This window comes from Amblyomma mixtum, chromosome 3 (assembly GCF_055824585.1).
Source record: "Amblyomma mixtum isolate Tamu chromosome 3, ASM5582458v1, whole genome shotgun sequence".
NCBI classification, from domain to species: Eukaryota; Metazoa; Arthropoda; class Arachnida; order Ixodida; family Ixodidae; genus Amblyomma; species Amblyomma mixtum.
Window position 1 is genome coordinate 205,843,485 of NC_143014.1, and position 120,562 is coordinate 205,964,046.

At 48.3% G+C, this 120,562-nt stretch overlaps 3 protein-coding genes across 3 annotated transcripts; all 3 read right to left on the bottom strand.

Annotated features, from left to right (window-relative positions):
- Nucleotides 1-599: 599 nt before the first annotated feature.
- Nucleotides 600-25,069, bottom strand: LOC149353407 (kelch-like protein 10). Its single transcript, XM_089575815.1, has 11 exons — nucleotides 24,822-25,069; nucleotides 23,999-24,221; nucleotides 18,766-18,915; nucleotides 17,557-17,759; nucleotides 14,901-14,979; nucleotides 13,237-13,436; nucleotides 11,777-11,945; nucleotides 10,580-10,734; nucleotides 8,964-9,142; nucleotides 7,565-7,684; nucleotides 600-808 (listed from the first exon to the last, which is right to left on the bottom strand). Exons 1-11 carry the CDS (start codon nucleotides 25,067-25,069, stop codon nucleotides 600-602), a joined length of 1,935 nt encoding a protein of 644 aa, XP_089431941.1.
- Nucleotides 25,070-47,140: 22,071 nt separating this feature from the next.
- Nucleotides 47,141-68,593, bottom strand: LOC149353408 (kelch-like protein 10). Its single transcript, XM_089575816.1, has 11 exons — nucleotides 68,346-68,593; nucleotides 67,523-67,745; nucleotides 62,290-62,439; nucleotides 61,081-61,283; nucleotides 56,728-56,806; nucleotides 55,066-55,265; nucleotides 53,604-53,772; nucleotides 52,408-52,562; nucleotides 50,792-50,970; nucleotides 49,394-49,513; nucleotides 47,141-47,349 (listed from the first exon to the last, which is right to left on the bottom strand). The coding sequence occupies exons 1-11, from the start codon at nucleotides 68,591-68,593 to the stop codon at nucleotides 47,141-47,143; spliced, it is 1,935 nt and encodes a 644-aa protein (XP_089431942.1).
- Nucleotides 68,594-89,722: 21,129 nt separating this feature from the next.
- Nucleotides 89,723-109,463, bottom strand: LOC149353409 (kelch-like protein 10). The gene is made up of 11 exons (XM_089575817.1): nucleotides 109,216-109,463; nucleotides 108,393-108,615; nucleotides 103,162-103,311; nucleotides 101,953-102,155; nucleotides 99,314-99,392; nucleotides 97,652-97,851; nucleotides 96,190-96,358; nucleotides 94,994-95,148; nucleotides 93,378-93,556; nucleotides 91,980-92,099; nucleotides 89,723-89,931 (listed from the first exon to the last, which is right to left on the bottom strand). Exons 1-11 carry the CDS (start codon nucleotides 109,461-109,463, stop codon nucleotides 89,723-89,725), a joined length of 1,935 nt encoding a protein of 644 aa, XP_089431943.1.
- Between the last annotated feature and the right edge of the window lie 11,099 nt (nucleotides 109,464-120,562).

The window sequence follows — 120,562 nt, forward strand, 5'->3', positions numbered from 1 at the left end:
TTCTTTTTTTTTATTTGCAACGCGTTCTGAGGCGCACCCTTCGTATTTCCGGTGCTCTCGAACGAGCTACTTTGTTTGAGACATCAAAGCTCTAATGCAAACCAAAACGAACTTAGAAAAATGCCTTCGCGACTAATGTTACAAAGAAAAATGTCTCGTTTAAGTCGGGAAAGTATAAAAACAAGGATGATAATAATATTTACAGAAAGTATTCCGAAAAAAAGGAAATACTGGTGCCAAGTGCACACAAAGTGACAAAGTCAACCGATGGCATGCAATATATATCATACATTACAGGCACTAGTTCACATAATGAAGGCCCAATGATGACCTTTGACATTTACTGTACAACATTCAGCAGCAGATGAAATTCACTTTAGCGACGCATTAGATATGCTCGCAATATTCTAGCAAGCAAGCCGAGGAATTGACCTGTGGAATATCTACCTTTGCAAATAAAATGCCAACTAATATCATTCGCCCTCAGAGGTACTATATGACTGAACAGTCTATCGCGATTAATTACTTTATTGCTTCTTTGATGAAGCTGAATTGCATTTTAGCACTGCAGTGAACACGAATTAGGTATAGAAGTTACGTCAATGCGGTTCAGTTGCGATCGGGAATTCTTCTGCTGAGAGGTATATTACACGAAAGTATGGTAAAGTAGGCATATACTCACCCGGATTGGCTACATCGTATACGATGCTTGCCGCCGAGGCACTGCAGTTCATATTTATGGGCTGAGCCGGATACCATTTACGGCCTTCGATGTCGTACCGCTCGACCAGAGACACGGTCGTCATTCCTAGTGGGGCGGTGAAGGCGGAAATAAATCACTAAAGGTGAGCGTCATTAATTATTGCTTTCTGAACCACCCCTTTTGTGGAGCTTATTAGTAAGCAATAAACAAACCTGAAACCGAACGAAACAATCGCAGTAGTGATTATGGGCAACGAATGGACGCCTAGAAACCTCCCAGCGTGAGTTGCTGCAGCACAGGGAGCCCATCGAGGCGTTTTTCAAAACTTCCGGTTTGCTGACGTCACTCCCAGCTCTCATTTTCTGGTCAGTAACGTCCCTACCGGTTGTCGGTTTCGGTTGTACGACGTCACATTACATGTTTGTCACGACCGCGTATGAAGTGTGATGCTTAGTCGTACACCTCGTCATACGAACCCACCATATGTGGTCACGTGACCTGACACTTGGCACCTACAGCCGCCGCGGTGGCTCAGTGGTTATGCTGCTCGGCTGCTGACCCGAAAGACGCGGGTTCAATCTCGGCCGCGGCGGCTGGAATTTCTTTGGAGGAGAAATTCTAGAGGCCCGTGTACTGTGCGATGTCAGTGCACGTTAAAGAACCCCAGGTGGTCGAAATTTCCGGAGCCCTCCACTACGCCGTCTCTCATAGCCTTAGTTGCTTTGGGACGTTAAACCCCATTAACCAAACCAAACCAAACTTGGCACCTACCCAGCTGTGACACCGGACGTCGCCAAACGAGCCAACGAGCTCCTTATGTTTCGCATAATAAGATGGCAACGTTTTGTAATGTATTGGAATGTATTGCTTTGTTTTTTATCTGTCTTGAGATGCTTCCATGGCCTTGGGTTGCACTTGCATCTTCATTTTTGTACATGTACAAGTATTCGCCTTGTTTGCATCTGTTCCGCCATTGCCTCTGAGCAATGCAAGCGTAGTGAAGCGGGTGTCATGCAAAGCGTATCAGCTTGCAACCCTTGCCCGTTTCCAGAGGATGTATTTCTAAATCAGGTGCTGAGATGAATCAGTTATCAACAATTCATAAATCTACAATATACCATCTTTGCCAAAACTAAACAAGTAACGGGGTTTGCTTCTCAGCCGTATAGTGGAATCTTTACGGCGTCCCTAAACACCAAAATGTCTCAAAAGGAGAGGATAATGTTTCAGTTTACGTTAGATGCCTTTAAAGCTTAAGAGGTGGGATAAGTGCTCCACTACACGGATATGAAACAAACCTTGTTGCTAGGCTACTTCCGGCAAAGACGGCACAATGGAATCTCTTAAGGATTTGGGATGGTCCTAAAGCAATGAGCAAAAATGTAGGCTGAATGTCATCCTCACCATCATAATCAGAGAGGCTAAGCTTGCTGCAAGCGAGATAAAGAAATGTATAATTCCCACCGATCTCTAACTAAACACGTCCTGTGACCATACCCGAGAAAACTCCCGAACGCCTTCTAACATGACTTTCGCCTGATAATTTTCTAACCCCACTCTATGCCACACAAGGCTCAGTTTCTTTTGCCTTGAATTTGGCTCACTTCTTTCGGCACAAACATACGTGAATTCAAAGCAGAAAAAGAAATCTTTTTTTTTCTATTCTGGCAACTACATGTCTACAGGATGAAAGCTAGCTGCACACTAAAACCCCCCACATAAATTCTTCGTCAGCATACGTGGCCGTCGAATAACTCCGGGGCTACCCTATAAGCCTTGTTCGCTCAGCAGTATTGCGCAAATAAGACGGCAGATAAAGAATCTGCGGCAAAATGTGAGCTGCTTGTCGTACTTGTCTTGTCCTCGTGTTCCTCGTGGAAGGGTTCCTGTCGTGTCCGGTCGCTGTGTTGAATGCAGCGAAAGACGCACACGGTACTTAAAGACTTCGTTTATTTAAAGCTGATGAGGGTGCGACCAGCGTCGACCGAGGCAGGAGCCGAACTGGCCGCCCGAAGAAAGGAGGGAGCGGAGAAGCGTCCACGGGAGGGAGTGGCTTCCCAGAACAGGAGGAGGGTGCGGGGGCGCACCGTGGGGGGGGGCATCTGGCGACAGCGTGCGACGAAGGGCAAGTGGTCGTTAGGAGGAGGATGCGAGTGGTCGTTAGGAGGAGGATGCGAGGGCGCACACACACAAAAGCAATAAGGGGACACAACACTTCCTTCCCCCTTAGAAAGTTGCCTGGTATCGTGCAGGGGGTCGGCGCTCACGCGTGGAGGCGCGCTGGCTTTGTGCGCTCGGGGGAGAAACACTTGTAGGCTGGCTGTTGTTCGCTGTGTCTCCTAGGTCTGTCCTGGGCGAAGTCTCTTCTTCCGGGAAGAGGTGCCAGGCTATGTGGGAAGATGGTGCACGTGTTCTCTCCGCTGGCGGACAGCTCTCAGACGGCGTCGTAAATCTACGCAGCTGGTTGAGATGTCGGCGTGCTACTGTGCCATGTATGTTGACGAGCCAAGAGCGCAGGCCTATGCGTCTGACAATTGTAGCTTCCTCCCAGCGTGGCTTTTTCAGAAACTGTCGGGCGAGGACGCGCTGCCCCTCATTAAGCGTGCCGCAGCGCGGAATTGCTTTTTCTTCCCGGAACGTCTCTGCCTTTGGCTCGGGGAGGATGGCTGTGAGCTGGGTTCGCATTTCACGCTCGAACATCATTTTCGAGGGGGTCTCGCCTGTTGTGCTCTGAACCGTCGTGTGCTGCTTGAAGAGAAAGCGCGCAAGGCGGCGCTGCAGCGAGCCTGTCTGATCTCTTTCAAGGGCGCGTTTTAGCTCGGCTACGTAGCGCTCGGCTTGTCCGTTTGTCGCTGGGTGGTAGGGGGCCGATGTAACTGATGAGATCCCGTTGTCGCGATAAAACTTGAGGATCTCCGCAGACACAAACGGTGTTCCGTTGTCCGACACTACCTTGCGCGGCAGGCCGAACGTTGCAAATAGTGATCGGAGGTTGTCAATGACTGCTGCCGAAGTCGTCTGTCCCATTTGCCTTATCTCAAGACACTTTGTGTAGGCATCTACGACCACAAGGAAAGTGCAGCCCTCAATTGGTCCTGCAAAATCAATGTGCAGTGTGTGCCATGGTGTGTCTGGCTTTTCCCATTCTGGGACAGGAGCTTTCGGCGGGGCGCTCCGGCTGCTCTGGCAAGGCTTGCATTCTCGCACCACTGTTTCGATGTCGTTGTCAATGCCAGGCCACCACATGTAGCTTCTGGCACACTTTTTCATTGCAACGATGCCCCGATGTCCGGCGTGGATGAGAGACATAGCTTGTGCGCGTAGTTCTCTCGGCATCACAACTCGGGACCCAAATATGATGCAGCCGCGATGGGTGCTCAACTCGGTAGCTCGCCTGCGGTAAGCGTCGAAGTTGTCCCCTTTGAGTTTATGCACGTTGCCTTGTTGAACAGCTGTGTAAACTAGCCGGAGAGCTGCGCACTTCTGCGTAGATGCTGCAACTGTGCCTGCTGTAAGCGGAGGTTCTGGCAGTGCTTCGAACATCAGAACGTCTCCTGGTGGAAATGGTTCGTCAACAGTTGCGTCTAGTGGCAGACGGCTTAGCGCATCGGCGTTTTGATGTTTACTCCCATTGCGGTAGACCAGAGCGTAGTCGTACGCTGAGAGTTTGATGCACCAACGTGTCATTCGCGGAGACAAAGTTGGTGGCATAGGCCTTTGTGGTCCCAGAATGCCCAATAGCGGTCGGTGATCGGTTATAAAGGTCACCTTCCGGCCGGCAATGTACTGGTGAAAATGTGTCGCCGCGTAGACGATGGCTAGCCCTTCTTTGTCAAGTTGCGCGTAGTTGCGTTCTGCTTGCGACAACGTACGTGAGGCGAAGGCGATGGGAGCTTCCCTTCCTTGCTCGTCAGTTTGCGATAGAACCGCGCCGACTCCGTACGGTGATGCGTCGCAAGCCAAAAGCAGAGGCTTCCTTTCGTCGTAGTGGCGGAGGACTGTACATCTTCGAATCAGGTCTTTCAGGGCATCGAATGACTGCTGATGGCGTGGCGACCATGTCCATGTCACATCTTTCCGAAGGAGTTGGTATAAGTCGTTGGCCACGGTAGCTCTTTGTTCCAAGAACCGGTCGTAGAACGTCAAGAGTCCGAGAAAAGCCTGTAGCTCCTGCTTGTTTGTTGGAGCTCGTGCTTCTGTGATCGCTCGCACTTTGTCCTCGGTAGGGTGAATGCCTTCTGCATCAATTCGGTGTCCCAGAAATTGCACCTCTGGCACCGCAAAACAGCATTTCACTTTGCTTATGCGCAAATTTGCGTTTGATAGCTTTTCGAGAACGAGCTCTAGGCGCACTGCATGCTCTTCAGTGGAAGTGCCACTGATGATGACATCATCAAGGTAGACACAAACTCCTGGGATGCCCTGAAGCACTGTCTCCATGAATTTTTGAAATATGGCCGGGGCTGCAGCTACGCCAAAAGGCAGTCGCTTGACTTTGTACAAGCCTTTCAGTGTGTTAATTGCCAATAATTCAGCAGTTGACTCGCTCACCTTCAGCTGCTGATACACCTGGGTGAGGTCCAATGTGCTGAAGACTCTTGCGCCACGTAGTACACTGAATACTTCTTCAGGTGTCGGTAGCGGGTAAGAGGACGCTTTAGTCGCAAGATTGACGGTGCTCCGGTAGTCTCCGCAGAGGCGTATGGTTCCGTTCTTCTTGCGAACTACGACAAGTGGTGTGGCCCATTCTGAATGCTGCGTCGGCTCGATGACACCTTGCTGCTCCAGTTTGTCCAACTCTTTTTCAACTGAATCTCGGAGAGCAAACGGCACCGGCCTGGCCTTCAGAAATTTGGGTTGCGCGTTGTCCAACAACTCCAGTGTGACCGGGGGCCCTTCGTTTCCTGGAATCTCTTCCGAGAATACTCTTTCGTATTTCTCTTGCAGTTGCTCAACCATGTTCTGGCTCGGCGTCTGGTGTATGCCGCATATCATCACGCCTAGTGGAGAAAACCAGTTTCTCCCTAGAAGGCTTGATCCTGTGCCCTTCACAACAAGCAGAGGTAGCGTATGGGTCTGGCCGTTGTAGTTAACCTGCACGTTGGCAGAGCCCAATAGTGGCAGATTCTGTCCTGACCACGTTCGCAGGTGCGTGTCGTCTTGTTGCAGGGCGGGTGCGTCAGATGGCCATGAAGTTCGGAACGTGTCCTCACTGATCAGAGTACAGGCTGCGCCGGAGTCCACCTCGAACTTAATCAGCTGGTGATGTACGCTTACTTCTGTAAAAATCTTCGGTCGCGTGCCGAGATTCATGGTGTTCAGGTCGTACAACACAGATGGTGTTGCTGATGTTGTTCCATGGAGATCAGATAGCGGCGTATTCTCTGAGGCGTTGACGCTGTGATTAGGCTGGGAAGGTGACTTTATCTTGGCAAGTCTCCGTTTCGTAATGCATGCTCTTTCGATATGCCCTCGCTTGTGGCAAAAATTACACGTGGCTGACTGGAATCGACATCCCTGGGGGTTGTGTTGGTCGTCACACCGCCAGCAGCGTTGTGCCTTTTTGACCGATTTTACAACAACAGAAGGCTTGCGCACCTGGTTGCTTGTCTGGTGTACCGGCTCGGTGTTCCGGCGAATCCCTCTCTGCTGGTGACCGGCGCTCTCCGCTCGAACGGCGATGTCGTAAGCTTTGCTGAATGTGAGGTCCTTCTCAGCGAACAGGCGCTGCTGCAGTGACTCGTCACTCAGTCCGCACACAAATCTGTCGCGTAACATCATGTCCAAGGGAAGCATGGTGGTGTTAGCAGAAGAAGCTGCGTCTCCCTCCTGCCCGGTAGCTGTTGTCGACAGCGTTCCAAAATTGCAGTCGGCTGCGAGCTTCTTGAGCGCGGCTACGTAGGCGCTCACAGTTTCTCCTCCCAGTTGATCTCGTCGTTGGAAGCGAGCCCGGCTGTAGACCTCGGATGGTCTTGGGTCGTAGTGCTTTTGCAGCGCTTTTACGATGTCGTCGTAAGACACTGCCGCTGGTGTGCTTGGCTGAATAAGGGCGCAGACAGTATCGTAGGTCTGCTCCCCGCACAGCGTCAGCAGGTTGGCCCTCTTCAAGGCTGGGTCTGTGATGTTGTTAGCTTCAAAGTAGAACTGAAGGCGTCCAACCCACGATGAGCCGTTGAACTCTGGTATCTGATTGGGAAACCCTCGCGTAGCCATGGCTTGTCAATAGCGTTGCGTAGCGCGGGTCGAATCCACTTTCTCGTCGCCACTGTCGTGTCCGGTCGCTGTGTTGAATGCAGCGAAAGACGCACACGGTACTTTAAGACTTCGTTTATTTAAAGCTGATGAGGGTGCGACCAGCGTCGACCGAGGCAGGAGCCGAACTGGCCGCCCGAAGAAAGGAGGGAGCGGAGAAGCGTCCACGGGAGGGAGTGGCTTCCCAGAACAGGAGGAGGGTGCGGGGGCGCACCGTGGGGGGGGGGGGCATCTGGCGACAGCGTGCGACGAAGGGCAAGTGGTCGTTAGGAGGAGGATGCGAGTGGTCGTTAGGAGGAGGATGCGAGGGCGCACACACACAAAAGCAATAAGGGGACACAACAGTTCCCAAATAATTATCTTGAAATATAGATTTCAGATACGTATGCCAGTTCGATTATACTTCATACATGTATGTCTTGACCAGACTGAATACCATAGAACCCCCCCCCCCATTACTTCCGCTCTTTGCGGCGACCCGATTGATTCAGTGGGGTCTATATATACGTCCACCTACTGAATGGGCTGACTGAGCCGCTTTGATGAATGCTCTGCGTTCTTTGTCTCGTGCGCATGCGCAAGAGACGTGAATAGCGCGCGTATACACACCGCTGAAGCCTCCTATCGCGTAGATAAACCCTTCAAGGACGACAGCGGCGAAGTTACTCCGGGCTTGGCTCATGCTGGGCAGCTCGGAGAAACGAGCCCTTCTGGTGTCGAGCTGCTCCACTGGAAAGAGAAACACGGATGAAGGAGAGGGAAAAAGTATTAGTTTGTTCTGATGACAGACTGTTGCCACTTGTAGGTGGCGGTAAGCAGGATGGCATACAAGAAATAGTTGTTGTAGGGAGGGAGATGGGTTTTTCGAGAATGGTGTAGAGGCCTCGCGAGAACATGAGGATGGAAGGATAGAATAGATCCGACACCTGTCAAGGCCACTTTTCGAGCGTATACGGTACCGTTCTCACGCTGAACGCTCATAATGACGATCACTGATTGGTCCAAACATAAGCACGTCACTCATGACGTCTAAAGGCCCCCTTTTCTTTCCTCTACCCTTGTCCCTCGCTGCGTTTGTCACGCTGGGCACCTGCCTTATATGGATGGATACAAATTAATGGACTAGCTAACGTGCATGAATAAAGTTTGGACGATCAATGGGACTGATGTGGCAGAGTACGCGTTAGCACTAATGCGCGCCACAGACGGAGCAGCAGCCGCCGCTAAAGGGTTCAGACCATGCGAGCGAGTGGCGCGACACGCCAAGCCCTCGCTGCACTATCCCCACCTGCCACCCGTCGCCTTCCACCCTCTATTCGCTATCCCTCCCGTTTTCCCACTTCCCTGAGAGTGGAGAAGGAAATCTCCCTCTCCTCTTCGTCACCAGCCACCCATTGATTCCCGCCCTCTCCCACGTTCCCTCTCTCCACCTTTCCTACTGCCAACAGAGGCTTCATACGGACAAACGGCAAGATTCTTCCAACACGGTGGTTCTAAAACTAACGCAAATGATAAAGCGTTGAAGAGGGCAATAAAAAACGAAACTTTTTTGTTCAGAGCCACAGGATTCCAAATGAACACCTTCAGCAAAACGGAGAGTTGAGCTAGTTGGTACATACTGATGGGAAAAAACAGCGCTGAGACGAGGGACAAAGAAAGGACAAAGGAGGACAAAGCGCCGGTCCTGTTGTCTTCTTCTTTCTTAGTCCCTCGTCTCAGCGCTGTTTTTTTTTAAAAAGCAGGATGAACACCTTCCTTTGCGACATTGACTTGTTTTATACGCTTATTTTCATGCACACCTATTTTAATGAAACAGCTGTATCCTTTGAATTTTGCGTTATTGCTTCAACGCTTCACTGCTGTACATCACAAGCTGGAGTTTAGCGCATTGCCTTCTTGGTTGCCGCTGAGCCATTGGACCAAAACCGTTACTACTAAGACCACAAGTTCCCTTTCACCTTGTCTCGCTTTGTAATCCAAGAAGCGTGGTCACAAATCAAAAGCGTACTTGTGGACAGACGCGTGACGCCGTTGTAACCACCGATCACGTAGATGATATCCTTGTGCGTGGCGACCTTGACACCGCTCCGAGGCGTGGACATCGTCAGCACCCTGGTCCATGTGTTCGATGACGGGTCGTAGCACTCGACCGTGTCCAGCACTTCCCGACCCGTGAAGCCACCCACGCTGAGCCGAGAAGAAGAAAGCAATCGATGGGGCGAAGCTTTTAATATGCATTCTACGTACCACGCCCAACCCTCAAGGATACTATATGCACCCGCTCTCAAGAACGCATGCCAAAACCCGTAACCGCGCGTGTACGTGGCTCCGTCTCGGGTGTGAGCTGTACATTACACAAGCATACCCGCATACTTATCAGTAGCAGCCCTCTTACCTCCACATCTGTACAAAGGCCTATAAAAGTGATGGCCAATTAGCCCTGTTCTGAGCCAAGTGTGGCCAACCTATCCACCCCCACCCACCGCAATATAAAATGGAACCTCAAGTGATGCGACTGTTAGAGACAGAAAGACAGCGACGTGGACTAGAGAAGCAATGCCGGTTGATGATGTCCTAGCTAAAATAAAAAAGAAATGGGTTTTATGCGACCAAATATTATGAAGAGCACATGACCGCCGGCCTTTCAGGGTAGGAGAATATATTTCAAGGGAAGGAAAAGTACCCCATGAGGTGGCAGGAAGTTAGGTGCATAGCTAAGAGCAGGCAAGCTGCTGTAATATAGCTGAGATCACGGGATGAGCGTGGGCGAGTATTTCTTTGTCCCTTCGTCCATTTCGTCCCTTTGTCCGTGTCTGAACATTAGTGTTCCTATGATATCAACTGAACACTAACTAGATCGATCAACCGCTTTCGTGTGATAGAGTACCCACCTATATCGAAGGGCAGGCCTAATTGCATGTCCCCTATGTGCCATAAAACCCAACACAACACAACACAATAATTGCATGTCCGTAGTATATGCGTGTCTTCTGCAGTGGATGTTGGCTGAGCGCGGTTGAGGGCAACGTTCAACACAGTTTAGAGCAAGACATACATACGGAAAGTGGTAGCGAATCAGTTCACCGACTGTAACCGGTTTTGATGTAACATGTCACCAGAGAACACTTCACCAGTTTAAAATACAGCCTATTGGCTAAGCACTAGTGCAAATGGAATTTATATTTTAACATGAAGTGCCCGCTTCCCAATTTCATGACTGACATGCTTTAATTTTTTTTAGACGCCTTTGTTTCTTATTTTCCTCCGCCATATACTTCCCAAAGCCTTATTCCCCTAATATCCCACACCAGAGTACGAGTAATATCCCACACCAGACTAAGTTCGTTGTTCTAACACGAGAGGCAAAATATCTGCTCAACAATAAATAATAGCATTTCCCTCCAGAAAGCTCCCAAAAACAAGTCAAGTTGTGTGAAGCCAACGGGACATTCAATATACTTTCAGAAAATTATATTCTTCTCCTAATGACAGTGTTTCTTTGCGTGACGTCCAGCTATCGATCTGGACTACTTTGGCGAGAAAACCTCTGCTTGTCGGCCGAGCTGACCTTCAGTTGCAAGCATGTCCAGTTTCGCTAAATCACATTCATTCCCCCAAGCTCACATGTAGATTCGTCCTGCAGCCGTCGTGGCAGCAGCGTCGCTTCTGACGTCATTCATGGGTGCAACCTGGGTCCACTGATTCTTCTTGGCGTCGTAGCGTTCGACGCTGCTAGTCCGCAGGCGGCCATCAAAGCCACCCATGGCATAGATTAGACCCTGCGACGAGACGAGAAATTCAGGCAGAGACCAGGTACAGGAAGAAAAGGGTTCACCAACGTCGTCATCATCATCAGAATTTCTTTTAAGCCCTTTTAGCACAAAGGGAGGACTTGTCGTGCGTCACACGCTCTAAACACGAATACACCTACATGGCAGTAAAAAGAGAATACATACTCTTTAAAGAAGGGTGTGCGCTAGAGGACAGTTTACACCCTTTTTACTCCATTCTGTTCAGAGTACTGGAGAAAGTTAATTGCCCAGTTGCTTCGCAGCGTTTCTGCAGAGCAACACCTCAAATTTTTTTTTTTCTCGCATACCACACAAGCTTTGATCTTTCTGTTATCATCTGTTGTAAGACAAGGCAATTTGAACGTCATAACATAAAGAGAACAGGCGGCCGCCCTCCCTTCTTTTTGTTCGGGAAACACACTGAAAGGGTCCGGTTTACCAGCCGTCGCACGTTGAAAGGGGTGAACGACAACTGATTGTTAGCATATTTCTAGGTCAGCCTATCGCATACTTCATCTACAGTGCATAGCAATGGCTTGTGGATGTGAGATTTAGAACATCGAAGAGAAGCTCTGCAGGGGCCAACTCCTCATCATGCTAATTTTAAATAAAGCCAAATTCTTTCCGACACCTCATTTGTTTTATTCTCTGTAAACTATAGTCTGAGCGTTCAGCTGCTTGAATAAAATTTCGAGCCTCAAAAGGTTACTAACTCGCTTTCGATTCACCCTACTAAACTACATAGCACTGCCAGCGGAATATGCCTGGTTTTGACGGATTCAGAGTTTCGTAATCGACATCTTTGAAGTGATATCGATTTGAAATGCATGGTCGTCGTGTATGCCTTTCTCGCTGCAGCCGGCGTTGCTGGACCACTATTTGTAGAAAGGCCATCCCTGACGAATGGCTTGTCCAGAGGGCCGTTGAGCATGCTTCGTTTCGCTATAATGACGAGAATCGCGTTAAAACTGGGAAGGACAAGAGCAGATGCGAGAGAGATCTGGTTGCCTTCGCTCTCGTAGTGCCTTGCCTGCAGTGTGGCGACGCTGACATAGCAGCGGGCTTGCATCATGTTGGCCTTGTGGCTCCATCGGTTCAGGTTGACGTCAAAGCAGACGACGGAGTGGTAGCACTCGCGGCCGTTGAAGCCGCCCACGATGTAAATGCAAGAGTTAAGAACCGCCGCGCCATGGTACGCCCTGCGGGGGAGGAAAGCACATTGCGCCGACGACCGCATAACCCAGAAGTTATGGTAAAAGAAACAAGGTTTTGCCGTGTGGGCTATTTCCTTAAGTTACGTATTTTGCGGCGCTAAAACGACGGACAGACAGAAGTAGAGAGTAACATTGCACTAATTCACCGACTTGTTCGTCCACTTCTTTCCGTTTGTCGTCTTAGTGCCCTCAAAACTTTGTAACAAGGACCCATATGACGCAGTCTGTTTTGGCCTCATTGGTCGTCATATCATTGACAGAACCCAGAAGCATGTGGCCAGTGAAAAGGAAAGAGGCGCATCACATTTGCATTTGGATCACTTTTGTTTCATGGGCTTCGTAGGTGGGTCTTTTACTGCAAGCGATTTTTTACGCTTAAGTTGTGAGCATGCGCATTAGAATGCCAAGGAGAGGCTGACATAGCGTGAGTGTGTGGAAGCACAACGTAGAGAAGATGAGGGAGGGGGGGCCTTAGTGCGCTGACCAACATTTAGAGAAGTTCTTTTGTCTGCACCATCACCAAATTTTTAGACAGTTTATAGACTGTCTATAACTTCTGTCTATAAAGTCTATGAACTCTAATAGACAAATCCTAGAGAACAGTCTATAGCTAATACAAATGTTATAGACAATCCACAGATTTATGGTCATATACTTTTAGCAGACTATATACTATGAATAGACAAAAATAAATATCTATAGGAAGGCAATAGAGCCTATAAGAAGTCTATTGACTGTCTATAGACCGTTTTTATAAGGGGGGGTCTGTTACATTATTCTCCTTGAGAACATGAAACAATTCGCCCATTTCACGGTGCAGACAGAACTTCTTCAAGAAGAAGGGGGAACGCGCATGTTAGCATAAAATAATTGTCGGGGGCTTAGCTTTGGTTAAGCCTGGTAGGTTGCGAAAGCGAGCGCAGCGCCTCTAACGGAAGGAACGCGGCGCGCCGCGTCTAAAAAAGGAACGCAGTACGCCGCGTCTATAGGTCACGCGTGGCTACCGGCCGCCGCTGCGCGACGACTCGACTTGGCAGCCAATCTCTCACCCTGGCATGACGTCATGCTATGACATCACTAGGCATGGCACGCCGTCAAAGGTCACACGTGGCTACCGGCCGCCGCTGCGCGACGACTCGACTGGGTAGCCCATCTCTCACCCTGGTGTGACGTCAGAGGTCATTCTAAAGGTCAAGCGTGGCTACCGGCCGCCGCTACGCGAAAGGCCGTTCATGAGCGTAGTATTGCTTTTGCAATAAAAATGCGCTTTGCATACCGGGGCGTAGTGTACTGGTTTCCCAGGAGGCGCCAGGCACCGGTTCGGCAGTTGAAGGCGTGCATGTTGTTGGTCGCACCCGACGTCCAGCCCCCGAACAGGAACAGGATGTCCTTGGGGATGCGCGGGGTGAGCCACACCTTCGAGGACAGGTCGACGCCAGCACACTCGCCCAGCGCCATCGACTGGCGAGTCAGCGACTGTGCGGGGAATGCGGCATCAAGAACAGCCCAGACCATGGTCTTCGGCCATCACCTCATGAACTCGATTCATATTCATCAAAGCAATTCATTCAGTGCGGAATAATAAGGACACAAATACAGTGCAGGCTGGTCTGCATATGTACAGTCGAACCTCGTAATAAATAAACAGTTTATAACTAAATAATGAATATAACGAAGGAATAGCGATTCCCCTTGGAAGCTCGGTCAACACGGGCTATAACGAAGCTACGGCTATAACGAAGTAATAGGCACGTTTCATCTACATTTGGATAAAGACCTCTTACACTGAACTCGGAGTCCTGTACTACAGCAGCTGTAGCCGCCCTATCATGGCAAATTCCGTAGTGTCGTATTTCCCACGTTTCTCTCATTGGAATCCACTCCGCTACCAAAAGCTACTTTTGGTTATCTGTTCTCCGTATCGGCTATAACGAGCACATCTATTGTACACGAAAAGATGGCAGCGAAGCCGTGCAGTCTGACGCTGACGATAACTTTTTTCATGCGCTGAGAAATAGGCTGCTGAAACCACTCCCAGGTTAAAGAGTTCGTTATCTCTTCGCGCTTTACGGTTTTCCATGCGTAGGGAAATGAAATATTGAAAAAAAAAACTTCCAGACTACCTCAGTCTCAACGAGTATATGAGCCCGGGAGCAGGTGGATGGCTGGATGAATGAATGCTGAAAGCACTCTGCCAGTTTGGGTACAGGGTGATGACGTGAGCCGCAAGGCTCGTCACTTTTTTCTGTGTAAATTTTTTTCCAGTCTTTCAACCTTAAAAACAGCTACTTTGAATTTTGTCCTTTTTAAGTACAGGTTATGCTGGTTTTAACTCTGTGACGGTTTTCAGTTGTAAACTTATATATATTGCTTACTGACCTGCTTTTAAGCCGTCAGTCTAACCGTTTATAACCAACATCTACCGCGGATCCACTCACGTTACCTTCGTTACCCCAAACCCTGAAGCGTTGTGGACAATTCTTGTAGTAAAACCGACATTTCAGTTAGTTGGTCTAGAACCATGGAAAATACTTGGCATAGCATCTTGTCTTTTGTTGTTTTTTTTTTAAGATACTTATTCTGTCTGCTTCGACATCTGTGTGGATACTTCTTCATTCTGCAGAATATCCTCAGTTCTTTTCGTCAGATTTACCACCCACTGCACACGAGTCATCATCGTGGGCATATTTCTTTCTGTACAGCATTGAGCTTGGCGCTTTTGGGACTGCGTCATCTGTCGTCATGCGGACCATGTGGGCCTGGAAATGCGCACGCTTACTAAGAAAAAGCGGAGAGGCTGACGGCACAGCTGTCACTGATACTTTGTTAGCCCAATGAGAACGAGAGCGTGAAGAATATACAAAGCACAGACGAAATCCCTTAGGTTCACTTTGTTTCTAAGACAGAGGTAAACCACCTTGATGCAGACCAGCAACCGACCTGATGGATCGCATTGAGGACTTTGAGGCTGTCTCCGTCACCCTGGACTTGAGGATCGGTGACGACCCGGTCGAACTCTCTGCTCGAGAGAAAAAGAAAAGCTTAAAACTGAATGGTCAGTCATGTAGTGATCGATAAAACGCTTAAGGCGCATTGACAAATCGTCCCTGGTAGATTATGCTGCCTTTTATTCTCAAGATTGCAGACTACATATTGGAGCTACGCATCTATTTAGTTAACTACGAAAAAAATAGAATACCTATCCCATGGATTGTAAATATATCCTTTTCAGTCACATGGTCTCTTTCTCCTGTGGTGTCATGCTTTGTTTTCTGTATGTATTCACTATTTCCTTGAATAAACTCATGAGTTGAAAGTCAGGGCTGTGTGTCCTGTTCTCCCTTTCCTTACGTCGTTTTCGCGCTGTGACCACGTTAACTTGAGCAACCAACTCGCCCGTACTCCACCCCAAAAAAAACAAGTCTGCAAGAAATATTGATGTAAAGAAGTGTGTGCAATTTGCCGTGTCATACAAAGAACAATGAAAGACTAATGCTAAACGTTTCCCTCAGATCGGCCCATAGATCGCTTGTCAGTTTCTTGTCGCATGTTGTCTCAGATTTGGTTTAAATAAGCGAGTGATAGCTATGGCGTAAGAGAGGGGTTATGGTCGCATACCTAGTCTAAGTAACAGCTTACGTAATAGCTGGCTGTTAATTTGTTTTCATTCCCGCTCCAAGGGCGAACCAATACGACGAAGCAGCGATTACGGTGAAATTCTTACATGCAACACCTCACGTGACCTCAAGTCCTCTTGTACGTCATAGTCACCGTTCGAGTGTCGAAATCGAAACTAAACGAACAGAAAAAATTAATTGAAATAATAATAATTGCCGGTCATAGGCAAATTTCGCATGGTGAGATGTATTTTCTAGTCCAAATCTGACAACCCTACTCATTAAAAAATAAAGAAAACAATCCACACAGCATAAATGCTCGTTTTGGAATGTTTAAAGTTGCTAAACTGACTTAAAAACCAACCTTAAATTCTCTTCACAATGATGGTTTTGTCTGTTTATTTGCGCTTTTGTTTTTGGCCTCTAGTGGTTGGCTAGCAGATCAGCTCAAATTAGGGCTGGTCAAGACCACTAGCGGCCGGGCGATGTTGCTCATAACTTGCAATTAGATAAAAGACACCTTTCGCAGACCGCGTAGCATGTTACGATTACCGGAGTACCGAAAGCCAGCCAACCTCTAGCGCGTCCGCGCTAATTGGCCCTCATGCGGCAGGTGCGCGCGCAGCTGTCGGGTACCTAGCGCCATCTGGCGCTGTCAAGGTGATCTGCGCATGCCCCTGACGGCGCACGTGCTCCCGGTACTGCAGTAACGGTAACACGGTACGCGGCACGCTAAAGTTGCCTAATAGGCACCTTTAGCATACCGTGTACCGCGTTACCCATACCGGTACCGGAGTACCGGGAGCCTGCGCGCAGCCAGTTCGCATGCGCAAAATCGCCTTGATGGCGCCAGATGGCGCCAGGTACCTGGCAGCTGCTCACGCGCCTGCAGCATGGGGACCAATGAGCGTATGCTCACCGGCAGTGGGTGGTGTTGAGATCGACGTCAGCGGGTCTCGTTTGGAACCAGCCAGCACACCTGTTTCTGCTGTATATGGCTGCGAGCAACTTCAGACAGCTGATTCCAATTATGGAGTTTGCCCGGTCGGAGTGCAGGACCAAAACGAAGGGGCTGAAGTTTAAGCAAAACCAGATCCCCTTTCCGAAGTGTCCGCACGTGTCGAACGCCGCCGCCGCCGCGGGGAGACGGACGTTATCTTCCCCAATTGCTGTGACCGTGCCGGGGAACAAAGGGCTTCGGTTCCTGTGTCTCTTTGGCATGCCAAGCACCGCGACAAGCTGGCGGGCATCATTCGAACATCTCCAAGGACGAGGGACCACTTTCCGACCTTTTCGTGACCTCGCGTTCCGGCCTCGAGCGGCGGGTGTGATATGATGAACAACAGATGTCGGTGACCCGCGGGAACCTTCGGCTGGCCGGAAACCACCTACCGCAGTCGACTCTACCTCGACGGCAACCTTCTTTCCCTCAGACTCAACATGTGACGGGGGCGTGACCCTAAGTGCGGCGTTGTGTTTGTGCGCACAAGAGAAAGCTCTAGGCCCCTCCCACTCCCTCGTGGGCGTCCTCAACCTAGAGACTTGAGGGAACGAGAAGGATATAAAAGTTGACAACGAATGCGGCAGAAGAGTCTCACTTCAGTCTCACTTCTATTCGCTTTGATGTAAAAATTTAAATAAACCCTCTAGTAATCTTCCTCCCATCACCAAGCTCTTTGACTCGACGGCACTCATGTCCTGGTGGTGGTGGGAACGGGTTCGAAGCTTGACCGCGGTTTCATCAAGCAGCGAGCAGCAGCAGCAGCGAGCTAGCAACGACTCCTAACCCGCATCTATCCAACAGCGGGCTCCCGGTACTCCGGTACCGGTAAGAGTAACACGGTACACGGTATGCTAAAGGCGTCTATTGACTACCGGCAACTGTGGAAAACCGTACAGCCTGCTGTTCTGCCTCCGGCTTCGAAGCCAATCAGAGCGCTCACACCGCGGAAGTAGGCCTAGGGCGACGTGGAACTCACGAGACGGTGCACCCCGCGAATCGCACGAGGGGCAGAAGCTGGGCGAGGTACTTCTTCCGCTCCGCTACGTCTGTGGATATCCACTTGAGGATCGAGCGGAAAGTATCGTCTACTTCGCTAGGCGCGTGTAGCCGGTTGTCCATCAGGATGGTCCGCAGCTCCTCAGGGGTGAGAGACTGGAACTGCTCATCGTTCTCCCAGACCTGTGCCAAGAGAAAGAAAAACGACTTTTTCAACTGAACGATGCAATTAAGTCGAAGGTATGAGTGTTGCCACCTACATATGACGTCTAATGTTGCGCGTAAGCAGGTTGCCCTCATAACAGGTCCGCGTGAGGCCTTCGAAAGTAAACCAGCGAGTTTTCTTATGATGCTTCTCGCAACCTTCCCGATAGGTTTGCATCTGCATATTCATCTGTTAACGAAGAATTTAGACATTAATAACAGATAAGGTAAGACAAGAAGATAAGGCAATGCAGAAAATAAGATAAAGTTTACGCATATGCTGAAATTCAATTCTATTTGTTTAGACTGCACGGCTGAAGTGTAGCTCGCGGTATTTGTGGAAACAGCGCCAAAGACACGGACAGACAAATAGATGGAACCAACGCTTACCATCAACTGAAGGATTTATTCCAGCAGATCACAAAAAAGTAGAATTTCGCGATCAAGTGCGCATGTTCGCAGATAAGAAACCAAGCACTGAAATTCATTCAGGCTCGTCTAGATAGGAAATTTGACAATCATGAATAACAACAGACGGGGTGCTTACACACGTGTCACGATTCTTGTGGATAAGGTATGCTTCTTTCAATACTCTTGCTATTGTATCTTTTTGCTTGCAGAACACCGAAGCCTGGCGAAGCCTGGATACGTGGCGACATTTTTTGTGATGAAGTGCCTAGCTCGAGGACGGAGCGCTAATCAAGGAACCGCTGTCTTCCCTTAATCGTATGTTCAAGCATCTGCCTGCTTGTCTTATGTGCACTTTTTCTCGCACGTGAACAGTCAACGGTCGTCCCATCTGCTTGCTTGTCCGTATATTTTGAACTGTTTCTAGAAATATGACGCACCAACTAGCTCAACGTTCCATTTTACTGTAGTTTTATCCCGTCTGTGGAGTATGCTTGTTCTTCAACATATTTCGGTTTACAGCATCCTAAACGCGCAACCCGGGTAGTGTCGCTGAAGTTCGCCCTGGAGTTCACACCTCATCGAAGTGTCGGATCAGGTAGCGAAGGGCATCTGTAGCAAGGTTGTTGTATCCCCTGGTGAGGGCCAGATGGTAGGTGTCGATGCAGGAGTCCGGTTCCAGGTTCTGCTTAAGCATGTTGATGCAGTGTTCGCGAATCTTGCTTATCTGCGTCATCAGAGTGAATAGAAGTGAAATAAAATTCTAATGAAGCTCAGGAGTTATTGCACAAAGCGAAAAGTCTGAAAAAAGAGTCTTCAGAGAAGATCACTTCGAGGACTGCCCAGGGAGTGCGAAGAATTTTTTTTTCTCGAAGTGGGAAAGAGTATCTACAGGTAAAAGCCTTTTGTCTTATTTCAGTTAAAAAACTTTTTGTGGCATGGTAATGTCCCTATTATTATGAGCTAGGTTCCCCTACATCTAAACTCTATACGCGCGCATTAATGGGCAACGTCATAGCTGTCCACTATCCAGTCGAACGGAAGATTCGTTGCACGTGCGTTAAGGCACCGTGCAAATCGCATGCTCATGTGTACTCTGGGAACTTTTTGTATTTATTACCGGCTGCATCTTCCAATTTTCACAGAAACATGAAGTCCAAATAGGTCCCATTTTTGGCCCTTGGTTCACGCAAGTGTCCATGATCGTGTCCTGGTATCGACGTGTAAACCGCCTCTCTTAAAAATAACAAGACCAGGCATCCTCATTTCCCTAATCCCTGATTTCTGGCCATTAACGTTTCCAGGAGGGCAGAAGCGGTAGCCTGGACGCCGTGACTTTCCTTGACAGCTTTTAAAAACGCAAATATGCACAGCATGACATGGCTGCAGAGGAAATGAATGACGCCTTTGGCTGCAATGTTCGGTGTCAGGAACACGGCTGCTTGTGGTAAGGGGACACTTGTGGCGATGATGATACTGATGATAACGTCGCCGAGTTCGTAGCTGCACGGTAACAAGTTATCTTTTGTTTTATCGCCGTTGTTGAGAAAAGTTCTATTGGTCTAGCCAGGTGCTCTCGCTGGTGCTTCACCACCATCCCGTGGGCGACACGGTTAGACGTTGGGAAAACCGATAAATAGCATATCATTTATCGATTCCATCAGTCCTAACAAATAGATATTAAACATCTGAGCAATCATGAATGGTGTAAGACATCACGTTTATATCTCTCAATAACAATCTTTGTCATGGTCAATTTTATCACTTGAATGCACGGGAAGGGCCATCGATTAATGTTCTCTTTTTTTTAACTTGTGACTGACCCAGATCAACGAGAACGAAGCGACAGGAGCGGGCGCAGCCGTGGGTATGTGCCATTAAGCCTAAGGACATCATCATCATCATCAGTCCGCGTGACGCACGCTAGCAGACAACAGCCGGGACAGCGTGTTCGCCAAATGCAGCCGGTACAGCCAGCAATGACAGCGCCGCCCACCGGCAGGTAGCAGCCACATTAAGGCTGGTTATAAATATTCATTCAGAACGACGGCTTGACATCGCCGCTATGGCGCAGTGGATTAGAGCCACGTGTTGCGTATGGAAGGTCGGCCGTTCGACTCCGCTCTCTGTACTGTAATTTTATTGTTTTTTTATTCATCTCTTTACAATTTTTTCCCTTTTAGGTCGCAAATCGTGATGCTTAGTGCCATATAACGCCGTTTAATAGGATCTATTATCCCTTTTAGGTAAGCCGTAGTGACAATCTTCAGTCACCGTGATCAATTCACCGTGGTTTCAAGCCATGTGGCTGTACAGGCTGCAGTTGGCGAATACGCAGCCGGGCATCTCAACTCTTCATCGCGCTGGTTGATTGGCTTGGCACCGGGCAGCCATAGCTGCGCTATCTCTCCTCATTTCTGAGTCCAGGACAAAGCTGGTCACAGAACCACGTCTGCTTGGTAGCACCGTGCATCGAGACCCTCGTCTTCCGGCCTCCTCTTTTAAGACTGACGTCTCTCCCGATTGCCAGCGTGCTGAACGCCTGCACGTTGGCTCGTCGACATCTACGATGAGCCGCTCCATGGAGACTACGAAAGTTACGCCGCTGCTGCCTCCGACGGGCAGTGTCCAGCAACCGACCCTCCTTGCAACCGTTTCTTCACCGATTATGCGACTCTACGCTCCTGATTTCTGTATTCGGTTCATGCCGGCGAAGGTCCCGAGCCACCCCAGTTTGATCGTCGTCGTAACTCCACGATCCACGATGTCTTCTAGCACGCGTACAGAAAGGTCACTTCCGTCGCAGCTGACCCCTGCGCGTCGTGCTTCATGGACCTGTCTCTCTGCTTAATGGCTCGACGCTGGCACCAATGCTCCGTTCGGACGTGGCTGCTTAAACTCTGTCCACAGCAGCACCTTCGTGAACGAAGGGACTGACCGGACCGACCCTTTACACTACTTGTTCTATGTGCGCAAACGTTTGCACCTGGAGTCCTCAACAAACCGTCAGTTGGTCACATCCCGCAAAGTGCCCGAGGTTAAGCGAGACTCAAAGGGCTGCTACACATACTGGGAAGGAATGCGCTGTATGCAGAGGCTGATGATAGATCAACACGCCTCAATCACGTCTTCTTCACGTTTCTCCGGTTCCATGGGTAAACAGACTACCCAAGGATAGCAAGCCTTGCGCAAGAAGACCTAGAGCCTATGGGCCTGGCCATCTGCTGCAGCCACCAGCCTTGGCCTGTCTAATTTGCTGAATAATGGTGTGTCCACCCGGAAATGTAGACTCATACCACAAGATTGCTCTGTCACCTTTCTGAAAGACTCGTACTGCTTCGGTAGCTTATTGCTACCTGTTACCCGCATTCTGAGATTATTCCATCGGTTAGCTTGACCGAATGCGTCACAGTCCGCGAGAAGTATGCCAACCGCCAACATCTGAGCATCTCTACTCCGTCCTGCGCGATTTTGGTTGACTCGGCGCCGGGCACACTCTCTTACGTGTTCTCATTTCTGAGCACAGGCCGAAACTGGTCACACAACCACGTCTGCTTGCTAGCATGGGATCCATGGCTTTCATCCTACCTTTGGAAAAGTGCTACTCTGCTGATCTTCCCACCAGTTTCTTCATCCGTCAGCCTATTGAGCCTCGGATGCTACTTGTGTCGTCCTAAACCGTCATCCTTCGCACTCTTTCGAGACCGGAATATAAGCAGACGCGCAACACCTACCCCGCCCATTCTCACGACGTCGCAACCACAGCTGCACTGAAGGAGCCACTTGAGACATTCAAGACACCCGAAGGTCACCCGTTTGAACTTTTCCGCCTGTATACGTCTTCTCTGCGTGGTGGACCTGGGCCAAAGGTTTGGGGCAACCAGCATCGGACCTCCGGGAGCCACATATAACCAGTCTGCGACAGTCGAAGCCCCCAGCAGTGCTGCCGCAAGTGACAACACCGCACACGTCAGCTGCCACTCAGCATCCCCATGACAAGAGGCCCGTCTTCGTATCCCTGGTGATGGCTTCCCTCCGGCCTCGACACGTTGTACGACCCTTTTTGTACACTTATTGATTTTCATATCCTCAGTCATGCATACATCGAGGCATGACACTCAAGACGATGCATGCATGCAAAATATTTCTCACAGATGTGCAGAATTTCAGCACTTAGGTCTAGCGGCCTTCTGCTTTCGAGCAGGAACGAGCGTATAGGCGTAAAGAATCAAAGCAAACTAGAAAGCTTAAACAGACGAACCAATTATGGTTACAGCCACAGTCCGCAAGCATCCTAACTGCTTGATACAGTATCGTGCTTCTTTCTGTCACTCTATGCTTTAGCACCCATAATTTGGGATGCGGCGTAGCGTCCTCACCGCTAGTCTAGACAGCTTTCTCCTACTGTCATCTTGTACTGTGCGGTGTCCTATCTTAATTACCCATTCTTTATTAGAACGACTTAACATTCCAGTCTTCTGTCACTATTCTGTCATCTTACTCTCTTGTTCTTCGTCCCTTTTTAGCGACCCTAATTTCGGCAAATAGGAGAATGTCGGTTCAGTCGCTATCCTTGCGGTTCTGGCCTCGGCACTAACACACTGCCTCTCTGGACACGGTAAGTTGCAGTGACGACAGTTCGAATCTTCTCGTTCCAGCGTCTGTAGGAATTCTCCCGCTGCCGTGGGTCCCGTCCAGTATTTGAAGCCACACTTTGTCGCTTCGTTAGAGACGACACTGGTCTAATATAACTCAAGAATGAAGCCAGAGATGGCACTCAAAAGAGGCCCTGCAACCAATGGCATCGACCGATTCTCATGATGTCGCACTTAACCACCTCGCATGTTTTAGCGCGCATCTATTAGCGGCCGTGGTAAGTGAAACGTGGTTGACCTTAACGACGTTGCAATAGGCCAATACCATTGGTAGGAAGGTCTCCTTGGTGGGTCATCATCATCATCATCAGCCTGACTATGTCCACTGCAGGGCAAAGGCCTCTCCCAAGTCTCTCAAATTAACCCTGTCCTTCGCCAGTTGCGGCCAGCGTATTCCTGCAAATTTCTTAATCTCATCCGCCCACCTTTCTGCCGCCCCCTGCTACGCTTGCCTTCTCTTGGAATCCACTCCGTTACCCTTAAAGACTAGCGGTTATCTTGCCTTCGTATCGCAAGCGCTGCCCAAGCCCACTTCTTCCTCTTGATTTCAACTAGGATGTCATTAACCCGCGTTTGTTCTCTCACCAACTCCGCCCGCTTCCGATCTCTTAACGTTACACCTATCATTTTCTTTCCATAGCTCGCTGCGTTGTCCTTAACTTAAGCTGAACCCTCTTTGTTAGCCTCCACGTTTCTGCCCCATAGGTGAGTACCGGTAAGATACAGCTGTTGTATACTTTTCTCTTGAGGGATAATGGTAACTCGACCCACCAAACTACCAAACTTCATGAATGGCAGTTTGGTGGGTCTAGTTCCGCTTTATCCTGGAGTTATATCCGACTGCAGGTCAGTTGTTCCATGTGTCCATCTTCAAACACATTTAGTCACAGCATGGGGACAGTGAGCTTCGCTATCGTAACAGCCTCCTGTTGTCCTTGCTCTCTCCGTCTCAAACAGCAGCTGTTCATGGCATCTGGCTGGGCTAGTTCTTATCGTGTGCATTCATCTACCGTTGTATCTATCTACATGCTGCCCCATGCTACAGGTTACAGCAGGTATCCATCAACCCTTCTGTCAAGCAGTTGATCCCGTGTCGCCAGCAGCGCACTGTCAGTGCACAGCTGGACTCCGTCTTGTTCTATGTCCCCAACTCACGTTGTACTTCTCGGCCATCTCGAGCACTTGACCGACGTTGTGTAGCCCAATACGTCCGTGGAGGGGCACTTGGTAGGCGAAGTCGACGAGCAGCTCGAGCATGTCGCTGCTCATGTCACTCACGACCACGCGGATGGGTGGCATCCACTCCTGCTTCTCCTGATCCTGGTCTTTGGTCATCGCCTCTCTGGTTACGTTGAAGAGGTTGCCGCAGCCGGAGAACCTGCAGTGTGAGGGGCGGCGAGAGGAACGCGAAAAAGGCAAAGCCCTTCACATGAATAAACAGGAAGCAAAGTAGCTCTGCTTGGCTGCCATAGTACACGCTAAAGAAACAAAACAAAGAGTCAGCCTGATGAATTTTCGTGGCTGTGCTATAGAAGACCGCGCACTAAACGGGAACGCGTTCTTACTTCTAGATGCGCCAACCAACTAAAAAGATACCAACTAAACGCTTCGTCTGATCGATGTAGACTAACGACGGGCGATCTTAATCGTAGTTTACATTCTTCCTATATCACTTCAGTTCTTCATGAACATTCTTCATGAACAATGGGCTCCGAATGTTTCCGTTATCGGATGCGTAAGGCATACGGGCTCAAAATGTCTTACTGAATATGTAACAGACGCAGAGCCCTCGTTTTGACTTTGAGTTAACCGGTAATGAATAAATAACGCCACCATTTGAATAACGTACACGCTAAGGGTCAGTAATGGCCAAAGCCTGCGTCAGTTACAGTATGTGTGACGGACACCTTCAACACTGCAACACTGCAGGCGAAACGGTCCGAGAGGACATTCGGGCAAGAAAAGAGCGTTAGCTCACTTGGCTGCCATGACGAACCGGTGCGCCCACACCTCTTCTCCGTCCGTAGCCTTGAAGACGACGTCGCAGAACTGGCGGGCCTTCCTCTGCTTGCTCAGTCCAGGCATGGCTCGGGAAGCGGCTCCGGGGGCGAACGCCGGCTGTCGGCCTTCAAGGTCAGTGAAGAGCAGACCGGCCTCGGACCAGATGGTGATGAGGTTGTACGCGTCGGCGTTGGCGTCCACGGTAGCCACGGAAGGGGAGCTCATCTCTGGTCTCGATGCCTCCTCACAGCTTAGGGTCAGCAGGGCAGGGTGAGCGAGCGAGAGAGCGTCCGACCACCAGTAGTGCCGGGAACAGCAGACCGACTGGCGAGGAGGCTTTGAAAGGCCCACCTTCACAGCTCGGAAAGCGCGCCAACGGTAAACGACACGCGCTGAGTGGCGCGTTGTTGTTGGCCGTTGACGGTTGTTGACATCGTCGTTGTCGTCGCTTGTGCTCGATGTTGCTGGGACTTGCCATGTTTGAACCATTGCAGCGCGATCCGTGTCGTAGTAGTAGTAGTAGTGGTTTTTATTATGCATTGAATATGGAAGGAAAAAGAATTTTTGCTAGCCCCGGCATCTGATATCGCTGCTGGGAGCACCTGAGCTGGGGCAGCGGACATAAAGGATAGCAGGTAGCGTGTAGAAGTGAAAAGAAAGAGGTGAGGGGATAGTAGAAAGTACAGGGGGACCTATCTTAACGCGAGGGTGTCTTTTAGCGGCACGAAACGTGCAAAAAAAATGCTCAGTTACATATTTGTATTTGTTCAGTTATAACGCAAGTGGTTACTTTCGTATTATCAGTGTAAAGCCCCTTTTTGAATACAATTATTTTGATGAGGATGACGATGGTGATCATGGTGGCAGTGATCACGGGTCCTAGCAGTTTTAAAGTGGTTGGTACTGCGAGTGTCCTCACCGCATATGCATCAGCAAAAGAAGTGGAGATTGCACTCTGGGCTGGCGGGGATGCCTTCCGATTTGGGCCGGTCCCCGAATGTAGATATGTGCCGCTATGCGCCTGAAAAATAACAATGTATCGTACGACTGCAGCGCCAAAGAGCGGCATAAAGCGGGCGTTTCACAACTAAATTAGGACCGGCTTGAGGAAGTTTTTTTTTCCTATAGAGATCACAATAGCGACACCCTATTTCTCGTAGTCTTTTTGGTTATGCAGTGCTATTCAGGTAAAAATGCATTGATGTCTATGAGCTTACATCTTTTGTTAGCAAGCCATACATCCGGGTGGCCGCACTGACCGCAGTTATTGGCCAATTCTCTTCCTAGATGTAAACTTCAAGATTTTTTTTTTCATTAATGGAGATGAAGGGAAGGTTACTAATAAAATCCCCAGGCAGAAACGAGCATGTGACGGCCTACCGAGCTTCAATTACTTCTATCGGGAGAGATCTTTTTAGTGCAGTAAAATTTCATCACATGTATTTCTAAGTTCATTGCTCTTTGCTCAAACCTCATTCACGATTCTTTCGACCTATGTTCAAAATCTAAATTCGAACTCTCTTTCGAGATTCCTCCTTCCCACTTCCTAAGATGATCTTCACACAGATCCGTTCATTAACGTTCTACATTCGTTCTTGCCTAGTTTTGTTTGTTTGTTCGTGACCTAGGGATATGACACATACTCATAAGGGGGATTAGCCACTCAGGGAAGCATCAAATACACTTGATACTGCGCATGATTTTTTGCCCCCCGCTGTTCCGTTTCCTTTGCCATCGTATCTCCTGCTTTTCCCGCTTTAGGTTATCCGTAAGGGTCGGACTTATCGGTTCTCACTTCCTTGATTTTTATTTCAGAACGATCATCATCATCAACCTGACCACGCCCACTGCATGTCTCTTTAATTAACTATGTCCTTTGCCAGGTGCGACCACCATGTCCCCGCAAACTTCTGATCTCATCTGCACACGTTTTGCCGCCCCATGCTACGCTTGCCTTCTCTTGGTATCCACTCCGTTACCCTTGAGGAACAGCGTGTATCTTGCCTTCGCATTACATGCCCTGCCCAAGCCCATTTTTTCCTCTTGATTTCGACTAGGATGGCATTAACCCGCGTTTGTTCCCTCACCCATTCCGCCTGCTTCCGGTCTCTTAACGTACACCTATCATTTTTCTTTCCATAGCTCGCTGCATTGTCCTTAACTTAGTCTGAACCCTTTTGGTTAGCCTCCACGTTTTTGCCCCGTAAGTGAGTACCGGTAAGATACAGTTGTCAGAACGATAGGTTTGGTTTTTTTTTCGGCGAATATTATTTTCGGCGAATGAAATACTGATTTTTTTTCGGTGACTTCGGTTAATTTATTACGGGGTGAGATCTTGTCAAGCTGTCCACAAGGCAGCTTTTTCTCTCGCACCTCCATGTGCGCCCCCCGTCAGAAGTATACAGCCCAAGGGATTTGTTTTTCAGGCGTACTGTATGCCTCCTTATGCATCCCCAGCGACAGTAACCTCTCGAAAGAGGAAAGGCTTCGCTTCCGCAATCCTCCTAAGCTTTGGACTGCTAGATGTGCATGGGAGCCCCGCTAGACAGCCTAGAAGCAAACCCCTTGGGCTGTATACTTTTGACGGGGGCTGTACTTCAGTGCATGAAACAAATTAAATGAAAATTTAAAGCAGCAATTATGTGTCGGCAGAAGTCAACGTCTCCCTCGGTGTTTTTGTCATCCTGAACCATTTATTTACCAGTAATTAACGTGCAAATGATAGTACTTGCAATTGTGCTTGTAGAAAAAAAATGCTATCTTTATTAAAGGGCAAGTGAATAGGTTTTAGAATTCGACGAGTTTAAAAGGGCCCAATGTGTCAAACATGCAGTTAATGCCTGCGAAATCTTTTTGCCCCAGCGTTTGAAATTGCGGCGTAATCGCCGAATAAAGGCTGGTTTACATGCAAGCGATTGAGCGGCGCGTCGCAGCGAAACTTTCCAACTTGTTGGAACCTCGCCGCCCGTCGCAGCGATGACTCAAAACAGGCCTTTCCTCCACGGCGGCAGAATTCGCTAGCATTTTCGCTTGCATGTGAAACAGCGTTCAGGCTTCTCTGCAGTGCACAGCGACGATCAGAGGCCCCGATAATGACGTAACGTACGACGGCGCTACGTTTCCACCGAATAAACAGTTGTTTCATAGAAGAAAACCAACTCCATTGAAGGTGAAGCTTACGAAGCATTGCTTGGCGGCATCGAAAGACGTACAGCAGTATGCAAGTGAAGGCAGCGGACATCTGAAGTTTCGGCGAGGATGACGTCACTGTCCCAAGCCGTTGTAGGACCGTCCTTTTTCAATGCGTTTCCGATATTGGGCCGATTATTTGTGCTGCTTTGGACGAGTTTCCTCGCACTTCCCCAACGCAGTAAGGAGAAGCTTGAACATCGTCGCGTTTTTAACCGACGATTACGTCACCAATTTAGATGCTAGTGCAAAAATACTTTGCATGCTTTCTCTAGAACCTCCATAGATTCGAATTCTTAGATAATCTCGAATTCTCATAAAACCAGTTCAGCTTCCCTTTAAGAGAGTAACACAAGTTAAAGCCGGTAGACAAATACTGAAGTGGGTTTATTTTTACGAGCTAGGTTGATACGTTATCTTTGGGTTGTCGCGCGGGGTTGCGAGGGCAGGCCATCACGTGAACTGCATATTGATGACAGCGATGGAGCTTCTAATTAATCATCGCGATAGCCGGAACATAATTTTTCTTGACGCCCATGCGCAATTTCCTGTCAATGTCCTGCAACTGATTAACCTACTTAACCAAATAATTGTGTTAAGCAGGTGATGGTAACAAACAGTGCTTAAATACAAGGCGGCGAGTAGGTGATGCTTCCCGGGAAAACGTAAGGTGGAGGAGCAATACCTCAGGCCATACAACTGCTCTGCTTATCCAACGATACCACCATCGCATCATGCCCCTGGCTTTCCTACTTGGTTAATTTTCAGGTTGACTGAGTGTAACCCGCATTCAAAAACCATATAGCTATGCCTTGCATGCTAAGAATATTAACTTTTCTCGGTTGAAATCGAATTTCGAAAACTGAATCGGCGTACTTTTATAGTTTTCTTTTAGGTTCAAACCGAAACTTCCAGCCCCTAGTTATACACCCTCCGGCCAAATGTGGCGCTTCTGGTCATCGCAACTTCTACATCGCTAAAGCCACGTCGCTGAAATTTAGTTCGAGCAAGATGCCTTACCTGAGAGGCTAGTGAAGCTCTCCGTTGTCCCGGTTACTGCTCTGCGCAAAACTCTTCTGGTGTTTCAGGTGGACGCACAACACAATGCGTTTCCTCTCAAATGTGGCCCTCTTAAGTTCATTAAAGCTTCTGACAGGCTGTTAAGGGCGTCCAGAGGAATGTACAGATCCATGTCAACGAGGCACCACAGGGATGAGGACAGAGACGTAGAACAGGTGCTCACTATCAGCTGACAAAAATTTATTGGGACATGCAATATATATAAAAGAGAAAACAGAACAGCTGAAAGTCACATGACATGCGCAGTCCAGTTCACGATTACAGCATTCAGCCAGAAAAAGAGCACGTGAAGCAACACCGCGATTCATACCGCATCACAAGGAGAGTGCATTTTCAAGGTACTCAAACTCTAAATCAAGTAACAGCAGCGAAGGCGCGCTCACACATGTATCGGCTGACTTATTTTAAAAGCCTCCATAATCTCCCGGGTTGTCTTATCTCTGTCTCCACAGAACGCGCGTTTCTTCGAACAATGTAGCGCTGTAGTCATGAATTGGACTGCGCATGTCATGTGCTTTTCTGTTCTTTTGTTTTGTTTTCTGATTTGCATATATTGCGTGTACCAATAAATTTTTGTCAGTTGACGGTGAGCACTGTATCGATCGCTTCATGCAGAGACGCGACACATCAGTAGCTAGGCCAGAAAAGACGCCCGGTCCTTTATTGCGCATAGATTTATAGCTGCGGCTGCAGCGAGGGAAAGGGAGAGGAAGAAGGGGCGTTGACATGTTATCAGGCCGCTTGCTTGATAGCCACATCTGATACAAGCACCTGTTCTGTCTTTCTATGTCTCCGCCCTTGTGGGGCCCCGATAACATGGTTTGGTTTGGTTTATGGGGTTTAACGTCCCAAAGCGACTAAGGCTATGAGAGACGCCGTAGTAGAGGGCTCCGGAAATTTCGACCACCTGGGGTTCTTTAACGTGCACTGACATCGCACAGTACACGGGCCTCTAGAATTTCTCCTCCAAAGAAATTCTAGCCGCCGCGGCCGGGATCGAACCCGCGTCTTTTCGGTCAGCAGCCGAGCACCATAACCGCTGAGCCACCGCGGCGGCCCCCGATAACATGGATCCGTACCAACTCGCCCAATATTCCACCCTTTTGGAATGTACAGACTCAGCGGTAGTTGTATTGTTCTCATTCTTCGGCTGGCCGCCACGTAACAGTATGCCTTAAAGACAGCGCTAAATACACCCCAGCATACGTGGATAAAACCAAGGGATCGGACATCAGCCATTCTGTAGTCATTGGTCTGGTTACGCCCACTGAACGGAACATACAGAATCCTACTCCGGATCAGTGGGAGGTCGCCCTGTCCAGCGTAAACCTGGATGACCAAGTCTCACCAAGTTGATCCAAGTTTGACCAAGACGGCGAAGCTGGTCGACCGGGCATACTCAGCAGCCATGGCCGCTGTGGTCCTGAACTAAGGGACCCGACATCGGAACACTCGAGAGCCAGGAAAGTTTTTTCAATCACTCAGTCACATTCTCTGAACGACAAATGTCGATCCCGATGATGTTCGATTAGTTTTGTACTGTTAATCCATCCGCGCAACTTTAAGGGCCCATTGGTTGTCAGTTTTGCCAACGCATGCCCCGCCCAAGTCCATTTCCGCCTCTCAAGCTCAGCTATAGTATCATTTATTCATTATCATGGCCAATTTTTATCGCCACACTTATTCATGCGGCCTAGTCACATTTTTTTCTCCGTTAGGACGCAATGCAGGCACGACTTGTCGACTTGCTGCATGTTGCTCGCTTATTCATTTCTAGCGAATTATTGTGTGGAGGTGACGGTGCTGCTCTTCACATAAGCACCCGCTATTTTCTGCCCAGGCCAGGATCGCCACGTCGAATGTGATCAGCCTTCCGGTCCGAAGAGGGCATCGAGGTTGATGTACTGTGCAGTCATCAAGGCGTGGCGTAGCGTTTGCGGGTAGGTAGGCTGGAAACGCTGATTGGTCAAAAAAATATGACGTCATACGCGTGACGTCATAGGTTACGTGATATTTAATGACGTCATGTCCGGTTAGGGACAGACATGTTTCCCTAGATTTTTCCCCGCCACCACTCCTCAGCGGACGAGGCTGCTCGCGAGGAGCCGAGAGGCGAGGAGGCAGCGTGCACTGCAGCGTTGCCTCCTCGGCGTGTCCCCGTCATGTCTTTCGACCCGCCGCGGTGGCTCAGTGGCTATGGCGCACGGCCGCTGATCCGAAAGACGCGGATTCGATCCCGGTCGGGGTGGTCGAATTTCGATGGAGGCTAAATTCTAGAGGCCCGTGTACTGTGCGATGTCAGTGCACGTTAAAGAACCCCAGGTGGTCGAAATTTCCGAACCCCTTTCACTACGGCGTCCCTCATAGCCTGAGTCGTTTTGCGACGTTAAAACCCCAATAAACCATAAACCCATGTTCTTCAGTGCGCGCGCGAGATTAAAAAGCGCACCTGTCGCGCTGCGCTGTCACACTGCATGCCTGCTTCCGTGCATTTCTTGCGGACTCCTTTCAGTCATACTTAGCTATACTATTGACCAAAAGGCTTCTTAAACAGTTATTTCAAGTTTTATTGCTATGTATAAAGAATATGTTTGTAGCAGGTGCGGGCGTGAGCCCGAACAAAAGAAAACTGTTTTTATTCCCCTTCAGTATTCCTGCTTATCGAGACTTGAGCATTTATATGTTGCAGTACAACTTTTTTCAGGCATCACAACTGATGTTTCGATGTGTTTGGTACATATTCATCTTCAGACATTTCATGTCTGTTGGGTAAAAAAATATATACGAAATAATACTTGACTGCATCAATTGTGACTGAGGCAACTAGCATCACGTATAGCATGCTCTTGAAATTCCTCTAGCTGTTGCACAGAAGTCTGTAATTGACTTCATTGTAGCTTCATACTTGCACCATTTAAACTCTGCACATAGCTCTTTTTTCACAAAAGGAAATGTGATTAGGTTTCTGAATAGAGCTGTGCACGGGCCGCAAATTCGAACCCCCGCCCGGCCCAGGACTTAACCTACCGACAGGAAGCCCGGCCCGACACTGAAGGACCATGAGCACGCTCGTGCTCGGCCCGACCTGCAAAGCGGCGACGACACAAAAAGAGAATTTCAGGAAAATGAGTTTATTTCAATGACATTCAAATTTTGACCTCGCATTCCAGATCACAGTTTGGGATTATACACAAGACACAACGCATAAAGGTATAGATTTATCACTCTAATTATGCAAGTTGTTCATTGATGATGGCTTGATCGAAACAAGAGCGGCGCTCTTTCATTACGAATCCTGCGGCGCTGAATTTTTTCTCGCTGCTTGAATTGGTGGCCGCAACGGCTAATACTTTCATAGCAAGAAGAGAAACGCTTGAAGTACGAAGGGGAATGACAGACGTGGTGTCGTAAGCCATGGATGGCGTGCCACGACAGGAAGACTTTTTGACTTGTCAGAGGATAAGCGAGCAAATAAGCGACAGGGCGGCGCTATCCTGCGAATGCCGATACGGCCGTGACGTCCCTGTTTCTACTATTCACGGGAAGGCACGGTGCTGTGTTCACTTCGCTGACAAGCGATTACGGCGAAACGCCAGAATAGTACGAGCTGAGCCGTAGTGGAGGCGCCAGTGACATTCTTCTAATGCCATTCATGTGGTGGGGGCCCCCCCTTCGCTCTCGTCCGCGACTATTGTCCGTCTCCCCGGCCGGAACCAGAGAGAGTAGCTCCTGCCAGGTAGGCGGACAAGAGAGAAGGCTGCCGGCTCTGCGGTGCGCTGCGAGTGGAAGGATTTAACCTTTTCCCGATGTGCAGCGCGACTGCAGCGCGACTCCGTGACCCCGCGTGCGCCGTACGCAGCCTTGCCTCCGCTTCCCAGAACCATCCTTTCTTCTTACAAGCCGCCCAAAACTAGTTGCTTTGCCCCAACGTTGGTACTTGCTAGAACGAAAAACGCGTTTCCTTGCTGTCGCTCCCGTCTATACTTCTCCTCACTATCCTCTCCCTTTCATTTCCGCCGGCTGCAGCTCGGGTGCTTAAGATATTAGATAGCAATTGCCGCGGCCGGCAACACTCTTTTGCTTCACTTTTTATTTTTTAAATAAACCACTACCACCACCTGTGGTGCGCTGGGCGTCTTGCATGCACAGCAGGAAGTGCTTTGTGTCTACACCATCCAGGAGGGAATGTACAAGGACGGGAGGATAGTGGTGGTAGTGGTTTATTTAAAAAAATAAAAAGTGAAGCAAAAGAGTGTTGCCGGCCCTGGCAGTTGCTATCTAATATCTTAAGCACCCGAGCTGCAGCCGGCGGAAACGAAAGGGAAAGGAAGAGGATAGTGAGGAGAAGTATTACCATAAATCATCATACTCTTCGTCCTGGGCCACAAGAGCGGGGGCTTCATGAGGTAATTATTATGATGTATTAAAAAAAAATTCAACATGCCGTCAGCATGTAAGGATTTTATTATTGCGCTGAAAACACCGCATTTTTTTTAATTTTCACTGACAGGAGGGAGTAACTTTCTTGACTGCGCTGCTTTCTTCCTACGCAAATGAAAGACGCGTACGCTGACCTCTTACACCTCTTTTGAAGCAAAAACAGTTCCAAAATATGTAGCGTAAGATATAACACTAATACCCTTTGACGCTTGATGCCTTAATTGGTCCAGTATAGTGGAGAGCTGGGCGAGTTAATTGGTGCATGATTGTATAAAGAAAACCAGCGCAAATAACGGGGACACAGAACTTCTTTTGTAAGCGATTGTGCGCAGTGGCCGCTCGCGCGCACTTATTTTCGGACAATGCTTGGACATTAGCGCGCGAGCGGCGCGAACTTGATTACTTTTGTATTTTGTAAATAGTGTTCAAAGCTCTCCCCTGTCCTTTCTTGCTGTCGCTCCCCTCTGTACTTCTCCTCACTATCCTCTCCCTTTCATTTCCGCCGGCTGCAGCTCGGGTGCTTAAGATATTAGATAGCAATTGCCGCGGCCGGCAACACTCTTTTGCTTCACTTTTTATTTTTTAAATAAACCACTACCACCACCTGTGGTGCGCTGGGCGTCTTGCATGCACGGCAGGAAGTGCTTTGTGCCTACACCATCCAGGAGGGAATGTACAAGGACGGGAGGATAGTGGTGGTAGTGGTTTATTTAAAAAAATAAAAAGTGAAGCAAAAGAGTGTTGCCGGCCGCGGCAATTGCTATCTAATATCTTAAGCACCCGAGCTGCAGCCGGCGGAAATGAAAGGGAAAGGGAGAGGATAGTGAGGAGAATTATAGAGGGGAGCGACAGCAAGAAAGGACAGGGTAGAGCTTTGTACACTATTTACAAAATACAAAAGTAATCAAGTTCGCGCCGCTCGCGCGCTAATGTCCAAGCATTAGGGAGGATAGTACAAACGCTAAAAAAAAAAGCTAGCTGGGGATGGAAACGCATTTTTGGTTCTAGCAAGTACCAACGTTGGGGAAAAGCAACCAGTTTTGGGCGCCTTGTAAGAAGAATGGAAGGTTCTGGGAAGCAGAGGCAGGGCTGCGTAAGGCGAACGCGAGGTCGCCGGGGTCACGGTGTCGCGCCTTCTCTCTTGCCTGTCTCCCCGGCAGGAGCTACTCTCTCCGGTTCCGGCAGGGGAGACGGACAATAGTCGCGGGCGAGAGCGAAGGGGGGTCCGCACCACATGAATGGCATTAGAAGAATGCCCCTGGTGCCTCGACTACGGCTCGTAGTATTCTGGCCCAGGCTTGGTTGCTGCGTTTCGCCGTAATTGCTTGTCAGCGAAGTGAACACAGCACTATGCCTTCCCGTGAATAGCAGAAGCAGGGACGTCGCGGCCACATCGGCATTCGCAGGATAGCGCCGCGCTCTCGCTTATTTGATCGCTTATCCTCTGGCAAGCCAAAAAGTCTTCCTGTCGTGGCACGCCACCCACGGCTTACGACACTACGCCTGTCACTCTCCTTCGAACTTCAAGTGTTTCTCTTCTTGCTATGAGAGTATTAGCCGTTGCGGCCACCAGTTCAAGCAGCGAGAAAAATGCGCCGCAGGAATAAACTTCATTAAAACTTCCTGTTGGGCGAGTTGGTAGTTGGTGGTTATAGCGCTTGTGTGTGTGTTTCCTCTCTTTTTGTCCGTGTCTTTGTTTGCGCTATAACATTTCTAATTCAATATGAACTACCAACTCACCCAACATGAAGTTTTAATGAAGTTTATTTCTTATACAGTGGGCCCATCTTTCTGTGTTTCTTCATCTTCTTCCATCTCTGACCTTCTACTGAGTAACATCGTGGACGCTACATGCCGGGCAAGACGCTATGCCTTTTGCATTCGGAATAGCGCTTGTGTGTGTGTTTCCTCTCTTTTTGTCCGTGTCTTTGTTTGCGCTATAACATTTCTAATTCAAGATGAACTACCAACTCGCCCAACAGGAAGTTTTAATGAACTATAGACTTCTGTCTATAAAGTCTATAGATTGGCTATAGACAAATCTTAGACAACAGTCTACAGGCAATACAAATGCCACAGACAGTCATACACTATCTATAGATTTATGGCCATACACGTTTATTCGACTTTTGTCTATAGACTATGAGTAGACAAAAAGCAATATCTATAGGAAGTCACTAGAGTCAATAAGAAGTCTACAGACTGTCTGTAGGCCATTGATAAGGGTCTACATTACAAGGCGCTTACCCGACGCAAAAGCACTGAACAAAGTTGCATACTGGAAGCCATTTGTAGTCTTTAGTTTTGTCTTTCTTATAGGGCATGCCAGCAAGCAAGGCTATGGAGGGTAAGCCATCCAACACAAGCAAATTTCCCTGACGGCATGTTTCGGCCTCCAGTGCTCCCGACTTGTTCCAAGAGGCCATGCAACGAGGTGCAGAGGCGCTTCCTGCCCACGTAGGGCCCGACGTCAACGTGTCATTTTTCTTCAGCCCGTGTCCCCTCCTCCGCTGCCGCTAGCTGCCCCAGCCCGAGCGCACGGGTGCAAAATGATGCGTCCGAGCCAACAATACCGTCCAAGAAAGGTGGAGGCACAGAAAGCGTACATCACCCTGTACAAAATATCGGCACGGCCGACGATACAGGAAGGAAACGCGAGCGTACGCAAAGTAGCGGGACGCGGGGCTATTTTGCATGGCCCGGAGGAGCGAAGAAAAAAGAAAGAGAACAAAGGAAACATGGATGAGGCGACACGTCCTCAACTCCACTTAGTTTTGTGCAGTGCAGATTTAAATGTGACCCGATCAAAGAAAGAGAGTGAGAGAGAGAGAGATTACATTTTTGAACACCGTATTTGCTTCGTTATGTAGTGTGCCGCTTTCCCGCTAGCGATTCCTCCTCATTCGGGCCTGAAAAACGTTCGTGGAAGCCATAGGTGTTCGAAATTTCGGCCATCATAACTTGCTCCATGTACGAGTGCGTAGCGGCACTATTTCGGCACTATTTTCTGTCGCGCAAAGCCACAGCTGTAGAACCTGATCACTCGCTTATCCGCACAGTCGACATTTGTTTTAAGTAGAGCTCAGGGAAATACGTAAGGCAACACCTGATTTTCATGCAACCGACGGCTACCCTTCAAGGATGAGCGGCAAGCATGCACTGTTTCTTCTATTTCTAGGCAATGTTGCCCCCGGCTGTTAATTTCCGCTTAACAATCGCAATGACAGATAGGAGACTTTCTGCGATGTGAAACGTATGACGCTTAAGGAAAAACACCATCTGGTCAACAAGCACAAACAAGGCGTTCCGTTTCGTCTTGTTTTCACCCATATCAGCAGCTCCGGCAGTTCTGCGCCTCCATGGTTCCTGTACTGCCCGCGAATACGAAACGTGAACAGCATAATCCGAACATCGCGATTGGGGTAGACACTAATACAGTTGATTTTCACTTCGAAGGCGCGATGACCTCGGTATGAAAGGGTGAATGAATCGAGCCTATCTGTCACATCTAGCAGCTAATATGCTACGCGGGCGACCCAGTCGCTTGTTCAGTTGATACTGGCAGATAGGGAATGGCCACAGCATTCGAACGACGACCTCTGTTGTGCATTTCTGACCTTCATCATTGCCTTCCAGGCTCGGTATATAATTTTTTTAGACATAAGTTAACCTCGGCCAAAGCGAATGCGCATGTACGATAAGGTGTTGTTCTGACCTCTAGGCCACTCTTAAATAGTGCCGATGTGCTCCCCAGCGCGCCCGTTCGAGAGCTCGAGACAAGTATGTGAACGCCTGAACATACCATCATAATTACACGCATTTCAATTGGTCGGCTTACGTGACTTCACAGAAATCATTTTTTTTTTTACCGTACACCCGCGTCCCATAAAGTTTTGCTGCTAAATGTGTGTCCCACTTCCGCGAACTGCACGGAAATAAGGGGACCACTTCGTGGCCATGCAAAGTACAGGCGCGCGGCGCGTGTCCGTGCCGACGCCTTCAATAGACCTTTCCACAAATTCCGCCGCGCCACCAAGCGGCCGCGCAAAGCACTCTGGGAAAGCGGAGCGCCGCGGCGCCCGCGGCGCCGCGCTCGCGTCTTTTCGTTCCGTCTCCGACTGCGCGCCTGATCACCGGAAAGCCTTCCTCTGCCATCTCGTCGCCATCACTGTTTCTTATACCTGTGCTACACGGGAACGTTCGAATGACATCTGAGTCGAATGACATTCGAAAACTGTAATGACATTCGGACTCGACGGACGCGCGCGGTGCTACACGAAACCTTCCAAGCGCATTCGAAAGCCTCAGCTCGTTTTCAGTGTACAACGATGACGACGGCGGTGGTCACACTGCTCCGACAACGACACTATCACGGTCAACAGCAGCATGTGATTATAGTGAAATATCTAGTTTACTATAATATGACTGCAGTGGGACACGTTTTTCAGGCCAACGACACCGACGAATCCGATCGGCGGACGGTCAGCCTTGTCGGCGGCTGAGCGAAAGCACGGTGATGAGGCGGCGGTGCAAATATGTTCGCGCTTCTAAATGAGCGAAACGAACGGCCATATTTCACATGTGCACACCTGAACAGTCACCAGCGATAAGCGCTTGCCAAATTAATTTCAGTCGACGACGACTCCCTTCCCTTCCGCGACGACTAGGCCTAGCGGGTCCGTGGGATATGATCTGTGATTGCGGCGGTTGTGATGAGCGAATCACTAGCTTTAGCGAATGAAAATGGTCACCGAGTGTAGTTTTGGCAATAGTGACCTGAAATTAATTGTTGCTTAGATCGCTGGGCCCGCATATGATGAACGTGAAACGCCGGTGTGACCCAGACTGCCGAGCCGTGCTTTACGGCCAGCAGCAGTCGTCGCCGTCGCTAGCTTGTGGATGACAAATTAGGCCGTTTCAGTTAAAGCGAACGGTCGCCAAACATACTTCTGGATAAAGTAGTTTAAAATAAAGTACTGGTCACGTCGGAGGAAGCCGGGACAAAAAACGAGAAGCGCCGGTCCTGCGCGATGTCAACAGCCCGCGGTTGTTAAGTGTTTCTCAGGCGTGCGATCGCACCATCGCTTCCCACACATTATCGCACTGCGTAAACAAGCACGGCTACAGCCGGTAAAAAAGAAAACAGGTTGATTAATAGAACTAAAGCGCCGATTGCGTTTTATGTCATAAAAACGAGTACTAACTGTTCGTACGCAGCGATGTAAACAACAGTATGAGTGCAGTTGTCCTCATCGGCGCACTCCTGGGGAAATTTCATGCTGACGCGGTAAATGTTCACTGCTGTAATATATAATCTTCAAGCACTCCCTTAGACAGAACACGAGCTATTTGCTAAACATGACACAGTTGGTTGACACAGTAAGCGTGACACAGTCGGATGTTGCGTTCCGCGGCCACGGATCACCAGCCGAGCACCAGCAGACGCAGACCGGCGTTCTCCCAATGTATGTATACACAGCCCTCGCCGCTCATGTGCCCATGGTGGTGGTGAATAACTTTATTCATAAAAGCCCCCCCCCACCCAAAAAAAAAAAACGAAAATTATGCAGCAGCATTGCGGGCGGCCTTCAGGCTGCCGGTTGTGGCGTCCTGGCCGTACCTAGTCGCGACGCCCTCTGCCCCGGTCACCAGCCGAAGTTGGAGATTCGCATGTGCCCATTGCTCTGCGTAATCACAGCAGGCGTCCGTTCCGCATACACTCGGTGTGGAAAGATCGTGGAGAGACGATCCATGTATCCCTTGCGCCCGCTCGTGTTGAAATGCGTACCATATATTTTTTGGTGTTTCGAAGGCTTCCACAGGGTAAATCGCCCTTGTGAACCTTGCCGATTTATCCTGCGCACCCATTCTAGCTTCAGCTTCTTGTCCTTGGGGAATACGTGGTATGAAATGTTGATGTCCTTTCTCGTGTTGTTACTACAGCCGGGCACGCAGCACTTTTGACCGCCACCGCGATTCTAATCTGCAGACATGTCGAATGTCTAAAAAAATCCCCACATAATTGCAGAAAGACTAAGAGATAACCACCACAGCACTGCGCTGCAACATTTACAACGCGCACGAGAAGACGCACAACGCCTGAACACGGCGGCACAACACAGCAACACGCTTGACAGCAGACGACGCGGGCGGTGACCGCTCCTTTCTCCCATCATGCTTTGCGCGGATCGGCTAGGGGATGGCGCGGCGCTGCAATTTAAGACAACCTAGGGTGCCTCGATGCCAGCGCTGCTGGCATCGAGGCACCCTAAGACAACCCCCCCCCCCTCCTCCCCACAGCGGAGGGAAGAATAGGAGAAGAGGGGTGTTTTACTTTGGACAAGGGCACCATTATTTATCCAATGACATGCCCGCTCGAGAAGCCCGGCCGGCTATGCGCACGAGCGGCCCTTCAAAGAAGTACGTACATAGCATGCTCGGTTTTGCGCCTGCGCGTGTATGTACGTGCCCGAGCTCCCGCTCTCCTGCATAATCTCGCCCAGGCATCAACGAGTGGGGGTTGCTGTACACGCAAAGAAGAATAGGAAAGTAAAAATGGGGATGAATTGGGGAGGAAGAAGGGGATGGTGTCGCGAGAAAACGTTGTAGGCGCGACAAGATCGCGCGCGTGCTTCGCTCGAGCGGTCACCACAGCGGACGTGTATTCATGGGCGAGCTAGGCTTTTACCGGAGTATATATCCCAAGGGGAAGGGCTCACTGGCCAAGGCGAGTGTTGGGACGAAAAGGAACATGACAGACAGAGTGAGAAGTGTTCTCCGACGGAAAGGAGAGCTGCGGGGTGAAACACGTTACTGTTGGCCAGACGACACCTGAGGTATTGCGGTTGCTAAGAAAGCAGCTTGAACCTCTACGAGGAAATTCTTTAACTAGTTTACTTCGTGACCGGTAGATGGCATTAAGCGTTCTACATACCTAGAGTTACTGTATATGCTACCAAAGGTATATGCTACCTTTGGTAGCATATACAGTAACTCTATACATACCATGTGCAGTTTCTACCAAGAGCTCACTCCCAACATTTTTGGGCTGATATTGGCATACGCGCTTCAACCACTATATAAGTATAAGCCCAAGTGCATGAGTCCAAAGTGCTATAGGTGGTGCTTTTGAGATACTGAGTGTGCATCCGTTTTAGTTATATTCTGAGTATCCCCATCGCCAGCCCCAGCCGTAGGGTACAGCAGTGGTTCACTGTCCATGTGAGTTCGTGTTATAGTGAGTTGAGCTATATGCCCACAATACTCGTCGTTAGCCTGCAGGTTAGCGGGTCATTACGAGTTCAAGTTTTCAGTGAGGTTGCCGTGAGTCTGGGTCTATTGAGACTCTTGCAGGTCAACTGGCTCCGTGTCCATGCGCATTGATGTGAGTCTAAGCGACACTGAATTTCGTTGATTTGAGTTCGAGTAAAATACACCATGTGAGTCTGGCTCAGAATCGTTCTGAATCGGCGAAAAGTCGAGTGGCGGCGGGCCCGGCAGCACAAGAACGGTTCATCTTTTAACAGCGGTTCCATAGGAAGAATTTGCAGGCGGTCATTGCGTTACGCTCGAGGATTTCCATGCAAAGTGGCGCCAGTGATGTCCCAAACGGTGAAAGCTCCTGGTGTCCTTGAAAGACGTGTCAAATAAGGTACGCTGATTGAAGAAGTTAAAAAACCAAGTCAGAGTTAACCAGAAAAGCAATACCTGCCTCTAGGGTCAGCAAGGATACCGTAAGGTAACTACGATTCAGCATCCTAGAGTAACACAAAGGTTATTAGCTAAAAAATAAAAATGCAGATCGGAGTGGACGGAACAAAGGTGAATTTCGTCTCTCCGACAAACCATCATACCAAGCGCAAGTGCCTGTAGCAGATTTGCGTAAAGAGAGGACCAACAACAAGCGACGTGGCAACACTGTAATTCATATTTCATGCACCCGAAATAGAACTTGCCGACGGCACTCTTCCCTTCGACGCGAAAAATATGCGCAAATGCAAGGGAAATAGAGAGTAGCAAAATATTCGCATTTTGACGAAATGGAGACGGGGTGTTAACGGCTACGTTCAAGCCTTTTCTTCCCATCTCAATCTTCGCTCAAACATCCTTCGTTCGATGGGGAACAGGTACGAGAGCGAATAATCCCGTCCACTCCTTCCCTCCCTGGTCTCCCTTTCTCAACCCTCCCCCACTCTCCGACATGGAAAGCCTTTCAACCGGAACATCATATATGCGCATGTACCACCTCCGTCTTGCACACCCCTGGGACCCCGTTTTTCTTCGACTCTCCTTCAATTTCCTGCGCTGACTCGCACTTCGGAAACGTTGCATAAAGAAATTGTGCTTGATAAGTCTTTGCCCTGATTCATGAGACAGAAGGGTTTATTCGGGCCTGTCCTGCAGGAGTTGATGACGTATACAAGTTTTCAAAACCTAGTTTTACCAGATTCTTGCACCCCGGACAGATTTCTTAAATGTCGGCTTAAACCCAAACCCGATTTCTTCCTGAAAATAAGCCTTCTAGGGAACTTTGTTATCCTGTGCAGAGGGCTGGCGACATATGGCGCGAAGATTGGCCTTCGTCTAGTGCTTAATCCACAGGGGTGTTTTCTTTTAGTGCGTTTATGTGCTTAATTTGAGGCTCAGTTAGAATAGTATAAGTTAAAAGCGAGAATCCAAAACAAGATTAATGACCAGACTCTCGTTTGCATCACTGCATGGTGCATAATACATGCTAACGACGACCTGCTCCAAGACTCTTCTGCGGTTTAAAATGGTCGCTTTGACGGTGAGCGAATGTTTTCGCTGTCTACAAAGGTATACGCAGGCAGGCATTGCACGAACTAGGAAGTGCTGCGCAGTAGATGATAATGCATGCGGGTAAATAATGGCACTATATGAGAAAACAAAGAAATATCTGGTAAGGTAAAAGTTGTGCAGTGCGAGCTGCCATTTTCACAGTGGTTACGAAATAATTAGCATAATTGGAAATTTTAAATCATTACAAAATAAACTAATAATTAAGAGCATGTTATATCACGGTAAACACGAGCATTTATACTAAACTGTCTTCTGCTGCAAAAAGTTGGGGAGGCACTTCAACTCCGTCTTAAGGGTAAGACGCGATAGGGTATAAGTTAATTCTCATATATGAAGAATTGGTCATCCTCTATCATTCTCTGTCATTTTATAGCGACCAATCATCTCCGACAAACCGTCATGGTGTACACTTTGCTCACTGCCCGGTGGGCATGTTGTGATGACGCCACAAGGTCACGTGACCTAGGTGGCCCACTTGCCTTCAAAGTTGCTTCTCTGGGCATTTTTGGGGGATTTTTTGCTCGCTGTCAACGACGCCGACGACGAATTTTCTGCGACACGAGTTTCTGAACACCATCGCGTTAATATATGACCCAGTGAAACAAGAATTATCGGAAGACTTCAAAAAATATCACGAGATTCTTAGCTCCCGAATTCGGGAAGAAATAAAACCCGAAAGCGAAGTCTTATTTATATTTCGAAGTATAATTTGAGCGTGTGTGTGTGCTAAGTAAACAAAGTCAAAGACTGTACCTGCGGTGCGTGGTTCAACAGCATTGCAGTGGAATACAAACGATTTCCTTCAACTAAGTCTTTGCAGGTAGAAAAAAAAATGCGGTTGTCGGTTCCAGTAAAGTGGGAAAAAAATCTAAGCGACCGATTTATTCGGCTCATGTAAAGCACATGTGCTGAGCTTACAGGCCATTTCATTGAATTCCTTCTCGCTTGTAACAGACTTTAGAATTATGAAAGCCACCCCGGATATTGCTTCTTGCGGTCTCTGTTGCAGAATAACGAATATGACACCAGAGCATGATTGGCATGTCCGGTGAGAAAGAAACCGCCGGCCTTTGCAAGCTCCGCCATTCTCATTCAAACGTGTGGACTAGTGCCGCCATCTGGCCGCTAAAGCACAAAATTATGTATCAACCTGGGTTGATGCAACCTACTGAGCATGATCGGAGGAAAGTTTTCGCGATAAAAGGAGAGTAGAGAAGACGTGCTCTCAAGTGCCAGTTATCGCCGCTTTGGAAACAGTGTAGCAGCGCTGGACCACTGTTATGCGACTATTTTCCCCCGATAGAATTTCTATAGAATTCAAAATATAACCAAACAGACCAACTGTACATAACAGCCCACAGCCTCTGCGTTAACCACATGTTCTTTTATTTTTTTTCGGGTTACCAACTGGCATAGTTCTCGGCCTCATGTTCTTCATGCCCATATATGCTAAAGAATACACTGCCCATATTAGGGTCTAATTAAAATAGACAAACAACCTACTTTCAGGGCACCTCGAAAATTTTTTCACTTTTATTGTCTAATCGTAAATCTCTACGATCGAAAGCAACAGGCTTAGTAAATTATCCTGTCCGTAATAGAACAGAATAGAATAGAAAAGCCTATTCTATTCCATTCTTGCATCTCGGTTGCTGGTGACGCTGAATGCAAAGCAGCAAGACGATCAGGCATGCAGGTTGCGACCGTTGATCGCATTTCCCAAAGACTGTGGCAAAAAAAAAAAGAAAAAAAAATAAACGATGCGGTTGCCTGGTCACAGCCACGCCTCTGCAGAGAAACAGAAATGAAACGGATTAGAAATTAGCTCGGATTAGACTGATTAGATTAGAACGGGTGAGAAGATGAGAATGAGTCATGCCATCGTCAAGCATGCGGATGGTTAGTGGAATATAAGGGGAATCGAAGTGGTTAGAGTAAAAGTGAGAGCAAGGTAGTGTCACATAGCGGCTCTGTCATAGAGAACGCAGAGCTGCTAGCGTGCGTCATGCCATACAGATAAAGACGAAGAAGGAAGGCAGGGATGTTAACCCGAAGGGTGTTCTGGTTGGCTACCGTGCAATTATTTTCTGTTACCGTTTCTTTTTGCCCTGGAACATGTATAGACTATATGGCATGCTGTTACCAAGTTATGGCTGCTGTACTGGCGCCTTTCAAATGCGATGGTCAAGTGTGCATGCGCTTGTTTCACTCTAATGCGCATGTGAGGGCAGCGCTAGCCAATTCAGCTTGCTCAGTTCCAACAGCACCGCCGTGGTGCACAGCAGTTTGGGGTAGGTGACGTAACGGCCTCGCAGCGCCACCTTTCATCGCATTAGCGAGAGCGAACCAAGATAAGTGTGACAATATTACGCATAACGTTACGCATGAGAAAGAGAATGTTACGAAGCAGGTGCGAATCTCTCGTGCATGGTTCCCAGTCTGCCTTCCTCAGGCGGTCAGCCTAGTGGTAGGGCACATATCCAGCCTGGATGGGCTTGGGCCACATCAGGGACGGCGCCCCGGACTACGGGGGCGCCCATTCCTTCTGGACAAATAGAAATTTTGCAGTCAGTGAACGAATCAATCAATCAACCATCACTTGAATGTCTTCTCCCTTTTGCTGCGGCGCCTGTCGCTCGCAGTTTCTTTTTTTTTTTACTGGAGAGCGCTGCCCGTGATTGTTCGAACTTGCAAACGCGGGCAGCGCCCTCTGGGTTGCAGCACACAGTGCCCATAATGAGTGACTGCACCGAAGAGTTGTGACAGGAGCTGGAAAAGGCGCAGAAAGTGCAGTTAGTTTTGAAAGTACCCTTGACGTCACTGTAAGAGTTCCCGAGATTTATTTTAATAAATTTTAGCGCACTCAGCCCGTTTTGTCAAGCAAACAACAGTTCAGTGTAGAAAAATGCCAGGCATCCCAATCTTTTTGAGTTTGAAGATTTACTTGCCGCTTGGAACTATATCAAAGGCTTTTGTAAAATCCAAAAATACTGCATAATTTCGGTGGTTCTTAAGAGTGAATTACTTGTGCAGCTGCGTTGCTGTACTTGAACAAATGCTAAAACTGCGCGAGGACAACATTTTCTCCAAGAGCTCATTTATGTAGTTCGCCGAAAAGCGTTAAAGAAATTTAACGATAATTTTGTAATAATAGGCGATCCCCGTTGTTAACTGCAAAGACAACTTGGGTCACATTGAAATCATCTGGAAGTTATCCTGACGAGTGTGGAGTACAAAATTTTTTTTCAAGAAATGTGGCAATAAGTTGAGGTTGTCGGTTTAGACATATGCTTGAGATTCCGTAAGGACCACAAAAAGTTTTGGTTTTTAAGGATCGGCAGCATGTAGATAAATCCAGAATAAGAAACAAAACTGATCGAACGTGTTTAGGGTAATCCTCCAATTTGGAGTGGACATGTGATAAGAGAGTAATTACTTATTAGCATCCACCCAAGCGCAGCCTTACGGCGGAAAATGAAAGCTTTACAGCGATTACAGAAACTTTGTAGTTAAAGAAAAATTCGTCGGTGCGGGGTTCAAAGTAAAAATTATTCAAGTAATTACTCCCCTGGTACAACGAACAAAACCCGAATTAGAAACAAGCTTCTCCTGAAGCTCGGTAGGCAGACATTTGACACAGAAAATGAGCTGTGCTGTGCCATGTCGCCGTCATCTGTTATCAGTGTGCCATCAGTCAATATCTGTGAAATCAGTTCTTCTCCTTTATACAATGTACATTTCGAACATGTGGGGAGCGCAATAAAACAATATGGAGGGCAAGTAAAGGTAATATAAGTGCTTTAGGCCAGTACCAGTTTGCCAACTTTTCCTTATTGCTGCAAATTTATATGCTCGCCGAGTCGATTTCGCGGTGTTTTGAATGTAGACAGATTATTGAGAATTTGCAGTTATCAATGCAGTATTTAAATCACGATTGGCCACCACTCCTCTCAGCCGATAAATTTTGGAGGATTTTAGCTGCTGAAAATGTCCACTAGGTTCCGCTACACTTATTTTTCTTGTAACCTTCAAGGAAAAGCCACTCATCATGTTAAGTAGGACTCAGATGGACAGTACAGGTCAGATCTTCGACGTCGTGCACTCCTTTCGAAAATAAATTTGTACGTCTCTTTTTTTTTTTTGGAAAATTTTTTAGAAGGCTCTTTTTGTTTCTTTTTTTTATTTGCAACGCGTTCTGAGGCGCACCCTTCGTATTTCCGGTGCTCTCGAACGAGCTACTTTGTTTGAGACATCAAAGCTCTAATGCAAACCAAAACGAACTTAGAAAAATGCCTTCGCGACTAGTGTTACAAAGAAAAATGTCTCGTTTAATTCGGGAAAGTATAAAAATAAGGATGATAATAATATTTACAGAAAGTATTCCGAAAAAAAGGAAATACTGGTGCCAAGTGCACACAAAGTGACAAAGTCAACCGATGGCATGCAATATATATCATACATTACAGGCACTAGTTCACATAATGAAGGCCCAATGGTGACCTTTGAAATTACTGTACAACATTCAGCAGCAGATGAAATTCACTTTAGCGACGCATTAGATATGCTCGCAATATTCTAGCAAGCAATCCGAGGAATTGACCTGTGGAATATCTACCTTTGCAAATAAAATGCCAACTAATATCATTCGCCCTCAGAGGTACTATATGACTGAACAGTCTATCGCGATTAATTACTTTATTGCTTCTTTGATGAAGCTGAATTGCATTTTAGCACTGCAGTGAACACGAATTAGGTATAGAAGTTTCGTCAATGCGGTTCAGTTGCGATCGGGAATTCTTCTGCTGAGAGGTATATTACACGAAAGTATGGTAAAGTAGGCATATACTCACCCGGATTGGCTACATCGTATACGATGCTTGCCGTCGAGGCACTGCAGTTCATATTTATGGGTTGAGCCGGATACCATTTACGGCCTTTGATGTCGTACCGCTCGACCAGAGACACGGTCGTCATTCCTAGTGGGGCGGTGAAGGCGGAAATAAATCACTAAAGGTGCGCGTCATTAATTATTGCTTTCTGAACCACCCCTTTTGAGGAGCTTATTAGTAAGCAATAAACAAACCTGAAACCGAACGAAACAATCGCAGTAGTGATTATGGGCAACGAATGGACGCCTAGACACCTCCCAGCGTGAGTTGCTGCAGCACAAGGAGCCCATCGAGGCGTTTTTCAAAACTTCCGGTTTGCTGACGTCACTCCCAGCTCTCATTTTCTGGTCAGTAACGTCCCTACCGGTTGTCGGTTTCGGTTGTACGACGTCACATTACATGTTTGTCACGACCGCGTATGAAGTGTGATGCTTAGTCGTACACCTCGTCATACGAACCCACCATATGTGGTCACGTGACCTGACACTTGGCACCTACAGCCGCCGCGGTGGCTCAGTGGTTATGCTGCTCGGCTGCTGACCCGAAAGACGCGGGTTCAATCCCGGCCGCGGCGGCTGGAATTTCTTTGAAGGAGAAATTCTAGAGGCCCGTGTACTGTGCGATGTCAGTGCACGTTAAAGAACCCCAGGTGGTCGAAATTTCCGGAGCCCTCCACTACGGCGTCTCTCATAGCCTTAGTTGCTTTGGGACGTTAAACCCCATTAACCAAACCAAATCAAACTTGGCACCTACCCAGCTGTGACACTGGACGTCGCCAAACGAGCCAACGAGCTCCTTATGTTTCGCATAATAAGATGGCAACGTTTTGTAATGTATTGGAATGTATTGCTTTGTTTTTTATCTGTCTTGAGATGCTTCCATGGCCTTGGGTTGCACTTGCATCTTCATTTTTGTACATGTACAAGTATTCGCCTTGTTTGCATCTGTTCCGCCATTGCCTCTGAGCAATGCAAGCGTAGTGAAGCGGGTGTCATGCAAAGCGTATCAGCTTGCAACCCTTGCCCGTTTCCAGAGGATGTATTTCTAAATCAGGTGCTGAGATGAATCAGTTATCAACAATTCATAAATCTACAATATACCATCTTTGCCAAAACTAAACAAGTAACGGGGTTTGCTTCTCAGCCGTATAGTGGAATCTTTACGGCGTCCCTAAACACCAAAATGTCTCAAAAGGAGAGGATAATGTTTCAGTTTACGTTAGATGCCTTTAAAGCTTAAGAGGTGGGATAAGTGCTCCACTACACGGATATGAAACAAACCTTGCTGCTAGGCTACTTCCGGCAAAGACGGCACAATGGAATCTCTTAAGGATTTGGGATGGTCCTAAAGCAATGAGCAAAAATGTAGGCTGAATGTCATCCTCACCATCATAATCAGAGAGGCTAAGCTTGCTGCAAGCGAGATAAAGAAATGTATAATTCCCACCGATCTCTAACTAAACACGTCCTGTGACCATACCCGAGAAAATTCCCGAACGCCTTCTAACATGACTTTCGCCATATAATTTTCTAACCCACTCTATGCCACACAAGGCTCAGTTTCTTTTGCCTTGAATTTGGCTCACTTCTTTCGGCACAAACATACGTGAATTCAAAGCAGAAAAAGAAATCTTTTTTTTTCTATTCTGGCAACTACATGTCTACAGGATGAAAGCTAGCTGCACACTAAAACCTCCCACATAAATTCTTCGTCAGCATACGTGGCCGTCGAATAACTCCGGGGCTACCCTATAAGCCTTGTTCGCTCAGCAGTATTGCGCAAATAAGACGGCAGATAAAGAATCTGCGGCAAAATGTGAGCTGCTTGTCGTACTTGTCTTGTCCTCGTGTTCCTCGTGGAAGGGTTCCCAAATAATTATCTTGAAATATAGATTTCAGATACGTATGTCAGTTCGATTATACTTCATACATGTATGTCTTGACCAGACTGAATACCATAGAACCCCCCCCCCCCCCATTACTTCCGCTCTTTGCGGCGACCCGATTGATTCAGTGGGGTCTATATATACGTCCACCTACTGAATGGGCTGACTGAGCCGCTTTGATGAATGCTCTGCGTTCTTTGTCTCGTGCGCATGCGCAAGAGACGTGAATAGCGCGCGTATACACACCGCTGAAGCCTCCTATCGCGTAGATAAACCCTTCAAGGACGACAGCGGCGAAGTTACTCCGGGCTTGGCTCATGCTGGGCAGCTCGGAGAAACGAGCCCTTCTGGTGTCGAGCTGCTCCACTGGAAAGAGAAACACGGATGAAGGAGAGGGAAAAAGTATTAGTTTGTTCTGATGACAGACTGTTGCCACTTGTAGGTGGCGGTAAGCAGGATGGCATACAAGAAATAGTTGTTGTAGGGAGGGAGATGGGTTTTTCGAGAATGGTGTAGAGGCCTCGCGAGAACATGAGGATAGAAGGATAGAATAGATCCGACACCTGTCAAGGCCACTTTTCGAGCGTATACAGTACCGTTCTCACGCTGAACGCTCATAATGACGATCACTGATTGGTCCAAACATAAGCACGTCACTCATGACGTCTAAAGGCCCCCTTTTCTTTCCTCTACCCTTGTCCCTCGCTGCGTTTGTCACGCTGGGCACCTGCCTTATATGGATGGATACAAATTAATGGACTAGCTAACGTGCATGAATAAAGTTTAGACGATCAATGGGACTGATGTGGCAGAGTACGCGTTAGCACTAATGCGCGCCACAGACGGAGCAGCAGCCGCCGCTAAAGGGTTCAGACCATGCGAGCGAGTGGCGCGACACGCCAAGCCCTCGCTGCACTATCCCCACCTGCCACCCGTCGCCTTCCACCCTCTATTCGCTATCCCTCCCGTTTTCCCACTTCCCTGAGAGTGGAGAAGGAAATCTCCCTCTCCTCTTCGTCACCAGCCACCCATTGATTCCCACCCTCTCCCACGTTCCCTCTCTCCACCTTTCCTACTGCCAACAGAGGCTTCATACGGACAAACGGCAAGATTCTTCCAACACGGTGGTTCTAAAACTAACGCAAATGATAAAGCGTTGAAGAGGGCAATAAAAAACGAAACTTTTTTGTTCAGAGCCACAGGATTCCAAATGAACACCTTCAGCAAAACGGAGAGTTGAGCTAGTTGGTACATACTGATGGGAAAAAACAGCGCTGAGACGAGGGACAAAGAAAGGACAAAGGAGGACAAAGCGCCGGTCCTGTTGTCTTCTTCTTTCTGAGTCCCTCGTCTCAGCGCTGTTTTTTTTCCCCAGCAGGATGAACACCTTCCTTTGCGACATTGACTTGTTTTATACGCTTATTTTCATGCACACCTATTTTAATGAAACAGCTGTATCCTTTGAATTTTGCGTTATTGCTTCAACGCTTCACTGCTGTACATCACAAGCTGGAGTTTAGCGCATTGCCTTCTTGGTTGCCGCTGAGCCATTGGACCAAAACCGTTACTACTAAGACCACAAGTTCCCTTTCACCTTGTCTCGCTTTGTAATCCAAGAAGCGTGGTCACAAATCAAAAGCGTACTTGTGGACAGACGCGTGACGCCGTTGTAACCACCGATCACGTAGATGATATCCTTGTGCGTGGCGACCTTGACACCGCTCCGAGGCGTGGACATCGTCAGCACCCTGGTCCATGTGTTCGATGACGGGTCGTAGCACTCGACCGTGTCCAGCACTTCCCGACCCGTGAAGCCACCCACGCTGAGCCGAGAAGAAGAAAGCAATCGATGGGGCGAAGCTTTTAATATGCATTCTACGTACCACGCCCAACCCTCAAGGATACTATATGCACCCGCTCTCAAGAACGCATGCCAAAACCCGTAACCGGGCGTGTACGTGGCGCCATCTCGGTTGTGAGCTGTACATTACACAAGCATACCCGGCTACTTATCAGTAGCAGCCCTCTTACCTCCACAGCTGTACAAAGGCCTATAAAAGTGATGGCCAATTAGCCCTGTTCTGAGCCAAGTGTGGCCAACCTATCCACCCCCACCCACCGCAATATAAAATGGAACCTCAAGTGATGCGACTGTTAGAGACAGAAAGACAGCGACGTGGACTAGAGAAGCAATGCCGGTTGATGATGTCCTAGCTAAAATAAAAAAGAAATGGGTTTTATGCGACCAAATATTATGAAGAGCACATGACCGCCGGCCTTTCAGGGTAGGAGAATATATTTCAAGGGAAGGAAAAGTACCCCATGAGGTGGCAGGAAGTTAGGTGCATAGCTAAGAGCAGGCAAGCTGCTGTAATATAGCTGAGATCACGGGATGAGCGTGGGCGAGTATTTCTTTTTCCCTTCGTCCATTTCGTCCCTTTGTCCGTGTCTGAGCATTAGTGTTCCTATGATATCAACTGAACACTAACTAGATCGATCAACCGCTTTCGTGTGATAGAGTACCCACCTATATCGAAGGGCAGGCCTAATTGCATGTCCCCTATGTGCCATAAAACCCAACACAACACAACAAAATAATTGCATGTCCGTAGTATATGCGTGTCTTCTGCAGTGGATGTTGGCTGAGCGCGGTTGAGGGCAACGTTCAACACAGTTTAGAGCAAGACATACATACGGAAAGTGGTAGCGAATCAGTTCACCGACTGTAACCGGTTTTGATGTAACATGCCACCAGAGAACACTTCACCAGTTTAAAATACAGCCTATTGGCTAAGCACTAGTGCAAATGGAATTTATATTTTAACATGAAGTGCCCGCTTCCCAATTTCATGACTGACATGCTTTAATTTTTTTTAGACGCCTTTGTTTCTTATTTTCCTCCCCCATATACTTCCCAAAGCCTTATTCCCCTAATATCCCACACCAGAGTACGAGTAATATCCCACACCAGAGCTAGTTCGTTGTTCTAACACGAGAGGCAAAATATCTGCTCAACAATAAATAATAGCATTTCCCTCCAGAAAGCCCCCAAAAACAAGTCAAGTTGTGTGAAGCCAACGGGACATTCAATATACTTTCAGAAAATTATATTCTTCTCCTAATGACAGTGTTTCTTTGCGTGACGTCCAGCTATCGATCTGCACTACTTTGGCGAGAAAACCTCTGCTTGTCGGCCGAGCTGACCTTCAGTTGCAAGCATGTCCAGTTTCGCTAAATCACATTCATTCCCCCAAGCTCACATGTAGATTCGTCCTGCAGCCGTCGTGGCAGCAGCGTCGCTTCTGACGTCATTCATGGGTGCAACCTGGGTCCACTGATTCTTCTTGGCGTCGTAGCGTTCGACGCTGCTAGTCCGCAGGCGGCCATCAAAGCCACCCATGGCATAGATTAGACCCTGCGACGAGACGAGAAATTCAGGCAGAGACCAGGTACAGGAAGAAAAGGGTTCACCAACGTCATCATCATCATCAGAATTTCTTTTAAGCCCTTTTAGCACAAAGGGTGGACTTGTCGTGCGTCACACGCTCTAAACACGAATACACCTATATGGCAGTAAAAAGAGAATACATACTCTTTAAAGAAGGGTGTGCGCTAGAGGACAGTTTACACCCTTTTTACTCCATTCTGTTTAGAGTACTGGAGAAAGTTAATTGCCCAGTTGCTTCGCAGCGTTTCTGCAGAGCAACACCTCAAAATTTTTTTTTCTCGCATACCACACAAGCTTTGATCTTTCTGTTATCATCTGTTGTAAGACAGGGCAATTTGAACGTCATAACATAAAGAGAACAGGCGGCCGCCCTCCCTTCTTTTTGTTCGGGAAACACACTGAAAGGGTCCGGTTTACCAGCCGTCGCACGTTGAAAGAGGTGAACGACAACTGATTGTTAGCATATTTCTAGGTCAGCCTATCGCATACTTCATCTACAGTGCATAGCAATGGCTTGTGGATGTGAGATTTAGAACATCGAAGAGAAGCTCTGCAGGGGCCAACTCCTCATCATGCTAATTTTAAATAAAGGCAAATTCTTTCCGACACCTCATTTGTTTTATTCTCTGTAAACTATAGTCTGAGCGTTCAGCTGCTTGAATAAAATTTCGAGCCTCAAAAGGTTACTAACTCGCTCTTGATTCACCCTACTAAACTACATAGCACTGCCAGCGGAATATGCCTGGTTTTGACGGATTCAGAGTTTCGTAATCGACATCTTTGAAGTGATATCGATTTGAAATGCATGGTCGTCGTGTATGCCTTTCTCGCTGCAGCCGGCGTTGCTGGACCACTATTTGTAGAAAGGCCATCCCTGACGAATGGCTTGTCCAGAGGGCCGTTGAGCATGCTTCGTTTCGCTATAATGACGAGAATCGCGTTAAAACTGGGAAGGACAAGAGCAGATGCGAGAGAGATCTGGTTGCCTTCGCTCTCGTAGTGCCTTGCCTGCAGTGTGGCGACGCTGACATAGCAGCGGGCTTGCATCATGTTGGCCTTGTGGCTCCATCGGTTCAGGTTGACGTCAAAGCAGACGACGGAGTGGTAGCACTCGCGGCCGTTGAAGCCGCCCACGAAGTAAATGCAAGAGTTAAGAACCGCCGCGCCATGGTACGCCCTGCGGGGGAGGAAAGCACATTGCGCCGACGACCGCATAACCCAGAAGTTATGGTAAAAGAAACAAGGTTTTGCCGTGTGGGCTATTTCCTTAAGTTACGTATTTTGCGGCGCTAAAACGACGGACAGACAGAAGTAGAAAGTAACATTGCACTAATTCACCGACTTGTTCGTCCACTTCTTTCCGTTTGTCGTCTTAGTGCCCTCAAAACTTTGTAACAAGGACCCATATGACGCAGTCTGTTTTGGCCTCATTGGTCGTCATATCATTGACAGAACCCAGAAGCATGTGGCCAGTGAAAAGGAAAGAGGCGCATCACATTTGCATTTGGATCACTTTTGTTTCATGGGCTTCGTAGGTGGGTCTTTTACTGCAAGCGATTTTTTACGCTTAAGTTGTGAGCATGCGCATTAGAATGCCAAGGAGAGGCTGACATAGCGTGAGTGTGTGGAAGCACAACGTAGAGAAGATGAGGGAGGGGGGGCCTTAGTGCGCTGACCAACATTTAGAGAAGTTCTTTTGTCTGCACCATCACAAAATTTTTAGACAGTTTATAGACTGTCTATAACTTCTGTCTATAAAGTCTATGAACTCTCTAATAGACAAATCCTAGAGAACAGTCTATAGCCAATACAAATGTTATAGACAATCCACAGATTTATGGTCATATACTTTTAGCAGACTATATACTATGAATAGACAAAAATAAATATCTATAGGAAGGCAATAGAGCCTATAAGAAGTCTATTGACTGTCTATAGACCGTTTTTATAAGGGGGGGTCTGTTACATTATTCTCCTTGAGAACATGAAACAATTCGCCCATTTCACGGTGCAGACAGAACTTCTTCAAGAAGAAGGGGGAACGCGCATGTTAGCATAAAAAAATTGTCGGGGGCTTAGCTTTGGTTAAGCCTGGTAGGTTGCGAAAGCGAGCGCAGCGCCTCTAACGGAAGGAACGCGGCGCGCCGCGTCTAAAAAAGGAACGCAGTACGCCGCGTCTATAGGTCACGCGTGGCTACCGGCCGCCGCTGCGCGACGACTCGACTTGGCAGCCAATCTCTCACCCTGGCATGACGTCATGCTATGACATCACTAGGCATGGCACGCCGTCAAAGGTCACACGTGGCTACCGGCCGCCGCTGCGCGACGACTCGACTGGGTAGCCCATCTCTCACCCTGGTGTGACGTCAGAGGTCATTCTAAAGGTCAAGCGTGGCTACCGGCCGCCGCTACGCGAAAGGCCGTTCATGAGCGTAGTATTGCTTTTGCAATAAAAATGCGCTTTGCATACCGGGGCGTAGTGTACTGGTTTCCCAGGAGGCGCCAGGCACCGGTTCGGCAGTTGAAGGCGTGCATGTTGTTGGTCGCACCCGACGTCCAGCCCCCGAACAGGAACAGGATGTCCTTGGGGATGCGCGGGGTGAGCCACACCTTCGAGGACAGGTCGACGCCAGCACACTCGCCCAGCGCCATCGACTGGCGAGTCAGCGACTGTGCGGGGAATGCGGCATCAAGAACAGCCCAGACCATGGTCTTCGGCCATCACCTCATGAACTCCATTCATATTCATCAAAGCAATTCATTCAGTGCGGAATAATAAGGACTCAAATACAGTGCAGGCTGGTCTGCATATGTACAGTCGAGCCTCGTAATAAATAAACAGTTTATAACTAAATAATGAATATAACGAAGGAATAGCGATTCCCCTTGGAAGCTCGGTCAACACGGGCTATAACGAAGCTACGGCTATAACGAAGTAATAGGCACGTTTCATCTACATTTGGATAAAGACCTCTTACACTGAACTCGGAGTCCTGTACTTCAGCAGCTGTAGCCGCCCTATCATGGCAAATTCCGTAGTGTCGTATTTCCCACGTTTCTCTCATTGGAATCCACTCCGCTACCAAAAGCTACTTTTGGTTATCTGTTCTCCGTATCGGCTATAACGAGCACATCTTTTGTACACGAAAAGATGGCAGCGAAGCCGTGCAGTCTGACGCTGACGAAAACTTTTTTCATGCGCTGAGAAATAGGCTGCTGAAACCACTCCCAGGTTAAAGAGTTCGTTATCTCTTCGCGCTTTACGGTTTTCCATGCGTAGGGAAATGAAATATTGAAAAAAAAAACTTCCAGACTACCTCAGTCTCAACGAGTATATGAGCCCGGGAGCAGGTGGATGGCTGGATGAATGAATGCTGAAAGCACTCTGCCAGTTTGGGTACAGGGTGATGACGTGAGCCGCAAGGCTCGTCACTTTTTTCTGTGTAAATTTTTTTCCAGTCTTTCAACCTTAAAAACAGCTACTTTGAATTTTGTCCTTTTTAAGAACAGGTTATGCTGGTTTTAACTCTGTGACGGTTTTCAGTTGTAAACTTATATATATTGCTTACTGACCTGCTTTTAAGCCGTCAGTCTAACCGTTTATAACCAAAATCTACCGCGGATCCACTCACGTTACCTTCGTTACCCCAAATCCTGAAGCGTTGTGGACAATTCTTGTAGTAAAACCGACATTTCAGTTAGTTGGTCTAGAACCATGGAAAATACTTGGCATAGCATCTTGTCTTTTGTTGTTTTTTTTAAGATACTTATTCTGTCTGCTTCGACATCTGTGTGGATACTTCTTCATTCTGCAGAATATCCTCAGTTCTTTTCGTCAGATTTACCACCCACTGCACACGAGTCATCATCGTGGGCATATTTCTTTCTGTACAGCATTGAGCTTGGCGCTTTTGGGACTGCGTCATCTGTCGTCATGCGGACCATGTGGGCCTGGAAATGCGCACGCTTACTAAGAAAAAGCGGAGAGGCTGACGGCACAGCTGTCACTGATACTTTGTTAGCCCAATGAGAACGAGAGCGTGAAGAATATACAAAGCACAGACGAAATCCCTTAGGTTCACTTTGTTTCTAAGACAGAGGTAAACCACCTTGATGCAGACCAGCAACCGACCTGATGGATCGCATTGAGGACTTTGAGGCTGTCTCCGTCACCCTGGACTTGGGGATCGGTGACGACCCGGTCGAACTCTCTGCTCGAGAGAAAAAGAAAAGCTTAAAACTGAATGGTCAGTCATGTAGTGATCGATAAAACGCTTAAGGCGCATTGACAAATCGTCCCTGGTAGATTATGCTGCCTTTTATTCTCAAGATTGCAGACTACATATTGGAGCTACGCATCTATTTAGTTAACTACGAAAAAAATAGAATACCTATCCCATGGATTGTAAATATATCCTTTTCAGTCACATGGTCTCTTTCTCCTGTGGTGTCATGCTTTGTTTTCTGTATGTATTCACTATTTCCTTGAATAAACTCATGAGTTGAAAGTCAGGGCTGTGTGTCCTGTTCTCCCTTTCCTTACGTCGTTTTCGCGCTGTGACCACGTTAACTTGAGCAACCAACTCGCCCGTACTCCACCCAAAAAAAACAAGTCTGCAAGAAATATTGATGTAAAGAAGTGTGTGCAATTTGCCGTGTCATACAAAGAACAATGAAAGACTAATGCTAAACGTTTCCCTCAGATCGGCCCATAGATCGCTTGTCAGTTTCTTGTCGCATGTTGTCTCAGATTTGGTTTAAATAAGCGAGTGATAGCTATGGCGTAAGAGAGGGGTTATGGTCGCATACCTAGTCTAAGTAACAGCTTACGTAATAGCTGGCTGTTAATTTGTTTTCATTCCCGCTCCAAGGGCGAACCAATACGACGAAGCAGCGATTACGGTGAAATTCTTACATGCAACACATCACGTGACCTCAAGTCCTCTTGTACGTCATAGTCACCGTTCGAGTGTCGAAATCGAAACTAAACGAACAGAAAAAATTAATTGAAATAATAATAATTGCCGGTCATAGGCAAATTTCGCATGGTGAGATGTATTTTCTAGTCCAAATCTGACAACCCTACTCATTAAAAAATAAAGAAAACAATCCACACAGCATAAATGCTCGTTTTGGAATGTTTAAAGTTGCTAAACTGACTTAAAAACCAACCTTAAATTCTCTTCACAATGATGGTTTTGTCTGTTTATTTGCGCTTTTGTTTTTGGCCTCTAGTGGTTGGCTAGCAGATCAGCTCAAATTAGGGCTGGTCAAGACCACTAGCGGCCGGGCGATGTTGCTCATAACTTGCAATTAGATAAAAGACACCTTTCGCAGACCGCGTAGCATGTTACGATTACCGGAGTACCGAAAGCCCGCCAACCTCTAGCGCGTCCGCGCTAATTGGCCCTCATGCGGCAGGTGCGCGCGCAGCTGTCGGGTACCTAGCGCCATCTGGCGCTGTCAAGGTGATCTGCGCATGCCCCTGACGGCGCACGTGCTCCCGGTACTGCAGTAACGGTAACACGGTACGCGGCACGCTAAAGTTGCCTAATAGGCACCTTTAGCATACCGTGTACCGCGTTACCCATACCGGTACCGGAGTACCGGGAGCCTGCGCGCAGCCAGTTCGCATGCGCAAAATCGCCTTGATGGCGCCAGATGGCGCCAGGTACCTGGCAGCTGCTCACGCGCCTGCAGCATGGGGACCAATGAGCGTATGCTCACCGGCAGTGGGTGGTGTTGAGATCGACGTCAGCGGGTCTCGTTTGTAACCAGCCAGCACACCTGTTTCTGCTGTATATGGCTGCGAGCAACTTCAGACAGCTGATTCCAATTATGGAGTTTGCCCGGTCGGAGTGCAGGACCAAAACGAAGGGGCTGAAGTTTAAGCAAAACCAGATCCCCTTTCCGAAGTGTCCGCACGTGTCGAACGCCGCCGCCGCCGCGGGGAGACGGACGTTATCTTCCCCAATTGCTGTGACCGTGCCGGGGAACAAAGGGCTTCGGTTCCTGTGTCTCTTTGGCATGCCAAGCACCGCGACAAGCTGGCGGGCATCATTCGAACATCTCCAAGGACGAGGGACCACTTTCCGACCTTTTCGTGACCTCGCGTTCCGGCCTCGAGCGGCGGGTGTGATATGATGAACAACAGATGTCGGTGACCCGCGGGAACCTTCGGCTTGCCGGAAACCACCTACCGCAGTCGACTCTACCTCGACGGCAACCTTCTTTCCCTCAGACTCAACATGTGACGGGGGCGTGACCCTAAGTGCGGCGTTGTGTTTGTGCGCACAAGAGAAAGCTCTAGGCCCCTCCCACTCCCTCGTGGGCGTCCTCAACCTAGAGACTTGAGGGAACGAGAAGGATATAAAAGTTGACAACGAATGCGGCAGAAGAGTCTCACTTCAGTCTCACTTCTATTCGCTTTGATGTAAAAATTTAAATAAACCCTCTAGTAATCTTCCTCCCATCACCAAACTCTTTGACTCGACGGCACTCATGTCCTGGTGGTGGTGGGAACGGGTTCGAAGCTTGACCGCGGTTTCATCAAGCAGCGAGCAGCAGCGAGCTAGCAACGACTCCTAACCCGCATCTATCCAACAGCGGGCTCCCGGTACTCCGGTACCGGTAAGAGTAACACGGTACACGCAAGGGCGTCCGCAGAATTTTTTGCAGGGGGGGGCCCCGTTGGTGCCCCGGGGGGGGGGGGGGGGGGGGGTATGTTCGTAGCAGAAAGGCGCTATTTGCGGAGTAAATTTATTTATTTATATATAAATACAAATTAAACAAAATGCACACATGAAAGAAAAATTACAAACAGCAAATTAAAGCGCGGCTAGGAGAGGTACATTGGAGTTTATCAACGAAGAAACAACTAAAATTAATAAAAATGCAAAAAGATGCTATATCACTTCGTGGAGAAGAGTGCTCAGTCTTGCTGCATACGGGTTCTCGACTCACCCGGATTGATGACCAGCACACAGCACAATATGTTCACAAACACGCAACTACAGTCACTCAGTCAGTCTTCCTTGAACAGCAACTGTAGGCGCCTCGGATTTTTCTGGGCGAATTGCGTAATTACACGTGTGATAAATTCACTTCTGTGCTTCATTACACGCTCTCGGTGCACACTCATCATACACATTGATTGGAAAAACTGTTGAACGCGTACGTTGAAAACAAAAGATGACTATATATACAACGAAAACTTATTTACAAGATAAATGCACGCTCGCAGCTTCATACACCTCGCTCCATCTTGCTTGCGCATCCGCACAGTCGAACAACCGCACACACACTGCTCTCCGCTCGTCGTTTTCTCGTCCGCTGTCTTGGTTGTTCTCAGCTTCGCTGACAACCGGCCACTAAAAACACCCAAGCACAAACACAGAGGCGCGCACACGTGCAAGGGCTTACTTGCCGCAGTATCCCCGAATGCGCACTTTGGGGGTGAAAGGAACGCCGCGCAACTTCCGAGGGGAAGGGACACTCGCCACTCCAGTCGGAAAATTTGTTTTTGTGTTTTTATGGGGTTCAGAGCCCCAAAACGACTCAGGCTATGAGGGATGGAGTAGTACAGAGTTCCGGGTAATGTCGACCACCTGGGTCTCTTTACCATGCACTGACACGCACAGTACATGGGCGCTGTTGTGATTTGAGGCCCAGCCAGAGGTGACAGGCGAGCCAGGCAGGCGCCATCGGGCTGCGTTGACCAAAGGCGCTGGTTTTCGCAGAAGACGCAAAGAACGCTGGTGTGGGGGCGCCTCGGGAGACTGCGTCGCCGTGAACAAAAGCAGCTAATCCCCTTTGCCGGAGATTCTGAAAGCGGCGCTTCTACCGAACTGCGCTACCCGTGGATCGGAGGAAACAGCGAGCGGCGGCGGCGCCAACTCATCGCCCGCTTGCCCCTGAGCAGCCCGACAAAGCGGGGGTGGACACGGCTGATTTTACCTTCCCTCCTTAAGAATTCATCGGTGACCGGCGTAACGATAGGCGAAAACAAGATGCCCCGTGCACTGTCTGCCTCCGTGTCGCTATCTCTCTAGAGATCAAAGAAACAGACACCCATCTCAAGGCGGCTCGAAACACATGCTCGCCGGTGCCGCTGTATGTCTGGAACAGGTCGCCCTTCAGTAGAGCTAACGATGGCGTGGTTTGAAAACGGCGGAACGACGCACGCCCGGACGCGGCATTTCGCAGATGTGACCATGCGGGGCTGCTTTTACCCTTTTGACTGAGCGCACCACCGCCCCTGGCGTGCGGCCATCACTCACGGTTCGAGTGAGTGATTTTCCAGGGGGGTGCAGCCGCCCCCCCTTGCCCCCCCCTCCGGACGCCCATGGGTACACGGTATGCTAAAGGCGTCTATTGACTACCGGCAACTGTGGAAAACCGTACAGCCTGCTGTTCTGCCTCCGGCTTCGAAGCCAATCAGAGCGCTCACACCGCGGAAGTAGGCCTAGGGCGACGTGGAACTCACGAGACGGTGCACCCCGCGAATCGCACGAGGGGCAGAAGCTGGGCGAGGTACTTCTTCCGCTCCGCTACGTCTGTGGATATCCACTTGAGGATCGAGCGGAAAGTATCGTCCACTTCGCTAGGCGCGTGTAGCCGGTTGTCCATCAGGATGGTCCGCAGCTCCTCAGGGGTGAGAGACTGGAACTGCTCATCGTTCTCCCAGACCTGTGCCAAGAGAAAGAAAAACGACTTTTTCAACTGAACGATGCAATTAAGTCGAAGGTATGAGTGTTGCCACCTACATATGACGTCTAATGTTGCGCGTAAGCAGGTTGCCCTCATAACAGGTCCGCGTGAGGCCTTCGAAAGTAAACCAGCGAGTTTTCTTATGATGCTTCTCGCAACCTTCCCGATAGGTTTGCATCTGCATATTCATCTGTTAACGAAGAATTTAGACATTAATAACAGATAAGGTAAGACAAGAAGATAAGGCAATGCAGAAAATAAGATAAAGTTTACGCATATGCTGAAATTCAATTCTATTTGTTTAGACTGGACGGCTGAAGTGTAGCTCGCGGTATTTGTGGAAACAGCGCCAAAGACACGGACAGACAAATAGATGGAACCAACGCTTACCATCAACTGAAGGATTTATTCCAGCAGATCACAAAAAAGTAGAATTTCGCGATCAAGTGCGCATGTTCGCAGATAAGAAACCAAGCACTGAAATTCATTCAGGCTCGTCTAGATAGGAAATTTGACAATCATGAATAACAACAGACGGGGTGCTTACACACGTGTCACGATTCTTGTGGATAAGGTATGCTTCTTTCAATACTCTTGCTATTGTATCTTTTTGCTTGCAGAACACCGAAGCCTGGCGAAGCCTGGATACGTGGCGACATTTTTTGTGATGAAGTGCCTAGCTCGAGGACGGAGCGCTAATCAAGGAACCGCTGTCTTCCCTTAATCGTATGTTCAAGCATCTGCCTGCTTGTCTTATGTGCACTTTTTCTCGCACGTGAACAGTCAACGGTCGTCCCATCTGCTTGCTTGTCCGTATATTTTGAACTGTTTCTAGAAATATGACGCACCAACTAGCTCAACGTTCCATTTTACTGTAGTTTTATCCCGTCTGTGGAGTATGCTTGTTCTTCAACATATTTCGGTTTACAGCATCCTAAACGCGCAACCCGGGTAGTGTCGCTGAAGTTTGCCCTGGAGTTCACACCTCATCGAAGTGTCGGATCAGGTAGCGAAGGGCATCTGTAGCAAGGTTGTTGTATCCCCTGGTGAGGGCCAGATGGTAGGTGTCGATGCAGGAGTCCGGTTCCAGGTTCTGCTTAAGCATGTTGATGCAGTGTTCGCGAATCTTGCTTATCTGCGTCATCAGAGTGAATAGAAGTGAAATAAAATTCTAATGAAGCTCAGGAGTTATTGCACAAAGCGAAAAGTCTGAAAAAAGAGTCTTCAGAGAAGATCACTTCGAGGACTGCCCAGGGAGTGCGAAGAATTTTTTTTTCTCGAAGTGGGAAAGAGTATCTACAGGTAAAAGCCTTTTGTCTTATTTCAGTTAAAAAACTTTTTGTGGCATGGTAATGTCCCTATTATTATGAGCTAGGTTCCCCTACATCTAAACTCTATACGCACGCATTAATGGGCAACGTCATAGCTGTCCACTATCCAGTCGAACGGAAGATTCGTTGCACGTGCGTTAAGGCACCGTGCAAATCGCATGCTCATGGGTACTCTGGGAACTTTTTGTATTTATTACCGGCTGCATCTTCCAATTTTCACAGAAACATGAAGTCCAAATAGGTCCCATTTTTGGCCCTTGGTTCACGCAAGTGTCCATGATCGTGTCCTGGTATCGACGTGTAAACCGCCTCTCTTAAAAATAACAAGACCAGGCATCCTCATTTCCCTAATCCCTGATTTCTGGCCATTAACGTTTCCAGGAGGGCAGAAGCGGTAGCCTGGACGCCGTGACTTTCCTTGACAGCTTTTAAAAACGCAAATATGCACAGCATGGCATGGCTGCAGAGGAAATGAATGACGCCTTTGGCTGCAATGTTCGGTGTCAGGAACACGGCTGCTTGTGGTAAGGGGACACTTGTGGCGATGATGATACTGATGATAACGTCGCCGAGTTCGTAGCTGCACGGTAACAAGTTATCTTTTGTTTTATCGCCGTTGTTGAGAAAAGTTCTATTGGTCTAGCCAGGTGCTCTCGCTGGTGCTTCACCACCATCCCGTGGGTGACACGGTTAGACGTTGGGAAAATCGATAAATAGCATATCATTTATCGATTCCATCAGTCCTAACAAATAGATATTAAACATCTGAGCAATCATGAATGGTGTAAGACATCATGTTTATATCTCTCAATAACAATCTTTGTCATGGTCAATTTTATCACTTGAATGCACGGGAAGGGCCATCGCTTAATGTTCTCTTTTTTTTAACTTGTGACTGACCCAGATCAACGAGAACGAAGCGACAGGAGCGGGCGCAGCCGTGGGTATGTGCCATTAAGCCTAAGGACATCATCATCATCATCAGTCCGCGTGACGCACGCTCGCAGACAACAGCCGGGACAGCGTGTTCGCCAAATGCAGCCGGTACAGCCAGCAATGACAGCGCCGCCCACCGGCAGGTAGCAGCCACATTAAGGCTGGTTATAAATATTCATTCAGAACGACGGCTTGACATCGCCGCTATGGCGCAGTGGATTAGAGCCACGTGTTGCGTATGGAAGGTCGGCCGTTCGACTCCGCTCTCTGTACTGTAATTTTATTGTTTTTTTATTCATCTCTTTACAATTTTTTTCCTTTTAGGTCGCAAATCGTGATGCTTAGTGCCATATAACGCCGTTTAATAGGATTTATTATCCCTTTTAGGTAAGCCGTAGTGACAATCTTCAGTCACCGTGATCAATTCACCGTGGTTTCAAGCCATGTGGCTGTACAGGCTGCAGTTGGCGAATACGCAGCCGGGCATCTCAACTCTTCATCGCGCTGGTTGATTGGCTTGGCACCGGGCAGCCATAGCTGCGCTATCTCTCCTCATTTCTGAGTCCAGGACAAAGCTGGTCACAGAACCACGTCTGCTTGGTAGCACCGTGCATCGAGACCCTCGTCTTCCGGCCTCCTCTTTTAAGACTGACGTCTCTCCCGATTGCCAGCGTGCTGAACGCCTGCACGTTGGCTCGTCGACATCTACGATGAGCCGCTCCATGGAGACTACGAAAGTTACGCCGCTGCTACCTCCGACGGGCAGTGTCCAGCAACCGACCCTCCTTGCAACCGTTTCTTCACCGATTATGCGACTCTACGCTCCTGATTTCTGTATTCGGTTCATGCCGGCGAAGGTCCCGAGCCACCCCAGTTTGATCGTCGTCGTAAATCCACGATCCACGATGTCTTCTAGCACGCGTACAGAAAGGTCACTTCCGTCGCAGCTGACCCCTGCGCGTCGTGCTTCATGGACCTGTCTCTCTGCTTAATGGCTCGACGCTGGCACCAATGCTCCGTTCGGACGTGGCTGCTTAAACTCTGTCCACAGCAGCACCTTCGTGAACGAAGGGACTGACCGGACCGACCCTTTACACTACTTGTTCTATGTGCGCAAACGTTTGCACCTGGAGTCCTCAACAAACCGTCAGTTGGTCACATCCCGCAAAGTGCCCGAGGTTAAGCGAGACTCAAAGGGCTGCTACACATACTGGGAAGGAATGCGCTGTATGCAGAGGCTGATGATAGATCAACACGCCTCAATCACGTCTTCTTCACGTTTCTCCGGTTCCATGGGTAAACAGACTACCCAAGGATAGCAAGCCTTGCGCAAGAAGACCTAGAGCCTATGGGCCTGGCCATCTGCTGCAGCCACCAGCCTTGGCCTGTCTAATTTGCTGAATAATGGTGTGTCCACCCGGAAATGTAGACTCATACCACAAGATTGCTCTGTCACCTTTCTGAAAGACTCGTACTGCTTCGGTAGCTTATTGCTACCTGTTACCCGCATTCTGAGATTATTCCATCGGTTAGCTTGACCGAATGCGTCACAGTCCGCGAGAAGTATGCCAACCGCCAACATCTGAGCATCTCTACTCCGTCCTGCGCGATTTTGGTTGACTCGGCGCCGGGCACACTCTCTTACGTGTTCTCATTTCTGAGCACAGGCCGAAACTGGTCACACAACCACGTCTGCTTGCTAGCATGGGATCCATGGCTTTCATCCTACCTTTGGAAGAGTGCTACTCTGCTGATCTTCCCACCAGTTTCTTCATCCGTCAGCCTATTGAGCCTCGGATGCTACTTGTGTCGTCCTAAACCGTCATCCTTCGCACTCTTTCGAGACCGGAATATAAGCAGACGCGCAACACCTACCCCGCCCATTCTCACGACGTCGCAACCACAGCTGCACTGAAGGAGCCACTTGAGACATTCAAGACACCCGAAGGTCACCCGTTTGAACTTTTCCGCCTGTATACGTCTTCTCTGCGTGGTGGACCTGGGCCAAAGGTTTGGGGCAACCAGCATCGGACCTCCGGGAGCCACATATAACCAGTCTGCGACAGTCGAAGCCCCCAGCAGTGATGCCGCAAGTGACAACACCGCACACGTCAGCTGCCACTCAGCATCCCCATGACAAGAGGCCCGTCTTCGTATCCCTGGTGATGGCTTCCCTCCGGCCTCGACACGTTGTACGACCATTTTTGTACACTTATTGATTTTCATATCCTCAGTCATGCATACATCGAGGCATGACACTCAAGACGATGCATGCATGCAAAATATTTCTCACAGATGTGCAGAATTTCAGCACTTAGGTCTAGCGGCCTTCTGCTTTCGAGCAGGAACGAGCGTATAGGCGTAAAGAATCAAAGCAAACTAGAAAGCTTAAACAGACGAACCAATTATGGTTACAGCCACAGTCCGCAAGCATCCTAACTGCTTGATACAGTATCGTGCTTCTTTCTGTCACTCTATGCTTTAACACCCATAATTTGGGATGCGGCGTAGCGTCCTCACCGCTAGTCTAGACAGCTTTCTCCTACTGTCATCTTGTACTGTGCGGTGTCCTATCTTAATTACCCATTCTTTATTAGAACGACTTAACATTCCAGTCTTCTGTCACTATTCTGTCATCTTACTCTCTTGTTCTTCGTCCCTTTTTAGCGACCCTAATTTCGGCAAATAGGAGAATGTCGGTTCAGTCGCTATCCTTGCGGTTCTGGCCTCGGCACTAACACACTGCCTCTCTGGACACGGTAAGTTGCAGTGACGACAGTTCGAATCTTCTCGTTCCAGCGTCTGTAGGAATTCTCCCGCTGCCGTGGGTCCCGTCCAGTATTTGAAGCCACACTTTGTCGCTTCGTTAGAGACGACACTGGTCTAATATAACTCAAGAATGAAGCCAGAGATGGCACTCAAAAGAGGCCCTGCAACCAATGGCATCGACCGATTCTCATGATGTCGCACTTAACCACCTCGCATGTTTTAGCGCGCATCTATTAGCGGCCGTGGTAAGTGAAACGTGGTTGACCTTAACGACGTTGCAATAGGCCAATACCATTGGTAGGAAGGTCTCCCTGGTGGGTCATCATCATCATCATCAGCCTGACTACGCCCACTGCAGGGCAAAGGCCTCTCCCATGTCTCTCCAATTAACCCTGTCCTTCGCCAGTTGCGGCCAGCGTATTCCTGCAAATTTCTTAATCTCATCCGCCCACCTTTCTGCCGCCCCCTGCTACGCTTGCCTTCTCTTGGAATCCACTCCGTTACCCTTAAGGACTAGCGGTTATCTTGCCTTCGTATCGCAAGCGCTGCCCAAGCCCACTTCTTCCTCTTGATTTCAACTAGGATGTCATTAACCCGCGTTTGTTCTCTCACCAACTCCGCCCGCTTCCGATCTCTTAACGTTACACCTATCATTTTCTTTCCATAGCTCGCTGCGTTGTCCTTAACTTAAGCTGAACCCTCTTTGTTAGCCTCCACGTTTCTGCCCCATAGGTGAGTACCGGTAAGATACAGCTGTTGTATACTTTTCTCTTGAGGGATAATGGTAACTCGACCCACCAAACTACCAAACTTCATGAATGGCAGTTTGGTGGGTCTAGTTCCGCTTTATCCTGGAGTTATATCCGACTGCAGGTCAGTTGTTCCATGTGTCCATCTTCAAACACATTTAGTCACAGCATGGGGACAGTGAGCTTCGCTATCGTAACAGCCTCCTGTTGTCCTTGCTCTCTCCGTCTCAAACAGCAGCTGTTCATGGCATCTGGCTGGGCTAGTTCTTGTCGTGTGCATTCATCTACCGTTGTATCTATCTACATGCTGCCCCATGCTACAGGTTACAGCAGGTATCCATCAACCCTTCTGTCAAGCAGTTGATCCCGTGTCGCCAGCAGCGCACTGTCAGTGCACAGCTGGACTCCGTCTTGTTCAATGTCCCCAACTCACGTTGTACTTCTCGGCCATATCGAGCACTTGACCGACGTTGTGTAGCCCAATACGTCCGTGGAGGGGCACTTGGTAGGCGAAGTCGACGAGCAGCTCGAGCATGTCGCTGCTCATGTCACTCACGACCACGCGGATGGGTGGCATCCACTCCTGCTTCTCCTGATCCTGGTCTTTGGTCATCGCCTCTCTGGTTACGTTGAAGAGGTTGCCGCAGCCGGAGAACCTGCAGTGTGAGGGGCGGCGAGAGGAACGCGAAAAAGGCAAAGCCCTTCACATGAATAAACAGGAAGCAAAGTAGCTCTGCTTGGCTGCCATAGTACACGCTAAAGAAACAAAACAAAGAGTCAGCCTGATGAATTTTCGTGGCTGTGCTATAGAAGACCGCGCACTAAACGGGAACGCGTTCTTACTTCTTGATGCGCCAACCAACTAAAAAGATACCAACTAAACGCTTCGTCTGATCGATGTAGACTAACGACGGGCGATCTTAATCGTAGTTTACATTCTTCCTATATCACTTCAGTTCTTCATGAACATTCTTCATGAACAATGGGCTCCGAATGTTTCCGTTATCGGATGCGTAAGGCATACGGGCTCAAAATGTCTTACTGAATATGTAACAGACGCAGAGCCCTCGTTTTGACTTTGAGTTAACCGGTAATGAATAAATAACGCCACCATTTGAATAACGTACACGCTAAGGGTCAGTAATGGCCAAAGCCTGCGTCAGTTACAGTATGTGTGACGGACACCTTCAACACTGCAACACTGCAGGCGAAACGGTCCGAGAGGACATTCGGGCAAGAAAAGAGCGTTAGCTCACTTGGCTGCCATGACGAACCGGTGCGCCCACACCTCTTCTCCGTCCGTAGCCTTGAAGACGACGTCGCAGAACTGGCGGGCCTTCCTCTGCTTGCTCAGTCCAGGCATGGCTCGGGAAGCGGCTCCGGGGGCGAACGCCGGCTGTCGGCCTTCAAGGTCAGTGAAGAGCAGACCGGCCTCGGACCAGATGGTGATGAGGTTGTACGCGTCGGCGTTGGCGTCCACGGTAGCCACGGAAGGGGAGCTCATCTCTGGTCTCGATGCCTCCTCACAGCTTAGGGTCAGCAGGGCAGGGTGAGCGAGCGAGAGAGCGTCCGACCACCAGTAGTGCCGGGAACAGCAGACCGACTGGCGAGGAGGCTTTGAAAGGCCCACCTTCACAGCTCGGAAAGCGCGCCAACGGTAAACGACACGCGCTGAGTGGCGCGTTGTTGTTGGCCGTTGACGGTTGTTGACATCGTCGTTGTCGTCGCTTGTGCTCGATGTTGCTGGGACTTGCCATGTTTGAACCATTGCAGCGCGATCCGTGTCGTAGTAGTAGTAGTAGTGGTTTTTATTATGCATTGAATATGGAAGGAAAAAGAATTTTTGCTAGCCCCGGCATCTGATATCGCTGCTGGGAGCACCTGAGCTGGGGCAGCGGACATAAAGGATAGCAGGTAGCGTGTAGAAGTGAAAAGAAAGAGGTGAGGGGATAGTAGAAAGTACAGGGGGACCTATCTTAACGCGAGGGTGTCTTTTAGCGGCACGAAACGTGCAAAAAAAATGCTCAGTTACATATTTGTATTTGTTCAGTTATAACGCAAGTGGTTACTTTCGTATTATCAGTGTAAAGCCCCTTTTTGAATACAATTATTTTGATGAGGATGACGATGGTGATCATGGTGGCAGTGATCACGGGTCCTAGCAGTTTTAAAGTGGTTGGTACTGCGAGTGTCCTCACCGCATATGCATCAGCAAAAGAAGTGGAGATTGCACTCTGGGCTGGCGGGGATGCCTTCCGATTTGGGCCGGTCCCCGAATGTAGATATGTGCCGCTATGCGCCTGAAAAATAACAATGTATCGTACGACTGCAGCGCCAAAGAGCGGCATAAAGCGGGCGTTTCACAACTAAGTTAGGACCGGCTTGAGGAAGTTTTTTTTTCCTATAGAGATCACAATAGCGACACCCTATTTCTCGTAGTCTTTTTGGTTATGCAGTGCTATTCAGGTAAAAATGCATTGATGTCTATGAGCTTACATCTTTTGTTAGCAAGCCATACATCCGGGTGGCCGCACTGACCGCAGTTATTGGCCAATTCTCTTCCTAGATGTAAACTTCAAGATTTTTTTTTTTCATTAATGGAGATGAAGGGAAGGTTACTAATAAAATCCCCAGGCAGAAACGAGCATGTGACGGCCTACCGAGCTTCAATTACTTCTATCGGGAGAGATCTTTTTAGTGCAGTAAAATTTCATCACATGTATTTCTAAGTTCATTGCTCTTTGCTCAAACCTCATTCACCATTCTTTCGACCTATGTTCAAAATCTAAATTCGAACTCTCTTTCGAGATTCCTCCTTCCCACTTCCTAAGATGATCTTCACACAGATCCGTTCATTAACGTTCTACATTCGTTCTTGCCTAGTTTTGTTTGTTTGTTCGTGACCTAGGGATATGACACATACTCATAAGGGGGATTAGCCACTCAGGGAAGCATCAAATACACTTGATACTGCGCATGATTTTTTGACCCCCGCTGTTCCTTTTCCTTTGCCATCGTATCTCCTGCTTTTCCCGCTTTAGGTTATGCGTAAGGGTCGGACTTATCGGTTCTCACTTTCTTGATTTTTATTTCAGAACGATCATCATCATCAACCTGACCACGCCCACTGCATGTCTCTTTAATTAACTATGTCCTTTGCCAGGTGCGACCACCATGTCCCCGCAAACTTCTGATCTCATCTGCACACGTTTTGCCGCCCCATGCTACGCTTGCCTTCTCTTGGTATCCACTCCGTTACCCTTGAGGAACAGCGTGTATCTTGCCTTCGCATTACATGCCCTGCCCAAGCCCATTTTTTCCTCTTGATTTCGACTAGGATGGCATTAACCCGCGTTTGTTCCCTCACCCATTCCGCCTGCTTCCGGTCTCTTAACGTACACCTATCATTTTTTTTTCCATAGCTCGCTGCATTGTCCTTAACTTAGTCTGAACCCTTTTGGTTAGCCTCCACGTTTTTGCCCCGTAAGTGAGTACCGGTAAGATACAGTTGTCAGAACGATAGGTTTGGTTTTTTTTTCGGCGAATATTATTTTCGGCGAATGAAATACTGATTTTTTTTCGGTGACTTCGGTTAATTTATTACGGGGTGAGATCTTGTCAAGCTGTCCACAAGGCAGCTTTTTCTCTCGCACCTCCATGTGCGCCCCCCGTCAGAAGGATACAGCCCAAGGGATTTGTTTTTCAGGCGTACTGTATGCCTCCTTATGCATCCCCAGCGACAGTAACCTCTCGAAAGAGGAAAGGCTTCGCTTCCGCAATCCTCCTAAGCTTTGGACTGCTAGATGTGCATGGGAGCCCCGCTAGACAGCCTAGAAGCAAACCCCTTGGGCTGTATACTTTTGACGGGGGCTGTACTTCAGTGCATGAAACAAATTAAATGAAAATTTAAAGCAGCAATTATGTGTCGGCAGAAGTCAACGTCTCCCTCGGTGTTTTTGTCATCCTGAACCATTTATTTACCAGTAATTAACGTGCAAATGATAGTACTTGCAATTGTGCTTGTAGAAAAAAAATGCTATCTTTATTAAAGGGCAAGTGAATAGGTTTTAGAATTCGACGAGTTTAAAAGGGCCCAATGTGTCAAACATGCAGTTAATGCCTGCGAAATCTTTTTGCCCCAGCGTTTGAAATTGCGGCGTAATCGCCGAATAAAGGCTGGTTTACATGCAAGCGATTGAGCGGCGCGTCGCAGCGAAACTTTCCAACTTGTTGGAACCTCGCCGCCCGTCGCAGCGATGACTCAAAACAGGCCTTTCCTCCACGGCGGCAGAATTCGCTAGCATTTTCGCTTGCATGTGAAACAGCGTTCAGGCTTCTCTGCAGTGCACAGCGACGATCAGAGGCCCCGATAATGACGTAACGTACGACGGCGCTACGTTTCCACCGAATAAACAGTTGTTTCATAGAAGAAAACCAACTCCATTGAAGGTGAAGCTTACGAAGCATTGCTTGGCGGCATCGAAAGACGTACAGCAGTATGCAAGTGAAGGCAGCGGACATCTGAAGTTTCGGCGAGGATGACGTCACTGTCCCAAGCCGTTGTAGGACCGTCCTTTTTCAATGCGTTTCCGATATTGGGCCGATTATTTGTGCTGCTTTGGACGAGTTTCCTCGCACTTCCCCAACGCAGTAAGGAGAAGCTTGAACATCGTCGCGTTTTTAACCGACGATTACGTCACCAATTTAGATGCTAGTGCAAAAATACTTTGCATGCTTTCTCTAGAACCTCCATAGATTCGAATTCTTAGATAATCTCGAATTCTCATAAAACCAGTTCAGCTTCCCTTTAAGAGAGTAACACAAGTTAAAGCCGGTAGACAAATACTGAAGTGGGTTTATTTTTACGAGCTAGGTTGATACGTTATCTTTGGGTTGTCGCGCGGGGTTGCGAGGGCAGGCCATCACGTGAACTGCATATTGATGACAGCGATGGAGCTTCTAATTAATCATCGCGATAGCCGGAACATAATTTTTCTTGACGCCCATGCGCAATTTCCTGTCAATGTCCTGCAACTGATTAACCTACTTAACCAAATAATTGTGTTAAGCAGGTGATGGTAACAAACAGTGCTTAAATACAAGGCGGCGAGTAGGTGATGCTTCCCGGGAAAACGTAAGGTGGAGGAGCAATACCTCAGGCCATACAACTGCTCTGCTTATCCAACGATACCACCATCGCATCATGCCCCTGGCTTTCCTACTTGGTTAATTTTCAGGTTGACTGAGTGTAACCCGCATTCAAAAACCATATAGCTATGCCTTGCATGCTAAGAATATTAACTTTTCTCGGTTGAAATCGAATTTCGAAAACTGAATCGGCGTACTTTTATAGTTTTCTTTTAGGTTCAAACCGAAACTTCCAGCCCCTAGTTATACACCCTCCGGCCAAATGTGGCGCTTCTGGTCATCGCAACTTCTACATCGCTAAAGCCACGTCGCTGAAATTTAGTTCGAGCAAGATGCCTTACCTGAGAGGCTAGTGAAGCTCTCCGTTGTCCCGGTTACTGCTCTGCGCAAAACTCTTCTGGTGTTTCAGGTGGACGCACAACACAATGCGTTTCCTCTCAAATGTGGCCCTCTTAAGTTCATTAAAGCTTCTGACAGGCTGTTAAGGGCGTCCAGAGGAATGTACAGATCCATGTCAACGAGGCACCACAGGGATGAGGACAGAGACGTAGAACAGGTGCTCACTATCAGCTGACAAAAATTTATTGGGACATGCAATATATATAAAAGAGAAAACAGAACAGCTGAAAGTCACATGACATGCGCAGTCCAGTTCACGATTACAGCATTCAGCCAGAAAAAGAGCACGTGAAGCAACACCGCGATTCATACCGCATCACAAGGAGAGTGCATTTTCAAGGTACTCAAACTCTAAATCAAGTAACAGCAGCGAAGGCGCGCTCACACATGTATCGGCTGACTTATTTTAAAAGCCTCCATAATCTCCCGGGTTGTCTTATCTCTGTCTCCACAGAACGCGCGTTTCTTCGAACAATGTAGCGCTGTAGTCATGAATTGGACTGCGCATGTCATGTGCTTTTCTGTTCTTTTGTTTTGTTTTCTGATTTGCATATATTGCGTGTACCAATAAATTTTTGTCAGTTGACGGTGAGCACTGTATCGATCGCTTCATGCAGAGACGCGACACATCAGTAGCTAGGCCAGAAAAGACGCCCGGTCCTTTATTGCGCATAGATTTATAGCTGCGGCTGCAGCGAGGGAAAGGGAGAGGAAGAAGGGGCGTTGACATGTTATCAGGCCGCTTGCTTGATAGCCACATCTGATACAAGCACCTGTTCTGTCTTTCTATGTCTCCGCCCTTGTGGGGCCCCGATAACATGGTTTGGTTTGGTTTATGGGGTTTAACGTCCCTAAGCGACTAAGGCTATGAGAGACGCCGTAGTAGAGGGCTCCGGAAATTTCGACCACCTGGGGTTCTTTAACGTGCACTGACATCGCACAGTACACGGGCCTCTAGAATTTCTCCTCCAAAGAAATTCTAGCCGCCGCGGCCGGGATCGAACCCGCGTCTTTTCGGTCAGCAGCCGAGCACCATAACCGCTGAGCCACCGCGGCGGCCCCCGATAACATGGATCCGTACCAACTCGCCCAATATTCCACCCTTTTGGAATGTACACACTCAGCGGTAGTTGTATTGTTCTCATTCTTCGGCTGGCCGCCACGTAACAGTATGCCTTAAAGACAGCGCTAAATACACCCCAGCATACGTGGATAAAACCAAGGGATCGGACATCAGCCATTCTGTAGTCATTGGTCTGGTTACGCCCACTGAACGGAACATACAGAATCCTATTCCGGATCAGTGGGAGGTCGCGCTGTCCAGCGTAAACCTGGATGACCAAGTCTCACCAAGTTGATCCAAGTTTGACCAAGACGGCGAAGCTGGTCGACCGGGCATACTCAGCAGCCATGGCCGCTGTGGTCCTGAACTAAGGGACCCGACATCGGAACACTCGAGAGCCAGGAAAGTTTTTTCAATCACTCAGTCACATTCTCTGAACGACAAATGTCGATCCCGATGATGTTCGATTAGTTTTGTACTGTTAATCCATCCGCGCAACTTTAAGGGCCCATTGGTTGTCAGTTTTGCCCAACGCATGCCCCGCCCAAGTCCATTTCCGCCTCTCAAGCTCAGCTATAGTATCATTTATTCATTATCATGGCCAATTTTTATCGCCACACTTATTCATGCGGCCTAGTCACATTTTTTTCTCCGTTAGGACGCAATGCAGGCACGACTTGTCGACTTGCTGCATGTTGCTCGCTTATTCATTTCTAGCGAATTATTGTGTGGAGGTGACGGTGCTGCTCTTCACATAAGCACCCGCTATTTTCTGCCCAGGCCAGGATCGCCACGTCGAATGTGATCAGCCTTCCGGTCCGAAGAGGGCATCGAGGTTGATGTACTGTGCAGTCATCAAGGCGTGGCGTAGCGTTTGCGGGTAGGTAGGCTGGAAACGCTGATTGGTCAAAAAAATATGACGTCATACGCGTGACGTCATAGGTTACGTGATATTTAATGACGTCATGTCCGGTTAGGGACAGACATGTTTCCCTAGATTTTTCCCCGCCACCACTCCTCAGCGGACGAGGCTGCTCGCGAGGAGCCGAGAGGCGAGGAGGCAGCGTGCACTGCAGCGTTGCCTCCTCGGCGTGTCCCCGTCATGTCTTTCGACCCGCCGCGGTGGCTCAGTGGCTATGGCGCACGGCCGCTGATCCGAAAGACGCGGGTTCGATCCCGGTCGGGGTGGTCGAATTTCGATGGAGGCTAAATTCTAGAGGCCCGTGTACTGTGCGATGTCAGTGCACGTTAAAGAACCCCAGGTGGTCGAAATTTCCGAACCCCTTTCACTACGGCGTCCCTCATAGCCTGAGTCGTTTTGCGACGTTAAAACCCCAATAAACCATAAACCCATGTTCTTCAGTGCGCGCGCGAGATTAAAAAGCGCACCTGTCGCGCTGCGCTGTCACACTGCATGCCTGCTTCCGTGCATTTCTTGCGGACTCCTTTCAGTCATACTTAGCTATACTATTGACCAAAAGGCTTCTTAAACAGTTATTTCAAGTTTTATTGCTATGTATAAAGAATATGTTTGTAGCAGGTGCGGGCGTGAGCCCGAACAAAAGAAAACTGTTTTTATTCCCCTTCAGTATTCCTGCTTATCGAGACTTGAGCATTTATATGTTGCAGTACAACTTTTTTCAGGCATCACAACTGATGTTTCGATGTGTTTGGTACATATTCATCTTCAGACATTTCATGTCTGTTGGGTAAAAAAAAATATACGAAATAATACTTGACTGCATCAATTGTGACTGAGGCATCTAGCATCACGTATAGCATGCTCTTGAAATTCCTCTAGCTGTTGCACAGAAGTCTGTAATTGACTTCATTGTAGCTTCATACTTGCACCATTTAAACTCTGCACATAGCTCTTTTTTCACAAAAGGAAATGTGATTAGGTTTCTGAATAGAGCTGTGCACGGGCCGCAATTTCGAACCCCCGCCCGGCCCAGGACTTAACCTACCGACAGGAAGCCCGGCCCGACACTGAAGGACCATGAGCACGCTCGTGCTCGGCCCGACCTGCAAAGCGGCGACGACACAAAAAGAGAATTTCAGGAAAATGAGTTTATTTCAATGACATTCAAATTTTGACCTCGCATTCCAGATCACAGTTTGGGATTATACACAAGACACAACGCATAAAGGTATAGATTTATCACTCTAATTATGCAAGTTGTTCATTGATGATGGCTTGATCGAAACAAGAGCGGCGCTCTTTCATTACGAATCCTGCGGCGCTGAATTTTTTCTCGCTGCTTGAATTGGTGGCCGCACCGGCTAATACTTTCATAGCAAGAAGAGAAACGCTTGAAGTACGAAGGGGAATGACAGACGTGGTGTCGTAAGCCATGGATGGCCTGCCACGGCAGGAAGACTTTTTGACTTGTCAGAGGATAAGCGAGCAAATAAGCGACAGGGCGGCGCTATCCTGCGAATGCCGATACGGCCGTGACGTCCCTGTTTCTACTATTCACGGGAAGGCACGGTGCTGTGTTCACTTCGCTGACAAGCGATTACGGCGAAACGCCAGAATAGTACGAGCTGAGCCGTAGTGGAGGCGCCAGTGACATTCTTCTAATGCCATTCATGTGGTGGGGGCCCCCCCTTCGCTCTCGTCCGCGACTATTGTCCGTCTCCCCGGCCGGAACCAGAGAGAGTAGCTCCTGCCAGGTAGGCGGACAAGAGAGAAGGCTGTCGGCTCTGCGGTGCGCTGCGAGTGGAAGGATTTAACCTTTTCCCGATGTGCAGCGCGACTGCAGCGCGACTCCGTGACCCCGCGTGCGCCGTACGCAGCCCTGCCTCCGCTTCCCAGAACCATCCTTTCTTCTTACAAGGCGCCCAAAACTAGTTGCTTTGCCCCAACGTTGGTACTTGCTAGAACGAAAAACGCGTTTCCTTGCTGTCGCTCCCGTCTATACTTCTCCTCACTATCCTCTCCCTTTCATTTCCGCCGGCTGCAGCTCGGGTGCTTAAGATATTAGATAGCAATTGCCGCGGCCGGCAACACTCTTTTGCTTCACTTTTTATTTTTTAAATAAACCACTACCACCACCTGTGGTGCGCTGGGCGTCTTGCATGCACAGCAGGAAGTGCTTTGTGTCTACACCATCCAGGAGGGAATGTACAAGGACGGGAGGATAGTGGTGGTAGTGGTTTATTTAAAAAAATAAAAAGTGAAGCAAAAGAGTGTTGCCGGCCCTGGCAGTTGCTATCTAATATCTTAAGCACCCGAGCTGCAGCCGGCGGAAACGAAAGGGAAAGGAAGAGGATAGTGAGGAGAAGTATAGAGGGGAGCGACAGCGAGAAAGGACAGGGGAGAGCTTTGTACACTATTTACAAAATACAAAAGTAATCAAGTTCGCGCCGCTCGCGCGCTAATGTCCAAGCATTAGGGAGGATAGTACAAACGCTAAAAAAAAAGCTAGCTGGGGATGGAAACGCATTTTTGGTTCCAGCAAGTACCAACGTTGGGGAAAAGCAACCAGTTTTGGGCGCCTTGTAAGAAGAATGGAAGGTTCTGGGAAGCAGAGGCAGGGCTGCGTACGGCGAACGCGAGGTCGCCGGGGTCATGGTGTCGCGCCTTCTCTCGTGCCCGTCTACCCGGCAGGAGCTACTCTCTCCGGTTCCAGCAGGGGAGACGGACAATAGTCGCGGGCGAGAGCGAAGGGGGGTCCATACCACATGAATGGCATTAGAAGAATGCCCCTGGTGCCTCGACTACGGCTCGTAGTATTCTGGCCCAGGCTTGGTTGCTGCGTTTCGCCGTAATTGCTTGTCAGCGAAGTGAACACAGCACTATGCCTTCCCGTGAATAGCAGAAGCAGGGACGTCGCGGCCACATCGGCATTCGCAGGATAGCGCCGCGCTCTCGCTTATTTGATCGCTTATCCTCTGGCAAGCCAAAAAGTCTTCCTGTCGTGGCACGCCACCCACGGCTTACGACACTACGCCTGTCACTCTCCTTCGAACTTCAAGTGTTTCTCTTCTTGCTATGAGAGTATTAGCCGTTGCGGCCACCAGTTCAAGCAGCGAGAAAAATGCGCCGCAGGAATAAACTTCATCAAAACTTCCTGTTGGGCGAGTTGGTAGTTGGTGGTTATAGCGCTTGTGTGTGTGTTTCCTCTCTTTTTGTCCGTGTCTTTGTTTGCGCTATAACATTTCTAATTCAAGATGAACTACCAACTCGCCCAACAGGAAGTTTTAATGAAGTTTATTTCTTACACAGTGGGCCCATCTTTCTGTGTTTCTTCATCTTCTTCCATCTCTGACCTTCTACTGAGTAACATCGTGGACGCTACATGCCGGGCAAGACGCTATGCCTTTTGCATTCGGAATAGCGCTTGTGTGTGTGTTTCCTCTCTTTTTGTCCGTGTCTTTGTTTGCGCTATAACATTTCTAATTCAAGATGAACTACCAACTCGCCCAACAGGAAGTTTTAATGAACTATAGACTTCTGTCTATAAAGTCTATAGATTGGCTATAGACAAATCTTAGACAACAGTCTACAGGCAATACAAATGCCACAGACAGTCATACACTATCTATAGATTTATGGCCATACACGTTTATTCGACTTTTGTCTATAGACTATGAGTAGACAAAAAGCAATATCTATAGGAAGTCACTAGAGTCAATAAGAAGTCTACAGACTGTCTGTAGGCCATTGATAAAGGTCTACATTACAAGGCGCTTACCCGACGCAAAAGCACTGAACAAAGTTGCATACTGGAAGCCATTTGTAGTCTTTAGTTTTGTCTTTCTTATAGGGCATGCCAGCAAGCAAGGCTATGGAGGGTAAGCCATCCAACACAAGCAAATTTCCCTGACGGCATGTTTCGGCCTCCAGTGCTCCCGACTTGTTCCAAGAGGCCATGCAACGAGGTGCAGAGGCGCTTCCTGCCCACGTAGGGCCCGACGTCAACGTGTCATTTTTCTTCAGCCCGTGTCCCCTCCTCCGCTGCCGCTAGCTGCCCCAGCCCGAGCGCACGGGTGCAAAATGACGCGTCCGAGCCAACAATACCGTCCAAGAAAGGTGGAGGCACAGAAAGCGTACATCACCCTGTACAAAATATCGACACGGCCGACGATACAGGAAGGAAACGCGAGCGTACGCAAAGTAGCGGGACGCGGGGCTATTTTGCATGGCCCGGAGGAGCGAAGAAAAAAGAAAGAGAACAAAGGAAACATGGATGAGGCGACACGTCCTCAACTCCACTTAGTTGTGTGCAGTGCAGATTTAAATGTGACCCGATCAAAGAAAGAGAGTGAGAGAGAGAGAGATTACATTTTTGAACACCGTATTTGCTTCGTTATGTAGTGTGCCGCTTTCCCGCTAGCGATTCCTCCTCATTCGGGCCTGAAAAACGTTCGTGGAAGCCATAGGTGTTCGAAATTTCGGCCATCATAACTTGCTCCATGTACGAGTGCGTAGCGGCACTATTTCGGCACTATTTTCTGTCGCGCAAAGCCACAGCTGTAGAACCTGATCACTCGCTTATCCGCACAGTCGACATTTGTTTTAAGTAGAGCTCAGGGAAATACGTAAGGCAACACCTGATTTTCATGCAACCGACGGCTACCCTTCAAGGATGAGCGGCAAGCATGCACTGTTTCTTCTATTTCTAGGCAATGTTGCCCCCGGCTGTTAATTTCCGCTTAACAATCGCAATGACAGATAGGAGACTTTCTGCGATGTGAAACGTATGACGCTTAAGGAAAAACACCATCTGGTCAACAAGCACAAACAAGGCGTTCCGTTTCGTCTTGTTTTCACCCATATCAGCAGCTCCGGCAGTTCTGCGCCTCCATGGTTCCTGTACTGCCCGCGAATACGAAACGTGAACAGCATAATCCGAACATCGCGATTGGGGTAGACACTAATACAGTTGATTTTCACTTCGAAGGCGCGATGACCTCGGTATGAAAGGGTGAATGAATCGAGCCTATCTGTCACATCTAGCAGCTAATATGCTACGCGGGCGACCCAGTCGCTTGTTCAGTTGATACTGGCAGATAGGGAATGGCCACAGCATTCGAACGACGACCTCTGTTGTGCATTTCTGACCTTCATCATTGCCTTCCGGGCTCGGTATATAATTTTTTTAGACATAAGTTAACCTCGGCCAAAGCGAATGCGCATGTACGATAAGGTGTTGTTCTGACCTCTAGGCCACTCTTAAATAGTGCCGATGTGCTCCCCAGCGCGCCCGTTCGAGAGCTCGAGACAAGTATGTGAACGCCTGAACATACCATCATAATTACACGCATTTCAATTGGTCGGCTTAAGTGACTTCACAGAAATCATTTTTTTTTTTACCGTACACCCGCGTCCCATAAAGTTTTGCTGCTAAATGTGTGTCCCACTTCCGCGAACTGCACGGAAATAAGGGGACCACTTCGTGGCCATGCAAAGTACAGGCGCGCGGCGCGTGTCCGTGCCGACGCCTTCAATAGACCTTTCCACAAATTCCGCCGCGCCACCAAGCGGCCGCGCAAAGCACTCTGGGAAAACGGAGCGCCGCGGCGCCCGCGGCGCCGCGCTCGCGTCTTTTCGTTCCGTCTCCGACTGCGCGCCTGATCACCGGAAAGCCTTCCTCTGCCATCTCGTCGCCATCACTGTTTCTTATACCTGTGCTACACGGGAACGTTCGAATGACATCTGAGTCGAATGACATTCGAAAACTGTAATGACATTCGGACTCGACGGACGCGCGCGGTGCTACACGAAACCTTCCAAGCGCATTCGAAAGCCTCAGCTCGTTTTCAGTGTACAACGATGACGACGGCGGTGGTCACACTGCTCCGACAACGACACTATCACGGTCAACAGCAGCATGTGATTATAGTGAAATATCTAGTTTACTATAATATGACTGCAGTGGGACACGTTTTTCAGGCCAACGACACCGACGAATCCGATCGGCGGACGGTCAGCCTTGTCGGCGGCTGAGCGAAAGCACGGTGATGAGGCGGCGGTGCAAATATGTTCGCGCTTCTAAATGAGCGAAACGAACGGCCATATTTCACATGTGCACACCTGAACAGTCACCAGCGATAAGCGCTTGCCAAATTAATTTCAGTCGACGACGACTCCCTTCCCTTCCGCGACGACTAGGCCTAGCGGGTCCGTGGGATATGATCTGTGATTGCGGCGGTTGTGATGAGCGAATCACTAGCTTTAGCGAATGAAAATGGTCACCGAGTGTAGTTTTGGCAATAGTGACCTGAAATTAATTGTTGCTTAGATCGCTGGGCCCGCATATGATGAACGTGAAACGCCGGTGTGACCCAGACTGCCGAGCCGTGCTTTACGGCCAGCAGCAGTCGTCGCCGTCGCTAGCTTGTGGATGACAAATTAGGCCGTTTCAGTTAAAGCGAACGGTCGCCAAACATACTTCTGGATAAAGTAGTTTAAAATAAAGTACTGGTCACGTCGGAGGAAGCCGGGACAAAAAACGAGAAGCGCCGGTCCTGCGCGATGTCAACAGCCCGCGGTTGTTAAGTGTTTCTCAGGCGTGCGATCGCACCATCGCTTCCCACACATTATCGCACTGCGTAAACAAGCACGGCTACAGCCGGTAAAAAAGAAAACAGGTTGATTAATAGAACTAAAGCGCCGATTGCGTTTTATGTCATAAAAACGAGTACTAACTGTTCGTACGCAGCGATGTAAACAACAGTATGAGTGCAGTTGTCCTCATCGGCGCACTCCTGGGGAAATTTCATGCTGACGCGGTAAATGTTCACTGCTGTAATATATAATCTTCAAGCACTCCCTTAGACAGAACACGAGCTATTTGCTAAACATGACACAGTTGGTTGACACAGTAAGCGTGACACAGTCGGATGTTGCGTTCCGCGGCCACGGATCACCAGCCGAGCACCAGCAGACGCAGACCGGCGTTCTCCCAATGTATGTATACACAGCCCTCGCCGCTCATGTGCCCATGGTGGTGGTGAATAACTTTATTCATAAAAGCCCCCCCCCACCCAAAAAAAAAACGAAAATTATGCAGCAGCATTGCGGGCGGCCTTCAGGCTGCCGGTTGTGGCGTCCTGGCCGTACCTAGTCGCGACGCCCTCTGCCCCGGTCACCAGCCGAAGTTGGAGATTCGCATGTGCCCATTGCTCTGCGTAATCACAGCAGGCGTCCGTTCCGCATACACTCGGTGTGGAAAGATCGTGGAGAGACGATCCATGTATCCCTTGCGCCCGCTCGTGTTGAAATGCGTACCATATATTTTTTGGTGTTTCGAAGGCTTCCACAGGGTAAATCGCCCTTGTGAACCTTGCCGATTTATCCTGCGCACCCATTCTAGCTTCAGCTTCTTGTCCTTGGGGAATACGTGGTATGAAATGTTGATGTCCTTTCTCGTGTTGTTACTACAGCCGGGCACGCAGCACCTTTGACCGCCACCGCGATTCTAATCTGCAGACATGTCGAATGTCTAAAAAAATCCCCACATAATTGCAGAAAGACTAAGAGATAACCACCACAGCACTGCGCTGCAACATTTACAACGCGCACGAGAAGACGCACAACGCCTGAACACGGCGGCACAACACAGCAACACGCTTGACAGCAGACGACGCGGGCGGTGACCGCTCCTTTCTCCCATCATGCTTTGCGCGGATCCGCTAGGGGATGGCGCGGCGCTGCAATTTAAGACAACCTAGGGTGCCGGCATCGAGGCACCCTAAGACAACCCCCCCCCCCCCCCCCTCCTCCCCACAGCGGAGGGAAGAATAGGAGAAGAGGGGTGTTTTACTTTGGACAAGGGCACCATTATTTATCCAATGACATGCCCGCTCGAGAAGCCCGGCCGGCTATGCGCACGAGCGGCCCTTCAAAGAAGTACGTACATAGCATGCTCGGTTTGGCGCCTGCGCGTGTATGTACGTGCCCGAGCTCCCGCTCTCCTGCATAATCTCGCCCAGGCATCAACGAGTGGGGGTTGCTGTACACGCAAAGAAGAATAGGAAAGTAAAAATGGGGATGAATTGGGGAGGAAGAAGGGGATGGTGTCGCGAGAAAACGTTGTAGGCGCGACAAGATCGCGCGCGTGCTTCGCTCGAGCGGTCACCACAGCGGACGTGTATTCATGGGCGAGCTAGGCTTTTACCGGAGTATATATCCCAAGGGGAAGGGCTCACTGGCCAAGGCGAGTGTTGGGACGAAAAGGAACATGACAGACAGAGTGAGAAGTGTTCTCCGACGGAAAGGAGAGCTGCGGGGTGAAACACGTTACTGTTGGCCAGACGACACCTGAGGTATTGCGGTTGCTAAGAAAGCAGCTTGAACCTCTACGAGGAAATTCTTTAACTAGTTTACTTCGTGACCGGTAGATGGCATTAAGCGTTCTACATACCTAGAGTTACTGTATATGCTACCAAAGGTATATGCTACCTTTGGTAGCATATACAGTAACTCTATACATACCATGTGCAGTTTCTACCAAGAGCTCACTCCCAACATTTTTGGGCTGATATTGGCATACGCGCTTCAACCACTATATAAGTATAAGCCCAAGTGCATGAGTCCAAAGTGCTATAGGTGGTGCTTTTGAGATACTGAGTGTGCATCCGTTTTAGTTATATTCTGAGTATCCCCATCGCCAGCCCCAGCCGTAGGGTACAGCAGTGGTTCACTGTCCATGTGAGTTCGTGTTATAGTGAGTTGAGCTATATGCCCACAATACTCGTCGTTAGCCTGCAGGTTAGCGGGTCATTACGAGTTCAAGTTTTCAGTGAGGTTGCCGTGAGTCTGGGTCTATTGAGACTCTTGCAGGTCAACTGGCTCCGTGTCCATGCGCATTGATGTGAGTCTAAGCGACACTGAATTTCGTTGATTTGAGTTCGAGTAAAATACACCATGTGAGTCTGGCTCAGAATCGTTCTGAATCGGCGAAAAGTCGAGTGGCGGCGGGCCCGGCAGCACAAGAACGGTTCATCTTTTAACAGCGGTTCCATAGGAAGAATTTGCAGGCGGTCATTGCGTTACGCTCGAGGATTTCCATGCAAAGTGGCGCCAGTGATGTCCCAAACGGTGAAAGCTCCTGGTGTCCTTGAAAGACGTGTCAAATAAGGTACGCTGATTGAAGAAGTTAAAAAACCAAGTCAGAGTTAACCAGAAAAGCAATACCTGCCTCTAGGGTCAGCAAGGATACCGTAAGGTAACTACGATTCAGCATCCTAGAGTAACACAAAGGTTATTAGCTAAAAAATAAAAATGCAGATCGGAGTGGACGGAACAAAGGTGAATTTCGTCTCTCCGACAAACCATCATACCAAGCGCAAGTGCCTGTAGCAGATTTGCGTAAAGAGAGGACCAACAACAAGCGACGTGGCAACACTGTAATTCATATTTCATGCACTCGAAATAGAACTTGCCGACGGCACTCTTCCCTTCGACGCGAAAAATATGCGCAAATGCAAGGGAAATAGAGAGTAGCAAAATATTCGCATTTTGACGAAATGGAGACGGCGTGTTAACGGCTACGTTCAAGCCTTTTCTTCCCATCTCAATCTTCGCTCAAACATCCTTCGTTCGATGGGGAACAGGTACGAGAGCGAATAATCCCGTCCACTCCTTCCCTCCCTGGTCTCCCTTTCTCAACCCTCCCCCACTCTCCGACATGGAAAGCCTTTCAACCGGAACATCATATATGCGCATGTACCACCTCCGTCTTGCACACCCCTCGGACCCCGTTTTTCTTCGACTCTCCTTCAATTTCCTGCGCTGACTCGCACTTCGGAAACGTTGCATAAAGAAATTGTGCTTGATAAGTCTTTGCCCTGATTCATGAGACAGAAGGGTTTATTCGGGCCTGTCCTGCAGGAGTTGATGACGTATACAAGTTTTCAAAACCTAGTTTTACCAGATTCTTGCACCCCGGACAGATTTCTTAAATGTCGGCTTAAACCCAAACCCGATTTCTTCCTGAAAATAAGCCTTCTAGGGAACTTTGTTATCCTGTGCAGAGGGCTGGCGACATATGGCGCGAAGATTGGCCTTCGTCTAGTGCTTAATCCACAGGGGTGTTTTCTTTTAGTGCGTTTATGTGCTTAATTTGAGGCTCAGTTAGAATAGTATAAGTTAAAAGCGAGAATCCAAAACAAGATTAATGACCAGACTCTCGTTTGCATCACTGCATGGTGCATAATACATGCTAACGACGACCTGCTCCAAGACTCTTCTGCGGTTTAAAATGGTCGCTTTGACGGTGAGCGAATGTTTTCGCTGTCTACAAAGGTATACGCAGGCAGGCATTGCACGAACTAGGAAGTGCTGCGCAGTAGATGATAATGCATGCGGGTAAATAATGGCACTATATGAGAAAACAAAGAAATATCTGGTAAGGTAAAAGTTGTGCAGTGCGAGCCGCCATTTTCACAGTGGTTACGAAATAATTAGCATAATTGGAAATTTTAAATCATTACAAAATAAACTAATAATTAAGAGCATGTTATATCACGGTAAACACGAGCATTTATACTAAACTGTCTTCTGCTGCAAAAAGTTGGGGAGGCACTTCAACTCCGTCTTAAGGGTAAGACGCGATAGGGTATAAGTTAATTCTCATATATGAAGAATTGGTCATCCTCTATCATTCTCTGTCATTTTCTAGCGACCAATCATCTCCGACAAACCGTCATGGTGTACACTTTGCTCACTGCCCGGTGGGCATGTTGTGATGACGCCACAAGGTCACGTGACCTAGGTGGCCCACTTGCCTTCAAAGTTGCTTCTCTGGGCATTTTTGGGGGATTTTTTGCTCGCTGTCAACGACGCCGACGACGAATTTTCTGCGACACGAGTTTCTGAACACCATCGCGTTAATATATGACCCAGTGAAACAAGAATTATCGGAAGACTTCAAAAAATATCACGAGATTCTTAGCTCCCGAATTCGGGAAGAAATAAAACCCGAAAGCGAAGTCTTATTTATATTTCGAAGTATAATTTGAGCGTGTGTATGTGCTAAGTAAACAAAGTCAAAGACTGTACCTGCGGTGCGTGGTTCAACAGCATTGGAGTGGAATACAAACGATTTCCTTCAACTAAGTCTTTGCAGGTAGAAAAAAAAAATGCGGTTGTCGGTTCCAGTAAAGTGGGAAAAAAATCTAAGCGACCGATTTATTCGGCTCATGTAAAGCACATGTGCTGAGCTTACAGGCCATTTCATTGAATTCCTTCTCGCTTGTAACAGACTTTAGAATTATGAAAGCCACCCCGGATATTGCTTCTTGCGGTCTCTGTTGCAGAATAACGAATATGACACCAGAGCATGATTGGCATGTCCGGTGAGAAAGAAACCGCCGGCCTTTGCAAGCTCCGCCATTCTCATTCAAACGTGTGGACTAGTGCCGCCATCTGGCCGCAAAGCACAAAATTATGTATCAACCTGGGTTGATGCAACCTACTGAGCATGATCGGAGGAAAGTTCTCGCGATAAAAGGAGAGTAGAGAAGACGTGCTCTCAAGTGCCAGTTATCGCCGCTTTGGAAACAGTGTAGCAGCGCTGGACCACTGTTATGCGACTATTTTCCCCCGATAGAATTTCTATAGAATTCAAAATATAACCAAACAGACCAACTGTACATAACAGCCCACAGCCTCTGCGTTAACCACATGTTCTTTTATTTTTTGTCGGGTTACCAACTGGCATAGTTCTCGGCCTCATGTTCTTCATGCCCATATATGCTAAAGAATACACTGCCCATATTAGGGTCTAATTAAAATAGACAAACAACCTACTTTCAGGGCACCTCGAAAATTTTTTCACTTTTATTTTCTAATCGTAAATCTCTACGATCGAAAGCAACAGGCTTAGTAAATTATCCTGTCCGTAATAGAACAGAATAGAATAGAAAAGCCTATTCTATTCCATTCTTGCATCTCGGTTGCTGGTGACGCTGAATTCAAAGCAGCAAGACGATCAGGCATGCAGGTTGCGACCGTTGATCGCATTTCCCAAAGACTGTGGCAAAAAAAAAAGAAAAAAATAAACGATGCGGTTGCCTGGTCACAGCCACGCCTCTGCAGAGAAACAGAAATGAAACGGATTAGAAATTAGCTCGGATTAGACTGATTAGATTAGAACGGGTGAGAAGATGAGAATGAGTCATGCCATCGTCAAGCATGCGGATGGTTAGTGGAATATAAGGGGAATCGAAGTGGTTAGAGTAAAAGTGAGAGCAAGGTAGTGTCACATAGCGGCTCTGTCATAGAGAACGCAGAGCTGCTAGCGTGCGTCATGCCATACAGATAAAGACGAAGAAGGAAGGCAGGGATGTTAACCCGAAGGGTGTTCTGGTTGGCTACCGTGCAATTATTTTCTGTTACCGTTTCTTTTTGCCCTGGAACATGTATAGACTATATGGCATGCTGTTACCAAGTTATGGCTGCTGTACTGGCGCCTTTCAAATGCGATGGTCAAGTGTGCATGCGCTTGTTTCACTCTAATGCGCATGTGAGGGCAGCGCTAGCCAATTCAGCTTGCTCAGTTCCAACAGCACCGCCGTGGTGCACAGCAGTTTGGGGTAGGTGACGTAACGGCCTCGCAGCGCCACCTTTCATCGCATTAGCGAGAGCGAACCAAGATAAGTGTGACAATATTACGCATAACGTTACGCATGAGAAAGAGAATGTTACGAAGCAGGTGCGAATCTCTCGTGCATGGTTCCCAGTCTGCCTTCCTCAGGCGGTCAGCCTGGTGGTAGGGCACATATCCAGCCTGGATGGGCTTGGGCCACATCAGGGACGGCGCCCCGGACTACGGGGGCGCCCATTCCTTCTGGACAAATAGAAATTTTGCAGTCAGTGAACGAATCAATCAATCAACCATCACTTGAATGTCTTCTCGCTTTTGCTGCGGCGCCTGTCGCTCGCAGTTTCTTTTTTTTTTTTACTGGAGAGCGCTGCCCGTGATTGTTCGAACTTGCAAACGCGGGCAGCGCCCTCTGGGTTGCAGCACACAGTGCCCATAATGAGTGACTGCACCGAAGAGTTGTGACAGGAGCTGGAAAAGGCGCAGAAAGTGCAGTTAGTTTTGAAAGTACCCTTGACGTCACTGTAAGAGTTCCCGAGATTTATTTTAATAAATTTTAGCGCACTCAGCCCGTTTTGTCAAGCAAACAACAGTTCAGTGTAGAAAAATGCCAGGCATCCCAATCTTTTTGAGTTTGAAGATTTACTTGCCGCTTGGAACTTTATCAAATGCTTTTGTAAAATCCAAAAATACTGCATAATTTCGGTGGTTCTTAAGAGTGAATTACTTGTGCAGCTGCGTTGCTGTACTTGAACAAATGCTAAAACTGCGCGAGGACAACATTTTCTCCAAGAGCTCATTTATGTAGTTCGCCGAAAAGCGTTAAAGAAATTTAACGATAATTTTGTAATAATAGGCGATCCCCGTTGTTAACTGCAAAGACAACTTGGGTCACATTGAAATCATCTGGAAGTTATCCTGACGAGTGTGGAGTACAAAAATTTTTTTCAAGAAATGTGGCAATAAGTTGAGGTTGTCGGTTTAGACATATGCTTGAGATTCCGTAAGGACCACAAAAAGTTTTGGTTTTTAAGGATCGGCAGCATGTAGATAAATCCAGAATAAGAAACAAAACTGATCGAACGTGTTTAGGGTAATCCTCTAATTTGGAGTGGACATGTGATAAGAGAGTAATTACTTATTTGCATCCACCCAAGCGCAGCCGTACGGCGGAAAATGAAAGCTTTACAGCGATTACAGAAACTTTGTAGTTAAAGAAAAATTCGTCGGTGCGGGGTTCAAAGTAAAAATTATTCAAGTAATTACTCCCCTGGTACAACGAACAAAACCCGAATTAGAAACAAGCTTCTCCTGAAGCTCGGTAGGCAGACATTTGACACAGAAAATGAGCTGTGCTGTGCCATGTCGCCGTCATCTGTTATCAGTGTGCCATCAGTCAATATCTGTGAAATCAGTTCTTCTCCTTTATACAATGTACATTTCGAACATGTGGGGAGCGCAGTAAAACAATATGGAGGGCAAGTAAAGGTAATATAAGTGCTTTAGGCCAGTACCAGTTTGCCAACTTTTCCTTATTGCTGCAAATTTATATGCTCGCCGAGTCGATTTCGCGGTGTTTTGAATGTAGACAGATTATTGAGAATTTGCAGTTATCAATGCAGTATTTAAATCACGATTGGCCACCACTCCTTTCAGCCGAAAAATTTTGGAGGATTTTAGCTGCTGAAAATGTCCACTAGGTTCCGCTACACTTATTTTTCTTGTAACCTTCAAGGAAAAGCCACTCATCATGTTAAGTAGGACTCAGATGGACAGTACAGGTCAGATCTTCGACGTCGTGCACTCCTTTCGAAAATAAATTTGTACGTCTCTTTTTTTTTTGGAAAATTTTTTAGAAGGCTCTTTTTGTTTCTTTTTTTTATTTGCAACGCGTTCTGAGGCGCACCCTTCGTATTTCCGGTGCTCTCGAACGAGCTACTTTGTTTGAGACATCAAAGCTCTAATGCAAACCAAAACGAACTTAGAAAAATGCCTTCGCGACTAGTGTTACAAAGAAAAATGTCTCGTTTAAGTCGGGAAAGTATAAAAATAAGGATGATAATAATATTTACAGAAAGTATTCCGAAAAAAAGGAAATACTGGTGCCAAGTGCACACAAAGTGACAAAGTCAACCGATGGCATGCAATATATATCATACATTACAGGCACTAGTTCACATAATGAAGGCCCAATGGTGACCTTTGAAATTACTGTACAACATTCAGCAGCAGATGAAATTCACTTTAGCGACGCATTAGATATGCTCGCAATATTCTAGCAAGCAAGCCGAGGAATTGACCTGTGGAATATCTACCTTTGCAAATAAAATGCCAACTAATATCATTCGCCCTCAGAGGTACTATATGACTGAACAGTCTATCGCGATTAATTACTTTATTGCTTCTTTGATGAAGCTGAATTGCATTTTAGCACTGCAGTGAACACGAATTAGGTATAGAAGTTTCGTCAATGCGGTTCAGTTGCGATCGGGAATTCTTCTGCTGAGAGGTATATTACACGAAAGTATGGTAAAGTAGGCATATACTCACCCGGATTGGCTACATCGTATACGATGCTTGCCGTCGAGGCACTGCAGTTCATATTTATGGGTTGAGCCGGATACCATTTACGGCCTTTGATGTCGTACCGCTCGACCAGAGACACGGTCGTCATTCCTAGTGGGGCGGTGAAGGCGGAAATAAATCACTAAAGGTGCGCGTCATTAATTATTGCTTTCTGAACCACCCCTTTTGAGGAGCTTATTAGTAAGCAATAAACAAACCTGAAACCGAACGAAACAATCGCAGTAGTGATTATGGGCAACGAATGGACGCCTAGACACCTCCCAGCGTGAGTTGCTGCAGCACAAGGAGCCCATCGAGGCGTTTTTCAAAACTTCCGGTTTGCTGACGTCACTCCCAGCTCTCATTTTCTGGTCAGTAACGTCCCTACCGGTTGTCGGTTTCGGTTGTACGACGTCACATTACATGTTTGTCACGACCGCGTATGAAGTGTGATGCTTAGTCGTACACCTCGTCATACGAACCCACCATATGTGGTCACGTGACCTGACACTTGGCACCTACAGCCGCCGCGGTGGCTCAGTGGTTATGCTGCTCGGCTGCTGACCCGAAAGACGCGGGTTCAATCCCGGCCGCGGCGGCTGGAATTTCTTTGAAGGAGAAATTCTAGAGGCCCGTGTACTGTGCGATGTCAGTGCACGTTAAAGAACCCCAGGTGGTCGAAATTTCCGGAGCCCTCCACTACGGCGTCTCTCATAGCCTTAGTTGCTTTGGGACGTTAAACCCCATTAACCAAACCAAATCAAACTTGGCACCTACCCAGCTGTGACACTGGACGTCGCCAAACGAGCCAACGAGCTCCTTATGTTTCGCATAATAAGATGGCAACGTTTTGTAATGTATTGGAATGTATTGCTTTGTTTTTTATCTGTCTTGAGATGCTTCCATGGCCTTGGGTTGCACTTGCATCTTCATTTTTGTACATGTACAAGTATTCGCCTTGTTTGCATCTGTTCCGCCATTGCCTCTGAGCAATGCAAGCGTAGTGAAGCGGGTGTCATGCAAAGCGTATCAGCTTGCAACCCTTGCCCGTTTCCAGAGGATGTATTTCTAAATCAGGTGCTGAGATGAATCAGTTATCAACAATTCATAAATCTACAATATACCATCTTTGCCAAAACTAAACAAGTAACGGGGTTTGCTTCTCAGCCGTATAGTGGAATCTTTACGGCGTCCCTAAACACCAAAATGTCTCAAAAGGAGAGGATAATGTTTCAGTTTACGTTAGATGCCTTTAAAGCTTAAGAGGTGGGATAAGTGCTCCACTACACGGACATGAAACAAACCTTGCTGCTAGGCTACTTCCGGCAAAGACGGCACAATGGAATCTCTTAAGGATTTGGGATGGTCCTAAAGCAATGAGCAAAAATGTAGGCTGAATGTCATCCTCACCATCATAATCAGAGAGGCTAAGCTTGCTGCAAGCGAGATAAAGAAATGTATAATTCCCACCGATCTCTAACTAAACACGTCCTGTGACCATACCCGAGAAAATTCCCGAACGCCTTCTAACATGACTTTCGCCATATAATTTTCTAACCCACTCTATGCCACACAAGGCTCAGTTTCTTTTGCCTTGAATTTGGCTCACTTCTTTCGGCACAAACATACGTGAATTCAAAGCAGAAAAAGAAATCTTTTTTTTTCTATTCTGGCAACTACATGTCTACAGGATGAAAGCTAGCTGCACACTAAAACCTCCCACATAAATTCTTCGTCAGCATACGTGGCCGTCGAATAACTCCGGGGCTACCCTATAAGCCTTGTTCGCTCAGCAGTATTGCGCAAATAAGACGGCAGATAAAGAATCTGCGGCAAAATGTGAGCTGCTTGTCGTACTTGTCTTGTCCTCGTGTTCCTCGTGGAAGGGTTCCCAAATAATTATCTTGAAATATAGATTTCAGATACGTATGTCAGTTCGATTATACTTCATACATGTATGTCTTGACCAGACTGAATACCATAGAACCCCCCCCCCCCCCCCCCATTACTTCCGCTCTTTGCGGCGACCCGATTGATTCAGTGCGGTCTATGTATACGTCCACCTACTGAATGGGCTGACTGAGCCGCTTTGATGAATGCTCTGCGTTCTTTGTCTCGTGCGCATGCGCAAGAGACGTGAATAGCGCGCGTATACACACCGCTGAAGCCTCCTATCGCGTAGATAAACCCTTCAAGGACGACAGCGGCGAAGTTACTCCGGGCTTGGCTCATGCTGGGCAGCTCGGAGAAACGAGCCCTTCTGGTGTCGAGCTGCTCCACTGGAAAGAGAAACACGGATGAAGGAGAGGGAAAAAGTATTAATTTGTTCTGATGACAGACTGTTGCCACTTGTAGGTGGCGGTAAGCAGGATGGCATACAAGAAATAGTTGTTGTAGGGAGGGAGATGGGTTTTTCGAGAATGGTGTAGAGGCCTCGCGAGAACATGAGGATAGAAGGATAGAATAGATCCGACACCTGTCAAGGCCACTTTTCGAGCGTATACAGTACCGTTCTCACGCTGAACGCTCATAATGACGATCACTGATTGGTCCAAACATAAGCACGTCACTCATGACGTCTAAAGGCCCCCTTTTCTTTCCTCTACCCTTGTCCCTCGCTGCGTTTGTCACGCTGGGCACCTGCCTTATATGGATGGATACAAATTAATGGACTAGCTAACGTGCATGAATAAAGTTTAGACGATCAATGGGACTGATGTGGCAGAGTACGCGTTAGCACTAATGCGCGCCACAGACGGAGCAGCAGCCGCCGCTAAAGGGTTCAGACCATGCGAGCGAGTGGCGCGACACGCCAAGCCCTCGCTGCACTATCCCCACCTGCCACCCGTCGCCTTCCACCCTCTATTCGCTATCCCTCCCGTTTTCCCACTTCCCTGAGAGTGGAGAAGGAAATCTCCCTCTCCTCTTCGTCACCAGCCACCCATTGATTCCCACCCTCTCCCACGTTCCCTCTCTCCACCTTTCCTACTGCCAACAGAGGCTTCATACGGACAAACGGCAAGATTCTTCCAACACGGTGGTTCTAAAACTAACGCAAATGATAAAGCGTTGAAGAGGGCAATAAAAAACGAAACTTTTTTGTTCAGAGCCACAGGATTCCAAATGAACACCTTCAGCAAAACGGAGAGTTGAGCTAGTTGGTACATACTGATGGGAAAAAACAGCGCTGAGACGAGGGACAAAGAAAGGACAAAGGAGGACAAAGCGCCGGTCCTGTTGTCTTCTTCTTTCTTAGTCCCTCGTCTCAGCGCTGTTTTTTTTCCCCAGCAGGATGAACACCTTCCTTTGCGACATTGACTTGTTTTATACGCTTATTTTCATGCACACCTATTTTAATGAAACAGCTGTATCCTTTGAATTTTGCGTTATTGCTTCAACGCTTCACTGCTGTACATCACAAGCTGGAGTTTAGCGCATTGCCTTCTTGGTTGCCGCTGAGCCATTGGACCAAAACCGTTACTACTAAGACCACAAGTTCCCTTTCACCTTGTCTCGCTTTGTAATCCAAGAAGCGTGGTCACAAATCAAAAGCGTACTTGTGGACAGACGCGTGACGCCGTTGTAACCACCGATCACGTAGATGATATCCTTGTGCGTGGCGACCTTGACACCGCTCCGAGGCGTGGACATCGTCAGCACCCTGGTCCATGTGTTCGATGACGGGTCGTAGCACTCGACCGTGTCCAGCACTTCCCGACCCGTGAAGCCACCCACGCTGAGCCGAGAAGAAGAAAGCAATCGATGGGGCGAAGCTTTTAATATGCATTCTACGTACCACGCCCAACCCTCAAGGATACTATATGCACCCGCTCTCAAGAACGCATGCCAAAACCCGTAACCGGGCGTGTACGTGGCGCCATCTCGGTTGTGAGCTGTACATTACACAAGCATACCCGGCTACTTATCAGTAGCAGCCCTCTTACCTCCACAGCTGTACAAAGGCCCATAAAAGTGATGGCCAATTAGCCCTGTTCTGAGCCAAGTGTGGCCAACCTATCCACCCCCACCCACCGCAATATAAAATGGAACCTCAAGTGATGCGACTGTTAGAGACAGAAAGACAGCGACGTGGACTAGAGAAGCAATGCCGGTTGATGATGTCCTAGCTAAAATAAAAAAGAAATGGGTTTTATGCGACCAAATATTATGAAGAGCACATGACCGCCGGCCTTTCAGGGTAGGAGAATATATTTCAAGGGAAGGAAAAGTACCCCATGAGGTGGCAGGAAGTTAGGTGCATAGCTAAGAGCAGGCAAGCTGCTGTAATATAGCTGAGATCACGGGATGAGCGTGGGCGAGTATTTCTTTTTCCCTTCGTCCATTTCGTCCCTTTGTCCGTGTCTGAGCATTAGTGTTCCTATGATATCAACTGAACACTAACTAGATCGATCAACCGCTTTCGTGTGATAGAGTACCCACCTATATCGAAGGGCAGGCCTAATTGCATGTCCCCTATGTGCCATAAAACCCAACACAACACAACAAAATAATTGCATGTCCGTAGTATATGCGTGTCTTCTGCAGTGGATGTTGGCTGAGCGCGGTTGAGGGCAACGTTCAACACAGTTTAGAGCAAGACATACATACGGAAAGTGGTAGCGAATCAGTTCACCGACTGTAACCGGTTTTGATGTAACATGCCACCAGAGAACACTTCACCAGTTTAAAATACAGCCTATTGGCTAAGCACTAGTGCAAATGGAATTTATATTTTAACATGAAGTGCCCGCTTCCCAATTTCATGACTGACATGCTTTAATTTTTTTTAGACGCCTTTGTTTCTTATTTTCCTCCCCCATATACTTCCCAAAGCCTTATTCCCCTAATATCCCACACCAGAGTACGAGTAATATCCCACACCAGAGCTAGTTCGTTGTTCTAACACGAGAGGCAAAATATCTGCTCAACAATAAATAATAGCATTTCCCTCCAGAAAGCTCCCAAAAACAAGTCAAGTTGTGTGAAGCCAACGGGACATTCAATATACTTTCAGAAAATTATATTCTTCTCCTAATGACAGTGTTTCTTTGCGTGACGTCCAGCTATCGATCTGCACTACTTTGGCGAGAAAACGTCTGCTTGTCGGCCGAGCTGACCTTCAGTTGCAAGCATGTCCAGTTTCGCTAAATCACATTCATTCCCCCAAGCTCACATGTAGATTCGTCCTGCAGCCGTCGTGGCAGCAGCGTCGCTTCTGACGTCATTCATGGGTGCAACCTGGGTCCACTGATTCTTCTTGGCGTCGTAGCGTTCGACGCTGCTAGTCCGCAGGCGGCCATCAAAGCCACCCATGGCATAGATTAGACCCTGCGACGAGACGAGAAATTCAGGCAGAGACCAGGTACATGAAGAAAAGAGTTCACCAACGTCATCATCATCATCAGAATTTCTTTTAAGCCCTTTTAGCACAAAGGGTGGACTTGTCGTGCGTCACACGCTCTAAACACGAATACACCTATATGGCAGTAAAAAGAGAATACATACTCTTTAAAGAAGGGTGTGCGCTAGAGGACAGTTTACACCCTTTTTACTCCATTCTGTTTAGAGTACTGGAGAAAGTTAATTGCCCAGTTGCTTCGCAGCGTTTCTGCAGAGCAACACCTCAAAATTTTTTTTTCTCGCATACCACACAAGCTTTGATCTTTCTGTTATCATCTGTTGTAAGACAGGGCAATTTGAACGTCATAACATAAAGAGAACAGGCGGCCGCCCTCCCTTCTTTTTGTTCGGGAAACACACTGAAAGGGTCCGGTTTACCAGCCGTCGCACGTTGAAAGAGGTGAACGACAACTGATTGTTAGCATATTTCTAGGTCAGCCTATCGCATACTTCATCTACAGTGCATAGCAATGGCTTGTGGATGTGAGATTTAGAACATCGAAGAGAAGCTCTGCAGGGGCCAACTCCTCATCATGCTAATTTTAAATAAAGGCAAATTCTTTCCGACACCTCATTTGTTTTATTCTCTGTAAACTATAGTCTGAGCGTTCAGCTGCTTGAATAAAATTTCGAGCCTCAAAAGGTTACTAACTCGCTCTTGATTCACCCTACTAAACTACATAGCACTGCCAGCGGAATATGCCTGGTTTTGACGGATTCAGAGTTTCGTAATCGACATCTTTGAAGTGATATTGATTTGAAATGCATGGTCGTCGTGTATGCCTTTCTCGCTGCAGCCGGCGTTGCTGGACCACTATTTGTAGAAAGGCCATCCCTGACGAATGGCTTGTCCAGAGGGCCGTTGAGCATGCTTCGTTTCGCTATAATGACGAGAATCGCGTTAAAACTGGGAAGGACAAGAGCAGATGCGAGAGAGATCTGGTTGCCTTCGCTCTCGTAGTGCCTTGCCTGCAGTGTGGCGACGCTGACATAGCAGCGGGCTTGCATCATGTTGGCCTTGTGGCTCCATCGGTTCAGGTTGACGTCAAAGCAGACGACGGAGTGGTAGCACTCGCGGCCGTTGAAGCCGCCCACGAAGTAAATGCAAGAGTTAAGAACCGCCGCGCCATGGTACGCCCTGCGGGGGAGGAAAGCACATTGCGCCGACGACCGCATAACCCAGAAGTTATGGTAAAAGAAACAAGGTTTTGCCGTGTGGGCTATTTCCTTAAGTTACGTATTTTGCGGCGCTAAAACGACGGACAGACAGAAGTAGAGAGTAACATTGCACTAATTCACCGACTTGTTCGTCCACTTCTTTCCGTTTGTCGTCTTAGTGCCCTCAAAACTTTGTAACAAGGACCCATATGACGCAGTCTGTTTTGGCCTCATTGGTCGTCATATCATTGACAGAACCCAGAAGCATGTGGCCAGTGAAAAGGAAAGAGGCGCATCACATTTGCATTTGGATCACTTTTGTTTCATGGGCTTCGTAGGTGGGTCTTTTACTGCAAGCGATTTTTTACGCTTAAGTTGTGAGCATGCGCATTAGAATGCCAAGGAGAGGCTGACATAGCGTGAGTGTGTGGAAGCACAACGTAGAGAAGATGAGGGAGGGGGGGCCTTAGTGCGCTGACCAACATTTAGAGAAGTTCTTTTGTCTGCACCATCACAAAATTTTTAGACAGTTTATAGACTGTCTATAACTTCTGTCTATAAAGTCTATGAACTCTCTAATAGACAAATCCTAGAGAACAGTCTATAGCCAATACAAATGTTATAGACAATCCACAGATTTATGGTCATATACTTTTAGCAGACTATATACTATGAATAGACAAAAATAAATATCTATAGGAAGGCAATAGAGCCTATAAGAAGTCTATTGACTGTCTATAGACCGTTTTTATAAGGGGGGGTCTGTTACATTATTCTCCTTGAGAACATGAAACAATTCGCCCATTTCACGGTGCAGACAGAACTTCTTCAAGAAGAAGGGGGAACGCGCATGTTAGCATAAAAAAATTGTCGGGGGCTTAGCTTTGGTTAAGCCTGGTAGGTTGCGAAAGCGAGCGCAGCGCCTCTAACGGAAGGAACGCGGCGCGCCGCGTCTAAAAAAGGAACGCAGTACGCCGCGTCTATAGGTCACGCGTGGCTACCAGCCGCCGCTGCGCGACGACTCGACTTGGCAGCCAATCTCTCACCCTGGCATGACGTCATGCTATGACATCACTAGGCATGGCACGCCGTCAAAGGTCACACGTGGCTACCGGCCGCCGCTGCGCGACGACTCGACTGGGTAGCCCATCTCTCACCCTGGTGTGACGTCAGAGGTCATTCTAAAGGTCAAGCGTGGCTACCGGCCGCCGCTACGCGAAAGGCCGTTCATGAGCGTAGTATTGCTTTTGCAATAAAAATGCGCTTTGCATACCGGGGCGTAGTGTACTGGTTTCCCAGGAGGCGCCAGGCACCGGTTCGGCAGTTGAAGGCGTGCATGTTGTTGGTCGCACCCGACGTCCAGCCCCCGAACAGGAACAGGATGTCCTTGGGGATGCGCGGGGTGAGCCACACCTTCGAGGACAGGTCGACGCCAGCACACTCGCCCAGCGCCATCGACTGGCGAGTCAGCGACTGTGCGGGGAATGCGGCATCAAGAACAGCCCAGACCATGGTCTTCGGCCATCACCTCATGAACTCCATTCATATTCATCAAAGCAATTCATTCAGTGCGGAATAATAAGGACTCAAATACAGTGCAGGCTGGTCTGCATATGTACAGTCGAACCTCGTAATAAATAAACAGTTTATAACTAAATAATGAATATAACGAAGGAATAGCGATTCCCCTTGGAAGCTCGGTCAACACGGGCTATAACGAAGCTACGGCTATAACGAAGTAATAGGCACGTTTCATCTACATTTGGATAAAGACCTCTTACACTGAACTCGGAGTCCTGTACTACAGCAGCTGTAGCCGCCCTATCATGGCAAATTCCGTAGTGTCGTATTTCCCACGTTTCTCTCATTGGAATCCACTCCGCTACCAAAAGCTACTTTTGGTTATCTGTTCTCCGTATCGGCTATAACGAGCACATCTTTTGTACACGAAAAGATGGCAGCGAAGCCGTGCAGTCTGACGCTGACGAAAACTTTTTTCATGCGCTGAGAAATAGGCTGCTGAAACCACTCCCAGGTTAAAGAGTTCGTTATCTCTTCGCGCTTTACGGTTTTCCATGCGTAGGGAAATGAAATATTGAAAAAAAAAACTTCCAGACTACCTCAGTCTCAACGAGTATATGAGCCCGGGAGCAGGTGGATGGCTGGATGAATGAATGCTGAAAGCACTCTGCCAGTTTGGGTACAGGGTGATGACGTGAGCCGCAAGGCTCGTCACTTTTTTCTGTGTAAATTTTTTTCCAGTCTTTCAACCTTAAAAACAGCTACTTTGAATTTTGTCCTTTTTAAGTACAGGTTATGCTGGTTTTAACTCTGTGACGGTTTTCAGTTGTAAACTTATATATATTGCTTACTGACCTGCTTTTAAGCCGTCAGTCTAACCGTTTATAACCAAAATCTACCGCGGATCCACTCACGTTACCTTCGTTACCCCAAATCCTGAAGCGTTGTGGACAATTCTTGTAGTAAAACCGACATTTCAGTTAGTTGGTCTAGAACCATGGAAAATACTTGGCATAGCATCTTGTCTTTTGTTGTTTTTTTTAAGATACTTATTCTGTCTGCTTCGACATCTGTGTGGATACTTCTTCATTCTGCAGAATATCCTCAGTTCTTTTCGTCAGATTTACCACCCACTGCACACGAGTCATCATCGTGGGCATATTTCTTTCTGTACAGCATTGAGCTTGGCGCTTTTGGGACTGCGTCATCTGTCGTCATGCGGACCATGTGGGCCTGGAAATGCGCACGCTTACTAAGAAAAAGCGGAGAGGCTGACGGCACAGCTGTCACTGATACTTTGTTAGCCCAATGAGAACGAGAGCGTGAAGAATATACAAAGCACAGACGAAATCCCTTAGGTTCACTTTGTTTCTAAGACAGAGGTAAACCACCTTGATGCAGACCAGCAACCGACCTGATGGATCGCATTGAGGACTTTGAGGCTGTCTCCGTCACCCTGGACTTGGGGATCGGTGACGACCCGGTCGAACTCTCTGCTCGAGAGAAAAAGAAAAGCTTAAAACTGAATGGTCAGTCATGTAGTGATCGATAAAACGCTTAAGGCGCATTGACAAATCGTCCCTGGTAGATTATGCTGCCTTTTATTCTCAAGATTGCAGACTACATATTGGAGCTACGCATCTATTTAGTTAACTACGAAAAAAATAGAATACCTATCCCATGGATTGTAAATATATCCTTTTCAGTCACATGGTCTCTTTCTCCTGTGGTGTCATGCTTTGTTTTCTGTATGTATTCACTATTTCCTTGAATAAACTCATGAGTTGAAAGTCAGGGCTGTGTGTCCTGTTCTCCCTTTCCTTACGTCGTTTTCGCGCTGTGACCACGTTAACTTGAGCAACCAACTCGCCCGTACTCCACCCAAAAAAAACAAGTCTGCAAGAAATATTGATGTAAAGAAGTGTGTGCAATTTGCCGTGTCATACAAAGAACAATGAAAGACTAATGCTAAACGTTTCCCTCAGATCGGCCCATAGATCGCTTGTCAGTTTCTTGTCGCATGTTGTCTCAGATTTGGTTTAAATAAGCGAGTGATAGCTATGGCGTAAGAGAGGGGTTATGGTCGCATACCTAGTCTAAGTAACAGCTTACGTAATAGCTGGCTGTTAATTTGTTTTCATTCCCGCTCCAAGGGCGAACCAATACGACGAAGCAGCGATTACGGTGAAATTCTTACATGCAACACATCACGTGACCTCAAGTCCTCTTGTACGTCATAGTCACCGTTCGAGTGTCGAAATCGAAACTAAACGAACAGAAAAAATTAATTGAAATAATAATAATTGCCGGTCATAGGCAAATTTCGCATGGTGAGATGTATTTTCTAGTCCAAATCTGACAACCCTACTCATTAAAAAATAAAGAAAACAATCCACACAGCATAAATGCTCGTTTTGGAATGTTTAAAGTTGCTAAACTGACTTAAAAACCAACCTTAAATTCTCTTCACAATGATGGTTTTGTCTGTTTATTTGCGCTTTTGTTTTTGGCCTCTAGTGGTTGGCTAGCAGATCAGCTCAAATTAGGGCTGGTCAAGACCACTAGCGGCCGGGCGATGTTGCTCATAACTTGCAATTAGATAAAAGACACCTTTCGCAGACCGCGTAGCATGTTACGATTACCGGAGTACCGAAAGCCCGCCAACCTCTAGCGCGTCCGCGCTAATTGGCCCTCATGCGGCAGGTGCGCGCGCAGCTGTCGGGTACCTAGCGCCATCTGGCGCTGTCAAGGTGATCTGCGCATGCCCCTGACGGCGCACGTGCTCCCGGTACTGCAGTAACGGTAACACGGTACGCGGCACGCTAAAGTTGCCTAATAGGCACCTTTAGCATACCGTGTACCGCGTTACCCATACCGGTACCGGAGTACCGGGAGCCTGCGCGCAGCCAGTTCGCATGCGCAAAATCGCCTTGATGGCGCCAGATGGCGCCAGGTACCTGGCAGCTGCTCACGCGCCTGCAGCATGGGGACCAATGAGCGTATGCTCACCGGCAGTGGGTGGTGTTGAGATCGACGTCAGCGGGTCTCGTTTGTAACCAGCCAGCACACCTGTTTCTGCTGTATATGGCTGCGAGCAACTTCAGACAGCTGATTCCAATTATGGAGTTTGCCCGGTCGGAGTGCAGGACCAAAACGAAGGGGCTGAAGTTTAAGCAAAACCAGATCCCCTTTCCGAAGTGTCCGCACGTGTCGAACGCCGCCGCCGCCGCGGGGAGACGGACGTTATCTTCCCCAATTGCTGTGACCGTGCCGGGGAACAAAGGGCTTCGGTTCCTGTGTCTCTTTGGCATGCCAAGCACCGCGACAAGCTGGCGGGCATCATTCGAACATCTCCAAGGACGAGGGACCACTTTCCGACCTTTTCGTGACCTCGCGTTCCGGCCTCGAGCGGCGGGTGTGATATGATGAACAACAGATGTCGGTGACCCGCGGGAACCTTCGGCTTGCCGGAAACCACCTACCGCAGTCGACTCTACCTCGACGGCAACCTTCTTTCCCTCAGACTCAACATGTGACGGGGGCGTGACCCTAAGTGCGGCGTTGTGTTTGTGCGCACAAGAGAAAGCTCTAGGCCCCTCCCACTCCCTCGTGGGCGTCCTCAACCTAGAGACTTGAGGGAACGAGAAGGATATAAAAGTTGACAACGAATGCGGCAGAAGAGTCTCACTTCAGTCTCACTTCTATTCGCTTTGATGTAAAAATTTAAATAAACCCTCTAGTAATCTTCCTCCCATCACCAAACTCTTTGACTCGACGGCACTCATGTCCTGGTGGTGGTGGGAACGGGTTCGAAGCTTGACCGCGGTTTCATCAAGCAGCGAGCTAGCAACGACTCCTAACCCGCATCTATCCAACAGCGGGCTCCCGGTACTCCGGTACCGGTAAGAGTAACACGGTACACGGTATGCTAAAGGCGTCTATTGACTACCGGCAACTGTGGAAAACCGTACAGCCTGCTGTTCTGCCTCCGGCTTCGAAGCCAATCAGAGCGCTCACACCGCGGAAGTAGGCCTAGGGCGACGTGGAACTCACGAGACGGTGCACCCCGCGAATCGCACGAGGGGCAGAAGCTGGGCGAGGTACTTCTTCCGCTCCGCTACGTCTGTGGATATCCACTTGAGGATCGAGCGGAAAGTATCGTCCACTTCGCTAGGCGCGTGTAGCCGGTTGTCCATCAGGATGGTCCGCAGCTCCTCAGGGGTGAGAGACTGGAACTGCTCATCGTTCTCCCAGACCTGTGCCAAGAGAAAGAAACACGACTTTTTCAACTGAACGATGCAATTAAGTCGAAGGTATGAGTGTTGCCACCTACATATGACGTCTAATGTTGCGCGTAAGCAGGTTGCCCTCATAACAGGTCCGCGTGAGGCCTTCGAAAGTAAACCAGCGAGTTTTCTTATGATGCTTCTCGCAACCTTCCCGATAGGTTTGCATCTGCATATTCATCTGTTAACGAAGAATTTAGACATTAATAACAGATAAGGTAAGACAAGAAGATAAGGCAATGCAGAAAATAAGATAAAGTTTACGCATATGCTGAAATTCAATTCTATTTGTTTAGACTGCACGGCTGAAGTGTAGCTCGCGGTATTTGTGGAAACAGCGCCAAAGACACGGACAGACAAATAGATGGAACCAACGCTTACCATCAACTGAAGGATTTATTCCAGCAGATCACAAAAAAGTGGAATTTCGCGATCAAGTGCGCATGTTCGCAGATAAGAAACCAAGCACTGAAATTCATTCAGGCTCGTCTAGATAGGAAATTTGACAATCATGAATAACAACAGACGGGGTGCTTACACACGTGTCACGATTCTTGTGGATAAGGTATGCTTCTTTCAATACTCTTGCTATTGTATCTTTTTGCTTGCAGAACACCGAAGCCTGGCGAAGCCTGGATACGTGGCGACATTTTTTGTGATGAAGTGCCTAGCTCGAGGACGGAGCGCTAATCAAGGAACCGCTGTCTTCCCTTAATCGTATGTTCAAGCATCTGCCTGCTTGTCTTATGTGCACTTTTTCTCGCACGTGAACAGTCAACGGTCGTCCCATCTGCTTGCTTGTCCGTATATTTTGAACTGTTTCTAGAAATATGACGCACCAACTAGCTCAACGTTCCATTTTACTGTAGTTTTATCCCGTCTGTGGAGTATGCTTGTTCTTCAACATATTTCGGTTTACAGCATCCTAAACGCGCAACCCGGGTAGTGTCGCTGAAGTTCGCCCTGGAGTTCACACCTCATCGAAGTGTCGGATCAGGTAGCGAAGGGCATCTGTAGCAAGGTTGTTGTATCCCCTGGTGAGGGCCAGATGGTAGGTGTCGATGCAGGAGTCCGGTTCCAGGTTCTGCTTAAGCATGTTGATGCAGTGTTCGCGAATCTTGCTTATCTGCGTCATCAGAGTGAATAGAAGTGAAATAAAATTCTAATGAAGCTCAGGAGTTATTGCACAAAGCGAAAAGTCTGAAAAAAGAGTCTTCAGAGAAGATCACTTCGAGGACTGCCCAGGGAGTGCGAAGAATTTTTTTTTCTCGAAGTGGGAAAGAGTATCTACAGGTAAAAGCCTTTTGTCTTATTTCAGTTAAAAAACTTTTTGTGGCATGGTAATGTCCCTATTATTATGAGCTAGGTTCCCCTACATCTAAACTCTATACGCGCGCATTAATGGGCAACGTCATAGCTGTCCACTATCCAGTCGAACGGAAGATTCGTTGCACGTGCGTTAAGGCACCGTGCAAATCGCATGCTCATGTGTACTCTGGGAACTTTTTGTATTTATTACCGGCTGCATCTTCCAATTTTCACAGAAACATGAAGTCCAAATAGGTCCCATTTTTGGCCCTTGGTTCACGCAAGTGTCCATGATCGTGTCCTGGTATCGACGTGTAAACCGCCTCTCTTAAAAATAACAAGACCAGGCATCCTCATTTCCCTAATCCCTGATTTCTGGCCATTAACGTTTCCAGGAGGGCAGAAGCGGTAGCCTGGACGCCGTGACTTTCCTTGACAGCTTTTAAAAACGCAAATATGCACAGCATGACATGGCTGCAGAGGAAATGAATGACGCCTTTGGCTGCAATGTTCGGTGTCAGGAACACGGCTGCTTGTGGTAAGGGGACACTTGTGGCGATGATGATACTGATGATAACGTCGCCGAGTTCGTAGCTGCACGGTAACAAGTTATCTTTTGTTTTATCGCCGTTGTTGAGAAAAGTTCTATTGGTCTAGCCAGGTGCTCTCGCTGGTGCTTCACCACCATCCCGTGGGTGACACGGTTAGACGTTGGGAAAACCGATAAATAGCATATCATTTATCGATTCCATCAGTCCTAACAAATAGATATTAAACATCTGAGCAATCATGAATGGTGTAAGACATCACGTTTATATCTCTCAATAACAATCTTTGTCATGGTCAATTTTATCACTTGAATGCACGGGAAGGGCCATCGATTAATGTTCTCTTTTTTTTAACTTGTGACTGACCCAGATCAACGAGAACGAAGCGACAGGAGCGGGCGCAGCCGTGGGTATGTGCCATTAAGCCTAAGGACATCATCATCATCATCAGTCCGCGTGACGCACGCTCGCAGACAACAGCCGGGACAGCGTGTTCGCCAAATGCAGCCGGTACAGCCAGCAATGACAGCGCCGCCCACCGGCAGGTAGCAGCCACATTAAGGCTGGTTATAAATATTCATTCAGAACGACGGCTTGACATCGCCGCTATGGCGCAGTGGATTAGAGCCACGTGTTGCGTATGGAAGGTCGGCCGTTCGACTCCGCTCTCTGTACTGTAATTTTATTGTTTTTTTATTCATCTCTTTACAATTTTTTCCCTTTTAGGTCGCAAATCGTGATGCTTAGTGCCATATAACGCCGTTTAATAGGATTTATTATCCCTTTTAGGTAAGCCGTAGTGACAATCTTCAGTCACCGTGATCAATTCACCGTGGTTTCAAGCCATGTGGCTGTACAGGCTGCAGTTGGCGAATACGCAGCCGGGCATCTCAACTCTTCATCGCGCTGGTTGATTGGCTTGGCACCGGGCAGCCATAGCTGCGCTATCTCTCCTCATTTCTGAGTCCAGGACAAAGCTGGTCACAGAACCACGTCTGCTTGGTAGCACCGTGCATCGAGACCCTCGTCTTCCGGCCTCCTCTTTTAAGACTGACGTCTCTCCCGATTGCCAGCGTGCTGAACGCCTGCACGTTGGCTCGTCGACATCTACGATGAGCCGCTCCATGGAGACTACGAAAGTTACGCCGCTGCTGCCTCCGACGGGCAGTGTCCAGCAACCGACCCTCCTTGCAACCGTTTCTTCACCGATTATGCGACTCTACGCTCCTGATTTCTGTATTCGGTTCATGCCGGCGAAGGTCCCGAGCCACCCCAGTTTGATCGTCGTCGTAACTCCACGATCCACGATGTCTTCTAGCACGCGTACAGAAAGGTCACTTCCGTCGCAGCTGACCCCTGCGCGTCGTGCTTCATGGACCTGTCTCTGCTTAATGGCTCGACGCTGGCACCAATGCTCCGTTCGGACGTGGCTGCTTAAACTCTGTCCACAGCAGCACCTTCGTGAACGAAGGGACTGACCGGACCGACCCTTTACACTACTTGTTCTATGTGCGCAAACGTTTGCACCTGGAGTCCTCAACAAACCGTCAGTTGGTCACATCCCGCAAAGTGCCCGAGGTTAAGCGAGACTCAAAGGGCTGCTACACATACTGGGAAGGAATGCGCTGTATGCAGAGGCTGATGATAGATCAACACGCCTCAATCACGTCTTCTTCACGTTTCTCCGGTTCCATGGGTAAACAGACTACCCAAGGATAGCAAGCCTTGCGCAAGAAGACCTAGAGCCTATGGGCCTGGCCATCTGCTGCAGCCACCAGCCTTGGCCTGTCTAATTTGCTGAATAATGGTGTGTCCACCCGGAAATGTAGACTCATACCACAAGATTGCTCTGTCACCTTTCTGAAAGACTCGTACTGCTTCGGTAGCTTATTGCTACCTGTTACCCGCATTCTGAGATTATTCCATCGGTTAGCTTGACCGAATGCGTCACAGTCCGCGAGAAGTATGCCAACCGCCAACATCTGAGCATCTCTACTCCGTCCTGCGCGATTTTGGTTGACTCGGCGCCGGGCACACTCTCTTACGTGTTCTCATTTCTGAGCACAGGCCGAAACTGGTCACACAACCACGTCTGCTTGCTAGCATGGGATCCATGGCTTTCATCCTACCTTTGGAAGAGTGCTACTCTGCTGATCTTCCCACCAGTTTCTTCATCCGTCAGCCTATTGAGCCTCGGATGCTACTTGTGTCGTCCTAAACCGTCATCCTTCGCACTCTTTCGAGACCGGAATATAAGCAGACGCGCAACACCTACCCCGCCCATTCTCACGACGTCGCAACCACAGCTGCACTGAAGGAGCCACTTGAGACATTCAAGACACCCGAAGGTCACCCGTTTGAACTTTTCCGCCTGTATACGTCTTCTCTGCGTGGTGGACCTGGGCCAAAGGTTTGGGGCAACCAGCATCGGACCTCCGGGAGCCACATATAACCAGTCTGCGACAGTCGAAGCCCCCAGCAGTGATGCCGCAAGTGACAACACCGCACACGTCAGCTGCCACTCAGCATCCCCATGACAAGAGGCCCGTCTTCGTATCCCTGGTGATGGCTTCCCTCCGGCCTCGACACGTTGTACGACCATTTTTGTACACTTATTGATTTTCATATCCTCAGTCATGCATACATCGAGGCATGACACTCAAGACGATGCATGCATGCAAAATATTTCTCACAGATGTGCAGAATTTCAGCACTTAGGTCTAGCGGCCTTCTGCTTTCGAGCAGGAACGAGCGTATAGGCGTAAAGAATCAAAGCAAACTAGAAAGCTTAAACAGACGAACCAATTATGGTTACAGCCACAGTCCGCAAGCATCCTAACTGCTTGATACAGTATCGTGCTTCTTTCTGTCACTCTATGCTTTAACACCCATAATTTGGGATGCGGCGTAGCGTCCTCACCGCTAGTCTAGACAGCTTTCTCCTACTGTCATCTTGTACTGTGCGGTGTCCTATCTTAATTACCCATTCTTTATTAGAACGACTTAACATTCCAGTCTTCTGTCACTATTCTGTCATCTTACTCTCTTGTTCTTCGTCCCTTTTTAGCGACCCTAATTTCGGCAAATAGGAGAATGTCGGTTCAGTCGCTATCCTTGCGGTTCTGGCCTCGGCACTAACACACTGCCTCTCTGGACACGGTAAGTTGCAGTGACGACAGTTCGAATCTTCTCGTTCCAGCGTCTGTAGGAATTCTCCCGCTGCCGTGGGTCCCGTCCAGTATTTGAAGCCACACTTTGTCGCTTCGTTAGAGACGACACTGGTCTAATATAACTCAAGAATGAAGCCAGAGATGGCACTCAAAAGAGGCCCTGCAACCAATGGCATCGACCGATTCTCATGATGTCGCACTTAACCACCTCGCATGTTTTAGCGCGCATCTATTAGCGGCCGTGGTAAGTGAAACGTGGTTGACCTTAACGACGTTGCAATAGGCCAATACCATTGGTAGGAAGGTCTCCCTGGTGGGTCATCATCATCATCATCAGCCTGACTACGCCCACTGCAGGGCAAAGGCCTCTCCCATGTCTCTCCAATTAACCCTGTCCTTCGCCAGTTGCGGCCAGCGTATTCCTGCAAATTTCTTAATCTCATCCGCCCACCTTTCTGCCGCCCCCTGCTACGCTTGCCTTCTCTTGGAATCCACTCCGTTACCCTTAAGGACTAGCGGTTATCTTGCCTTCGTATCGCAAGCGCTGCCCAAGCCCACTTCTTCCTCTTGATTTCAACTAGGATGTCATTAACCCGCGTTTGTTCTCTCACCAACTCCGCCCGCTTCCGATCTCTTAACGTTACACCTATCATTTTCTTTCCATAGCTCGCTGCGTTGTCCTTAACTTAAGCTGAACCCTCTTTGTTAGCCTCCACGTTTCTGCCCCATAGGTGAGTACCGGTAAGATACAGCTGTTGTATACTTTTCTCTTGAGGGATAATGGTAACTCGACCCACCAAACTACCAAACTTCATGAATGGCAGTTTGGTGGGTCTAGTTCCGCTTTATCCTGGAGTTATATCCGACTGCAGGTCAGTTGTTCCATGTGTCCATGTTCAAACACATTTAGTCACAGCATGGGGACAGTGAGCTTCGCTATCGTAACAGCCTCCTGTTGTCCTTGCTCTCTCCGTCTCAAACAGCAGCTGTTCATGGCATCTGGCTGGGCTAGTTCTTGTCGTGTGCATTCATCTACCGTTGTATCTATCTACATGCTGCCCCATGCTACAGGTTACAGCAGGTATCCATCAACCCTTCTGTCAAGCAGTTGATCCCGTGTCGCCAGCAGCGCACTGTCAGTGCACAGCTGGACTCCGTCTTGTTCAATGTCCCCAACTCACGTTGTACTTCTCGGCCATATCGAGCACTTGACCGACGTTGTGTAGCCCAATACGTCCGTGGAGGGGCACTTGGTAGGCGAAGTCGACGAGCAGCTCGAGCATGTCGCTGCTCATGTCACTCACGACCACGCGGATGGGTGGCATCCACTCCTGCTTCTCCTGATCCTGGTCTTTGGTCATCGCCTCTCTGGTTACGTTGAAGAGGTTGCCGCAGCCGGAGAACCTGCAGTGTGAGGGGCGGCGAGAGGAACGCGAAAAAGGCAAAGCCCTTCACATGAATAAACAGGAAGCAAAGTAGCTCTGCTTGGCTGCCATAGTACACGCTAAAGAAACAAAACAAAGAGTCAGCCTGATGAATTTTCGTGGCTGTGCTATAGAAGACCGCGCACTAAACGGGAACGCGTTCTTACTTCTTGATGCGCCAACCAACTAAAAAGATACCAACTAAACGCTTCGTCTGATCGATGTAGACTAACGACGGGCGATCTTAATCGTAGTTTACATTCTTCCTATATCACTTCAGTTCTTCATGAACATTCTTCATGAACAATGGGCTCCGAATGTTTCCGTTATCGGATGCGTAAGGCATACGGGCTCAAAATGTCTTACTGAATATGTAACAGACGCAGAGCCCTCGTTTTGACTTTGAGTTAACCGGTAATGAATAAATAACGCCACCATTTGAATAACGTACACGCTAAGGGTCAGTAATGGCCAAAGCCTGCGTCAGTTACAGTATGTGTGACGGACACCTTCAACACTGCAACACTGCAGGCGAAACGGTCCGAGAGGACATTCGGGCAAGAAAAGAGCGTTAGCTCACTTGGCTGCCATGACGAACCGGTGCGCCCACACCTCTTCTCCGTCCGTAGCCTTGAAGACGACGTCGCAGAACTGGCGGGCCTTCCTCTGCTTGCTCAGTCCAGGCATGGCTCGGGAAGCGGCTCCGGGGGCGAACGCCGGCTGTCGGCCTTCAAGGTCAGTGAAGAGCAGACCGGCCTCGGACCAGATGGTGATGAGGTTGTACGCGTCGGCGTTGGCGTCCACGGTAGCCACGGAAGGGGAGCTCATCTCTGGTCTCGATGCCTCCTCACAGCTTAGGGTCAGCAGGGCAGGGTGAGCGAGCGAGAGAGCGTCCGACCACCAGTAGTGCCGGGAACAGCAGACCGACTGGCGAGGAGGCTTTGAAAGGCCCACCTTCACAGCTCGGAAAGCGCGCCAACGGTAAACGACACGCGCTGAGTGGCGCGTTGTTGTTGGCCGTTGACGGTTGTTGACATCGTCGTTGTCGTCGCTTGTGCTCGATGTTGCTGGGACTTGCCATGTTTGAACCATTGCAGCGCGATCCGTGTCGTAGTAGTAGTAGTAGTGGTTTTTATTATGCATTGAATATGGAAGGAAAAAGAATTTTTGCTAGCCCCGGCATCTGATATCGCTGCTGGGAGCACCTGAGCTGGGGCAGCGGACATAAAGGATAGCAGGTAGCGTGTAGAAGTGAAAAGAAAGAGGTGAGGGGATAGTAGAAAGTACAGGGGGACCTATCTTAACGCGAGGGTGTCTTTTAGCGGCACGAAACGTGCAAAAAAAATGCTCAGTTACATATTTGTATTTGTTCAGTTATAACGCAAGTGGTTACTTTCGTATTATCAGTGTAAAGCCCCTTTTTGAATACAATTATTTTGATGAGGATGACGATGGTGATCATGGTGGCAGTGATCACGGGTCCTAGCAGTTTTAAAGTGGTTGGTACTGCGAGTGTCCTCACCGCATATGCATCAGCAAAAGAAGTGGAGATTGCACTCTGGGCTGGCGGGGATGCCTTCCGATTTGGGCCGGTCCCCGAATGTAGATATGTGCCGCTATGCGCCTGAAAAATAACAATGTATCGTACGACTGCAGCGCCAAAGAGCGGCAGAAAGCGGGCGTTTCACAACTAAATTAGGACCGGCTTGAGGAAGTTTTTTTTTCCTATAGAGATCACAATAGCGACACCCTATTTCTCGTAGTCTTTTTGGTTATGCAGTGCTATTCAGGTAAAAATGCATTGATGTCTATGAGCTTACATCTTTTGTTAGCAAGCCATACATCCGGGGGGCCGCACTGACCGCAGTTATTGGCCAATTCTCTTCCTAGATGTAAACTTCAAGATTTTTTTTTTTCATTAATGGAGATGAAGGGAAGGTTACTAATAAAATCCCCAGGCAGAAACGAGCATGTGACGGCCTACCGAGCTTCAATTACTTCTATCGGGAGAGATCTTTTTAGTGCAGTAAAATTTCATCACATGTATTTCTAAGTTCATTGCTCTTTGCTCAAACCTCATTCACCATTCTTTCGACCTATGTTCAAAATCTAAATTCGAACTCTCTTTCGAGATTCCTCCTTCCCACTTCCTAAGATGATCTTCACACAGATCCGTTCATTAACGTTCTACATTCGTTCTTGCCTAGTTTTGTTTGTTTGTTCGTAACCTAGGGATATGACACATACTCATAAGGGGGATTAGCCACTCAGGGAAGCATCAAATACACTTGATACTGCGCATGATTTTTTGACCCCCGCTGTTCCTTTTCCTTTGCCATCGTATCTCCTGCTTTTCCCGCTTTAGGTTATGCGTAAGGGTCGGACTTATCGGTTCTCACTTTCTTGATTTTTATTTCAGAACGATCATCATCATCAACCTGACCACGCCCACTGCATGTCTCTTTAATTAACTATGTCCTTTGCCAGGTGCGACCACCATGTCCCCGCAAACTTCTGATCTCATCTGCACACGTTTTGCCGCCCCATGCTACGCTTGCCTTCTCTTGGTATCCACTCCGTTACCCTTGAGGAACAGCGTGTATCTTGCCTTCGCATTACATGCCCTGCCCAAGCCCATTTTTTCCTCTTGATTTCGACTAGGATGGCATTAACCCGCGTTTGTTCCCTCACCCATTCCGCCTGCTTCCGGTCTCTTAACGTACACCTATCATTTTTCTTTCCATAGCTCGCTGCATTGTCCTTAACTTAGTCTGAACCCTTTTGGTTAGCCTCCACGTTTTTGCCCCGTAAGTGAGTACCGGCAAGATACAGTTGTCAGAACGATAGGTTTGGTTTTTTTTTCCGCGAATATTATTTTCGGCGAATGAAATACTGATTTTTTTTCGGTGACTTCGGTTAATTTATTACGGGGTGAGATCTTGTCAAGCTGTCCACAAGGCAGCTTTTTCTCTCGCACCTCCATGTGCGCCCCCCGTCAGAAGTATACAGCCCAAGGGATTTGTTTTTCAGGCGTACTGTATGCCTCCTTATGCATCCCCAGCGACAGTAACCTCTCGAAAGAGGAAAGGCTTCGCTTCCGCAATCCTCCTAAGTTTTGGAGTGCTAGATGTGCATGGGAGCCCCGCTAGACAGCCTAGAAGCAAACCCCTTGGGCTGTATACTTTTGACGGGGGCTGTACTTCAGTGCATGAAACAAATTAAATGAAAATTTAAAGCAGCAATTATGTGTCGGCAGAAGTCAACGTCTCCCTCGGTGTTTTTGTCATCCTGAACCATTTATTTACCAGTAATTAACGTGCAAATGATAGTACTTGCAATTGTGCTTGTAGAAAAAAAATGCTATCTTTATTAAAGGGCAAGTGAATAGGTTTTAGAATTCGACGAGTTTAAAAGGGCCCAATGTGTCAAACATGCAGTTAATGCCTGCGAAATCTTTTTGCCCCAGCGTTTGAAATTGCGGCGTAATCGCCGAATAAAGGCTGGTTTACATGCAAGCGATTGAGCGGCGCGTCGCAGCGAAACTTTCCAACTTGTTGGAACCTCGCCGGCCGTCGCAGCGATGACTCAAAACAGGCCTTTCCTCCACGGCGGCAGAATTCGCTAGCATTTTCGCTTGCATGTGAAACAGCGTTCAGGCTTCTCTGCAGTGCACAGCGACGATCAGAGGCCCCGATAATGACGTAACGTACGACGGCGCTACGTTTCCACCGAATAAACAGTTGTTTCATAGAAGAAAACCAACTCCATTGAAGGTGAAGCTTACGAAGCATTGCTTGGCGGCATCGAAAGACGTACAGCAGTATGCAAGTGAAGGCAGCGGACATCTGAAGTTTCGGCGAGGATGACGTCACTGTCCCAAGCCGTTGTAGGACCGTCCTTTTTCAATGCGTTTCCGATATTGGGCCGATTATTTGTGCTGCTTTGGACGAGTTTCCTCGCACTTCCCCAACGCAGTAAGGAGAAGCTTGAACATCGTCGCGTTTTTAACCGACGATTACGTCACCAATTTAGATGCTAGTGCAAAAATACTTTGCATGCTTTCTCTAGAACCTCCATAGATTCGAATTCTTAGATAATCTCGAATTCTCATAAAACCAGTTCAGCTTCCCTTTAAGAGAGTAACACAAGTTAAAGCCGGTAGACAAATACTGAAGTGGGTTTATTTTTACGAGCTAGGTTGATACGTTATCTTTGGGTTGTCGCGCGGGGTTGCGAGGGCAGGCCATCACGTGAACTGCATATTGATGACAGCGATGGAGCTTCTAATTAATCATCGCGATAGCCGGAACATAATTTTTCTTGACGCCCATGCGCAATTTCCTGTCAATGTCCTGCAACTGATTAACCTACTTAACCAAATAATTGTGTTAAGCAGGTGATGGTAACAAACAGTGCTTAAATACAAGGCGGAGAGTAGGTGATGCTTCCCGGGAAAACGTAAGGTGGAGGAGCAATACCTCAGGCCATACAATTGCTCTGCTTATCCAACGATACCACCATCGCATCATGCCCCTGGCTTTCCTACTTGGTTATTTTCAGGTTGACTGAGTGTAACCCGCATTCAAAAACCAGATAGCTATGCCTTGCATGCTAAGAATATTAACTTTTCTCGGTTGAAATCGAATTTCGAAAACTGAATCGGCGTACTTTTATAGTTTTCTTTTAGGTTCAAACCGAAACTTCCAGCCCCTAGTTATACACCCTCCGGCCAAATGTGGCGCTTCTGGTCATCGCAACTTCTACATCGCTAAAGCCACGTCGCTGAAATTTAGTTCGAGCAAGATGCCTTACCTGAGAGGCTAGTGAAGCTCTCCGTTGTCCCGGTTACTGCTCTGCGCAAAACTCTTCTGGTGTTTCAGGTGGACGCACAACACAATGCGTTTCCTCTCAAATGTGGCCCTCTTAAGTTCATTAAAGCTTCTGACAGGCTGTTAAGGGCGTCCAGAGGAATGTACAGATCCATGTCAACGAGGCACCACAGGGATGAGGACAGAGACGTAGAACAGGTGCTCACTATCAGCTGACAAAAATTTATTGGGACATGCAATATATATAAAAGAGAAAACAGAACAGCTGAAAGTCACATGACATGCGCAGTCCAGTTCACGATTACAGCATTCAGCCAGAAAAAGAGCACGTGAAGCAACACCGCGATTCATACCGCATCACAAGGAGAGTGCATTTTCAAGGTACTCAAACTCTAAATCAAGTAACAGCAGCGAAGGCGCGCTCACACATGTATCGGCTGACTTATTTTAAAAGCCTCCATAATCTCCCGGGTTGTCTTATCTCTGTCTCCACAGAACGCGCGTTTCTTCGAACAATGTAGTGCTGTAGTCATGAATTGGACTGCGCATGTCATGTGCTTTTCTGTTCTTTTGTTTTGTTTTCTGATTTGCATATATTGCGTGTACCAATAAATTTTTGTCAGTTGACGGTGAGCACTGTATCGATCGCTTCATGCAGAGACGCGACACATCAGTAGCTAGGCCAGAAAAGACGCCCGGTCCTTTATTGCGCATAGATTTATAGCTGCGGCTGCAGCGAGGGAAAGGGAGAGGAAGAAGGGGCGTTGACATGTTATCAGGCCGCTTGCTTGATAGCCACATCTGATACAAGCACCTGTTCTGTCTTTCTATGTCTCCGCCCTTGTGGGGCCCCGATAACATGGTTTGGTTTGGTTTATGGGGTTTAACGTCCCAAAGCGACTAAGGCTATGAGAGACGCCGTAGTAGAGGGCTCCGGAAATTTCGACCACCTGGGGTTCTTTAACGTGCACTGACATCGCACAGTACACGGGCCTCTAGAATTTCTCCTCCAAAGAAATTCTAGCCGCCGCGGCCGGGATCGAACCCGCGTCTTTTCGGTCAGCAGCCGAGCACCATAACCGCTGAGCCACCGCGGCGGCCCCCGATAACATGGATCCGTACCAACTCGCCCAATATTCCACCCTTTTGGAATGTACAGACTCAGCGGTAGTTGTATTGTTCTCATTCTTCGGCTGGCCGCCACGTAACAGTATGCCTTAAAGACAACGCTAAATACACCCCAGCATACGTGGATAAAACCAAGGGATCGGACATCAGCCATTCTGTAGTCATTGGTCTGGTTACGCCCACTGAACGGAACATACAGAATCCTACTCCGGATCAGTGGGAGGTCGCGCTGTCCAGCGTAAACCTGGATGACCAAGTCTCACCAAGTTGATCCAAGTTTGACCAAGACGGCGAAGCTGGTCGACCGGGCATACTCAGCAGCCATGGCCGCTGTGGTCCTGAACTAAGGGACCCGACATCGGAACACTCGAGAGCCAGTAAAGTTTTTTCATTCACTCAGTCACATTCTCTGAACGACAAATGTCGATCCCGATGATGTTCGATTAGTTTTGTACTGTTAATCCATCCGCGCAACTTTAAGGGCCCATTGGTTGTCAGTTTTGCCCAACGCATGCCCCGCCCAAGTCCATTTCCGCCTCTCAAGCTCAGCTATAGTATCATTTATTCATTATCATGGCCAATTTTTATCGCCACACTTATTCATGCGGCCTAGTCACATTTTTTTCTCCGTTAGGACGCAATGCAGGCACGACTTGTCGACTTGCTGCATGTTGCTCGCTTATTCATTTCTAGCGAATTATTGTGTGGAGGTGACGGTGCTGCTCTTCACATAAGCACCCGCTATTTTCTGCCCAGGCCAGGATCGCCACGTCGAATGTGATCAGCCTTCCGGTCCGAAGAGGGCATCGAGGTTGATGTACTGTGCAGTCATCAAGGCGTGGCGTAGCGTTTGCGGGTAGGTAGGCTGGAAACGCTGATTGGTCAAAAAAAAATATGACGTCATACGCGTGACGTCATAGGTTACGTGATATTTAATGACGTCATGTCCGGTTAGGGACAGACATGTTTCCCTAGATTTTTCCCCGCCACCACTCCTCAGCGGACGAGGCTGCTCGCGAGGAGCCGAGAGGCGAGGAGGCAGCGTGCACTGCAGCGTTGCCTCCTCGGCGTGTCCCCGTCATGTCTTTCGACCCGCCGCGGTGGCTCAGTGGCTATGGCGCACGGCCGCTGATCCGAAAGACGCGGGTTCGATCCCGGTCGGGGTGGTCGAATTTCGATGGAGGCTAAATTCTAGAGGCCCGTGTACTGTGCGATGTCAGTGCACGTTAAAGAACCCCAGGTGGTCGAAATTTCCGAACCCCTTTCACTACGGCGTCCCTCATAGCCTGAGTCGTTTTGCGACGTTAAAACCCCAATAAACCATAAACCCATGTTCTTCAGTGCGCGCGCGAGATTAAAAAGCGCACCTGTCGCGCTGCGCTGTCACACTGCATGCCTGCTTCCGTGCATTTCTTGCGGACTCCTTTCAGTCATACTTAGCTATACTATTGACCAAAAGGCTTCTTAAACAGTTATTTCAAGTTTTATTGCTATGTATAAAGAATATGTTTGTAGCAGGTGCGGGCGTGAGCCCGAACAAAAGAAAACTGTTTTTATTCCCCTTCAGTATTCCTGCTTATCGAGACTTGAGCATTTATATGTTGCAGTACAACTTTTTTCAGGCATCACAACTGATGTTTCGATGTGTTTGGTACATATTCATCTTCAGACATTTCATGTCTGTTGGGTAAAAAAAAATATACGAAATAATACTTGACTGCATCAATTGTGACTGAGGCATCTAGCATCACGTATAGCATGCTCTTGAAATTCCTCTAGCTGTTGCACAGAAGTCTGTAATTGACTTCATTGTAGCTTCATACTTGCACCATTTAAACTCTGCACATAGCTCTTTTTTCACAAAAGGAAATGTGATTAGGTTTCTGAATAGAGCTGTGCACGGGCCGCAATTTCGAACCCCCGCCCGGCCCAGGACTTAACCTACCGACAGGAAGCCCGGCCCGACACTGAAGGACCATGAGCACGCTCGTGCTCGGCCCGACCTGCAAAGCGGCGACGACACAAAAAGAGAATTTCAGGAAAATGAGTTTATTTCAATGACATTCAAATTTTGACCTCGCATTCCAGATCACAGTTTGGGATTATACACAAGACACAACGCATAAAGGTATAGATTTATCACTCTAATTATGCAAGTTGTTCATTGATGATGGCTTGATCGAAACAAGAGCGGCGCTCTTTCATTACGAATCCTGCGGCGCTGAATTTTTTCTCGCTGCTTGAATTGGTGGCCGCAACGGCTAATACTTTCATAGCAAGAAGAGAAACGCTTGAAGTACGAAGGGAATGACAGACGTGGTGTCGTAAGCCATGGATGGCGTGCCACGACAGGAAGACTTTTTGACTTGTCAGAGGATAAGCGAGCAAATAAGCGACAGGGCGGCGCTATCCTGCGAATGCCGATACGGCCGTGACGTCCCTGTTTCTACTATTCACGGGAAGGCACGGTGCTGTGTTCACTTCGCTGACAAGCGATTACGGCGAAACGCCAGAATAGTACGAGCTGAGCCGTAGTGGAGGCGCCAGTGACATTCTTCTAATGCCATTCATGTGGTGGGGGCCCCCCCTTCGCTCTCGTCCGCGACTATTGTCCGTCTCCCCGGCCGGAACCAGAGAGAGTAGCTCCTGCCAGGTAGGCGGACAAGAGAGAAGGCTGCCGGCTCTGCGGTGCGCTGCGAGTGGAAGGATTTAACCTTTTCCCGATGTGCAGCGCGACTGCAGCGCGACTCCGTGACCCCGCGTGCGCCGTACGCAGCCCTGCCTCCGCTTCCCAGAACCATCCTTTCTTCTTACAAGGCGCCCAAAACTAGTTGCTTTGCCCCAACGTTGGTACTTGCTAGAACGAAAAACGCGTTTCCTTGCTGTCGCTCCCGTCTATACTTCTCCTCACTATCCTCTCCCTTTCATTTCCGCCGGCTGCAGCTCGGGTGCTTAAGATATTAGATAGCAATTGCCGCGGCCGGCAACACTCTTTTGCTTCACTTTTTATTTTTTAAATAAACCACTACCACCACCTGTGGTGCGCTGGGCGTCTTGCATGCACAGCAGGAAGTGCTTTGTGTCTACACCATCCAGGAGGGAATGTACAAGGACGGGAGGATAGTGGTGGTAGTGGTTTATTTAAAAAAATAAAAAGTGAAGCAAAAGAGTGTTGCCGGCCCTGGCAGTTGCTATCTAATATCTTAAGCACCCGAGCTGCAGCCGGCGGAAACGAAAGGGAAAGGAAGAGGATAGTGAGGAGAAGTATAGAGGGGAGCGACAGCGAGAAAGGACAGGGGAGAGCTTTGTACACTATTTACAAAATACAAAAGTAATCAAGTTCGCGCCGCTCGCGCGCTAATGTCCAAGCATTAGGGAGGATAGTACAAACGCTAAAAAAAAGCTAGCTGGGGATGGAAACGCATTTTTGGTTCTAGCAAGTACCAACGTTGGGGAAAAGCAACCAGTTTTGGGCGCCTTGTAAGAAGAATGGAAGGTTCTGGGAAGCAGAGGCAGGGCTGCGTACGGCGAACGCGAGGTCGCCGGGGTCACGGTGTCGCGCCTTCTCTCGTGCCCGTCTACCCGGCAGGAGCTACTCTCTCCGGTTCCAGCAGGGGAGACGGACAATAGTCGCGGGCGAGAGCGAAGGGGGGTCCATACCACATGAATGGCATTGGAAGAATGCCCCTGGTGCCTCGACTACGGCTCGTAGTATTCTGGCCCAGGCTTGGTTGCTGCGTTTCGCCGTAATTGCTTGTCAGCGAAGTGAACACAGCACTATGCCTTCCCGTGAATAGCAGAAGCAGGGACGTCGCGGCCACATCGGCATTCGCAGGATAGCGCCGCGCTCTCGCTTATTTGATCGCTTATCCTCTGGCAAGCCAAAAAGTCTTCCTGTCGGGGCACGCCACCCACGGCTTACGACACTACGCCTGTCACTCTCCTTCCAACTTCAAGTGTTTCTCTTCTTGCTATGAGAGTATTAGCCGTTGCGGCCACCAGTTCAAGCAGCGAGAAAAATGCGCCGCAGGAATAAACTTCATTAAAACTTCCTGTTGGGCGAGTTGGTAGTTGGTGGTTATAGCGCTTGTGTGTGTGTTTCCTCTCTTTTTGTCCGTGTCTTTGTTTGCGCTATAACATTTCTAATTCAAGATGAACTACCAACTCGCCCAACAGGAAGTTTTAATGAAGTTTATTTCTTATACAGTGGGCCCATCTTTCTGTGTTTCTTCATCTTCTTCCATCTCTGACCTTCTACTGAGTAACATCGTGGACGCTACATGCCGGGCAAGACGCTATGCCTTTTGCATTCGGAATAGCGCTTGTGTGTGTGTTTCCTCTCTTTTTGTCCGTGTCTTTGTTTGCGCTATAACATTTCTAATTCAAGATGAACTACCAACTCGCCCAACAGGAAGTTTTAATGAACTATAGACTTCTGTCTATAAAGTCTATAGATTGGCTATAGACAAATCTTAGACAATAGTCTACAGGCAATACAAATGCCACTGACAGTCATACACTATCTATAGATTTATGGCCATACACGTTTATTCGACTTTTGTCTATAGACTATGAGTAGACAAAAAGCAATATCTATAGGAAGTCACTAGAGTCAATAAGAAGTCTACAGACTGTCTGTAGGCCATTGATAAGGGTCTACATTACAAGGCGCTTACCCGACGCAAAAGCACTGAACAAAGTTGCATACTGGAAGCCATTTGTAGTCTTTAGTTTTGTCTTTCTTATAGGGCATGCCAGCAAGCAAGGCTATGGAGGGTAAGCCATCCAACACAAGCAAATTTCCCTGACGGCATGTTTCGGCCTCCAGTGCTCCCGACTTGTTCCAAGAGGCCATGCAACGAGGTGCAGAGGCGCTTCCTGCCCACGTAGGGCCCGACGTCAACGTGTCATTTTTCTTCAGCCCGTGTCCCCTCCTCCGCTGCCGCTAGCTGCCCCAGCCCGAGCGCACGGGTGCAAAATGACGTGTCCGAGCCAACAATACCGTCCAAGAAAGGTGGAGGCACAGAAAGCGTACATCACCCTGTACAAAATATCGACACGGCCGACGATACAGGAAGGAAACGCGAGCGTACGCAAAGTAGCGGGACGCGGGGCTATTTTGCATGGCCCGGAGGAGCGAAGAAAAAAGAAAGAGAACAAAGGAAACATGGATGAGGCGACACGTCCTCAACTCCACTTAGTTGTGTGCAGTGCAGATTTAAATGTGACCCGATCAAAGAAAGAGAGTGAGAGAGAGAGAGATTACATTTTTGAACACCGTATTTGCTTCGTTATGTAGTGTGCCGCTTTCCCGCTAGCGATTCCTCCTCATTCGGGCCTGAAAAACGTTCGTGGAAGCCATAGGTGTTCGAAATTTCGGCCATCATAACTTGCTCCATGTACGAGTGCGTAGCGGCACTATTTCGGCACTATTTTCTGTCGCGCAAAGCCACAGCTGTAGAACCTGATCACTCGCTTATCCGCACAGTCGACATTTGTTTTAAGTAGAGCTCAGGGAAATACGTAAGGCAACACCTGATTTTCATGCAACCGACGGCTACCCTTCAAGGATGAGCGGCAAGCATGCACTGTTTCTTCTATTTCTAGGCAATGTTGCCCCCGGCTGTTAATTTCCGCTTAACAATCGCAATGACAGATAGGAGACTTTCTGCGATGTGAAACGTATGACGCTTAAGGAAAAACACCATCTGGTCAACAAGCACAAACAAGGCGTTCCGTTTCGTCTTGTTTTCACCCATATCAGCAGCTCCGGCAGTTCTGCGCCTCCATGGTTCCTGTACTGCCCGCGAATACGAAACGTGAACAGCATAATCCGAACATCGCGATTGGGGTAGACACTAATACAGTTGATTTTCACTTCGAAGGCGCGATGACCTCGGTATGAAAGGGTGAATGAATCGAGCCTATCTGTCACATCTAGCAGCTAATATGCTACGCGGGCGACCCAGT

Bases quoted from the DNA above. Each gene is read 5' to 3' on its own strand.
- LOC149353407 (XM_089575815.1), bottom strand. From the start codon at position 25,069: ATGAGCTCCCCTTCCGTGGCTACCGTGGACGCCAACGCCGACGCGTAC. The intron at 18,916-23,998 runs GTGAGTTGGGGA...CTGATGACGCAG, and splicing joins AGATGGCCGAGAAGTACAAC to ATAAGCAAGATTCGCGAACA. The intron at 10,735-11,776 runs GCAAGGCACTAC...GTCTCGTCGCAG, and splicing joins TCAGCGTCGCCACACTGCAG to GGTCTAATCTATGCCATGGG.
- LOC149353408 (XM_089575816.1), bottom strand. From the start codon at position 68,593: ATGAGCTCCCCTTCCGTGGCTACCGTGGACGCCAACGCCGACGCGTAC. The intron at 67,746-68,345 runs GTGAGCTAACGC...CTCACACTGCAG, and splicing joins CGGTTCGTCATGGCAGCCAA to GTTCTCCGGCTGCGGCAACC. The intron at 62,440-67,522 runs GTGAGTTGGGGA...CTGATGACGCAG, and splicing joins ATATGGCCGAGAAGTACAAC to ATAAGCAAGATTCGCGAACA.
- LOC149353409 (XM_089575817.1), bottom strand. From the start codon at position 109,463: ATGAGCTCCCCTTCCGTGGCTACCGTGGACGCCAACGCCGACGCGTAC. The intron at 103,312-108,392 runs GTGAGTTGGGGA...CTGATGACGCAG, and splicing joins ATATGGCCGAGAAGTACAAC to ATAAGCAAGATTCGCGAACA. The intron at 102,156-103,161 runs GTGTGAACTCCA...CTCTTGGCACAG, and splicing joins TGATCCGACACTTCGATGAG to GTCTGGGAGAACGATGAGCA.